General features: G+C 42.9%; 4 protein-coding genes and 1 long non-coding RNA gene across 17 annotated transcripts; 2 read left to right on the top strand and 3 right to left on the bottom strand.

Moving 5' to 3' along the window:
- Nucleotides 1-28068: 28068 nt before the first annotated feature.
- LOC115778681 (polypyrimidine tract-binding protein 1-like) lies at nt 28069-62296 on the bottom strand. 10 transcript variants are annotated; one of them, XM_030726899.1, is made up of 15 exons: nt 62198-62296; nt 52420-52453; nt 42905-42992; nt 40373-40545; nt 39884-40030; nt 39670-39798; nt 38401-38511; nt 38149-38320; nt 37668-37745; nt 37032-37174; nt 35100-35133; nt 32066-32158; nt 30119-30335; nt 29914-29991; nt 28069-29236 (listed from the first exon to the last, which is right to left on the bottom strand). In XM_030726899.1, exons 1-15 carry the CDS (start codon nt 62203-62205, stop codon nt 29104-29106), a joined length of 1638 nt encoding a protein of 545 aa, XP_030582759.1. In that variant the 5' UTR covers nt 62206-62296; the 3' UTR covers nt 28069-29103. The 10 variants fall into 10 exon arrangements, with proteins under 10 accessions (XP_030582759.1, XP_030582761.1, XP_030582762.1 ...); XM_030726901.1 differs by having other exon boundaries at nt 37032-37156; XM_030726902.1 differs by having other exon boundaries at nt 42932-42992.
- A 1060-nt stretch (nt 62297-63356) lies between these two features.
- Nucleotides 63357-81893, top strand: stil (STIL centriolar assembly protein). 4 transcript variants are annotated; one of them, XM_030727504.1, is made up of 16 exons: nt 63357-63866; nt 64924-65031; nt 67692-67807; nt 67925-68112; nt 70406-70653; nt 70734-70817; nt 71161-71247; nt 71322-71463; nt 71562-71662; nt 71752-71860; nt 74476-75525; nt 75773-75875; nt 75982-76192; nt 77151-77238; nt 79125-79366; nt 81065-81893. In XM_030727504.1, exons 1-16 carry the CDS (start codon nt 63790-63792, stop codon nt 81639-81641), a joined length of 3531 nt encoding a protein of 1176 aa, XP_030583364.1. In that variant the 5' UTR covers nt 63357-63789; the 3' UTR covers nt 81642-81893. The 4 variants fall into 4 exon arrangements, with proteins under 4 accessions (XP_030583364.1, XP_030583365.1, XP_030583362.1 ...); XM_030727505.1 differs by having other exon boundaries at nt 71559-71662; nt 77154-77238; XM_030727502.1 differs by having other exon boundaries at nt 71559-71662.
- Nucleotides 81894-85705: 3812 nt separating this feature from the next.
- On the bottom strand, nt 85706-86363 carry LOC115778563 (uncharacterized). Its single transcript, XR_004019851.1, has 3 exons — nt 86259-86363; nt 86083-86145; nt 85706-85802 (listed from the first exon to the last, which is right to left on the bottom strand). It is a non-coding gene; the product is annotated as an uncharacterized LOC115778563 (long non-coding RNA).
- A 46-nt stretch (nt 86364-86409) lies between these two features.
- On the top strand, nt 86410-97325 carry serpinc1 (serpin peptidase inhibitor, clade C (antithrombin), member 1). The gene is made up of 8 exons (XM_030727771.1): nt 86410-86519; nt 88777-89143; nt 92408-92623; nt 93450-93587; nt 95175-95393; nt 95904-96078; nt 96568-96632; nt 97122-97325. Exons 1-8 carry the CDS (start codon nt 86410-86412, stop codon nt 97296-97298), a joined length of 1467 nt encoding a protein of 488 aa, XP_030583631.1. The 3' UTR covers nt 97299-97325.
- Nucleotides 97326-99873: 2548 nt separating this feature from the next.
- Nucleotides 99874-119624, bottom strand: zbtb37 (zinc finger and BTB domain containing 37). The gene is made up of 4 exons (XM_030727635.1): nt 119287-119624; nt 111689-112630; nt 111465-111564; nt 99874-107316 (listed from the first exon to the last, which is right to left on the bottom strand). Exons 2-4 carry the CDS (start codon nt 112609-112611, stop codon nt 106795-106797), a joined length of 1545 nt encoding a protein of 514 aa, XP_030583495.1. The 5' UTR covers nt 112612-112630; nt 119287-119624; the 3' UTR covers nt 99874-106794.
- Nucleotides 119625-127015: the final 7391 nt, after the last annotated feature.

The raw sequence follows: 127015 nt of genomic DNA, 5'->3' as shown, positions 1-127015 counted from the left end.
CACCACACCACCATATGCCCCATCACAATAAGATGTCACACAAATTATTTGTGCCACTCCACAAAACAGCAAAACTCACTATAAATGCTGCTGTCTGTCTTTCGCCACCCTTTCACCTGTTCCTCAGCAAACAAATGGTTAGCTTAATTTTGCTTTGTCAACTCAAGCATTAGACGTGATGTCAAAGTTCAATTAATCTATGAGTACTGTCCTGTCAGGAGCACATGCAGGAAATTAAAGTTTTGAAATAAAAGTGTCCTTCTCCTTAATTACATCAAATGTGTATTTAAGCCCTCAGTTTTCTTCAGTTCCTTGTTGTGTCCTCCCTGATGGTTGTGTGTCCCTAGTTTGTACCGGCCCATCTCTGTGTTTGTTTTGGTTTATTTTTGCAGTATAAAGGCAAAAGAGCTGAGTTTTAAGTTCAAGTTTGATTCTGGAGTCCTGCATTTGGATCCACACTTTGCCTGCAACACAGCCAACTATGATACCTCGCCCATTTATTCAGACCCCAACCCTTTACTTGTTTTTTAAGCTGTGCAAATATTCATGAACTGGACTTGACCTTTGCATCCCCTGAGTCTGAGCGATTATTGCTCCGCCCGAGAGCTCACCAGAGACTAAGTAGCCAGCTCAGTGCCTTCCAGTGATGTTAAGGCAGGTCAATTTAAGACTGTTTATTGTTTTTGTGAGCCAGCTTCCTCAGATTGTAGCCAAACAAATTTATGGTTTTGGAGTGGCCTAGTTAAATTCTGGACTGCCAGTTATCACAAATATTTGATTGCAGTTTTTGCTGCCAAGGGTGGCACAACTGGTTATTAGGTTTAGAGGGAAATTAATTTTTCACATACGACCAGGCAGGTTTGAATAGCATGAGTCACATGGTCACAGGAGTGATACGCTTCGTTCCTCCTGGCTGTTGACTAGTGATGAGACGGCTGTGCCGAGGCGTCAGATCATCTGTCGAGAAATCCAGGAAGTCTTTTATGAAGTGCATCGAGGCTTGTTTCATTAAGGGTGAGTGACGTCACTGATGATGTCTGAAGGCTCGTTGGTTCAGGTAGTGGTTTGACTACTGGCGTGATTTATGTACATATATAAAACACAATGGATCCCCAAAAATTTGTGTCTTAGAGTTTGTGGTGGAGTTTCACCAGTTTGCCTGTGACATAAAGGAGCTGGTTTTAATGGAGCTGCTGAAAGGTGAAGGGTTTCCCTGTATGGCAACACTTTGAGCTGATCTCTTCCAATAAGGTCCATCCATCCATCCATTCTCTTCCGCTTATCCGGGGCCGGGTCGCGGGGGCAGGAGCCTAAGCAGAGAAGCCCAGGCTTCCCTCTCCCCAGCCACCTCCTCCAGCTCATCCGGGGGGACCCCAAGGTGTTCCCAGGCCAGCCGAGAGATATAATCTCTCCAGCGTGTCCTGGGTCTACCACGGGGCCTCCTCCCGGTGGGACATGCCCGGAACATCTCACCCAAGAGGCGGCCAGGAGGCATCCTAATCAGATGCCCAAGCCACCTCAACTGGCTCCTTTCAATGTGGAGGAGCAGCGGCTCTACTCTGAGCCCCTCCCGGATGGCCGCACTCCTCACCTTATCTCTAAGGGAGAGGTCAGCCACCCTTCGAAGGAAACTCATTTCTGCCGCTTGTATTCGCGATCTTATTCTTTCGGTCACTACCCAAAGATCGTGACCATAGGTGAGGGTAGGAACGTAGATCGACCGGTAAATCGAGAGCTTCATTTTTACACTAAGCTCCCTCTTCACCACAACAGACCGGTGCAGCGTCCGCATCACTGCAGAAGCAGCCCCGATCCGTCTGTCGATCTCCCTCTCCCTTCTCCCATCACTCGTGAACAAGACCCCGAGATACTTGAACTCCTCCACTTGGGGCAAGAACTCGTTCCTGAGCCGGAGAGGGCACTCCACCCTTTTCCGGCTGAGGACCATGGCCTCAGACCTAGAGGTGCTGATTCTCATGCTGGCCATTTCACACTCGGCTGCGAACCGTTCCACTGCAAGCTGGAGGCCACCCCCTGATGAAGCCAGCAGGACCGCATCATCTGCAAAGAGCAGAGATGAGACTCTGAGGCCACCAAGGAAGAAGCCTTCCGCCACCTGGCTATGCCTAGAAATTATGTCCATAAAAATTAGAATCGGTGACAAAGGGCAGCCCTGACGGAGTCCAACACCCACAGGAAACGAATCCGACTTATTACTGGCTATACGGACCAAGCTCTCACTGCGGTTGTACAGAGATTGAATGGCCCGCAACAACAGGCCAGACACCCCATACTCCCGCAGGACCTCCCAAAGGATACCCCGAGGGACACGGTCGAATACCTTCTCCAAGTCCACAAAGCACATGTAGACTGGTTGGGCAAACTCCCACGCACATTCGAATATCCTTGAGAGGATAAAGAGCTGGTCCAGCGTTCCGCGACCAGGACGAAAACCGCATTGTTCCTCCTGAATCCGAGGTTTAACTAACAGACGGACCCTCCTTTCCAGCACCCTGGCATAGACCTTACCAGGGAGGCTGAGGAGTGTGATCCCCGAAAGCTGGAGCACACCCTCCGGTCTCCCTTCTTAAAGATGGGGACCACCACCCCGGTCTGCCAATCCAATGGCACTGCCCCAGATTTCCATGCGATGTTGCAGAGGCGTGTCAACCAAGACAGCCCTACAACATCCAGAGCCTTCAGGAACTCAGGGCGAATCTTGTCCACCCCAGGAGCCCCGCCACCAAGGAGTTGTTTAACTACCTCAGTGACCTCACCCCCAGTGATGTTCAAGTCATCTCCCTCGTCCCCAGACTCTGCTTCCAGTACAGAAGGTGTGTCAGTGGGATTCAGGAGGTCCTCAAAGTATTCCTTCCACCGTCCAACTATAACCTCAGTTGAAGTCAGCAGCACCCCACCCACACTATAAACCATGTGAGTGGAGCACTGCTTTCTCCTCCTGAGTCGCCTGACGGTTTGCCAGAATTGCTTCGATGCCGTCCAAAAGTCTTTTTCCATAGCCTCACTGAACTCCTCCCACATCCAAGTTTTTGCTTCGGCCACTGCCCGAGCTGCATTCCGCTTGCCCTGCCGATACCTGTCAGCTGCCTCCGGAGTCCCACAGGCTAACGAAGCCCGATAGGACTCTTTGTTCAGCTTGATGGCTCCCTTCACCTCCGGTGACCACCATCTGGTTCAGGGGTTACCACCACGACAGGCACCAACCACCTTGCAGCCACAGCTCTGAGCAGCAGTCTCAACAATGGAGGTGCGGAACATGGTCCATTTGGACTCAATGTCCTCAGCCTCCCTCGGAATGTTGTCGAAGTTCTGCCGGAGGTGGGAGTTGAAGATCTCCCGGACTGGGGCTTCTGCCAGACGTTCCCAGCGCACCCTCACAATACGTTTAGGTGCGCCAGGTCTGTCCAGCATCTTCCCCCGCCACCTGATCCAACTCACCACCAGGTGGTGATCAGTTACAAAATCAATCCTCGACCTGCGACCTAGGATGTCCTGGTGCCATGTGCACTTATGGACATCCTTATGTTCGAACATGGTGTTCATTACAGACAACCTGTGGTTTACACAGAAGTCCAACAACAAAACACCATTCAGGTTCAGATCGGGCAGGCCGTTCCTCCCAATCACGCCCCTCCAGGTCTCACTGTCATTGCCCACATGAGCGTTGAAGTCTCCCAGCAAGACTATGGAGTCACCAGATGGAGCACTCTCCAGCACCCTGCCCAGCGACTCCAAAAAGGGTGGGTACTCTGAACTGTCATTCAGCGCATAAGCGCAAACAACAGTCAGGACCCGTTCCCCGGCCCGAAGGCACAGGGAAACTACCCTCTCGTCCACCGGTGAAAACTCCGACGTACAGGCAGCAAGCCGGGGGGATACAAGAATTCCCACCCCAGCTTGCCGCCTCTCACCGAGGGCAACTCCAGACTGGAACAGAGTCCAGCCCTTCTCCAGGAGACTGGTTCCAGAGGCCAGGCCATGTGTTGAGGTGAGCCCAACTATATCTAGCTGGAATCTCTCAACCTCACGCACTGGCTCAGGCTCCAGTCTCGATAGCCGGGGATCAGTCCGCCAGGGCCTCCGCCCTTGGCCACTGCCCAACACACATTGCACCCGACCCCTGCGACGCCTCCTGCGGGTGGTGGGCCTACAGGAGGGCGGGCCCATGTAACCTCTTCGGGCAGCGCCCGGCCGAGCACCATGGGCTAATGCCCGGCCACCAGACGCTCTCCCTCGAGCTCCCTCCCCAGGCCTGGGTCCAGGGTGGGGCCCCGGTAACCCTATCCCGGGCAGGGTAAACTGTTCCCTTGCTGTTACAATCATAGGGGTCTTCTGAACCGCTCTTTGTCTGGACCCTCACCCAGAACCAGTTTGCCATGGGAGACCCTACCAGGGGGACAAGCTCCCGGGCAACATAGCTCCTGGGATCACTGGGACACACAAACCCCTCCACCACAATAAGGTGGCGACTCACGGAGGAGTCCAATAAGGTATTACACAATATTCCTATAAATAATCAAATATCTTACTACAATAATAGTCATTCCAAGGTGAAGTGTTAGCTACTGGGGTAGAAAAGCAACACCTCATCTATAGGTATCATCTAGGCAGAAGTATATATAGAATAGAATAGAATAGAATGCCTTTATTGTCATTATACAGGATGTACAATGAGATTGGAGGGCCACTCCTGTTCAGTGCCATGTAACAGAAAATCAAACTCTCTAAAATAAAAATATTATAATCTAGTATAACCAATATAATCAAGAGATATACAGAAATAAACAATGTGTAAAATATACAAAAAATAGAATGTATAAAAATATATACATACATTGGTGCATCTGTACATTGTAAGAAAAGTAAATATGTGTATACATATAATAATGAAGATGATGAATATTGCGCTTGGTGAATGAATATTGCACTAGTGAATGAATACTGGATATTACACAATATAGGAATGTTAGATATTGTTCAGTATGAATAATATAATATTGCACAGAGATGTGGGTGTTGCACAGTTACGGTGGGTGAGTTCAGGGTGGTGATTGCTCTGGCGAAGAAACTGTTCTTGAGTCTGTTTGTTCTGGCTTTGATGCACCTGTAGCGCCTGCCAGAGGGCAGCAGGTCAAACAGGTCAAAGCCAGGGTGTGAGCTGTCCTTGATGATGTTCCTGGCTCTGCTGATGCAGCGGGAGGTGTAGATGTCCATCAGGGAGGGGAGAGGGCAGCCAACGATTCTTTGTATCCAAGCCTAATACAGGCTTGAGCACCCCGGCCTCCTCTGTATCATGTGAAAGGAATTTCTCAAAAGCCAGAGAGGTTATTTCCGAAAAGAGAAACTGAGTCCAAGCACAATGGAAAAAATATTATATCTTAATAAAAATCAATCAAGTCACCGTCACTCCAGCATTCATAAACACAATCATTGTCCCATCTTTTGAAAACACTGTGAGCGTTTTAAGATAAACTAAATAGATGTGCTACTGGATTTATTTAAACACTGAAGTCATACTGACAAGCTGTTGACACTGATAGACCTTTTATCGTCACCCACACATCAATCAAGAGCAGATTAGATAAATGAATGAACCACATTAAATCAAGTTAAGGTGCTTTTATTTCTATTCTTGGCAGTGATTATTCCCATGTTGACATTGTTGCAAGACAGCCAAGAGGCCATCAGTAGCTGAAATGACAATAAAGGTTTTGACCAGCGGGGGAGGGGGGGGGGGGGGGGGGGCAACCATCCAGTACGAGGGTAGATGTCCGAACCATTTGACATCAAAAGCGGTGTGAAGCAAGACTGCATCCTTGCTCCAACCCTCTTCAGCATCCTCTTCTCCCTTCTTCTGAAACGTGCCATATATATGTGTGTGTGTCTGTGTGTGCGTGTGTTTATTTGTATGCATGTATGGCTGGTCCTGGGTCTAGGGCTTGCTGTGCCTTGGCTGCTGTGGGACATGTTTGCTCCCCATTAGGTGGTTCTGGGGCATGTGGCTGGGTGTTTTGGCATGTTGTGGCAGTGGCGCAGTGGGTAGGCGCTCGCCTTGCAGCCGGAAGGTTGCAGGTTCGAGCCCTTGTCCCTGTGCTGCATTGTGTCCTTGGGCAAGACACTTAAACCACATTGCCTAACGGTAGTGCCGGTCTCTGGCTGCATGACCGCAGATGCTCATCTCTGGATGAGTGATCTGGAAAGATCAGTTCGTTGTGTGCCTTGTGCGCACAATGACAATGAGTTGAATCTAACATCTAGTGGAAATCCTGGAGTGCTAGGTGACCTGCCTGGGGGATAATTCACATTTAGTACAAGTACCGTTACTGCTAAAGGAGGGCGAGGAGTAACTACACTGAGCAGGAAAGTGTGGGAGGGACAGGAGAAGAAGCCATGCTGTTAGAGACTTCAGGAGGAAGCCACCCCCTACAGGGAACATCCAGTGAACATCCAGGGAAAAGACATGGAGACAGTGGTCTCTTACAAGTACCTGGGTGTTCATCTCAATAACAAGCTGGACTGGACTACAAACACAGACGTCCTGTATAAGAAGGGCCAGAGTCGACTCCACCTGCTGAGGAGACTGAGGTCCTTTGGTGTCTGCAGGACTCTGTTAAAGACCTTTTATGACACAGTGGTAGCATCTGCCCTTTTCTATGCAGTGGTCTGCTGGGGGGCTGGATGCACCGAAAGGGACAGGAGCAGGATCGACAAACTGGTGCGGAGGTCTAGCTCTGTGTTGGGATGTTCTCTAGAGTCTGTGATGGTGGTGGGTGAGAGGAGGATGTTAGCAAAGCTGACATCCATCATGAACAACCCCCATCACCCTCTGCATGAGACCGTGGGTGAGCTGAGCAGCTCCTTCAGTCAGAGACTGAAACATCCTCGCTGCAGGAAGGAGCGCTTTCGCAGGTCATTCATCCCAACAGCAGTTAGACTGTATAACACATCATAATGTCTTGAGTCACTCGGACACTTTACCTTCTCTGCCATCACTTTATCCATACAGTCAGATACATTTTATTTATTACACTCACCCATATAATGCATACCGTGTATGCTGTGTACCTTGCTGGCTACAAATGTATATAATATTTTGATATCTGTATATAGTGTTTGATGTGTGTGTATATGTAAATGTGTGTATTGACATTGATATATATATTTTATCTATATAGTGCTTATGTCTATGTGTATAGTTTTTTGCCATTTTATTTTATTTTATTCTATTCTATTTTAGTTTTAGTTTAGTTATTTGTTCTTACTCATCCTTTTCATTTTTTCTCTGTACTGAGCTGCTGTAATGCGCAAATTTCCCCGTCGTGGGATCATTAAAGTTTTATCTTATCTTATCTTATCTAACTAGCATCAGTTAAACAGTCTGCCTTGCCCTGTTTCTCCCCTTGAACCTCTGAGACTTTGGTCAAGCCAAGTCTTTAGGGATGGATCACCTCTCTGAAGTGCTAGTATAGGGAATGGAAACTCTAAAGCTGAGCTGGGTTTTGGTACTGTTGCACTTCTGGTCCTTAGCCAGAAAATTTTCTCTCGTTCTCTGAGCTCTAGATTGAATCTGTGCATCTTCCTCTGACTTCAGATCATGCTTCTGGATCCAAATTGCCCTTCGGGGATGAATAAAGTTTTCTGAATCTGAATCTGAAAACCTCCAGCTCAGTGCTTAACCATCCTCAAAAACTGCTGCAGAATCAGCAACTCAGAGATTTCTGCAGGTTTCTGGTTTGGCTCATTTGTTAAATATGTCTTTTAGTCAAACATACAGTTCACATTTGGTTTCGCCTTGATTGATGTACAACAATCCTTTTCTGTGGGTTTCAGCTGCAATCTCATATTTGGCCAGAATAACCTTTTCATAGTCTTCAGAATCTGAAATGCCCCTGAGAACATGGGCACTGTGTGCCTTACCTGTCAGCCCATTCCAGGAGCACACAGTGACCATCCTGTCAAAAGCTGTACTGTTGATTCATCTGGAGAAAGTGGAATCAGCTTGGGCTTTTCCCAAAGTGCTGATGCCATTGATGGTGGTGGTGGTGGTAGTGGTGTCAATAGAAAGCTCTATAACACAATGACAACACAAGTCACAACAGTAATATTACCTCTATCACTAATAAAATTAGCACAGATAAAATTACTGATACTTCTACTACAGATACTGTGCTTGCTGGTACTACCACTGCTGCTGCTGCTGCTCTCTGGTGTTAAAGCATGTTAATGTGTTTCTCAGTGAAGAATTTGAGTCCAAAGAAATTAAACAGACTGAATAAGTTTCAGTCACAGTTAATCAGTGCTTGAGTTATTGAGGCTAATTAGTGTTTAGGCATTGAGTCAGCGGGAGGCTCTCTGTGTGTGTGTGTGTGTGTGTGTGTGTGTGTGTGTGTGTGTGTGTGTGTCTGTGTGTGTGTGTGTCTGTGTGTGTGTGTGTGTGTTTCTCTGACAGAAAGAGAAAGCTATAATTAACGGATATCTTTCCTGATTGGTAAGTGACTGGATAACAAACAGATTTCCATGTTTCCTTTTTTTTTTAAACCATGCTTGTGTGATTATAGCATTCAATTCAATTCAATTTATATAGCAACAAATCACAACAAACAGTCAGCTCAGAGCACTTTATATTGTAAGGCAAAGATACAATACAATAATTACAGAGAAAACCCAACAGTCAAAATGACCCCCTTTGAGCAGCACTTGGTGACAGTGGGAAGGAAAAACTCCCTTTTAACAGGAAGAAACCTCCAGCAGAACCAGGCTCAGGGAGGGGGGGCATCTACTGTGACCGGTTGGGGGTGAGGGGAGGGAGACAGGACAAAAGACAGACTGTGGAAGAGAGACAGAGATTAATAATAACTAATGATTAAATGCATTGATCATGTGATGATAAAAATACCAAGAATAAAACAAATGTTAATCTTACCTGACCCACTAATGTTATTAATTGTACAGCTGCTTCAACTGCAGTTACTACAACTACTACTACTATAACTGTGACCATATTACACTGTACTGCTAAAAATACTGTTGCTTTTGCTTCTAAAACTGCTACTAGATATATCAGCATTCCCAGTCATAGTCAAGGTTCAGATGCTGACCTGAATGCTCTAATGATTCATCTGATGTGTTTTTTGACAACACAGTGGCGCCTCATGACTTTATATCCCACTATTGCACATCATTACATTTACCTTTGTCCTGTTTGTTGTTTGTGTTTCCTCTATGCTCCTCTTTTCTCTCCATGTCCTCATCACCCTGACCCCTCCCTGACCCTGGTAGTGGGAGTTATTCCTCCCCACCTCATAGGGGATCATCAGATGATTGGGTTTCTCTCTCTGAAAAATTCCAGGGTATTCACTGGGATTGAATTTATTTTTATTTCTGATATTTTCCAAATAATTTCCTAGAAACTTAGAATTTTCTGACAAATCAGCTGCTCTTGTTAATTAGAGCCTACTTCCCAGAACGTCGTTTCTTCTGATACCGAATCAGATCCAGATCTCGATCGCAGGTCCAGGAATCAGGTCTGATTTTCATTTGAGCAAACCTAAAGTGTTTTTTGTGCACAGAGAGTCTTATACCTCAAAGGAACCCCACTGAGTCTGACATTAAATTCTTCGTTTGTCCTTGCTGAAGGAGACGGAGCATCTCCACAGGGGTCCAACCTCCGAAACAGACACACAGACAGACGACTTAATGGACTGTCTGCTGATTCGTCCATCAGCCTTTAATTGATCTGCTGGCTTGGTGTACGTGTGTGTGCTGTATTACTGTATTACTTATATTGTGAGGACATGAATCTGTTACACACTCATATTGTGGGGACGTCAAGTCCTTAATGTTTGGGGTGTGCCTTGGTCCGAGGTTGAAGTAAAATTAGAGTTTGGTCAATTTTGCCTTGCTGTTTCAAACAACTGTCTAAAGGTTTCGGAGTACAGGTTAGCCATCTATGGCATAGACGGCAAACCATATTTTTGGTTATTTTATTTATATATAAATGTGTGTGTGTGTGTGTGTGTGTGTGTGTGTGTGTGTGTGTGTGTGTGTGTGTGTGTGTGTGTGTGTGTGTGTGTGTGTGTGTGTCAGCTTGACATTGCTACCTCCTAATTCAGAGGCTCAGTCACATGAATGATAAAAGGCACCAACCTTCTTGCATTTACAGAAAAAAAAAGGTGATTGTATTGAATTTTTTCACATTCTGCAACTGACTGCAACTTCTGGTGACGTGAGGGCGTTGCATACCCAAGATCACTTTTGATCGCAAAGCAATTGCACAGGTCACCTGATCAGGTGCAAGCAGTCACAGTGTGACTTGGACTGACTGCAGTCACTCTCACAGAGACTGTCGATGGTTTCTAATTTATAAATGCAGAAAGTTTGCCAACATGTTGCCATCAGTCTGAATGGTTCAATGAGCACAACTCAATGAGCACATTCTGGTTATATGTAACTGCAGATGTAACAGTTAAAGGTGAATTTCTCTCCATGTAGTCTCCAACAGATATATGATTTTGATGATTTATTACAGTTAATTTCAATGTTATCATGAACAGATAGCATGTAATTGACAACTTGACCCCATTCAACTGCAGACTGAGGAAACTGAGTTCATCTTATGGCAACATTTATTACATGTTTTAGAGACAGTGCTGTATACTTAATCTCATTTTGTAGCAAAAAACAGAGTGAGATAATTTATCTCACTGATAAAACAGAGAGACAAAGTTTAACTTTGAGGGCATAATTTACAGTTGAAAAAAGGTGATGAATGACTATATGTTATTTTAATACTCAACATATGGCAAAATATTAAAAATCACAATATTGTATTGTGAGTGAAGTATTGTGATAATATTGTATCGCGGGGTGTCTGATGATTCTCACCTCTAAGAAACACACAGGCCTGCAGTCACACATATAGACTAACCCATACATGCATGAGTACAGATTTCATTTTAACATTTAAATTTTCATTTAATCCAAAAACCAAATAACTGTGTGTTTGTTTAAAAAATGAATAAATTGCTAGTTTTCTCCTGAATCCGCTACATAAGTATATCTAGAAAACTGTGACATTTTGGTGCCCTTGTAGGGCTTTGTTGCCCTGAGACAACAGACCAAATTGACCAGTCAGCATCATTTTAAGAGAAAATTAAGGGGTTAATTATAACCCAGAGGACGAGCGTTGGGTTGCCAGCTGGAAATGGCCGATTGTTCACGTCTCATCACACATGGACAGAATTACCTGCTGACTCCCTACAGGACAGCTTCCAATCACAGAAACACCAGGACGGGAAGCCTTGGTGAGGTCACTGATGGAGGAGCATCAGGGAGGTGGTGCTGGTGCTGGTGGTGATGGAGGCCAGTGAACAGAACATTTGCATAATCTGCCTTTTAGGCAGAAGCACTGACACTGTCAGACAGATGCAAAGTAGCCAAAGCAACCGCTTAAATCCGTGATGGACCTGTCAGCCAGATGGCCATTAGCTGCATGCTGAGTCTCTCCTCTTTTTCTGCTTTTCACACTGTTTTCCTCTTTTTCTCCCCCTCAAACATGTCAAAACATGTGTGACTGCTCATTGAGCACCAGTCACATGTGAGACAAACAGTGGATTTGGATGGGAGGTAGCTGAATTAGTAGTTTGACAGCCTGGATGTGTTTGTTTGTGGCAGTTACTCAGCAGGGAGCAGCAACTGGGTGGAGAGGGTAGAGGAGGAAATGTGGAGGAAGAGATTGGCTCAGAGGTAGTTAGCTGGCCAGCTCATATTTTTGGGTGCAGGATGGAAGGCGGGAAGAATTAGCATTTAAAGTACTTGCCCACCAGGCATTAGCACACCTTGGTGAGCTCAGCCAATATGTCCCCTGCTGTCCTCTGAAAACTCCAAAACTATGAAAAAAAAAACATCACTCCATCTTAGAGGAAAAGAATTCAAATCCTTCACTGAAGCCACAGCAGCAACACCAGTACAGAATGGTCCATTACATGTATAAGTACTCAATTAAACTTTTAGTAGCACATCACTTTAACCCCCATTTGGATTTGTAAGCCAAATTTAACAAATTAATGAATCACCTAGCAAATAATGTATTTTCCCTGTTATGAAGCATCTATCTTGTACCTTTTGGAGTTGTTTTGTGTCTCTTTGTGTCTCTGTGTGCCTACTTTGCATGTCCTGTGTCTCATTGTAGTTGTGGTTAAAGTTAGGGTTTGTGGTTGTTTTCTGTCTCTTTGTATTGCAGTTTACTCGGGAACTCTAATGAAGACACATAATGAAAAATTAACCATCTTCATTACAACCCAGAGAGCTCTTAATCAAAATAGATTTCTTGACAGAACTAAAGGAGGAAGAGGAAGTGGGAAGGCAGTTACAAGCGCTCTAAAGCTGAGATCTGTGACTGGCAAACCACAAGAAGCATCTGTGAAGAAGGAGAGGACAACGGAGATCAGATGAGCACCGTGTAGCTATGCGTGAACACTTGACCTAGGTGAGAACACCTAGGACACAGTTTGGGAGGGAGGTCTCAGCAGCCTCTCAGGGGAAAACTGTCGGGACAAAACTTCAGACTTGACGTTTCTTGATCGGGTGTGGTAGGTTATGACAAAGTTAAAATGACCAAAACAATTATGCCCACTTACCCTGACAGGAATTTAGTCACCTGGCCATCAGGACATACGTTAGGTTCTTATCCAAACAATGAATGGTTGTTCAGTCCCCTCCAATCAGTGCCTCCAAACTTAACAGCTAGTGATTCTCTATTGTCAGACTCGTAATTACACTCAGTGAGAGATAAAGCACATGTATCCAAGCACAGGAAACCAGAAATGCTCGACGTCGCTTTCCCGCTAGACCCTGTTACCAGAACAGTCTGAGCTTCACCTGGACACCTGCTCATCTCCCTCTCCTCCTCTGTGGTCTGCGAGTACCCAGGAGGGCACCTCTGAGGACGCCAGACGAAGATTCAGCCACCGGCAGAAGGGGATGGAAACTGCTGACAACGGACGATAAGGTATTTTGACCCATCATTGAGGATCGGATGGACAACGGTGTCTGGCGATCATAAACCAGTACATCATGAATACAGAGCAAAAACTGCAGAACAGAGAAAAATAGCACCAGCACAGAGTGGAACAAACTGCCAAACACAGGCACAATCACACTGGAAATAGGCCTCTTCTGTGTGCAGGGGAGCCATAGACAACAACGCTACAAGGAATAAATACGCAGACAAAATATACACACCAGGGAATGAGATAATTGGAAACAGCGGGGTAGGAAACACAAGAAGCAAAACTAAACCCAAAGCATGAGGACTAAAGACATACCAAAATAAAAGGAAGTAGCAAACACGGAGACCAAGATTAAGGCACGTGAACTTGACACAAGGACAAATGAGAGACTGACACACAGAGATACAAAACACCAGCTCAACCTGAAACTCAAACAAATCCAAAAACCAATAATAAGCTAGGAATCTAAACAAAGAAAAATGGCAGAAGAAACTTAAATAGAACTACAAAAATCAAAAAACAAAACACTGTGCAAAAGACCCAGGACCATGACAGGCAGACTTGTTCCATGGTAGGTAATAAGTAAGGTAATAAGTTCCTCTGGCACTGCTTGCAGTGTCTCCTGCCAGGGTGGGGAGAGACAGACAAGGCCAGTGGTGCACTGCACCGACGGAGTAGTCCAAGGCCTCAAAGCTGGTCTATGGTAGAATAGTTTAATTTGTGCATTTTTGATCTGCTGATGGATAGCAGAAACTGGTGGCAGTGTTTGCAAAGATGAGAAATTACACCATACTGTAGGGGCCACGAGGGACCACTGCATTTGCATGCGCTGCCATCACCTGCCACCTCTCCAGAATGTAGCAAGGAATTTAACAAATGGTACGTGAAATTAATTTTTCAGCTTTCATAATACAATTTGTTTTGAAGCACTCTTTGTCACGCTCTGCTAACATGTTGTTTGTGTTCATTGGAAAAGATAAATATTTCATTCAAGTCTCAGATTAATCTTGATCCAGGTAGTTTCTTAGAATATTATTGACCAGGGCTTGGAAACTGCCGGAGCATTTGTAAGACAACAGGCCATGAATAAATCCAGGAAAAAACAAAGAACAAATCCTGTAAGCCTCTGGAGTAAGTGTTGAAGGTTCCAGGGAGAAGCAGCTGAAGAGGTGGCGGTGGACCAGGAGAGATGGAGGCTCATAGTAACTGGCGGCATTAAGGAGTGTAGCTGAGCTAATGATGATGTTGAATGGCGTGAGTCTGTCCATTTAGAGTGTGTAGAATGTGTTCCTGGTGGCCAAGCATGGCTCCCTGATTTGCAAGTGCATTTTGCAGTGTCTGCAGGATCTGTTGCTGGACCGGATTATTCTGATATCTTTACAAAGAGACGGAAGTACCCAAACACAGGCTCAAATGTCAGGAACAGTTCAAAAAGGTGATTACCACCAAAGAGTTCAGGCAATACAGTTAAATTCAGAGTAGTCAATTTTGCCAGGGAGTGTGGCAGGAGGGTAAGTAATCTGAGATTTCAAAGTCAAAATCCAATTTAGTTCAAACTCACACGGGGGAATCCAATAGTGCAGCAGCACAACACACTGGGAATTTCCTGAAGGAAAAGATGAGTGTAAGAGATAAGTATTTGGAAACTGGAGGAATCATCAAAACTATCAGGAGCCTGGCATTACTGTTTGGTATAGCTGAAAGATCAGGCAAAGGTGGAGAAGAGAATCCATCCTTAAGCTGCTGCAGGGAATGAGAAGATGCGTAACGGGTTTGTAGCGAGCTTCTACAGCTGGTAGCCAAGCCTCCAGGGAACTCCAGACAACCATGGAAGAGACAGAGAGAGAGAATCTGAATTTTAACACAAACCTTTATTTCCAATTAAACTTGTTGGTCAAGATTGAAAAACGCTTAGTTTAGAAACAGCAAATAATCATAACACAAGGGAGACTAATGAAAACACAAAAACACAGGAGCCTCCAGCTCCTGATTGGCCCGCTCGGTCTGGCCATTAGTCTGTGGATGAAAGCCAGAGGACAAACTAACTTTGGCTCCAAGTGCAGAGCAGAACTCCTTCCAGACTCAGGAGGTGAATGTAGGTCAGAGATCAGAGGTGTCATCACAGTGGATAAACTTTATGTCAATGGAGAGAATATCACTCCATGGCTGTACTGATCAACCAGGTGATCTGTATTCACACTAAAGCCTTTTTCTGGTGCTTTCTTTCTACTCTCCTTCTGAATGGTCTAGTGGACATGTCTGCATAGGATAATTAATGCTGGTTCAATCAACATAGTGCCTTATTTTTTATTCTTTTTTATCTCCCTGTTGTTGTTTTAAATAACTTTAAAACGGTTCTTTTGGTGAACCATTAACACACCACCAGTTTGTTTAAACATGAGCACACTGAGGTTTGTCTCAGTATGTGCAGTTGGTTCAAGGGAAAAGAGGCCAAAAATTGTTGATCGTTAAATGACTTACAGACAGACGATGACTTTTTACAGGAGACTCATCTGTCCAAAACATCAGCACACTCTCTCACCTCTCCACAGTTGCCTCACACTTACTCACCCTGCTGCAACTCCAAACAAAGAGGCATGGCCATGTTGACTAACAGGAAGATAAACCTCAGCTTTAGCAACACTACAATAGACCCAGAAGCTAGATTTATAATACTTATCTATTCAAAATATAGATAATATATTTACAATACATATATTTATGTATTGCTAGTATATAGGGACCAAATGTTGATGACCCCTCCTTTTTTCATACCTTCTTCACTTCACTCTCTCATCACTCTGACTCCACACTTATGATAGGAGGAGACTTCAACCTGGTATTTATTCCAGATACTGACAGGCTCAGTGCAGCAGTGAGTCAAAGGAACTGGCAGTCTGCAGACTTCTTAAACAGTACATGAAGGATTTTGGTCTTTGTGATGCTTGACGTTCACGTCACCCCACTCTCAGGGACTACACCTTCTTTTCACCAGTACACCACTCACATTCCCGCTTAGAGTACTTTTTAGTTAGCAGCTCCATTATGATGGAGATCACAGACACTCAGATTCATCCAGAAACTGTCAGTGATCTTGCACCGGTGTCTATCTCTGACACAGAAAAGAGTCACACCACCAATTAAGAACTGGAGATTTAATACATCATTATTTAAAGAACAAGATTTAAATAATTATTTCAAGAAGGAGAGGGCAACATATTTAGAAAATAATGATCTGCCTGGAATATCACCATGTGTTCTTTGGAAAAAAACAAACACACACACACACACACACACACACACACACACACACACACACACACACACACACACACACACACACACACACACACACACACACACACACACTAATCTTTAGAAGCTGCCTGTGCTGCCTCACCACAAGAACATACAATTAGCAACCTGAGAAAACAGATGCCCTGTCAATGTGGAGGAGCAACAGCTCCACTTTGGGCCCCTCCTGAATGGCTGCACTCCTCACCCTATCTCTAAGGGAGAGGCCAGCCACCCTTTGGAGGAAGCTCATTTCTGCTCCTTGTATTCGCGATCTCATTCTTTTGGTCACTACCCAAAGCTCATGACCACAGGTGAGGGTAGAAACGTAGACTGACTGGTAAATCGAACCCTTTGCTTTCGCTCAGCTCCCTCTTTATCACAACAGATGAGTGCAGCATCTGCATCAATGCAGACGCAGCCCTGATCCATCTGTCAATCTCCTGCTTCCCTCTCCTGTCACTCGTGAACAAGACCCCGAGTCTTGTGGCATTACTCCTCCAACTGGGGCAGCAACCGAGTGGGCTCCACCCTTTTCCGGCTGAGGACCATGGCCTCAGATTTAGAGGTGCTAATTTTTATCCCAGGCTCTTCACACTGTAGAAGCATCAGATATATTCCAGTTCATTTTATTTACAAATATTCTTTGTCATAGAGAAAATTTACAGCAGCTTTTGGAGGTCATCACACAAGAAATGACTAAACTAAAACACCGGTTTGATCATTTTATCACTGAATTTGAGCAAAATTAAAATTATTAAAGTTCTTGATGTGATATTAGACCACAAGGTCAGCCGGAAACCTCAAACAAAACATGCGCAATCAAAACTGTCCAAAAACCATTTCAGCCCTGAGTAAAGCAAAGCATTTGTTGAATCATAAATCACATCATATACTTCTCTGCCTCTTCTCTTATATTGCAATATTTAAATTGCTGTGTAGTGGTGTTTGGTAACATATACAAAAGTGCGCTGCAACAATTATGTGTACTTCAATAAGAAGTTAACCAGGTAGGGTTTCAAGAACACAGTAACATGTTTTGAAATCACATATCTTAAAATGTATGGACCATGTTACATTTCACACTGAAGTAGTGAACAAAGCATGGAGTAAACTGTTACCAGGAAATATACAGAAGATGTTCTCTTATAGAGAGAGGGCTCATAACATGATTACTCAAATAAAAACTTTCCAAAAATACTTGGATGAGGAAGGACCAAGTGGTATCTGAATGTCCATATATGTGAATGTATATCTGGGTATTTGGAGGTACAGTATGTATGCAAGGTATGTGTGTATGCATATGTGTATATGTATTCAAATATATGCACTCTTTGTGTGCATATCACTGTGTAGGTAGGAATGAACTTGTATGTGTATATGGGCCATTGGCAGGTCATTTGTAAATAAGATGGGAAGGGGAAGAAGGTAGAATCATATAGGTTTATACTACTTCCTACTCCTTTTTGAGCATAAAAGTTACTCATATACAGGCAAATATTATATTGGGTATTTTGTTTTGTTGAATGTCCATATGTCGGTACTTTTAAAAGCTCAAAATAAACCTCTCTCTCTCTCTCTCTGGTTTCCTTTAGAAAAACTGCATCTAATCTTTTCTATTGAATTACTTCTGCAACCAAAGCCCTCTTCTGTCTTTCTCGTCTGGAACTTCATCACACATGCTTCCACTATCATGTCCTGGGTTTTGGACCCAGATTTTTGAGTTTCATTCTTCTGGTTAAGAGTTCTGATTTGGACATTTATGTGCCACTGCGGATTTTTGTGCATAGACTTTAAACCAAATTAAAGGTTATTTTCATTTGCCTTGTTTTGCTGGAGCAGCTACAGTTCACAATCTACTGATATTAAGGTTTTAACCACTGGACTTTCTGCCATGGAGAGCATAATTATAAACACACACACACACACACACACACACACACACACACACACACACACACACACACACACACACACACACACACACACACACACACACACACACACACAAATATTTCAGTATCTAGGTGGCATGCAATCATTCCTGTAATGGAAGTGCAGCTCTCCTGGCCACCCTCCTGGCCTCCATATGGGTTCCATGTCTGTTGCTGGCCTTCTGCCAAACCTTCAGAGGGACTCCACCTCCTTCCCCATTGCTGTCTGTTGGCCACCTGCCAAGCCTCCAGTGAGGTCCACCTTTCTTCAGTGCTGTTGGCCTGTCCAGACTCCAGAAGGCCACTGTTAGCCACCTGTTTGGCCTTCAGAGTGGCTCTGTCTCCACTGCTGGTCACCTCCACAGGCACTAGGCACTTTACTGCTCCTTACTTTGCCAGCCACCTCCATGATCCGGTTAGCGGGACACTGGCTAGAGGGCACTGAGGACAGGAGCTAATAGGTTTAATCTGTGGCACCTGAGTGAATCATTATAGCGGGAATTTTGATCTAACAGCAGATGGGCTGATGACAGTTTCTGTCTCACAGGTACCAATGTTCTGACCTGAGCAGTATTTAAGGGCCAGGGTTCTCTGTTGATCAGCCAAACAACAATTCTGGTCAGTAATTCAGAGGAGTGCAGCCTTGGCCTCCCTCCAGATTCTGCAGTACCACCTGAGATAATATTGCATGGAAGGGATAGCCACTTACTGTATCCTTACTGAGTAAGAAAGAGGGTATTCAATTCATGGGAGCTGGGATCTCCAAGAAGTAGGGTTAACAGACACCACACCTCGAGGCAGCCTCCAGTTTCTGATTAACCGTCTCTTTTTGGCCATTAGTTTGGGGATAGAAACCAGATGGCAAGGTAATCTTAGCTTTTAAGGCCCCACAGAAAGCTTTCCAAACTTGAAAGATGGTCGTGATCAGAGGCTGTATTTTCGGATGTGAAAAACATGCTGAACTAGTAGATTGGCTGTCTTGGTGGCTGTTGGTAGTTTTGCGACATGCAAAGTGCATTTATTTAGAAAATCTAAAATGACAGTTTTGCCTGCCGAGGGAGGAAGCCTCCTTGAGACTGGCAATGGCCAAAGGAGCCCAGATGGGTTGTGAGCTGGTTTTACTTCTGGCTCAAATTGAGCACACTAACACATAGTAGTTGATATCTTTTTCTAAGAACAGCCACCAAAAGGAGCGCATCATGAAAGGGACATGAAAGCAACTTACCCCTCGGTGGCCCAGGACCTGTGAAGGACCTGTGAGCAGGAGCAGGATGGGATGAACATTTGGTTGTCAGGGCAGGTTCCAGGGTCAGGTTTGTTAAGCTGGGCTTGGCAGACAGTGCTCTCTATCTTCCAGGTAAGGCATCCTAAGATGATTGTTGTAGGTAAGATCAGGAGCAGGAGGCTCCTCATTAACAGCAAACTGGCGAAAAAAAGATCAGGTTTCATATTTCAAGAACCAAGTTGATAAGTGATGGTGACGTTAAGTCTACCAAATTCAATTCAAATCCATTTTATTTACTCAGCACAACAAACAGTTGCCTTGAAGCGCTTTATATTATACAGTAAAGACCGTACAATAATACAGAGAAAACCCAACAATCAAAACAATCCCCTATGAGCAGCACTTGATGACAGTTGGAAGGAAAAACTCCCTTTTAACAGGAAGAAACCTCCATCAGAACCAGAATCAGGCAGAGGTGGTCATCTGCCACAACTGGTTGGGAGCGAGACAGGACAAAATCTGGCTTCACAAATAGATAAAGCTGAGTATTATCTGTATAACAATGAAAATGTATGCAATCCTATCTAATAATACTGCCTAAGGGATACATGTACAGTGGAAATGCAACTGATACCAGCACAGAACCCTGTGGAGCTCCATAATTAAACTTAGTGTGTAAAGAAGATTCCCCATTTACATGAACAAATTGGGGCCTATTAAATAAATGTGATTCAAACCACTGGAGCACAGTATGGCATGCACTAATCTCTGTAATAAAATGTCATGGTCAGCAGTATCAAAAGCTGCACTGAGGTCCAACAGGACAAGCACAGAGATGAGTCCACTGTCAGAGGCTGTAAGAAGATCATTTGTAACCTTCACTAATGCTGTTTCTGTACTGTGATGAATTCTGAAACCTGACTGAAACTCTTCAAATAAACCGTTCCTCTGCAGATGATCAGTTAGCTGTTTTACAACTACTCTTTCAAGAAATAAAAGGAGAGTTGCAGATTGCCCTATAATTAGCTAAGACAGCTGGGTCAAGTGATGACTTTTTATATAATGGTTTCTGAGTTGATCTAGCTGCTGATGAGTGGGTTGCTGCTGCTCAGTCAGGGAGCGCTCATGTTGCCCTAGCAGCACTCCCTGATTGGAAAGGGCTGTGTGTATTGTGGCAGGCCTGCAAAGTTCATTATTTGGCCAGATAGTTCTGTCATTGTACCAAAGTAAATGGACTCCAATGCAAGACGCAGGAGACAGTTTAACTCATTTTACAGTGCCTTGCGAAAGTATTCGGCCCCCTTGAACTTTTCAACCTTTTGCCACATTTCAGGCTTCAAACATAAAGATATAAAATTTACATTTTTTGTGAAGAATCAACAAGTGGGACACAATCGTGAAGTGGGATGAAATTTATTGGATGTGTCAAACTTTTTTAACAAATAAAAAACTGAAAAGTGGGGCGTGCAATGTTTATTCAGCCCCTTTACTTTCAGTGCAGCAAACTCACTCCAGAAGTTCAGTGAGGATCTCTGAATGATCCAATGTCGTCCCAAATGACTGATGATGATCAATAGAATCCACCTGCGTGTAATCAAGTCTCCGTATAAATGCACCTGCTCTGTGATAGTCTCAGGGTTCTGTTCAAAGTGCAGAGAGCATCATGAAGACCAAGGAACACACCAGGCAGGTCCGAGATACTGTTGTGGAGAAGTTCAAAGCCGGATTTGGATACAAAAAGATTTCCCAAGCTTTAAACATCTCAAGGAGCACTGTGCAAGCAATCATATTGAAATGGAAGGAGTATCAGACACTGCAAATCTACCAAGACCCGGCCATCCCTCTAAACTTTCATCTCAAACAAGGAGAAGACTGATCAGAGATGCAGCCAAGAGGCCCATGATCACTCTGGATGAACTGCAGAGATCTACAACTGAGGTGGGAGAGTCTGTCCACAGGACAACAATCATTCGTACACGGCACCAATCTGGCCTTTATGGAAGAGTGGCAAGAAGAAAGCCATTTCTCAAAGATATCCATAAAAAGTCTTGTTTAAAGTTTGCCACAAGCCACCTGGGAGACACACCAAACATGTGGAAGAAGGTGCTCTGGTCAGATGAAACCAAAATCGAACTGTTTGGCCACAATGCAAAACGATATGTTTGGCGTAAAAGCAACACAGCTCATCACCCTGAACACACCATCCCCACTGTCAAACATGGTGGTGGCAGCATCATGGTTTGGGCCTGCTTTTTGTCGGCAGGGACAGGGAAGATGGTCAACATTGATGGGAAGATGGATGGGGCCAAATACAGGACCATTCTGGAAGAAAACCTGTTGGAGTCTGCAAGAGACCTGAGACTGGGACGGAGATTTATCTTCCAACAAGACAATGATCCAAAACATAAAGCCAAATCTACAATGGAACGGTTCACAAATAACCGTATCCAGGTGTTGGAACGGCCAAGTCAAAGTCCAGACCTGAATCCAATCGAGAATCTGTGGAAAGAGCTGAAGACTGCTGTTCACAAACGCTCTCCATCCAACCTCACTGAGCTCCAGCTGTTTTGCAAGGAAGAACGGGCAAGAAGTTCAGTCTCTCAATGTGCAAAACTGATAGAGACATACCCCAAGAGACTTGCAGCTGTAATTGCAGCAAAAGGTGGCGCTACAAAGTATTAACGCAAGGGGGCCAAATAATATTGCACGCCCCACTTTTCAGTTTTTTATTTGTTAAAAAAGTTTGACACATCCAATAAATTTCATTCCACTTCATGATTGTGTGATTCTTCACAAAAAATTAAAATTTTATATCTTTATGTTTGAACCCTGAAATTTGGCAAAAGGTTGAAAAGTTCAAGGGGGCCGAATACTTTCACAAGGCACTGTATTTGGAGTGATCACTAGCACCATCTCCAAATTGAAGGCCACTGAAGTTCCATTGAATGGGGAATGTCAGACACATGCTGCAAAGTGGGTGTCCCAAGAAGACAATACCACAAGAAGACCATTTCCTGTAGACTGTAGTCTTCTACAGCTTTACACTCAAGGTTTGCAGGATGATATGGCTGACGGGTCTCTACCCAGACATCCGGAGCAGACTGCACACAGCCGATCTCCAGTCTCATAGGGCTGCCTGGAGGCATGCCATGACTGACATTCACCATCACGCCTGTTTGGCCTGGTGTCAGCAACATGTGCACTGGAACCTGAGCATGTGGAGAAACATTATGGTCAGCAATGAGCTCTGATTCTGCCTACAGCAGTTGGATTGTAGGGTCAATGTGTGAAGGTGCGGAGAATGCTATGCCAATTGTTACACCAATAGGGTAACAGCTTTTGGTGGAGGCAGTGTGATTGTGTGGGGTCACATCTCCCTCACTGGAAAACAAGGCTTGTCATCTAGATGCAGAGTGATATGGAGATGAGATTCTTCAACTAGTGGCAATCCCATATCTCGACAGTTTGGAGCCAAATTCTATCCTCCAAGATGACAACACTTACCCCCACAGACCAGGGTTTATTGGAGACTTCCTACAGAATTCATAGAGAATGGAAATTTGGGCTTTCTGTTCGTGCCAGAGTGACCAACACAATCACACTGGCTGACTTGCCACTTTAGGTGCCGGAAGCGCAGCGAGCCCAAGCCTGCTGGGAGTTCTTTAAGCAGCGGTGTTCTTGAATATGGTCATCAATCTTGATACACAGAGCAACCAAAGCATTCAGAGATGCAAGCTAATTCATCTTGAATATTTCACTTAATCCATACAAGAAAGCTCCAAAAAAGGCTCTCTCCTCCCATCCTGTCGCCTCTTCCAGAATCCAAAATCCACAGAAAATCAGCTACACTCTTGTTCTCTTGACAAAGATTAAACTTTTTTGGTGCAGCAAAATTGGCACCAGAGTTTTTTTTTACATTTTTTTTTATTAAACACTTGTTTAAATTTATCAAGGAATTCCTTTTATGATGATTTAGATTCTGATTTGGATTTCGGCAAACTGTTGGAGAATGGTGTCTTGGTGCTCATACAGCTTTATCATGGTCACCCAGAGTGCTCCATGGCTGGTGAATGCTTTCCTTGCAGGATCCACGTCTGCTGCGTCCATTATTGGCCAGATCGTTCTGTTAAAATCTGAACAGGAGTGCTGAGCATGGGGGTAAGGTTAAAAGAATTTTTATTGTGAAAACAACCATCTTTAAGGCATGGATTCTTGATGTGGTTGAAACAACAATCCACAAGTGTTTTTCTCTCTCCTTTCCTGCAGTCTCCTGAGGGAGCCCCAGTCTCACACATTGTGTATGCTGCTGGCATGCTTAGAGGGGCTGAAAATGCAATAACCCTTCCATGTGACCATTTTGAGGCACCAAGCTTGTGCTACCACCTGTAGTACAACAATCTGGCATTGACTTGGGCAAAGCTTCAGTCTCTTATAGTCAGGATCCAATCAGCTCAACAACAAACAGATGTGTAATAAGGTGCAGGAGCTCAGGTGCAAACAAATGCTCAGATTAGAGCTCACATAGTTGCTTCACAAAGCACACGTATCTCAACATCAACTGTTGGGAAGAAACTGTGTCGTGGCTCGTGATGTTGTTCTGCTCTTTCAAATTGGAATGAGTTTTCCACTTAAACAGCGTGTGGACACAGAGGTTCAACAGCCTAATGTGTGATGACTCTTGGAGATGCTGGTGAGGATAATTCAGCATGCAGTAGCTTCTCTTAAAGGCAGTCTAGAAGAGAATAAATGTTGCTGCAGCCAACAGTTTTTGCTTCACTACAACATTTAGAAACTTGTAGGAATTTAGTTTTTCTGCAGGTGTTAAGTCAAATAAAGGCTTTGTGTCAATGCTCCATGCCTGCTTGTGCTTCTGTCACTGATCCTTCCATGACACCAGCTAATTCATTACACCTTAATGCTTTAATATAAAATTGTTTATTTAAGCAGCTCAATCAAACTGTTTGGGTTCTGTTGGAAATAACAAATCAAAAAATGCTGTTTTTTTCTATTATTCTGTCCACCCTCTGAGCACACATCTGTGGATGTAGATGTGTGTGTATGCGTGTGTGTTCAGGGAATTTGTGGGGATTATGCTAACTCTGTTCGGACTGGAAAGATTTCAGTTTGACAGCCGTGTGAGACCAAGCCGGCGTGCTGGCGTTTCTTTTTTCTCCGTAATCCTTCTTTGTTTGGCTGTGTGTTCCCGGTCCAACATGGTAGTGCTGGTGAGAATAAGAAGACACGGATATGAACTTCCTCCAGTCTGTAAAACCTCAGATCTTCTCGTTATTTCCACAGAGCTGAGCGTGAAAGTGAATGCTTCACTTCTTTTTATCGCCGCCTCCTGTCCTCCTCCTCTCCTTCTGTTTTATTATCTTGACCGCTCCCTCCCTCCGTCCTCATCCTTCTTCTGTCCATCCTGAGCAGGATGGTGGATGCTTTGATCATTCTCTTAGTTAAACCTCCTCCTGCTGCAACAAATGATACTCTCTGAGGTCACTTTACACACATCCACAGAAGTAAAAATATTAAATGTTTCAACAAATTCTTACGAAGTCAATACATGTATTGTTTACATAATATGACAAAGCTGGTCTCTCCAGTAATTCTGTCATCATGTCTTCACACTGTATGGATAAAAGTATGGATGCAGGGTCACCTGCATATTACACCTACAGGAGATGCTCGGCCATGGAAACCCATGCCATAGACCTCCTGTTAATGTCAGAGGTGGTTTGGAACAGTTACTAACTCAGCAGAGCAATGGCAACATTTACACACACACACCTTGGTTTGACTATGTGAAGTGGCAGACTATGGTCTGCCACTTCACAGCTGAGGTGCTGTGGTTCCTAAACACTTCACTTTGCAATAATACCACTTACAGCTGGTCCTGGATGATCTAGGAAGGAAGAAATTTCTTAAACTTGTTGCAATGGTGGGATTCTGTTACAGTACCACACAAATTCAGTGAGCTCTTTAGAACAAGCCATTTATTCACAAAGGAACACTGTATAATTACGTGCTTGAATTATTCATTCATTATATTTTTATATATTTATATATATATAAATATATATATGGTAAATGGACTAGTTCTTATATAGCGCTTTTCTACTCAGATATGAGCACTCAAAGCGCTTACACAACACGTTTTACATTTACCCATGCACACCCATTCATACAAGCACTTCCATGATTAATTAATTAAGCTAAGTGCTTTAATTATTTAACATTCACTCACATTCATACTCCAACAGAACGGTCGGAGAGCAACTTGGGGTTAAGTATCTTGCCCAAGGATACATTGGCATGCAGCCTGCAGTAGCCAGGAATTGAACCACTGACCTTCCGATCAGTAGGTGACCTGCTCTACCTACTGAGCTACAGCCACCCATATATTTATATATATTTATATTTATATATATATATATAAAATCTTTGGCAATGGGACTGAAAATACTTGAAATCAAGGATTAAGAGCTGTGGCTGAATACCTTTGGCTGTATAATGTATTTAAGTATTTCTTTGTTTCAACTCAACTGATCGTGTTGGTTGAAGCTCTGCAGTCTGAAGTCATATTCTGATTTTGGGGCCATTTGGTTCCATTTTTAACAGCCTGAGAGTCAAGAATAAATATAAAACCAGAAACCTATTTGTAGGTTTTGATTTTATATCAAATTTGTATAGCCTCCGACTATACAAATTTGATATAAAGTCACAAGTACAAATAGGCTTCCTGTTTCAGGATATTAATGCTTAGCCTAAATAACAGTAAAACTGATTGGAGTCTAAGGGAAAAACAAACCAAGGAATAAAGTTGCATATAAGAATCTATATTGTGCTCATTGGGGAAACACAAAGATGCTATTGAAAAACTTCAGACCTCCCCCTCCCCTCTACTGTCTGTGCAGAGGTGTGAGCGATCCTCCAGGAGTCACCCTGAGGCGACTGTTGTGATTTGGTGGTATATAAATAAAACCGAACTAACCCTGAATTTACCTGGATAAGACCAAATTCTGCTTTTTAGTACAGGCCTCATGTACTTTCATCAGAAGTCACATCATCAATAAACACTCATAAAGAAACTGTTGTCAGCAATAACTGATCAGTGTCACCAAGTGAAGTGAACAAACACTATGCACACAATATTTGTGACAGGGTTTAATATAAAGCACAATCTGACAGAAAACACAAGTGCTTAGAGTTTTAGATTAAAAAGTGATTTAATGTTTGAGACAGTAAGGCTCAGAACCGGTTTCACACTTTAATCAAAATATACACATTTAATCAGATATAAAACTGACAATCACCTCTTAGACACTGAACTGTGGTATAAAACGCATATGTACAGTTGATCACCCCCTCCCTCCTGTTACTGACTGGTCCCATTCCTGCCTCACCTGAACCAAGATTTGTGATGCATTCAAGTCACTTGTGGGGGCCGTCCCAACAGAGAAGCTGTAGTTTGGGATTTAAGGGTAACATGTCCTAATGTGCCTCAATCTCCATGTAGTAGTGATGAACAATAAATGCAGCACTTGCATTAGTTTGACATATGAAAGCCCCTGACACTGTGATAACAGCCACCACAGGTTTGTGTCATACTTACATCAAATATGAATGTGTTGCACTTATTCATCATTTGAGTGGTTTAATTTTATACTTGAGTGTAGTGAGCTCAGGCCTTTCTTGGCAAGAATAAGCAGCATCTGAGTACCTAAACCACTGCAGGATGAAGTCGAGCCAACTGGACAGTATACCATTGTGTGGATTTTGAGAAACACACACACAGGGTCAAACCATGAGTCACAAACTGACACCTTCACACCCCTAATGGACACACGTACCCCCGTCTGACTGGCTGGCTATAGTTGTGAATTTTAGCAGCTGTCTTAAGTTTATCTCACAATCTTTCATCAAGGACTGAAATCACAGTGTGCAGGGACCTGTGAGGATGTGCCTCATATGCAATATACTGGGGTCATCAGTCGCATCCAAATCAGGTAAAGCACGACTAAAGTTCATTCATTTTTCCTCTGGAATGACATGTCCACCTGCACGTTTGGTCTCCATATGCAGGTAGACTGGGACAACCATTTTCTCTTCTAGTGTCAAACAGCGAACAGATGACCCCTCCCCAGCTGTACTGAATGCACCACAATGAAGTTGTTAAGATTAACCGTACAGTTCAGACAATAATGGAGTTTCATCTTTTTGAAGTTCAGGTGAACATCTGAGCAGCCAGAATGTCAACATAAAAATATTAATATTAAGACACAAACAGACCAAACCAGCATCTTGTGGTTTCCGAGGACTGTGGGACAAACGGTCACATCAGTGTACAGAGGAATTAATGCCTGATTACGACTCGGTGCTGCGTTCAAGGCACTCTAAACATCTGGTTTTGCAATAGAGACTGAAGTCACACTGGTGCATCGAATCCAGTGAAACAGTCAAGAAATGAATAAAAACATTCCACATTTCCACAGGAAAATAACAAGAAAGCCGAAACCAGCTCACCGCCTTTCTTTAGTCCATAAAACCAGAAACCTGAGGCACACAGATTTGTTTGCATCCTGAAGGCCATTTTTGGTTTCAGCTGTAGTGGATCACAAACTTATAAATAAAACCATCCAGACAGGCGGCAGATGTGACATCATAATTCACCAACCCGGAAAGACAACATTCGTCTGCACACCATAAGAGGCGGAGCTCCCAGAGAGACACACACGCACACACACAAAAACAAAAAAGTCTAATCAGGAATGATTAAAATATTGCTACAACATTTGATTTGATTAACACATGATTGTATACATGAAAATAAAGAAGTCAAAAGGAACAGGAAACAATGCATTTAGAACTAAAGACCCAACAAACCTGCTAAAACACACTCAGTTTACGCTTCACACGACACTACAGACAGAAAACAGCAGGAAATTGCAGATATATCTGTAACACATCTCACCAACTGTAAACCTGCTCTGTGCCAATTCAGAGGCTTAAAAAAAAAGAAAGAAAAAGAAAGCATGTCAAAGTCAAGGTCATTCAGACTCCAGGAATAAGGCACAGGGATCACGTGAAAGTCTAGCCAGGCCTTTGTTTACGGGGCCAGTCTGAGACCTGCAGGCCTGAGCGGAATCTGACCTTTGATCATTTACAAGCAGAGCTGGTACGTTTAAAAAGAAAAGCTAAAAAGGAACAGGACCACCTGCAAAATGTGGACTAATCTGAGTTAAAGAACAAGCCAGAATCTGAAAAACATCAGATCTTTGGATAAGAAGGCTGACTTTGTTCCCACAGTAAGGGATTAAAGTCCAAAGGCAAGAGTAGCTAAAAGGTAACAACTTTCCAACAGGAATGCTGCTGTCTGAATTCTGACTCTGATCTGGGACCTCCAGCAGAACCATGACTTTATTCTCAGAGGTGCAGTATCTCCTCGAGAGACTCTAATCCTGTTAGAAGGCAAAGAACCTAAAAACTTTTAAAAATATAATAATAATAATTTAACATGAATTCATGGTGGTTTCTACAGATGTGTGGTGGAATGACTGGAGTGTGGTGGACACTGTCGTGTTGCCTCTCTCAGAGGAGACGAGAGGATTCAGATGGTGACTCAGATGGAGGACTTTGAGAAGGACACACGCAAGTGGTGGTTCTCTCCCAAATCGTGGTTGTGGAATTCTATGAGGGACTCGATGGCCTCCTCCACAGAGCCCACCTGGATTAGAGCCATTTTATGGTCCTTCCTGTATGAAGAATGAACAAGAGGTTACACTGTTTTAGTGAAAACAGCAACATGACATTAAAGGACAGGATGAACGCTAAAGCACACACTTAACAACTTTCTAAGACATCCCAAGAGAAACCGAACACACGTAAAAACTGAAACGACTGAGGAAGTCCACTACACAACACATTTAACGACTGGTCAGTAATTACAGGCTAATCTGACCGCCGGCAATCCTGGAAATGAATAAGAGCAAATGTCGGTCGCCATAATGTGTCCCTGAAAACATTTCACAATAAAAGCATGCTAAAAACTTGAGGGTTTCTGTGCCAGGAAATGTTAGAAGGCTTTTAATCTGTAACAGACAGGAAGTGCTGAGTTTGTGCTAACAGCATAACACAGGGAAATTTGACAGGGAAATTTTCCTGACAGGGAATACATATGCTTTGATACATATGCTGATCAAACAGATAGACATGACTGCCTCCTGCTTGAGCTGGAACAGCACACTTTCAACACTTTCAGGGTAAAGGCCTCAGGCTCGGACAAAGAACGTCATTTCAGAGCAACGAAAAGTAGTTTGGGGAGGGATGAGGGCCGTGGGACACGGGTCAGTGAGAGAAGCAGGGCTTTAACGGAGGACAGGAATCACTAATCGTGAACTTCGGAAGCACAGGCAGTAAATGAGCGACTTACTGGAAGAATTTGAAGGCTTTGACCATGGCTCCTGAGCTGGCAAAAAGCATCTTGAGATCATCTTCAACCACAGAAGGGCTACAAACACAAGCAGAGAAGATCTGAGGAAATACAGTTTTTTCCCGTTTTGGGGTCAGCTGTTTAGCGTGTCCCTCAGTTTGGACCGCAGGCCAGTTGTTCTTACTCAAACAGCTGAAAGACTTACGGAATGTTGGAAAGGTGTAAGGTGGCAGAAGGTGGGAAGATGTTGGAATAATTCTTGGAGCCGGGCTTCTTGAAGCGGTGCAGGGGGGAGTTGCTGTAGTCTTTGGTCAGGCCCTGGTCCTCATGCCCTTCACGGGGAAGTTGAACGCTCGTGTGCTTGGACAGTGTGATGCGCAGAGGCTTCCCGTGGAGCCGCTGCCCATTCAGGTGGCTCATAGCTGTAAAAACCCCCAAAATATACAGTGTTTTAGAGACATGGCTATATTTTATTCACAACACAACATAGAAAACATATCAAATCTTAACAGTAACACAATTGGGCATGAAAAGAGCATCTCTGAGAGGCAGCTGGGCAGAGATTCACCAATCTGCCAGGCATTATCTATTTATTCACTTTATATTTATTCATCTATTCTATTATTACTTTTGCATTTACAGGGAAAGTTATTTTTAAGCAGTAGTGCAATAAATGTCGTTGTATACAGTATCTTGAACCTGGAACACTGAATCATGAAGAAGCCGTATATGAAATTCTAGTGCTCTCTGGGCCAAAGCTCAATTAAAATTAACTGAGGCAAAGTGGAAAACTGTCCTGTGGTCAAAATTTGAAATTCCTTTTGGAAAACATGGATGTCGAGTATTCCAGACTAAAGAGCAGGGGAAGCATCCAGCTTGTTATCCTGCATCATGGTCAGTGGAACTGGCAGCTGCACATCTGGAAAAACTCCATCAATGCTGAAAGGTATATCCGGGTTTTAGAGCAGATGATGTCTTTTTCGCGATCGGTTGGGGGTGAACCTGATCGGGTGCAGCTGGACAAAGTGAACAAAGCAGACCCGGGGAGGGAAACGAAGAGGAGATGCTACACAGTGGGAAGCATGCCCCTGTCCCAACATGCTGCTACCATCAAATTCAAAATGAGATATTTTTCTTAAAATGGTTCATTTTTCAGTTTAACCCTTTAACAGCGGGTGATCGCCGGCGATACACCCGTTACCTGCCGTTACCCTCCGTGAACAGCTGGCTAACGCCGCGTATATCACCGCTGATACATCTGATCAATTATGTAATTATGCGACTGTTTGTCCTATCGTAAAAAATTCAGTTTCTGGAAGCTGAGAAATTGTGCTTCATAAAAGATCTGGGTCTGAATCCACCTTGGCCCGGGCCTTCCTGTGTGGAGTTTATGTGGATTTTCTCCAGGTACTCCGGTTGCCGCCCACAGTCCAAAGACATGCAGTCAGTGGGGTTAGGTTAATTGGTGATTCTAAATTGCCCACAGGTGTGAATGTGAGTGTGAATGGTTGTCTGTCTCTGTGTTAGCCCTGCGACAGGCTGGCGACCTGTATAGGTGTACCCTGCCTCTCGCCCTGTGACAGCTGGGATAGGCTCCAGCCCCCTAAGACTACCGGATGGACGGACGGCAGAAGTACGGCCTTCATCAAATGTTCAGTTAATTCTTGAAATGAAAGAAAAAGTGATCCCTGTTTTCAGGTCTGGTAAAATATCCCAGAGCTGCAATGAACTCCTTTAGCTGTTTTCAAGCTGAAGCCTGAAAGCCAGAAGTCGCTTCTCATTATTTAATGTGGTAAAAGTGGGAACGCAGAACTCAGGCAAGGGCCTAATCGCTGGCTCAGGAAAAGCATCTCTAAAATGGCAAAGACCTCTGAGGTGCTCCCAGCAGAGGTATGAAGCACGTGTCCTGTTAGTGTGTGCTCAGTCTCAGTAAGGCTGCTGTCTGAACGGCACATGGAGGACCCACTGTGACAGTGGTCATAATGTCCGGGCTCATCACTGTGTGTAGTGTTCAAATCAGAAGCTGCAGGAATACATTAAAGTATTTTGGCCATTTCTACAACACTCAAGCAGCAGCACTCCAACACTTTAGGACCTGGATTTTGACAGACTGAACACCTGAGGACCACACCGGGCATGTGCAGAGGGTTACCTAGTTGAGCTTGTGTGCAGTCGGACATCTGAACCAGAGCGTTTTCCTTCTTGTTGAACAGAATCTTCACTCTCATCACATCACCATAGACACCTTAACACAGCCGCAAATAAAGAGGAAGAGGTTAGCTGTCACACAGAAGCCAAACAAACAGGAAGCTTTCCTCAGAGTTTCCCCTTACACCCTATGGGAAGCTATTATACTGACTGCAGCCTGCCATGCCACTGAGCCTTGGTCTTAATGGACAAATATCAGTTTTTGTGGAGGACATAACAGATGGATATTTAAAAAAAAAATTCATCTGTTGAAGGGCTGGATATAAACCCTGGAAGTGAAGGAAGAAGCAGCAGTGAGACGCTGCTGTCAACAAATGGGACTAAAGAGACTCAAATCAGTGACCAGAATCTAGCAGGCAGAAATTCCTGATGGTTAAATACAGGAAAATGCAAGTGAGGAAATTAAGGGTCAGAGAAAACAAATGTGTAGGAAAATTATGATTTATGGGAGTTGATCCCCCCCCACCCCACCCCAAAATAAAATAAAAATAAAAACAGCAACTAATTGAGCACTGAGGACATGCAAAATGAAAGAAACCCCAGCATGCAAAATTAAAAACTGACAATCAAAAAAGACGTAGCACACAATAAATGCAGCTCCTCAGAGTGAAGCGCCAAATGTTACGTGAACTCAGAGGTTTGTGGGCTCAAACGTACTGAGTGAGTGTCAGAGCCACCGAGGACTGCTGGCCCCCCAACTTTAAGCTAGACATTGAACTCAAAAGTCTCGTAGTTTGGGGTTTTTTTTGTTTAGAAAATTGCTATTATTGCCAAAACTGTGTGTGTGTGTGTGTGTGTGTGTGTAGACTGTATGTGTCCAACAGTCCAATATACTAAAAACAAGGTGGCTTTCTTATGCTGCAGTAAAAATGTAGTAACTCAACAAAAGACAAAAGTTCAGTTTCAGTTTCTCATCTGTGAAGTTAAACTAGCAGAGATTATTCTGAGTAAATGCAACAATTATTATCTGCTGAATGATTAATAACTGCAGATCTAAAAGATTACTACTGCCTTTTACAGGCTATGAATCCATTTCAACCTAACAGAAAACACTTTGTGTCACTTTCTCCCTGCTGTGTGTCACTGATAATTCAAATCCCCAAGACTGTTAATGACTGGACTGATATTTATACAGCATTTATACATCTCCTCAAAGTATCCTTGGACAAGATACTGAACTCTGAGTTACCCTCGATGCATCCATCGGAGCATCGAGTATTTGACCATTAGGTTAACAGTGCTGAGGCATCGAAAATAAAAGCATTTATATAAATGTTTGTGTGACTGGGTGAATAAGGCTTGTAGTAAGAAAGTACTTAGTGTTCAAACTGAGTTAGAAAACCATGTAAGTACCAGTCTATTTACCATTAACTGCCTATTCCCTTCCTATTAACATCAACTCCCTGGAAGTCTCCGGTTGTTTGGGAAAAATATGTATTCCCTGACCAGCTGGCGAGTAGTTGGAGGTTGTAGGCTGGCACAGGCGAAATCAGTCACGTCGCACTTTTCACAGTTTCTCTGCCACTTGGTGAGCAACTGGTGTGTGCGTGCAGACAAGTCCATGACTTCTGTTGTAAACTATTGGCATCCGTGGTAATCTGCTAGTGACCGAATCAATCACAAGAAGGTTTTCACGCAGGATCGTCTTTGCAACTGATTTCAACAGGTGACTGCCACAAACCTCCAGCAACCACTCACCAACAAATCGGGGTCTCTGGGGCCTAAATTATCACGGGGCTGGTTTGTCCCTCTTCTGATAAGACTGGTGGGAGCATAGCAGCAGTACAACTGAACACTCACTAAACCCTTTTGTCCCTCTACAATGCATATGGGCAGAATTTGGATTTTCTAGCAAATGCCTTCAATAGCGCTGTTCTGCTGATTAATCTGACTCCGATTCTCTGTGTTCAGTCAGTGATTAGGGCATCGGTGAATATCAATTCAATTTCAATATCAGGCAAGTAAAAAGATGCAGGCTAAAGTATGTGTGGCTATACCAATTTGTTGGAATGTGTTTGTGCATACAGATGTTGATTTGGGATGGCTGGCGCCCTTAAACAACTGTGCTCGAGTGCGCTTCACAGTAAAATGTAACGCTTGGTGAGTTGGTGCAGACTAGCAATACAACGGGCCAGGATATTGCCTCTACGCTTTATTTAGACTTTATACTAGTCACAGCAATGCACACAATATAAAGCAAAGCTAAATGCTGTGTATATTTGTGTAAGGACAACACTTACATGGAATTTTATGCAATATGTTACAGGCTGTCTTTGTATCTGACTGGTTAATGATCTAAACACAATGCAGAAGTACACAATTTTATCATCTGAACTGTGCGTATTCACATTTTCTTTGCTTTGTGTTTCACTCATATTAACGATAAGTGTTTAAAATCCCCCAACAGCAACAGGCTCTGCTAAGTTCCACAAAGAGACTCAGCGCAGTAACTGCTGGGCTGGTTATCAGCTATGCTGCCACGACGTGTTGATGACCATCTAAAAATACTGAACAATAAAGTCTTTTGGAAACTGTCTGAATACTGCAACCTGTTTTAGTTCAGTTATGGGTACAATATGACAGTAAAACATTACATGACCTTACTTACAAACAGCTGCTGCAGCTGACTCCAGATCAATGCTGCTAAGCATAACCAAACATTTTTTCTGCATCTTACTGATCCTTTTTTGAACAATTAGAAGAAGCTGTCCTTGTTTCTACTTTGTAGCCTTCAGACAGTCAATTCTTTTACCATCAGGGCCTTTCATTTGCGTGGAACCCACTGAGGAAAAGCTGCAAATATTGTGAAAATTTCAATTCAACACACAAAATCTGACAAACCAGCACTATTTTTTTCATGAATACAAAAATAAATTAAAAAGAGGAAAAGCAAACAGAAACCTGATTGTTTAAAAAAAACAAATCAGAACAACCACGAGGTACTGATAACACTAAATAAGAAGCTAGTGATAACATACCGAAGAGAATAAAGAGGCAGTGGGGCGTAACTCTCTTTAAAGACAGCAGAGAAGGCAGCGGAGGGACAGGACAGGTAAAGGTGGGAGTGCAGGACAGGTGGAGGGTCCGAGGCGTTTCCATGGCAATAAATTAAAGGGGAAAAAAGACAGGTGCAGGGTCAATCAAAAGGTTAATTACCTTTGGAGAGGAGGGGTCAGATAATGTCAATACGAGAACAACATTTTTACACATGACTACATGGGTGTGGGGGTGTGTGCATGTGTGCGCACTCGCCCGTGCATGTACATACACGTGTGCGCGCACACACATGCACAGAGGTGTGGTGGGGAGAGGGTCTCATGACAGTTTAATATGAAAGCATTTATTTAAAAAAAAAAATCATAACAGGAAGTCAGAGGGTGACAAAAAAAGCAAAACATCAGTGAGAGGAAAACATTCAATGTCAGAAGACAAGAACACACCGGAGGTCAAACCGCATTTTGTGATGATAAATCATAAAAGGATTTTCCGTGATTTTCCATCATCCACCCTTCAGACTGAGGCCCGGACTCAATTAAAGGTGGGAGGTGGGGTGTAAAACATTAAATGTGCTAACTGAACCTGAAAGCTCAAAGCATGTGGTCTGCAGCACACGTGTGAATTAGACAGGACGAACAAGAGAAGTTCAAATTTCGAAGGGAAAAAAGTCTCCATATTTTCTGTCTGCTATGTTTTTATTTTTATTTTCAGTCATGTTCTATCTGCCTTCCAGAAGAGCTCTGCTCTCTGTTAACAGGTCCTGCTTCTCCAAAGAGCTTGAAAAAAACGTCACAATATCTGTTAAGTATTTTGAGGATGTTTCACCTCTTGTTCAACTGCCTTCTTCAGAGAGAGTTCTGGGTATTTAAACCCGAGTGGGGGCCGTCCTCTTTGGAGGTGATTGTTGACCCACTATTAATCATGTGCGTCATCACATGAGCCAAGGTCTCGGTAGCTTGAAAAGAAAAAAAAAAAAAGGTGACTGGACTTCTTTAAGTTTCTTGAACACGTTTCACCTCTCATCTCTCCCAAGAAACTTAAAGAAGTCCAGTCACCTTTTTTTCAAACTCCAGAGACTACTATGACCCAGATGACTGAGAACCTACACAGACACATGAGCCAAGGTGTGAAAAAAGGCTTGGCTCATTATCACCTGAGGTTTTGGGCAAAACCACTGTTTGCCCCACCCTATCATTACCTACTGAGGTCACCTGAAGTAAGATGTGAGTGGGGATTGAGGCGCCTGGGAAGGAATCTCAAAACAGCATTGTATGTGGTTGACAGCTGGCATCATAACCCACCACCTCTGTTCAGTGATGGTCGTTCACAGTGGATCCTTTTACTCCTCTTTCAAACCGTCTGTCTTCCTGGTCCACAGTGTGACCATCACTGAACAGAGGTAGTGGCTTATGATACCGGCTGTCAGCCACATGCAGAGCATTTCTGAGAACCCTTGCCTTTCCCCCGATACTCAGTGTGAATATACTGCCACTGGTGGAAGAAATCACAGACGACAGACAGCATTAGAGATCTGCTGTACTGAGGCTGATCTATGTGCACACACTGCAAGGTGAGCTGTGATGTATAAAATGTGCACATAGTTTCATGAATCCACTTTACTTTTTTTGGCTATTGTGCACTCAAAGACTTCTGCTATAGAATCTACACACAGATTTAAAAATGAGGAACTCAAAAACTCCAAACAGAGTGATCACGGTTCAAAAACACTTTACACTTCATTATTGCCCGTAATGTCAGTCCTGACCAAATGAAGCTTTAGAGAAAAAAAAAAAAAACAAAAACATGTGGGCTAATCCAAAATTGTAGTGTGATTGGTACTCATTGGTGAAAGTTAGATACGAGAAAATTCTCAGATGCATAGCTTAACAGGCTATAAGGAGATAATCACTGACCTCAGGGTTGAGGTTGCTGACCAGCAAGACACAGTGCCCAGCAGGGATTGGATGGAATCCCAGCCTGTTGGCCCCAGGGAGGGACAGAGAGGCTAGGGCTCCGGGCAGAGTGGGGACTGTCAGGCCTGGATAGGGGGAGGACACTGGGAGAGTTGAGACAAGTAAACAAAAATCTGCAATGTGCCAGAGATACGTCACTCAACACACATTCGCACACTGAGGCTGAATCTAATCTGGTATTTGTAGAACAAATGAAAACTGAATTGATGAATTGATACAGGAAATATTTGCAGCCCTGAATGAAATCAAATGACTAAAATGATCTCAGCAATCAAGGTTGAGAGGAAGGAATGAATAAAGTTGAAGATCAGTTTACTTTAATACATAAACAGCTCAATTTCATATGCATACTGTTTCTATTCCTGAACGTCACTTCCATGCTGGCACCAAGGATTCTACAAGGTCCTGCAGGATAAACTACTGAACAACCTCTAAAGATTTTATTTAATCACAAAAACTCAGCTGTGGGTGTGTATGCGTCTATAAGAGTCATTCTCAAAAGAGAACTCGACCACTGCTCGAGTTCCTGTTCAAAGTGCGTGTTATCTGATGGACATCCAGAATACTGAGACTCACCAGCAGGCTGAATAGTGAAGGCTGGTGGGAACGTGTGAGTCACTCCAGCATACGGTGCAGCAGAGATGATGCCTGGAGCTGCATAAAAGGAACACCAGCTGAATTTTAACTTGACAAGGTACCAGGACTACACCGCAATCATGTTACACTTTAAATTAGCTTAGGGTTTCTGTGCAACATTTACAAAAGCCTTGTTATTAAAAGAGACCTAAAATGCACATTTCCAGCACAATATTTTTATTCTTGTCTCTAGAGTAGGGTCGTATGATTCACAGTTCAAAATCTTTATGTTATAGTGGGCCTTTGTCAGTGGCTGCTCAGTTCACTGTCAACAACAAACAAGAAGATCATCCTGAAATTTGGCTCACGTCATGTTTAATAGCATCCACAAGTGAAGTGGGTCTGCCCTGCTACTTCCTTTTGCTTCATTCAGTTTTCTGAGCACGGTTGCAGTGATATATCAGTATGGTGGGGGTCTTACTAAAGGCCATGGCTGTATGCTCCATGGCCGGCTGGCTGTCTCCAGTGGGAAGGTCTGGTCTGGTGAAATCTCGGCTCTTCTCGTTGTTGTATTTGACGTTCAGACTGGTGAGTTTGGAGAAGCTGATCCTCAGTGTGCAGCAGCCGTTATAGATGTTCTGTCCGTCCAGAGACTGAAACAGCACAGTATTAATACTGGTCAGTGAACCCTTTAGTGGAAGCAAGAAAAGTACTCGGAACCATTCGTGCTCACCAGTTTGGCTGCCTGGGCCGACGCTCCATCTGGATACTGCAGCAGAGCCTGGAACTGATTATTCTTTGTGAAGATGATGATCCGCAGCACGGTGCCAAACTTTGAGAAGATCTGAGGACCAAACAGCAGCTCAGTTTAACCACTAAATAAATGCTCGCTGTAGGGCTGCTCGATTATGGGGAAAGAAAAAAAAGATCATAATAATCATAATTACAATTATTTTCGTCAATATTGAAACCACGATTATTTAATGCGATTACTCACTGACTTTGATGACACACTGCATTTACTGCACTTAAAGATCAGTGAACACCTTGAAATCTAGTGCACGTCTACAATCTCTCGAAAATACTCAATTGAAAATAAATAAATTACAATATAAATTAAACCCAAATAATAAATAAATAGAAAGTTATCAGTTATCACAACTAATAATACTAGGAAGACCAGGTTATTTAGACCAAATAAATTTGCTCACTGACAGATCCTGAACGTTTAATGATGATTGGTTAATGATGGTTGCGGGCTGCATTGTCCCGGCACGTATGTATGCACCTCCACAAGCCTAAGTGCCGGCAATGTTGCCGGCCACTTACGTAGGTTACGTCGTAGGCAAAGACTCAGCGCTGCAGCATAAATCAGGGCTAAGAGTATACGGAGCATAATGTGACAAAATCATTTTAATACTAATCGTTTTTGTCGATTACACTGTTTTTGTGATTGTTTGGAGCCAAAACCGAAATCAAAATTTGATCAACTGCACAGCCCTACACTGCTGTATCTTTGAAATGATTTCTGATCAGATCCAGCAGGCAAACCCCACAGATCAGCTGATCTTAATGCCAGCCCACATCAACTGATGCATGTCCAACTGCCAAATCGCATTTATGTTGCTTTAGCCTGCCAACAGTTGCTACACAGCTACAAGCCTCTTGTCAACCCAGCTCCATTCCAGGTCATCATTTCATGCAGTATTTAACTCAATTAATGTTATATACAGGGTTATAGCCAGCGCTCTGACCACTTGCTAGTGGTAATAGCCGCACTGCTAGCTAACGCTCATGAGAGCAATCTGTTCTGGTAGGTAACAGCAGAAAATTCTCGAGCCAGCAGGATGTTACCACAGCAAGGCAAGTAAAACATGCATCTTTAACTTTGCAGTCAGATTGTTGTTTCAGGCTATATTACACCAGCTATTTCTAGCTGTCTTGGTTTTATTCACAACAGTAATATACATGCATGCACACTGCTGTGGTGTACTATGGATACCTGGCACAAGGCATCCAAGGTAACGGGATAGACGAGGTTCTCCACCACTACTCTCAGTACGGTGCTCGGAGCTGCCACCATCGTGTCAACATGAGACGTACTGAGGGCTCGAAGAGCTGCCTGTGCCCTCTGAGAAAGGAGAAAGGGAAGGAGGATCAACAAGGTGCTAACTGAAGGAAGGAGCTGGACAGGTGCTAACAGCGGTTTGTGCTACCTCCTGGTTTGGAGAGTTGTCAGTCTTGAGCTCCTTGTGGTTGGAAAACTGGACATAGATCGGATGATGTCTTATGATGGGCACCACTGTGGAGTAATAACCCACCAAGTTCTGAGCTGCCTCCTCTGAGTTCATCTCTAAGAAGGCCTGAGATGAGATGGGACACAAAACAGTTTAGAAAGGACTGCACCTGCCCATGATGCAGGTTATTAGTACATGGTGCATTAATATTGTAGGGTCTTTACCCGCAATACAAAGCACCTTGAGGCAACTGTTTGTTGTGATTTGGCGCTATATAAATAAAACTGAAATTGAAATTGAAATTTCCAAGGATATGAGGGTCTTGGTTTTGATCAGTGTCTGTTCGTACATGTAATCATCACATCTGGATTTCAAAAATCAAAACACTTTTGCCCGTTCATGGTTTCTGCATCCATGTGAGCTATGGATGGAAAACAAACAAAACACACAGGAAGCTGCAGTGTGTACCTGGTTCTTGGCTTTGAGCATCAGCAGGTTGGTGACGTCTCCGAAAGGCATGCCGAGGCTGATTACCTCGGCCTCTGTGATGTCATTGGGAAGTTTGCGGATATGGATGACCCGGGATGGCGCGCTGGGACCTCTTATGTCACCTTTGAACTTTTTGCTGTCATTGCCATTGGCTACAGAGAAGAGGAAACACTGGTTTTTATTATCTGAATCAAAGCAGAGATAGAAGTTTTGGGCCTTATTCCAGGAAGCAAGTTCAACAAACTGAGTTTAAAAATGAGCTCTCAGTTGACGAACACTGAAATCAGCAACTCTGAATATGTTCACCTGACTTCCAGGTCATATTCGTCTCGACTGTTCCTGTATACTATGCCAGCCACTTAGTTATGGCGTTCCATATGTGCCCTGCTGCTAGCACCTTGCACCCTGCTGTTATGTGCTGGATTGTCTCAGGGGCATCCCTACACAGCCTGCTCCTGAGGTCTTGCGAGGTGTGGTAGACCCCAGCCTCTATCGATCTTGTGCTTAGAGCTTGTTCCTGTGCTGCCATGATTAGTTCCTGTCCTTTCAGCCCAAAGTGGTCCAGCCATTGGTAGGACTTTTTGATATTAGCCACTTCTATCTGTCAGTGGTACATGCCATACAGCTGCATGATGGTTCACGTGCTTTCTCCTCTTCTTTCTCAGGTTTCTGCTGCCTGAGGTACTCACTAAGCACACGATCCTTTGTGGTAATCTTCCTGATGTACTCATGGATCTTTGTTGTTTCATCCTGCATAGCGGTTCTGACACTCACTAGTCCTCGGCCTCCTTCCTTCCGCTTAGCGCACATGAGCAACTTTAAATAAATAATGCAGATTGTGTTGGGAAAAATTAAGCCATTCTGAATGGATCCCAATGGGATGAACTGAGAAATGACTGGAGCTGAAGTAGATCTGGGCCTGATCCAGTCTGAATCCTTATCCATTCTAGATTCACACTGCCGTGCATGCAGACTCAGATCTGGACACGTTTTGCTGAACGGGTGGATCCAGTTCTGGGTCGATCCACTGAGACTGATTTAGATTTGGGTGATTCAAGATTCGTAGTCTGACACCAAACTTTCAAAATGTCAGCAGCATTTGATGACTGAATCTGTGAACAAGTTGTAACATGAAGTGTTCAGATGACAGACTGTCTGCAGCTGCATTTAACTCACTTTAAAATACATTTGCTTCAGTTTTAGTCTCATCAGCCTCATCTTCACTTAAATGTTCACATCATCTCCAAGATCCAGCTGTGGCAGACATTTTTCCTTCAGTGTGACCAATTACAACACAATGATTGATCATTGATCAGCACATTTAATCATTAGTTATTATTAATCTCTGGCTCTCTTCCACAGCATGTCTTTTGTTCTGTCTCTCTCCCCTCAGCCCCAGCCGGTCCCAGCAGATGACTGCCCCTCCCTGAGCCTGGTTCTGCTGGAGGTTTCTTCCCATTAAAAGGGAGTTTTTCTTTCCCACTGTCACCAAGTGCTTGGTTATATGGGATCATCTGATTATTGGGTTTTCTCTGAATTATTGTAGGGTCTTTGCCTTAAATATAAAGTACCCTGAGTTAACTGTTGTTGTGATTTGGCACATTATAAATAAAACTGAATTGAACAATGTGTAAAATACAGTAAATGTTTGCTTGGCAAGGAAACTAACAGTCTGACAGCTGCATTATTGTCTACAGAGTTAGAAAGATATAAACTATATATATTTTATTGTGAGCTGATTATAAATCTGTGACATAATCGCTGTCTCAATCCTTATATATATTGACAACTGAATGGCTGTAAAAGCACTCGTTAAGTACACAAAACAGCAAACTAACATGCAAGTACCGTTTCAGTACTTGTAAAAAGGTAAATTTCTACAGATTAATTCTCTCTGCTCTGAGCTTTAACAGCAACTTTATGAATGAGGAAATGAATCGGAGTGTCAGTCAGCTGGTTCAGGTGCAGCAGGAGGGGAGGCGCCAGAGAGAAACTCAATTTGTTGAAGAAAACCTGCCAACGAGCAGGCGAAGTTCAGAGTCTGTGACCCTGCTAACTGACTCAAAGGTGAAATTAACAGAAAATCCAGAGTTTCCCTGAACTCAGGGTTAAGCCTGCTTCCTGGAATAGGGCCCTGATGTTAAACACATATCAGTCTGTATTGTATCACAGGCATCCGTGTTTTCTGTTAACACTACTGAGTATTTAACCATCTTTATAATTCATCTGCAAACAGAGAGGAAGTGTTCTAGAGAGTAGCCAGTCTAATTTTTTTTTTGTGTGTGAATAATAATGTTTCCTACATTTGGCTGCTACTTGCAAATAGAAGGTTTACACAGTGGTGGGTGTTGTTTCCGCACATCCTCTGTGTCTAGGATAACCATACTGTCGAGTCTCCTAGTATCTGCTAATGTAACAGGGAAGCAGTTGCTTGTGAGTCCTCTGTCAGTAGCACAAATGCTCACTAATATTTTTCTCTCCATTAAAAATGGTGCATTGACCCCAACGCACCTTTGTGTGTGCAGAGTGGGTTCTGACCTGCGGTGCTCATGATATATGGGCTGTTGGAGATGCTGGAGAAAAGCTCGTCAGATCCTCTCTGAAACAACAGAAGCACTTCAGTTTGACCTCTTTTCCACAGTTTATGTGCATCATCTCTTTAAAGGATCTCATTCATACAGGAAAAGAAAAGGCGCTTTTGCAAAACAGTAGTTAGGATACAAAACAAGAAATGATGCCCACATATTTTTATAGGGCAAAGGATTGTTTTTGATTTTATCTGTTTGTGTCAGGGACAGATGAGAGAAGAACAGTTCATGTGGAGGAAGAGCAGGTAATGACAGGAAGCAAACCGTCCACGGCTTGGATTGAAATTGGAGATCTGCTGGTCAGGGCACGTTCACCCATGAGATCTGTACCCCAACCACTCTGTTATTGGGTTAAAATAGCAGAGTGATTCGGGTCAAGGGTCCTTGAAATACAGGCCTTTCAGGTATTTAAATGATCATGTCAAAGAGCTCATCAAAAAGACTATTATCCCCGAATATCACCGATAAAATAAAATCCACTCTTATCTTTATGAATTAATGTGTCCCAAACCTGTGAGAAGCTCTCTCCTGTATGAAGTCCAGTTTTTGCTGCCTGACTTTCAAAATAATTCTGTGACTAAACTGCAGGGTCCGTACAATGAGGGATAATTATCTTAAATATAAAACATCTCCCAAAGTCACAATCAAACCAAAATATTACAGGATTAAAACAAACACGTAGCATGTTAGGACCTGTTGGGATTTTGAAACATCTTTGAAACAGCTCAGGTTAAATTAAGTGACGCCTCTTAAATGTCGCAGAAACCTACCTTGGACAACAGCTAGTTGGCATGGAGAGAGCCAACCTAAACCCCGGGGCAGTTAGCAGGCTAACAGATCCTGAACCTAATCTGCAGCTGGCAGGACAAATGTCGAGTTTCTCTCAGACTTCTGCTGCTCCTGCATTTCCTCATTCATGCAGTTCATATCAAAGCATGGATTTTCTTCTGTTTAACTGGCTTCTACAAAAAACTAATGTCACAACTTCTGGGATAAATTATCATTTTGTACATATGCATGTATGTAAGTCTGTGTTTTTTTCAAAAACTGAACTCTGCATTGGATATTAATTATTAGTTTGCCATCTTCTGGGACTTCTGGTACTGGGGCTTCATTCACATATCTTTTCTGCAATATTCTGAGTTGAGAAACACGCTCATATTTGGGAAATTCTTTTGTTACAGCAGTTGAAATGACCATCCATCCATCCATCCGTCCATCCATCCATCCGTCCATCCGTCCATCCGTCCATCCCATCCTATCCCATCCCATCCCAGCCCCAGTTCAGGTCCTTGAGGGGACTCGAGCCTATCCCAGCTGCCATATGGCAAGGCCCGTCCAGGGTGGGGTACACACTGGACAGGTCGCCAACCTGTCACACGGTTAAGACTCTCACAGAGAGACAGACAACCATTCACACCTATGGGTAATTTAGAATCATCCGTGACCCTAACTCCACTGAACGCATGTTATTGGACTGTGGAAGGAAGCTGGAGTACCCGAGAGAACCCACGCAGACACGGGGAGAACATGCAAACTCCACACAGAAAGGTCCCAGCCAGACGGTGGATTCAAAGCCAGGACCTTCTTACTGTGGGGCAACAGTGCTAACCACTGTGCTGCCTGAAATGAATATAATAATAAAATTAATTAAAATATTTAAAATATAAAACACCTATAATACGATAACAGCAGTCATCATCTCTGGTAGATGTCTCTCTGTAACACACATAGACTGTATGACAGATGGTGATAGCATTATTATTTTTCCCCCACTTTCTAAAAGCACACAAGATGGAAAGAAAACCGAAGCAAATCTGAAGTTCAAACTCAGTAAATTTGTTCAACCCGCTTTCTTCTCCACAGCCTGAGCCTGGAAAACCATCTCACATTCATCTACTTTGGGGAGGCTGTGTGAATGCATTTGTCTTAGCTGGTGTTGACTTTCATTAGTTCCACTGTACTTATGTAAAGGTCTGGCATCATATTTAATGATGGATAGTGGTGGTTCAGTCACTTTCCTGTGGTTTAAAGAGTGATTCAGCAGTCACTCTGATCCAGGACGTCTGTTTAGTCTGCCAGATTAACTGTATTTGCTTTTTAGGTTTTACTTCCCCCACAACAGTGAACAGCAGGTTTTTAAAGCCATACAGTGTTTGACAGCAGTTTACACCCCAGCATTCTTCACCAACATAAGAGACAAATGTGGGAAAGCTTCGTCTCTCAGCATCTTGAACAAGCCTTTTTATTTACAATGCATCTAACCAATTATCAAACTAGTGCTGAATTTCTTTCCATCCACCAATCATTTACATACAACTTTATTTAGATAGAATTTTACCAGCTAGGATTACAAGTGCTTCAGTCTACAAAGATGTTAACAACTGCGTAAAATAAATACACATAAAAAGGAAGAAAACTACACAACCGGCAGCAAAAGGCTTTGGGAACAGATAACAGGGCGACCTGTGACGCTGCTGCCACTAGATGTCAATAAAGAGACATTTTAAGGTGACGACAAATGAAACCCGGACTTTCCAAAAGCAGGAAGAGATGAAGAAAGTGAAGGACGCATTAAGCGCAGTCATTGAAAACTAACCCTAAAAGCCCGTCACAGGTCTAACATCAGCTTCAGCTTGAAAACTATCACCACCATTATCAGTGCAACCCCTCTTACCCCAGTAGACCACTGGGGCTGAGTTCCTGTGAAGCTCGGTGAAAACCAGATGTGGACACACTGGGACACTGAAAATCAGATGAATCCAGTTTTCCTTTCATCTCAGTAACGCCTGCTCAACACGAACACCACATCGTATTGAAACATAATTTGGAAATAAGCTCAGCATTTCCTTAACCTGCTTCACAATAAAAGCCTCCTATGAGGCTTTTCCATATTTGGGAACTCAAATTGCTCAACAGCAAGTTGAAGCACTGAAATTCACAGTTTTACATATTTTAAGCTTTTAATTTGTTAAGATTTCTGTGAGCTGTAATTCTGGTACATGAACAGCTTTATTCACATGGAGGGAAGCTGAATCCAAACAGCAGGGGGTGCTGTACAGAGGCCCTTTCTGATATTGCTAATGCAGTTCTATGTTTCTGCTATCTTTAGGGGCTGCTACAGTCTTTCCTCACTCTTGAACATGAGCAGTTTTTTTTTTATCTGTACAAAGCTGTTGAGATCTTCTTACTGAGCCTCAGATGAATAATAAAAAGCTGCAGAAACCTGAGCCCTGCTCTCTTCTCACCCTCCCCGTCCTGCCCCTCTATCTCCATCTCCATCTCTGTTGTCTGACAGCCTCTGACTACCAGCTGGACCCTTCCCTGAGGAGGAAAACAAAAGACCCATAGCTCTGCACATCCACACACAGACATCTGGTTTTGAGAGACTGACTCTGCTAACAGTCTGTCAAAACCTAAACCACAACTCTACTCATCCAGATGTAATTACTGAGGATCTGCTGCATCCTCTGGCTCCAAACTGCAAATGGAATAAACCCGGGGGAAAGTTTGTCTGTAGTGTCCAAGGTCCAATGTTTGCATGATCCATTATCTGCCCACCTGTAATCCATTTAGACTGAGAGGAAGTTGTTTGTCTTAATCATGTGCAATGCCAGTAATTAAGACAATGACTGATTCACCCAAAAACATGTCAAAAGCGAGGATGCTGAAGCAAACAAAGAAGGTGACATAAGGGGAAGATGATGATGACAAGGAAGACAAAGTCAATAAAAGGCTACAAATGCAAGAACACAAAGACAATGATAAAGGTGAAAACAAAAAGATGAACATGAGGGGGGAAAGCAGTAATAGCACTGCCAACACTCTCAATATGACTAGTTTTTTTATTTACATTAACACTCTTAGAATCAGGTCATCCACATTACTCTATAGTGAGCCCTTAGGACAAGTAAAACCTTCTCCCCAATGGAATGCTGTTAGAAGGGGCCCAAAGGTCAAACCCTGCAGTTGAAAAAGGGGTAGAAGGACTAGAAATTGCATTTCCAGTGGCCACTCGATCAAAAGCAAGTCAATCCCAAACACTCCTACAGTGAAAGGTCTAAAGCAGAAACTGACGCACTGACAGCCTGCTAGTAAAAAAAAATCCTGTAGCAAATTCATTGTTCTGAATAACTGTACAGTGGTGACTTTATTTTGTGACTCAGTGAAAATTTTAAGGCTTCCAGTAAGGGTCCTGGCCACTTGCAGGCAGCTGCAGTGGAGCTGGGGCTCACCTCTGCTAACTGGAGAGACTAAATTGGATCTCGGTGGTGTACACACAATTATTAATGGGATTATCACACGTATAAAGCATTAATACTTCTCCTTCTCCCCTCACCCCAACCCAGTCACAGCAGATAGATGTTCTGCACGAGGTCTGCGACTGTTAAAGGGAGTTCCTGCTCAAACATATCTGCTCGTCAGTGATCTGGTATCCTCCAAACACCAGGAAGTAATCAACCCTAACACCTGGAACACTGACAGGAGTTTTATAACAGTCACTCTCACTTTCATGCGGGTGAAAAACACCTGATGTCAGTGCTCCAAGGTTAAAGACGTTTCAAGTCTTTTACGAGCAGCCGACTTCAGTTAGAGATGTTCTCGGTGCTGCTGAGCTCTGAAACTTCAAACCGGATCCATTTAAACATTAAAAGTTACCATCCCACAGCCTGACAAAGGAGATGCGGAAACTGTGCTAGTTTGTTGGCAGATCAAAGTGAAATTAATTCTTGGTGATAAATACCCTGATCAATGTTCTAATCTGTGCTCCAGTAGCTGCAATTCCAGCAGTGCAAAAGAGGCTTAGCAGCAGATTAGAACCAGGTATAAAAACTATTTCTGCACCACCAGCTGAATCCCTGCAACTTCCAGTTTGTGCTCCTTTACAGCTTCATTCGTGATGTTCCTAAGGTATGGATCAACAACTAGCACGTATAAAATGTGTTTCTCCAGCAAATATTGCTCTTAAAACATGCTGTAAATGGAACAATCACTGAAAGTGAGGCACTTCCAGCACATTTTAAACCAGAGTTCTGAATATAACCTGCTCTTCACCATGTTATGTATTTGGCGTCAGTTACCGCAGTTTTTAAACTGAGATTTTAAACCGGACCACTGGCAAACCCATTAAGCTCACTCCTCTGCTGACTTTCAGGTGTTTCAGAGCTTCAACTGTTGCTTTAACAGGAGCCTGTGTGAGCGGTCAGTGTGGTTTCAAATGACTTGCCTGAGGCCAGAGGAGGAAACAGGAGAGCTGTGATCATCAAAGGGCCTCCCTCTTTCTTGCATCTCCTTTTGCTCTCAGATTACAGCTATTTGCTACTTTCATGTGGTTATGGCTTCGATTCTAGCTTTTATCCACACATACTGAACACAACTGCCAAAGAGTGACCTGAAGAATGTGAGTAGAGGCTGTTGAAATGTCACACATATTCACACTCATTAAATGGTTGATGTACTGCTTCTTATAGTGCTTTTTTGCTCTACTTGAGCACTTACAGTGCTTTACACAACATGCCTCTTTCACCCATTCACACACATTCATACAAGTGCTTTCTGCTTAACATTCACATATTCAAACTCCAGTGAAGACATCAGGAGCAACTCAAGGATACTTTGGCATGCACTGGAATAGCCAGGAATCAAACCACCAGCCTCCTGATTAGTAGGTGGCCCGCTCTAGCTCCTGAGCTACAGCCACACCACACTACAACTGCAATCCTTACTTTTTCAGTAATAGAAACTACAGTAAAATACTGCAAAAAGTGAAACAGAAAAAAGAAAGTAAGAAGTAAAAATAAGGACGTACACAGTAAGTACTGAGCACTGTTAAGCAGTCCAACTGCAGATGGAGAGAAGCTGCTCTTGTGCCAGAGGGGAGTGACTCAAAAAGTTTGGGGTGTCTGGGGTGGGAGGGTCAGCAGCAATCTTTCTTTCCTGCCTCAGGATCCTGGATGTGTGCAGAGAGAAGGCAGACTGCAGCGCATCACCCGTTCTCAATGATGGAGTACAAGTGCACTATTACTGACTTTGGCAGGTCGAATTTCTTCAGCTGCCACAAGTAGTACGTCCTCTGCTGTGCTGTCTTAATGAGGGAGCTGATGTTTAGCTCCCACTTTAGGTCCTGGGACATGATGTTTCCCTGGAACTCTACTCCACTGGCTGCCGGTGCACTTTTAAGGTTCTTGTATTTGTTTTTAAATCCTTAAATGGCCTTGCTCCACCTTACCTTTCTGAACTTCTTTGTCCCTATACTCCTGTCTCAGATGCTCTTCGATCATCTGATCAGATGCTCTTCGATCATCTGATCAGATGCTCTTACATATACAGAGATCTAAGCGGAAACTCAGAGGGGACGGAGCGTTCTCCATTGCTCTGAGATTAATTTGATGAGGGCGATGTCACCTGCAAACTTCAGAAGTTTGGCAGACTGAACACTGGAGGTGCAGCTGTTGGTATACAGGGAGAAAAGCAGGGAAGAAAGTAGTGCTGATAAGGGGAACTGGCGCTGATGGTCTCAGAGTCTGAAACGTGCCTGCTCTGCTCATATGCTGATTTCTGACAGACAGGAAGTCAGTGATCTGCCTGTAGGTGGGAACATTCAGCTGGAAAAGCTTGTCCTACAACAGGGCCGTGATGATAGTGTTGAAACTGAGGCCCCGTTTACACGAGAACATTTTCAGTGGAAACAGTGTTGTTTTACCTTTTTGTTTTCAAGAAATACCGATGGAAATGTTTCCAAAATGATCTCCATGTACACGGAAACGCAAGACGTTGAAAACGCTGTAGTTCCCATTCCTAGGCCATGAGTTGGCTGTGGATATAAGAGTGGCAACCATATTGCGCATGTGCCAGTACTCCCCATTTTCAAAAAGTATCGTTTTCACGCCGTTCCCGTTTAATCGGGAGGCTGAAACGCATCAAAACGTTACTGTTTTCATCTGAAAAGGTTCTCGTGTAAACAGGGACTCAGGTCCACAACATGTAACCTGGCACAGAGTCCACATGCTGAAGGATGAAGTGTAACCACTGTGCTGTGCAAAAGGTTTGCAGGGATTTGACCACATATGAGCACTACTCACTACTGAACAGATCCAGAAACAAAAGATCTGGAGTGATATAAACTAGTTCTCTTAAAGGATATGAATATCAAACACAGAGGAAGTGCTTAGTCACCAAACAGCAGCAATATAGGGAAAAAAAAAAAGCTTTAACAAGTCTCTAACAGCATCCTTTGACACACGTAAAGCCAGGCCCCACAGCTGAACACAACTTAAGTGACCAGGAAACACATCAGTGTGCGAGCAGACAGACTGGCTCTTCCTGCTGCAGGCTCAAAGCAAACACCAGAAAATAAAAAGAATTAAAAAAAATTATTCTGGCCAATTGTGTTAAGAGGATGTGAACAGCTGACATTCCTGTTACTCCTGCATGCCTCACACCACAATGGCTACAAATCCTCCAAACTCCAAATAGTCTTAAACTTGTCATTAACGTCTAACAATGGAACAGACGGCTGGTTTTAAGCGCAGTTAAATTCCAGGTGATCACTTTATAAACCCCTGATCCAGATCCAGGACTCCCTTTTTCAGTTAACTTTGATGAATTGCAGCAGATTAAAAAGTTGCCACCTTATTTTTCCAGGTTGGTGTGTTCAAGGCTGCTGAATAAAAACACGATTATCATCTTCCTCAACCCTCATCCACAATAAGGTGGAGTACTTAACATCCACTGCTTAGAAACAAGTCATCGATGTCTCTAAAATAACACGTTCTATTATTCATAGCGCTGCTTTACAAATGAAACGTAGCAGCATCTGCCTGAGGACTTGAGTCAGATCTACACTCCCTTCTGCTCCAACGCCTGCTCAGCTTAATAGAGAACAGTCAGAGCTACAGCATTTCATTATAATGACTGAACAGACTCACACTGAACTCACTCAGTTTGACTTTAAGACGTTGCTGCATACGGCGAGCTACCCAATCACTAAAGCTGAGGAAGGTGCTTAGCTGTGGGCCAACTCTGATCTCAGATTAGTTAAACCGAGGAGAAGCTAAAGGAAAATTTTTATAAAATAAATAAATAACTTACATATGTTAATAACGGTGCTGGATTTTATTGATACCAATTTATTGATACTATTTTCCATACTCTGATGTAAAATAAGGATATATTAGTGGCTGTGGCTGCTTTTGACACACTGGCAAGTTCACCAATGACGTCTTTAATCTCAACATCAAACCCAGCGAGTATGCCGAGATTTGAGATTCAGGCGGCTGTCGGCGCGCCACTACAAAAATCACTGTCGTTTTTGTAAACAGCAGTGAGGAAGAGTTGAAGAAATGCTTCAAACTGTTCTGATCTGATCTACTTTTAAAATGACTCATTAGAAAAAACACTTAAGTTTGGTAAATCTTGTTTACAGTGGAGCTGAATGGCTGCAGTGCTGCTTTACAGAACATATGAGAACACAGAAGAAATATGGATGTTACAGTAAACGGACGGGTTCTTATAGGGATACATTTTAGAAAGAACTCATTCACCCCTTCACAGACATTCACACTCCAATAAACACACCAGGAGCAACTCAGGGTTCAGTATCTTGCCCAAGGATACTCTGACATGGAGACTGGAGCAACCCGGGATTGAACCACCAACCTTCCGATTAGTAGCTGCTGTACCTCCTGAGCCACGGCCACCCCATACTTTGGCTCTTAGCAATTTGGCACTTGTACATATTTAATATGACTTCTTAGTATGTATCCCTACAGCTGGAGGTTCGCTATGAGAAGAAAATATCTGATTTTTTCCAACATGATAGTTTATCATTACACATTTTCAGGTTGCTGATCAGATTATGCATATCTTAAATCTGGCAGGGCGACGGTCAAGAAGTTTAATCAATTTCTCATAAATATCTGGACCACATGGCCCTGGCCCAGCTTCTTGGGAGCACAGTTGGTTTAAGTGGTGCTTTTTAGCAGCTGAGTAAAAGTCACTCTCCAACCCATCTAAAAGCTGAAAAGCACTCACTGCAGCCAGTTCTTTGTGGGAGGTGACTTTCAGAGAACAGACTTCTGATCTGATGGGCTTTTCCACAGTCTACAAGAATGATGTGAAACTTCAATAGGATTTGTGCTGAGGGGCTGATTTGTGTAAAAGCAGCAGACTGGGGTTTAAGAGTGTATTAAGCATGTTGCTGCTGAATAAGCTGATTATCCTCAGGTACATTCCAGAGCGAGTCTAAGGTAAAATTACTGCTGGATTTTGGGCATTCAACAAACAAAAGAAAAAAGCTTTGACTTGTCCTCAGATGGCAGCATCTCCATCTTGTCAGACACACTCAGTGACGGTCACAGCAGCAAACAAAGAAAAGAAACCAAAACAAAAAGCAGGCAGAGAGGAAAAGGGGGAAGATGAAGAAGCAGAGGTGCCTACCTTAGTGCCAACTGTTATGTCGTGGTGGACACTGCTGTGAAGAAAAGACAGCGTGTTAGAAGCAGCTGGCGAAAAACTCAAAAAACAGAAAGTTTGACTTAGGTGTCAAAAAAAGAAAAGAAAAAGGAAAATCAATGATGTTAAAGAGATTTTGTGGGAGTAGGTGGAGCAAGAAGCCAAGAGAGCCTGAGCAGAGCACTCAACAGATGACCCAGGGGCCTCAGCGTGGCCCACTCACCCTGCAGGCATTTCTGGAGGTTAATCAACACATTCTGCTGTTGCACACGACATCCCCCCTTTTTATTAACGTGTGGGAAGCTCCATACAGCGACTTAATGTTTGAATTTGCACCTAACCTTTTCTGTAAAAGCCCTCCCGGCAAACTTGAGCGGTTTTCACACAAGAGCCAGTGCCGGGAGAATGAGGCAGTGGCACCGTCCAAAGCCGACCTTTCCCACAAGCAGCACAGCGGGCGGTCAGCTTCAGATACCTTCTCACCGCTGAAATATTTTGGGTTTTTGTTTAGCTGAAGGTGCTGCCTGGGTAGAGTGTGGTTTTAAAAAAAAAAAAAAAAGCTGTGTGATGAGACTATTGTTTATTGGTGCTGTATGCAGCATAGCTGTGCCAGTATGAGCCACTCCTCCCTCACTGAACTCAGACTCAGGGAGCCCTGCACCCACCACTCAAGCTGCAAAACCAGGACAGCTTGTCTGTCCTAACATAGCCGACGTTGTTGCTGCATTAATGCTTGTTCTGGTGCTTTATGTGTTAATCAGTGTGCGGTCGTGTCCCAGTGTTTTACAGGTGGTGCCGGCCGACAGAAACAAATAAAATGCTGGAACCTCGTTCCTTCCTGAGTCCTCACTATTTGCTGTGGGCTTTTCAGAGTCAAACATATTTGTCCCTCTACTTCTTTCTTCATTCCCTCACATCCATTCTGATAGTTTCAGTAATCTCCCTCCAGGAATTTACCAACAACTTATTAAATTGATGCTATGATTATTATTCCTTATACTGAGATGATGATTGTTATTCTCTCACTGATAAATTCAAAAACTGCAGTGAAAAAGTATCTGGTTCAGAGGAGTTTCTGGTTACGGCGTAGATTTCACGCTGAAGCAGTTAAAGCCCAACTAACCCACTAAAACAAAGTCATACAACGCCACCAAGCAATCACAGGCCGCTAATAACAACAAACTGCTCCCATGTTTTGGCAGTTAAAATGTATCTCAGTCAGTCGAGGCTTTGAAATGTAATGGCTTCATTTCAGAGCAGTGGCAAAAATGTGGCTACAATCATTTTGCTGCATATGCCATCCTGAGTGCCGCGCTGCTTAGCATCGGTCGGCGCTCTGTTGCTCAGGGTGATGCCAAGTGTCATCTAATGTGAGTAACACACTGACATTGGACCAGACTGTCTTACAATGGTTATACTTTAAATATCAGAATGGAATATATAAAACAGCTTCACTAGGCTTCCTGAAAATTGCAGCAGCACCTGATAACGCCTCTTAAATATGACTCATTACACTTCTTTGCATTTTAAAGTGATCGATCTGTTTTAGTTCCACCCTCTGAGATCTCACCTGCTGCCTTTGCAGGAGAGACCAAGATTTACAACACGTTGCCAATGAGCCGAAAAATATTGACATGGGATTTTTGTTCCCATATCACCCAGTCCTAGAATACACCAGGCCAGATGTGACGCTAATGCGCTCCAGGGCTGCAGTGCATACGCAAAAACTGCCTTACTAGGTTGGACCCAATAACACTGAGTTATATCTGTCTGAGCACATTCAGATACGTTAACAGATATGACTGAATGTTTCTTGCGAGTCTTTGGGAGTTGCAAAGCTCTAAGGAAGATATTTCTGAAGAATTCCCAGCAACAGTAATAATGTGGATAAAACAGCCAGTCACCACCTCTTGGGTCTACTTTCAGTCTCTAGGTTTTATCACAGGACAAAATCTGAACATCACACTTCTCTCATATTTCACCACCATCACTAGTTACTAAAGGTCAGTGGACAGCGGCTGTGCCTTTAGCTTTCAGAAGTCAGTTTAACAGGACTCGTCAGTGATGAATGGGTTTATGGTTTCTAGGTCTTACCAAAACATTAACAGAAGCTAAAGTTGAGCTGTGACAGAATCTCAGTTTATAAGCTGCTGTTCAACATCTGATCTAGGACCAGAAGTTTACTCGAGTATTTCCAAGTTAGGAAATCTCTCTGTGCCTAACAAACAGGTTGTGGAGCAACTTACTGAGTGAAGGCCAGACTTGTTTTAGTGAGACAATGGCAAACTCCATTCTGTATGTAAAGCACGGTGCAGAGTCGCCCATAGGAAACAGTTGATGCTTTATGAAATTATGGAAAAAAGAAAAAAGGGTAAGTGATGTTAAATGAAAAGCTGCTGCAGCACAGGTGGAGACATGCTCTGTGTCTCAGCTTACTGGCATCAGATCCAAAATGAGCAGCTATTCAGCCATTTGTCTTTGCTGATGCAAACCACCTGATCTTAGATCAGATCATCAATATCAAGCCTTGACAATCTGGGGCTTACCAGAGAACAAGCTCAGTGTACAGACATATGGTTTGAACACAGGGGGCAGAATTCAGCCCGCTTCTCCTCCACACACATTCAAACAGGTGATATATGAAGCTGATGGCTCCTTCAGTAAAATTAGTGCTGGTCTCTTTCTGCCCAACAAGACGGAGCTTTGATCTAATTTCTACTTCCTGTTTCCAGTATGATCATGATCATACAGCGTCAGAGAGCTGTACTGTGAAGCACGATTCTGGCTTATCCAGGTAACTTAAGGGTTAACCCTGGATTTCTAACCTGCTCCGGAGCAGGTTAGGCTCCAGATTAGAGATCAACAGGTATGAAATCACTGCCTACTGACCAATCAGCTCTTCAGAAAATTCCTGGACGACCCCTCAGACCTCCGGGGAAGAGCAGAAGTGTGTAAAGCTTTTTAGTAACACAAGTCTTTGTGTTTCCCTGATGAGCATCAGTAGTAAATACAGACGCAGCTTTATTCCTTGATTTGTTTTCCCTCTATTGGCAGCAAACAATTTTACAAGTTTTTTTGCTCTGCAAGCATTAAGATATGATCCTAAAACAGGACACCTACACTGTACTCGCAGACCTCATCAAATTTGTACGTAGACTAAGCCCATGTTTGAATTCTGTTCAATCGATTTAATCTTAACTCTCAAACCCTTAAAGAGCAGCGAGTCTGCAGCTGACAGGATCCAAACGGCAGCTGTCAGCAGCCGGTCATGTTCAGAGTTTCGGTTTAAAGTCGGGTGGAGTCTTTAATTCACAGCGTTTTCAGCGTGCTCTAGATTCTCTGCTGTGCAGCTTGTTCAGCCGTACCTGAAACCACTGAATGATGTGGAAACTGTGTCGTACTGTCACGTTTGGTGAAGCAGAAAATGTATAAATGCTGTTATAATTCATTCTAATCTGCTGCTAGGTCTCTTTCACACTGCTGGAATTGCAGCTACTAGATAACAGAACACACACCAATAATACCTGTTCAAACACTCAAATTAATTTCAGTTTGATCTGCTAACAAACTAAAGCGATTTCTCCTTTATCAGACTGAGGGACAGGAAGCCTTCATGTTTGAAGTTTCAGAGCTCTAATGTGCAGCTGTTACTGTAGAAGTAAACAGACGCACTGAGAGGGATAAAAATGGTTCATTTAAATTAAAAAATTTATTTTATTGTTCTGTGTGCAAAATCACCAGATTAACACTTTTTGCAATAGAATTGCACTTTGGTACTTCATGTTCGACATACATTTTGATCACCTTTTATCATCATCTGATAATGTCTCTGACTGAAGTAGGTAAAACTCATAGGGAGCATTTTCTGTGGAATAAAAGTCATATGACCCATGAACCACCCTTTGAGCCTGGTTAAATGCTGCTCGCGCCCCTCCTGTCAACACGCAGGGAAACCCTGGGTTCACTCAGCGAGTTGATAACCAGCTTCGTGTGACCGCCTATTCTGATCACCAAAGTTAACTGGATCCAGATAACGGAAAGTCATCCTGGATATGTTGAACTCGGTAGCACACGGCTCAGGTCATTTACTCAAGCCCAGAATCGTACTCAGCCTCGTCTGCTCCGTGGTGTGGAAGAGTGTGGCAACCCCATAATAAAGGGGTCTATAAGTTCTTAGCAAGCAAATTATATTTCATCATTATTATTATAATTATTATACATAATAATATTATTATTACTACTACTACTACTACTTTTTCAATTCAGTTTTATTTATATAGTGCCAAATCACAACAAACAGTCACCTCAAAGTGCTTTATATTGAAAAGTAAAGACTCTACAATAATTACATTTTTCCATCCCTATATTTCTGTTTTGTCTGTTAGCATCAGTTAACTTCTGCTGTCTACAGTAAAAACAAGTGCAGTCTTGATGGGAACACATCCATAGTTACATTGTTTTATTCCTTACAAAAAATAAAAAATAAAATCAATATTCAACTTACAATAATCATCAAATAATCAGCATAAAACAGTTATGGTGCTGTATTAATCTTTGTGAATTACATTCCTATTCAAGAAAATACTTAAAAAAAAAAAAAAAAAAAAAAAAAAACTTTAGCAAAACAGAAAGAGTAATTAAGCTCATTAAAATGATCAGATTTACTTTTGTTTTTTTTAATTAAATATGCAACAAAAATGTGCCAAAGGTGAGTCTGAATACCTGCTGAATGTGTTAAACGACACACCAAAACAACAAATATACACCACACAGGCCGAGAGAGCAACACTGCTGCACGGGTGCTGTCCAACAATACCACTTCCAGTATAAGGAAATATGGAAGCTTGTTGTTCAAAAGGACACTTCACTGAAAGCTGAATAAATATTGATTCATTGTTTATTGGTGCATTTGTTTAACTGATTCACTAACTGAAATATAATAAATATTCAAACTCTTAAATTAGAGCTCCTGTAACATGTTTATGCAAGTCACAGCTCTCTCATTCCACCATGCCTGGGTATTCCTATCTTTATCCCATTTTAAAGCAGCTATATCAGCGTTTACGTGCCTTTCAGGAGGAGTGCTCTGCCATTCCACCTGCTGCACTGGATACCACAGCAAAACAAAGGAGGAGAAAGCGCAGCTACTGGACAGAATACTCATTAGTATGTCTCTCTGGGCTTCTCTATAGCTGTAACAAAACCCTCAAGTTCAACTACATGGCTGTCCCAGAGGGTCATCTCTAACATGTAGAGACTCCTGCAGATGTTACCATGTTCAAAAAGGTGAACAAACTGCAGATTGTGGCCACTTGTGATCCATATGGAGCGCTCACTCCATTTCAAATATTTCTTGTGGATGATCGCTGTTCCTCCTGCTCTGCATCAGTCAGCTGGCAGTAAAGACCAACATGATCATACATGTTTTAAACCCAGCTACACTGCTTATTTTAAACAACACACACACACACACACACACACACACACACACACACACACACACACACACACACACACAACGGGTGCATGACAAGCCAAGTCCCCACCAAAGTGCAGCCCACTGCAGCAGTTATTACATCACGTTTGGTGCATGCTGCCGTTCACAAAGGCAACAACGGCACCAGGGCATTTCTGCTTCATCATGCTACACCCCTCTGAGCCCTACCCCCTAACCTGATGTGCACCTCCCTGGAAATGTAACTACATGTCACATTGATGCAGCCCGCAACCACTGTGGCCTGTTCGGCACCGTCGATTTGCCCCATGCATTTCCAGCTACTTTTTCACTGCAGTTTTTTAAAATTTATCAGTGAGAGAATAACGATCAGCATCTCAATATAAAGAATAATAATCATAGCATTAATATAATATATTGTGAGTAAATTCCTGGATGGAAATTACTGAAACTATCAGAATGGATGTGAGGGAATGAAGAAGAAGTGAAAAAACTAGAGGGACAAATATGTTTGACCATGAAAAACCCACAGCAAATAGCGAGGACCCAGGAAGGAACAAAGTTCCAGCATTTTATTAGTTTCTGTCGACCGGTACCGCCTGTAAAAGACCGGGACACGACCGCACAGTGATTAACACATAACACCTGTTCTGGTGCACCAGAACGAGCATAAACGCAGCAACGACGTTAGCCGCTCATGTCGGCTACGTCGTAGCTCTACAAAGACTCCCTGAGTCAGGTCTTAAACTGTCAATGGGATGAAAGCATGCTAAGGCAGCAATATTTCAGTTCCGTTAACACACCATCTTTGTATATTACCGTATTTTCCGGAGTATAAGTCGCACTTTTTTTCATAGTTTGGCTGGGGGTGCGACCTATACTCCGGAGCGACGTATATGTGACATTTATAACACATGAACCAAAATACTCCAGCCACTTGACATCTCCGTGAACTGCAGCTTTAAGGCAGTCTTGCGTAACCTGTGGGCGCAGTGGATGATGGATGGAGAACACAGCTTAACGGCAACTGGGAGAATGCGCCACCCAACTTTCCTGGAAGTCATTGGATGGATCAAGAAAACATGGGCTTCAGTGACAACCAAACCATCCTGTTGGGATTCAGAAAGGCTGGAATAATTGGAACTGCAGCTGACGACGAGTCTGACTAACGCGACACAGAAGAGGAAGCGGCGCTTCGTCTACGGAGTGTACGGAATTGTTTAGAAGTGACACCGAGGATGAAGAATTCAATGGATTGATGGTTTGGTTAACTTGTTAGTATGTTCTTTATGCTATGGTTATCTGAATAACTTAATGTTACGTTAACATACCGAACACGTGTTCGTTGTGCGTCATGTAGCTGAATGTGCTACGTTAGCATAACGTAGGCGTAACCGTGTTCGTCCTGTTCTTTAATCCATTATTATTTTAAATTGCCGTTCAAGATGGAATTTCTGCTCTGGGTCTCAGATTCTATCAACCCCCCCCCCCCAAAAAAAGTGCGACTTATAGTCCTGTGCGACCTATATATATTTTTTCTTCTTTATTATGCATTTTTTGGCTGGTGCGACCTATACTCCGGAGCGACGTATAGTCCGAAAAATACGGTAATCTTAGCTAAGCGCATTTCCAACGCAAGCTTCAATGAGCCAATAACATGACGGTTATACAGGACTTATGGCCCCGTATTAGAACCCATATATGTTAGGTACCTACCAATAAAAATTTAAAGTCCTCTGTTCATCAAAGTTTTTGGTTTAATGGAAGCCCTTAATACTCAGAGCACTAAGCTTTTTGAATTAGTGAAAAATTGACTTAGATATGGCAATTCTAATGAGAGTGACTCTCGCTGTTTTTGTCCCAGACTTTACATTTCAGAGGTGTATAATGAAGGCCGGGTCCTCATGTAATCCTTTCTGTCATTAGACATCAGAATAATACTGTGGCCCTGTTTTGGTTTTTTTTTGGCGAGGCAAATCAAGGCAGCGGTCTCAAACCCATTTCGCGGGAGTCGCGAAATGGGAAATCTTAAAGGCTGTGACTTCTAGGTCAGGTCACACAAATTGCCATTGTCAAAATTCTTCCCATCACAGTGGCGCCCCTTGCGGATTTGCAGGTATATGTAGCTCTTTGCTCTGCAGAGACAAGGATGGCGGGAATTCAACCAATGCAGAAGTAAAGGGGCACACTTGTTTTCAGTCCTCCAAAAAGCTAAAACATGAAGCTAATGGTGATAATGATTTCAGAAAGCAGGATACCTACAGGTTGAAAAGTTGGCTGAAATGGTTAAAGGGATGCCAGCAGAGTTGACCACAGTGAGGAAGAAACAAAGAAAGAAAATAAAAGGAAGCACAAGCTAACAAAAAGCACAGATAATTATTTTAACTAACTTGGTTTCACTTCTTTTCAAAGAAGATTCTCAGGGCAGCAGGGCTAAGCTAAAAGACAAACAGCATAAACAAGAGCTGACACTGGCCCGACCCTGTCTGCATAGAAGCTACCAAGACTACAACACACTACTCCAGGTTCTTCAAGAGACTCAACCTGCAAACGAACTGAGTGGACCCTCCACTCAACAGCTATTCCACATTTTGGGTAAACACAGCTGGTAAGAACAGCGGGGGCACAATTTAAAAAGTCTGACTTTTCATGCACAAACTGTACACACAGCATTTCTGTCTGCTCCAGCTGTTTCTCCTCGGACTTCTCAGAATGCACTGCAGGCCATATTTAAGCATTAGTTTTGTTGCTCGTTAAACCATTTGTAACTTTTTTCACACACACACACACACACACACACAAAAAAACACTTCAATCCAGTGTGCACAAGTTCATTTCCCCTTCAACTGTGTGTTTGTCTGTGTGTTACACAACAAATTATTCTGGAATGAATTCACTGCACACCAAATGAAAGCTGTCTAAGGCTTTTAACCTACAGCTGTTTTCAGGGAAATCAGATATATATCAAATATAAAGCTTCACCTTAACACACTTCCCCCAAAAAACTGGAGCAGTACGAGACAAATCAATTCATGTAAAAATGAATGCATGAGGCAAAAAGCTGAACTGAATGTTTCGCACACTGAGGTGAGGCCCAGAGCAACCGGAAAACCGGCCGGTCAGGCTCAAGCTGGAAGAGGACCCCTCAGGGCAGGGATGAGTCCTGACAAAGCACAAATATTCCACCAGGAACCCAGACAGCCCACAGTCCTCTGACTGCAGCTACAGTGGCATAAAGTTTAATCTAATGCACGTATCATCCGTGGACACAAATACCAGCGTCATCAATGGGAAACAAACCCGGCAGTTCATCCTTTCAGCCTCGGCAGGTCCAACATCAGAGGGAGCTTGAAATGGCTGCTGCTCACAGGCCTGAGCTTCCTCCCTCGCAGCACAAAGCTGCTTTCTTCTCCTCAGTGAACTCCATGTGAAAACCAGCCACAAACCGCACACGTTAGTTTAGCATGCATCCTTTAAAGCTGAGCGCACACTGCACTGTGTGTTTTCAATATAAGTGTTAACGCTTACGAATGGTATTATTATGAGGGCATTAGCTTATTTAATGATATTCATTTTCACTTCAGTTTTTAACTCTGATGAAAGTAAATATGTTGAATCTGGCTTTTCCCCGGGTTCAAGTCTGCACGTTCAAAACAAAATCAATCTCCAAAAAAAGAAAATGGACTGTCTCAATGGCGTGTGAGTGTTGTACAGCAAGTGTTTGTTTGCGCTCCATATAAAACATAACCTGAAATTCAACCTCATTCCTCACATGCAAACAATTCCTTACAACGCGACTTTTTCCGCATTAAAGGATCCATTTGCGCAGCTCCTCACCCTCAGGCAGCTACTTTATTTATTTTTAGATTTCATTTTTAACAAACCCTGAACTGCTAAAGTGAAGGGCAGCCTGGCTGAATGGAGCACGGTGGGCGTGAGCCACCGTAAGCGGTCCTAGAACTTGTGCGCACTGACGAGTTCTTTATCCGCGGCATTTCACGTAAAGGTTCCACAAACACGACGCGCCTCCGGCTCGCGTTTCAACGCGGGTCGTGATCCCGGAGTTCGGTGCGGAGCTGTACCCGCAGAGATCGGCCCGTTCTGAGGCTAACAACGCAGCTAACCGCGCTAGCCTCGCTTCCTGCTCCGACCGCAGAAACAACTTCCCCGACACCTCAACGGACAACTGGCCCGCTCCCGGAAAGCCCCACACCGCTACAACACAGCGCAGTATAAGCCGTCTGTAAATACAGCAGCCAGAAACGCCATTTAACTGGAGCGTCATCGTGAGACGCTGGAGGAACTCACCCGTCCATTGCACAACACGGAACTACAGAGCAACAGGTCCCCGCAGCGGCCAGCAGGGCTCCCAGGCGCCTACAAACGGACAAGATGGCGTCCGTCTGAGGGGGCTCTCTGATTGGGCGGCTCGCGAAATTGGTGGGCGTTCATGGCCAAAACCTGACGATGATTGGCTTGTTGGACCCAAACCAGAACAACAAAGACCAGATGCTGAGGAACAGCCGGATCTGCGGGAAGCCTGCGTACACACAGCTACACACCGTGCAAGGCTTTCAATCCAGATGTGATAGTTTGCGTTATTTTATTCATATATATTGATATACTTTTTCAAAATAAAGGTATAGATCCGTTTTTCTGAGCTTATTAAAAGCATCTATTTTACAGATATCTTTCAGCCAGGACAAGCATCAAATATGCGCCATAACTGCAGATTAAACAGAATCTAAAGTATTTAAACTCATCGCAGCCTTAAACATCAGCAACATATGAGAATGAAGAAAAACATTTTTCTGCAAAGTACTTTTCCCTTTGAAAGTTTAAGTACACTTGAATACAGTTTTATGTGTAATAATTTTTTACTAAATAAATGGTCCAAAAAAAACCAAAAAAACTCCACAATTTGTCATTATCAGCTGATCTTAAAGATTTTGTTAGAACTTGGTCCCATGTGTCTTGTCTTATCTTGGAGATATGAAAGCAGAAGCAAGACAGAATATACGTGAAAGGGTAACTGTGAAGCTGCAAGTACAGGTAGTGAAGGCAGATGAGTTTAAATATCACGGGTCAACCATCCAAAGGAAAGGACAGTGCAGCAGGGTGGAGACGAGTATCATTTGTGACAGAAGGCGAGCAGCCAGAGTGAAAGAGAAGATTTATACAGAATGTCCAATCTCATTGGACATTCTGTATAATGACAATAAAGGCATTCTCTTCTATATGACGGTACCGAGACCTGTTATGGTGTATGGTTTGGAGACTATGGCGCTGACAAAAAGACAGAAGGCCGAGCTTAAGATAGTAACATGTTCATCGGGAGTAACCAGGATGGACAGGATTAGAAATGAGTCCATTAGACGGACAACTGAGGTTCAGCAGTTGGAGGCAAAGTCAGAGATTCATGGATGCAGTGAAGGAGGAGGTGCAGAGGGCTGGTGTGGCAGAGGATGATCCGCTGTGGCGACCCCTAAAGGGAGCAGCTGAAAGAAGAAGAGGCGTAGTGGCACATCATTGGTCAGAGTGGCTGCAGTGGAACTTCCTATTGGCTGATTCTGTTGCCCCGCCAGTCGAGTCTTGAAACAGCGCCATAATTAAACTGCAGTCAACTTACGTTTTCTGTGGATTGTTTGCGGTCCTATTTTCCAAGATAGAATCGGATAAGCCAGCGTGAAGTTGCTCTAGGCAGGTTGTAACTTTATTAATCCTTTTCTAACCGTCCAAAGAGTAGAGTTTCGTCACGTTTAGGAAGGTAACAAGGGAGCTAATATGGCCCGAGTGGCAGGCTAACGTGATTAGCATAGCAGGGGGTAACTGAAGTGACGGCCGTGTTTTCTGCGTTAATTTTAGCGCTCACAGCGGCGCTGCCATCAGCAGCAGCGGGGATGAGCTACCCACGGAGCCTCCAGGCTCTGCCGGGCGGAATGTTGGAGGTTTTTACTGCGGAGAGCGCAAGAGGAAGGTGAGTTAGCGTACAGGTAACTGAGCTGCGCCTTCACAGGACCACAGCTACAGTACAAGAAAAAAACTTTTGCTTATCTGGCCAATTATCGGTCGTGAACTATTACACTGAGTTCAGCCGTGCGGGCCACGGACTGCTCCCACTGCGTGTCAGGAAGGGACCCTGGACTAACAAGTTGATTCTCTCCTTTTTAACACAGCTCCATTCTCACTTTGGATCGTGCTGTCTCACATATGTAAATACTAGAGATTATTCACGTGCTCTTTCTCTCCCCTCACCTCCCAGGCAGTTACCATGCACGGCATTCTCAGTTCTCATTGTAGAGTCTTTACCTTAAAACGGCTTGGTGTGTGTGTGTTGAGAATGACAGTGCTAAGATCTTGTGGGACTTCCAGATACAAGGGGACAAAGTAGTGGTGGCCAAGCAGAAGAAGAAAGCCTAAGCGATAGATGTAGCAATACCAAGAGATGGCAAGATCAGGAAGAAGGAACACGAGAAGCTTGATAAATACCAAGGACTGAGAGAGGAGAGCCAGAGAGGACGTGGAAGGTGAAGGGAACAGTGGTCCCTGTGGTAATCGAAACACTCGGGGCAGTGACCTCCAAACTGGAAGAATGGCTCCAGCAGATTCCAGGAACAACATCTGAGATCTCTGTCCAGAAGAGTGCAGTCCTGGGAACAGCTAAGATACTCCGCTAGACCCTCAAGCTCCCAGACCTCGGGTAGAGGACCTGACCTTGGAGGACAAAGGCCATTTGTAGAGCGAGTGGTGTTTTCACCATCCATAACCCATACCTAACCTACTTCTGTGCTTGTCTAGATTTTTAAAAATTAATAAATCTGAAAATAGATTAAATAAGCGCTTCATATCAACGTCAGTCAAAAAGACAGGAATATATTTTAAAATTTGGACTTTGAAGATTAAAAAATACAGTTTCTCTATCTTCCTACTTTTGTATTTCTGATTCTTTAATGATGTCGTGAATTCACCAAAACATGAGTCGTTATGCAATATAAAGAAAACAATTTTTGCAGTCTTATTTTTCTGTTGTACAGAAACGTGGTGAACTCTCAGACTCCACTGAGTTTCCCTAAATCCAGATCAGCTCTGTGGGACAGCAACCCTGTGGGGGAGAAACTCCATCTTCATCTCAGCTCGCACAGGTAAGGGCACACCTGCTGACTGCTAAAACTGGATTTATATTGCTGTAGTTACAGTAGTGAGATTACATTGTGGCTGACACACTGGCTGACTGCTTGTGGTTTCCTAATGTGTTTCTGACTGTGGTACAATCTACTGAGAGTAAAGACAGTGTGAAGGAAAAGACTTGTAATGATTTTATTGTTGATAAACATCTGGCACAGAGCTGAGGTATGGTATGGTTCCTGGTTCCTAGTGAGTCTCTCTCTTAGTCCTGGACAGACTGACCACCTGTCCAGGGTGTACCTGCCTCTTGTCCCGTGATGGCAGGTATAGGCTCAAGCTCCCAGTTTGTGTCACAGTGGGATCAAGTTTTCTCTTCAGTTAAGCTCTTGTTACGGTAAAGGCCATAAGAACATGAATATTTGAGATATTCATGTTCAAACATTGCCTCAAATTTCAAAGTACAAAAAAACCATTAACAGACATTTAAAAAAAAAAAAATTACAGTGATTGCTGTGAAATTTCAGATTCATATGTCAAATGGTTTTCATATATATGAAAACCATTTGACATATGAATCTGAAATTTCACAGCAATCACTGTAATATTGCCAAAGTATTCGCTTGTGCTTTCACATACAGATGAACTTGAGTGACATCCCATTCTTAATCCATAGGGTTTAATATGATGTTGGCCCACCCTTTGCTGCTATAATAGCTTCAGCTCTTCTGGGAAGGCTTTCCACAAGGTTAGGAGTATGTTTATGGGAATGTTTGACCATTCTTCCAGAAGTGCATTTGTGAGGTCAGACGAGAAGGCCTGGCTTGTAGTCTCTGCACTAATTCATCTCAAAGGTGTTCTGTCTGGTTGAGGTCAGGACTCAACCAGACTGGCTGTGCAGGCCAGTCAAGTTCTTCCACACCAAACTCGCTCATCCATGTCTTTATGGACCTGTTTTGTGCACTGGTGCGCACTATGTGCCTCAGCATCCTCTGACCCCACTCTGTGATTTTATGTAGCCTGCCAGTTCATGGCTGAGTTGCTGTCTTTCCCAGTCGCTTCCACTTTGTTATAATACCACTTAGGGCTGGGCAATATGGACCAAAAAGAATATCTCAATTTTTTTTTAGCTGAATGGCGATATATGATATATATCTGGATATTTTTTCTTCTCAAAAGGTACAAACAAAAAGGCACTTTTGAATCAAAGCTACATGTCCCAAATGTCACACAGACACTTTTATTAACATTCAGCTGTAGATGTACATGAGAAATTGCTCAAAAACAAACTATTGTTGGGCGCCAGGGTGGCTCAGGGCGTGAGCAGGCGACCGTGTATCCCTCTCTCTCTTCACTGCAAGAACTGTCCAATAAAGCGGTAAAAAGGCCAAAAAAATGTTTAAAAAAAAAACAAACAAAAAACTATTGGCATATTTAAATAATAATGCTCCTCAAATAAATTAATGTTTTTTCCTCCATAACAAAAGACTCACAGCTGTGCTATGACAATGTAAACAGAAAAGAGAGAGAGCAAAAACAGCAAAAGGCTGACTTATTCTTTAAAAAGCCAGTCTGCAGTGAAGTAGACTTCACCAAAGTGCTTCCTCCTGTGTGTACTCCTGTACATCCAGTACTCTGTGCAAATAACAAAACATGTAAACAGACTGAATGAACAAACTTCCGTCCTTCAGTCAGCAGGGTTCTAGCCAGCTCAGTAAATCCACAGACGTATGCGCTGACGTGTCACTGCAAGGGGCCCACCCGCTCATTGTGGTGTGTATGTATCTGAAGCTGCATCATAACACAAAAAAGACCCACTTACACTATGAAGGTGACGCGACTTACGCTGCAAACCAACTTCTTGCCTACAGGCAAGTACTCTTGGGGGTCTGAGCGATGCCAAAAGCGAACGTCGCTAGTCACTATTTTGGGAAAAAAATAAAGGTCACGGGGGGGGGGGGGGGGGGGGGCTGAAAAGCTGCTAAATCTAGTGACAAAGTCCCTAAGTTGGCAACACTGCCATGCTGTCACTTCCTGCATGATTTACTGGTGAAGTGGTGAGGGAGAGAGGTGGGGCAGTGTGAAGTTGTGCAGAGAGAAATTGGGAGAAGAGAAAGGTGAATTGGTGGGCCTACAAGTATGACTGTAACACAACATAGACTATACCGATATAAACAACATTGTCTCATCTTAAATCGTGTATGAAAATATCTCTATATTTTTTAAAACTTGATATATCGCCCAGCCCTAATACCACTAACAGTTGACTGTGGAATATTTAGTATTGAGGAAATTTCCTATCACGGTACCACGCTGGAATTCATTGAGGTCCTGAGAGCGACCCATTCTTTGACAAATTCTTGTGTATGCTTGGTTTATACACCTTTGGCCATGGAAATGACTGGAACACCTGGATTCCGTCATTTGGATGGGTGAGTGGTTACTTTTGGCAGTACAGTGTACATCCAAACTTTGGACCACAAATGTTTTATGCAAATCTGAGATGGAATAACCCAATAGTGTTTAATAGTTAACTCCCTAACCAAAATAATCGAGATTATGATTTTTAGCCCTGCTTCACAGCCCAGCTGCAGCATACCTGTTGCCTGGTCTCGTACTCTATACGGTGTGTAGGTTTTAAAGCTTTCCTGTTGTGACATCAGATGATGTGTTTCTGCAGGAAGCCTCGGTTGGTGCTGTTGGAGAAAGCTCTTCGTCTGGCGCATCGTCACGCCCGCCGCAGTAACAAGCCCCGACTCCACTGTTTCTTCCTGGGATCAATTTCTGTTGACTCAGGTCAGCGTTCACCTTCACCTCATCCTCAATGCTGATTCAACCCTTTTATAAATGTGTCTCTGTGGCATCAAACACTTTAATCCAGCTGTCTGTCCTCTGTGTGTTGCTGTGATCCAGATGAGGAGGGTGTCACAATAACTCTAGACCGCTTCGATCCGGGTCGGGATCAGGCCGGCGCCTCGGGCCGGGTTCCCTCTGCTCTGCTGCCTGGAGACGTCCTGGTTCCCTGTTTGTTCTCCACTCAGACTGAAACTGTTTCTGATACTGTTGTCCAATCAGAGACTGAGCTCCATCACTGCTTCAAGGTGAGCTTGTTACCCGCAGCTCAGAAAGCAGCATGTTCAGTTTGTCAGAAACTAAATGAATTCTTTAAACTTTGAAACTGCAGCTCATTGGCTAATCACTTGTCAGTCACAATGAGCAAAGATAATCCTCCTTTGTGACACTTAAAATGAACAAATTTTACAAAACTGAATAATTTTTTTAATCAGGATTATCTGAAATAAATGAGCCAATCAACTTATTAGGAAAGTGTTTATGGAGGTCACAGCTGAGACTTCTAAAGGATCAGAAGTCTTTTTCTATCCAGTTTTATTTAAATAGGGCTAATTCACAGCAGCAGTCGCCTCAGGGTGTTTTTCTTTGCAACCACAGATATTGTCCTCTAAAAGTAACACAGGTTTATGGCACTTGTGCAGTGGCATCTCACTTCAGACTCAGAAGTTACATCTATTTTTTTTATGCTGTCTCTGCTCCCCGTACACTTCCGTGTTACAATGTCCAAGTAAAAAAGTGTGTGAACAGCGCTTCGGTCTCTGGATGGGCTCCCCCTTCAAAACAACTGTACAGGCCCAGGAAGAAGGTTCAACAAATGCTGAGTTTAAAATAAACTCTGACTTGATTAACTCTGAGTTTCCTGTTCCTGTTAATAATTTCACTTTTCATGTTTGATTTATTTATTTTATTCTAATTATTCAGCTGAAACCTGACAGGCTGACATGTAGGAGAGAGAAGCTGAAGATAAAAATGTGGAGAAACAGCTCAGACACAGTTTACTCATTGACCTGAGATATTATTGACACAGACAACAACAGCCCCCAAGTCCACCTTTTATTAAATAGTTATTTTTCTGTGACCTTCTAGGAACTTTCTTATGAGTGTTAATATATTCTCTAAAGGGCCCCCCATGACCCTGAAATGGTGGTAAAATCACTGATTCTAATACATTATTCTCAATTGCTGAAAAAGATCAGTGAACATTTTGTGTATTGGTGCTGATTGCTAATAATAATAATAATAATATCTCTGATATTAAAAAAAAATTCTCTTTACTATCATCTTAACTGTCCTGCTTGCTGTTGCTGTCATGCTCTGGGGTTTGATATCGTCTTACTGGAACTATGAATGTCCGCTGGACTTCAGGGTCTCTGACTAGTTTTTTCAGGAAAAATTGAATGTACTGATTGGGTGTAACAGCCTCACTCTCTGAGGCTGTGTTAAACAATCTGGCTAAAAGGTCCACTGCCCTCTCTCCTAGACATCTCCATACCTGCACAGGTATGTCATCTGGACCAGCTGCCTGTCCACTCTTCATTCTCTTCATAGCTGCTCTCACCTCCTCCTTACTAATTCTCTGTACTTCCTGGTTCACTAACTGTCCTCCATCTGTTCTCCTCTCATTTTCTCCATTCATCAGCTCCTCAAAGTACTCCTTCCACCTCTTGGTACGTTTCCATCACTTTCCTTAATAAGAATATCCTTAATAACCGTAATCTGCTGCACGTTCTTATCAACTCGATCTTTCTGCCTAACCAGTCCATTCAGGTCCTGTCCTGTCACTGTAAGCCTTCTCCTTTGCCACCTCTCTCTTTGTTGTACACCTGGCCTCCCAGTACTCCTGTCTACTTTCTTCATCTCCCTCATTAGCTCACTTTGCTTTGCTAATCTTTTCCTTTGAATACTTTCCTGTACTTCTTCATTCCACCAACAAGTCTTCTTGTCTTCTTTCCTCTGTCCAGAGGATACAGCAAACACCTTCTTGGCAGTTTCCCTCACCACTACAGCTGTACTTTCACATCATCTGGTGACTTCTCTACCACCCAGAGCCTGTCCCAACTCCTCCCTGAACTCTACAACATTCTTCCACCATTTAATCATTCCCTCTGCCTTCACTCGCTTCCTCCTCTTTCCAAATTATTTTCTTAGTCATCCTACAGACTACATATGATACTTCCTTTGTCTTTGGTCAACATTAGCCCAGTTTCCACCAGCCAGTCGCACTGGAGGCTGTCGCTGTTGGCCCGGGCCCTGACTGATCTGGTATAGAAATGTTATCGATGATCTGTATGTTTAACTCTGCAAAGATTTTACACCATCCTGATGCGACCCTCCCCATTTATCCAGGCTTGAGACCGGCACTAGGATTCCACTGTGGTGGAGTTCAATTCAATTCAAGTTATGACCAATGCAATATGAAATTCTCATAATGAAAATCTACAACCTTAGCAAAGGTTAAGTAAATCAAAGGCCTTTAGGAAGTGATCAAAAGAGAGGTGGTTTTAGGCGCAGCAGCTCTCCATACTGACTGTCGTGTTTCAGGTGTTGCAGCAGTTTGTGAGCAGCCGACAGACTCTAGATCTGTCACAGCTATTGAAGATCAGCGGTCACGTGGTCTGTTCTCAGCAGAGTGATGCTGCAGTGTTTAGCCTCAGTTGGTCAGTCATCAGTCCATCTGTCAGCGTGGACGTTCAGCCAGTCAGAGCGGTTCCCATAATCCCCACTGCTCTGCTGAGGAGTCTGACCAGCATCAGTCGACCGCTGCAGCATAACAGCAGCCGACAGAGAGGGTAAGAGAGTGTGCCGTCATCGCCACGACATGCAACTCTGCTGCTGATCACTTTTGCTGATATGTTAGTTCTCCTTCCAGGTTTCTGACCATGGACCAGACCAGGAAACTCCTCCTGCTGCTGGAGTCTGATCCAAAGGCCTCCAGCCTGCCGCTGGTTGGACTGTAAGCTTTCAATCATTCACTGTGTAACCATGAAAGAACTACCAAACGGAAGGTGCTAGTTCTTTTGGGATCTGATTAGCACAAGTGCTATTTTAAAGTAGTTTACATTAGTTTTATTTTTCAGTTTTTAACATTGCACAAGAAAATTTGATCTAATAAAATTTTTGTTCTTCTTGAGTACCAAGAAAAAAATTAATTGAAAACAAGAATATTTATTTTGGGTTTGGGGAACGAATGAATGAATTCTAAAAGCTGAATAACTCAAAATGTGCACCCAGAGGCATTTTTGTCTGTTCTTAAATGAAGCATTGTTATTTCTTTATGTTCCCATGTCTTTTGACAGCTGGCTGAGCGGAGTCACGCATGTCTACAACCCTCAGGTGTGGGCCTGGTGTCTGAGATTCATGTTTAGCTGCACCCTCCAGGATAGGTGAGGTGACAGGGACAGAAAGAAATGGAGTAAAAATAATGTCCATTTGTCTGAGTGGTTCTGTCGTCTTTCAGGGTCCTATCAGAGAGCGGCTCCTTCCTCCTCGTTGTGTTTGGTTGCACTCACAGGGCTCCTCAGTTCTTCCAGTGTCGAGGATCAGGACCACAGCTGGACTGCCAGCTGCTGACTGCCTCCCAAACAGCCACTCTCTACCAGGTAACAACACCTCATGGATTTTTAAATTCCTTCAGTTTAGTCATTCAGTTATATTGTTGAATGCAGCCTCATGATAACCTGCACTGTATTGCCAGCAGGTGGTGCAGGTGGATGGTCAGACTCTGCAGGTTGAGCTGGGTTCAGAGGATCACAGCAGACAAATGGAGGTCTTCAGAAAGGCTCAGATCTCATTCAGCAGGCAGGGCAATTAACTAGATAACCAATTAGCAATCTGGTCTAATGAAAGTATGCGTTAATGCTCACGTGATGATTGTTTTTCATCCTCAGTGCCCCCCCACTCGCTGCCAGTCTTTCTGTCAATGATCAGGACTCTGGAGTTGAGGATGAAGACGTTTCACCACGACCGTCTCCAAGCCCTCATCCCCCGGCTCAGCAGGTCAGAAACAGTTGAGTCTGAAACAGAATAGGTTCAGATAATAACTACCACAGAGGCGCCTACGTGCCAGCTGCTGGTTGGTGCTGGAGGTTGGGGGGGGGAGATAATCACAAAGTCAAGGTCTTCCTATTTCCCAGTTCCACCGCATACATTGTATATGTAGCAAGTGGCAGACAAAGATTTTTAATGCTAGGGCACTAACACTGAGTGATTTTATTTTTTATTTTTTTATATACGCCAGTGCTACGAGTCACAGGATTCTTTTCCTCAGACATTGCATCAGATTTGAGGTCCGGACACTTTATTCAGCATTCCCAATATCTGTCTGGTTCACAGTAAAGATATCTGTGCTGCTCTTTCTCATGGAGACAGCAGCATTGCAGGATGTTTTTAAGGTACCACCAGAGCATTCCATCTTGTGCTGACATCAGTCTTGAGTCTGTGAGTTGTAACATTTTCAGGTTTTTCCTTCAGAGTGGTTTGCCACTTTGCTTCTGTTGAAAAAGCTAGTTATGGTAAATGGACTGGTTCTTACATACTGCTTTTCTACTTTGAGCACTCAAAGTGCTTCATATAACATGCCTCATTCACACACATTCATACAAGCACTTCTTTCTGTGTCTGTCTAACATTCACACACATTCAGACGGTTGCATCAGAGAGCAACTTGGGGTTCAGTATCTTGCCCAAGGATACTTTGGCATGCAGACTAGAGCAGCCAGAGATTGAATCACCAACCTTCCAATTAGTAGGTGACCTGCTCTACCTCCTGAGCTACAACCATCCTGGCTGTGCTGCACTGTCCCCATGAGGGTGGCTGCTGCTGGCACATTTAATGCCTGTTGTGACACAAGATTGAGTGTGTGAGCAAAAGCTTCATGTGCAGGTGTCCAGCTCCCTGAATGGGCATGATCATGTTCCCGGGAGCTCTGCAGTGTTTGCTCTGGTGTGACGTTCATGTTTTGCTCAAATTTGGAAATTTTAGAAGAGCATTCCTCTTTGAGATCATGAGCTGTTGTAGTTGCATATTATAGCCCAGGACGTCTAAATGTGCTGTACTCAGACGTCCTTAGCATTACACTCTGTAGATCCTGGGAATGGCTTGTCCCTGAAAAATGTCTTTAACATACAACAAAGAGTCCTTTTTTCCCACGTCATTGTAAGGATGCAGGTCTTTGCACATAAAGTAGGTGATGAATTGTATTATTGTCTTAGCTCACTCTGAATTGCGCGGTAGCTGTCAAGTTTATCCTGTGTTGGCTGCTTTTTCAGCTAAGCTAATTTAACTGAAGCTTTGCTCTCCTTGGCTAACATTACCACAGGATATCTCATCTTCTGTTCACAGTATTCCGAGAATATTTTAGTTTCATAAGACACAACTTGCAAATTCCGTGTGTCTTGTTCGTCATTTTTGTTTTAAAAAATCTAAAATAAGTCCATATGTTGTTTGTTATTCTAGTACCAAAAAGTTCATTTTGTATTTTCAGTTTATAAATTCAGTTTTTTTTGTGGTAGCAGTCATCAAACCAGCCAAGCTTTGCTCTTCTGTTTTTTTTTGTTGTTGTTTTTTTTCATGCTTTTGTGTTGCAGAGCTTGCAGTTTGCAGACTGTTGTCTACATGTTGTAGCTGTTTACTGTCACCAGGGGGCAGTCTGGTCTGTGGGCTACTCTTGATTGTGCTTTGTTGGTTCTTCTGTCAGTTAGAAAGAAGATATAAAGAGTTGAAGTGAAACTAAGTGTTAAAAAACATTGAAGCGTTTCATGCTGCGCTGAACTCCGCTGTCGCTCCCTTTTCAACCGGTTGGCATTCTACCTATTCTACCTTCATCCGTGTTGTTCTAGGCACCGTTGGGTTTTTGGAGGACTACAGGCAAGCACACTTGTGTAGGTTGTGTAACCCACTATGTAGGTAAATACTTGTGCAAATGCAGTAGTGGAAAATAAGCTTTAGTCCATAAAGGGACAGTTTTTTTAATGTGCATCTGAAATGCCCATTTCAAGAGCAGCAGCTCCAGATCACTTCAGCTACATTTCCACTAGTACGTACTCAGCGCAACTAGTGGAAATGCGCAACTAGTGGGTTTTCCATTAGGTCCAGGTACCAGGTACTTTTTTAGGGCTCACTCAGCCAGGGTTCCTAAGTGATCCAAGATCCGAAAATGTGAAGTCAAAGAAGAGCATGCCACTGATTGGCCAGGGAGTGTTGTCACTAGCTGAGTCATGAGAGCGACTCCTTCACCAGAATCAAATGTGCCCTTTTTAAAACCAAATATCGAGGGGAATGGAGACACACAAACCAACGCTGTAGTCCAACAACGAGGTGCAGATGTTTCTGTGCTCAGTGACAGATGAGAAATGAGAAAGTGTATCAGGAGGTCTCTGAGCTAATGGCCGTGTTTGAGTCGCATACAAATTACATCATGACTTCTGCGTGTTGCTATATCGACTCCACCCACTTTGAGGCGGTATGCAATTGTAATGGAAACAAAACAAAACTGAGTTGAGTCAAGTCGCGCAGAGTAGGTACTAGTGAAAACGCAGCAAAGGTTTGTGCTTTGAAGAACAGAAACGCTGTGGTGTAAGGTTCTGTTTGCATCCACTGTTTTTCATTTCAGGCTCGAAGAGTTCAGCCATCTGTTCCTGAACTCTCTCTGCTGATTGACACCAGCTTCACTTGCAGTCCCAACAGTGGGCTGGATCCTCGCTCCGCCTGCAAGGCTCCAGCTGTTAAGAGGCCGGCCCATCCAAGTGGAACCTCCTCCACCTCCTCTTTAGCCCCTAGACCTCCGCCTCATCTTCAGAGCACTCCCAACTCCAACCCACAGCAGCTTTGCACCTGCTGCTCCACCCATCCTTATAACTGCACTACCATCTTTGCCTCCCCAGATTTCCATCATGCTGCAGCCTCACCCGCCTCCCAGCATCACGCTGCGGCCTCACCCGCCTCCCAGCATCACGCTGCGGCCTCACCCGCCTCCCAGCATCACGCTGCGGCCTCACCCGCCTCCCAGCATCACGCTGCGGCCTCACCCGCCTCCCAGCATCACGCTGCGGCCTCACCCGCCTCCCAGCATAATGCTGCGGCCTCACCCGCCTCCCAGCATAATGCTGCGGCCTCACCCGCCTCCCAGCATAATGCTGCGGCCTCACCCGCCTCCCAGCATAATGCTGCGGCCTCACCCGCCTCCCAGCACAATGCTCCTTCTGCTTCTAGCCTCGACTCCACTTCTCCTCCTCTTCCATCTAGTAACCATCCTGCTCCTTCTTTACCTCCTCCCTCCACCATTCAGTTTATTGCTCCATCATTTACTTATCCTGCCCCCTCTACATCCCATCACCATACTTCACCTCCACGGTCCTCCAATGAACCAGCTCCTCCTTCCTTTAATACCTCTACCGTCCACTCCACCTGCCACCGCACTCCTCCCTGCACACTTGCTTTTCCTCCTACTCCTTCCTTCCCCTGCAGACACCCTGCTCTCCCAGAATCTGGTGACTTGCCCTTCCTGCACCACTCCCATCCAGCAGCAGACCCTGTGTCTCCCCCCTGTCTTTCCCGACAGTCCTGTATGAAGTGCTGTTATCAGGCAGGTGGAGTAGTACCATCAGACACTTACCAGCTCCTCCTCCAGCAGGACCACCAGCTGCGTCTGTTGCAGGCTCAGGTAACAGCTACACTCGTTACTTGTACAAAAAGGTACTATGCAGTCACACAACTCTACAGAATATAAAGCTCTTAAACAAGGACTTCTCATTGGCACACAGGCAACCAATAACAGGTCTGGAACTGAAACTGTTGTTACCGTACTTGGTTCTACAAATAGTTGTGCTGGCCTTCTTCAACAAGGACTATTTAATCTTTTTGCATCTTCTGCATCCTGGCTGCAGTAAATGTTTCCTAATGTTCGGCAGGTCCAGTTACTTCTGGAGGCTCAGAAGAAGCTTCAGTCCTCTAGCCATTCCCTGGGTGACACACACAAACCCAGGAGCATGGCCAGCATTGCTGTAGGAACAGGTGAGAGTGTTGACTGAGCAGACAGTAAATCTCTTCCACACAGTTCACCTTGCACCTGTGACATATTCTTCATTTCCCCCTCCCTCCAATTAAACACTGTTTTCAGGTGCCAGTCTGTTCTGGGGGAATCCTGTTCAGACCCTGTCACATCAGGAGGTGCAGGTTTCCCCTCCCCGCTCTACACCCAGACCTCCACCTTCGTCTTCCTCCTCCAGCTCCTCAGCCTCCTCGTTGTCACTCATCAGGCCAGTGGGTGGAGCTGAGGATGGTGTCATCAGAGGCCATTCAGCTCCCTGCTCCCCACCTGGTCCGTACAGGTGAGATGTCTCAGCTGACCTTTATTCTTTGATTTGGCTTTAGTTTAACAGTGCATAACACTTTGTAACACCAGTGTTGTGTCAAAAACTGAAAATGAAAATCAAATTCATGCACTACGCTAAGCTTCCAAACTGTTGTAGTAAGTATTGTAGTAAAAAAAGTACATAAAAACTAATGGAGATGCCACTTCAAATTACAGGATAGTTTTATCGAAAGACAAGTTGTTGCTTCAATGCTTCGTTTAAGCTCTGCAGCACTCGGGTGTCTCCATGTAAGTAGAGTGTTTCACCCACATTATCAGCATTAAAGTTCTCTGTCGCTGCAACGGATTTCCGTCATTTGGAAAAAAGCGACCTTTGGAGTGGATCGTTGCTGATGTTTTGTTCCCACGGCTCCACTGCTCTCTACACCCGCGTGTGTGTGTTGTGAGAATTTCAGCTGTAGCTTCCGGAACAGATCGCTATGACCACAGTTTGCTAGCAGACGTCGCCATTAGCACTTAGTGACTGTTCAGTAACAACGGGAACCGCGCCCGTCACCCATTCATTACCGAGGGGCTCTGTCAAAACGTTTTTTATGCTTTAATCCCTGATTAGCGACCAAAAATAGACCTGCAACAGAAACGTATTTAGGACGATGCTTGTGAATACAAATCATTACAATATTAAGCTCATGTAGCCCCCAGTTTTTTCAACAAAAACACTTATAACACAGCAGGAGTTTTACGTACAGTCTGTCTGCACATGAGCAGCAAGCGCAAAGAGGTGGAGCCTTTATCTAGACGGTGAGTTCAGGTGACGCGAAGGGAAACGTTTTTCTAGCGTCCAAAAAAGCAGCGCTTTTTCTGTAACCACCATTAAAACCTTTACTGGGAAATGTGTGCCTGCCTGTATTACCTACTGCTGTTAAGCTTTGAGTGTCACCAACATCTTTGCGCCCTGCTGTTCTTTTCCGCAGCAGCGCTCAGCAGAGTCCAGTTCTGGGAGAAAGTGCCAGCATGTACAAACCTACAGATGAACAGCAGTCCTTCTACCACAACCTCATGGTAACTCAACACATGCATGCAATGTTACTTGATACAAGGTCTGGTAACCCCTCAAAAAACTGAATCTGCAGTCAGCATGATGAAACTGCTATGAAAATGTAACCACCACCACCCCCCTCCAAAAATCTGAATGGGACTGGTAGCAGAAAGTGCTTTAATATAGCTTCTCATGTTCCTTCCTCTTAATGTTGCCATCACTTGGTATTGCAACGTCTATCACTACAGCTTTCTTCCTCTGTTTGTCCACCACTACCATGTCCGGTTGGTTAGCCATCACAAGTTTGTCTGTAGCTGGAAGTCCCACAAGATCTTAGCTAGGTCATTCTTGCCCACCCAGAATGGCGCATCCCATTCTGCCCTCAGGACTTCCAGGTCATACTCTGCACAGGTGTTCCTGTATACTATGCCGGCCACTTGGTTATGGCGTTGCATATGTGCCCTGCCTGCTAGCAACTTGCACCCTGCTGTTATATACTGGATTGTCTCAGGGGCATCTCTGCACAGCCTACACCTGGGGTCTTGCATGGTGTGGTAGACCCCAGCCTCTATCAATCTTGATTAGTGCCTTTGTGCTGTCTGTTAGTCCAGCTTTGTCCAGCCATTGGTAGGATTCTTCTATGTCAGCCACTTCTTCGATCTGCCGGTGGTACATGCTGTGCAGAGGCCTGTCCTTCCATGGTGGTTCCTGTTCTTGTTCCTCTTCTTTCTCGGGTTTCTCCTGCCTGAAGTATTCACTAAGCACGTGATCAGTTGTGGCCATCTTTCTGATGTACTCATTGATACTTGTTGTTTCATCCAGGATATTGGTTCTGAAAGTCACTAGTCCTCGGCCTTCTTTCTCTCTGCTTGGTGTACAGTCTCAGGGTGCTGGTTTTGGGGTGAAACCTTCCATGCATGGTGAGGAGCTTTCTCATCTTGATGTCAGTGGCTTCTATCCTCCTTTGGCCAGCTTATCATCAGCAGGGTATTTGACTGGCAAGGCGTAGGTCTTGATTGTCAAGATCTTGTTCTTCTTATTCAGCAGACTCCTCAGTATGTCTTACTCTCTGCAGGTATTTGGTGGGTGCAGCTGTCCTAGTGTCTTCATGGTTCCCATTTGCCTGTGGGATTCCAAGGTACTTGCAGCAATTCTAAATGTCTGCAGTATTGCCTTCTGGTAGTGCAGTCCCCTCAGTTCTAACTACCTGCCTTTCTTTATTACCATCCAACTATACTTTCCGATCCAAATGACATCCCGATGTCACTGCTGTAGATCCTAGTAGTGTGGATCAGTGACTTAATGTCTTGTTCACTCCTGGCTGTCTCACATATGAAGAGTTGTACAGCACCAGACCCTGACATATACACACCTACTACTGGCTAAAGAAGCTAACTGTACTCCATGAGTGCCTGGCACTACAAATGAACCAGGTGCTAATGGATAAGACGCATCCAGAATGGCTGACCGAATGCGGGACAGTCCTGATCCCCAAGGACCCCCAGAAGGGACCTAGGCATTAGATGCTTTCAAGTTGTGGTGCAGTCGCTTCAGATAACAAACCACTGAAATTCTCAGCCTGGTGTGACAATGGCTAAGCCCGGCAAAGTGCCAGGTGATCAACCACTGCTTAGAACCCTTTATTATTATTATTTTACAAATTTTTTGACATTATGTAAAAAAAAAACAATCAAAAACAAAAAATTCTCAGCTCAGTGATGGTTGACCTACATTTTTCTTTTCTTTCTTGATGTTACTACCTTGAAATGGCATCAAACAGTAGGAATGACCCACTTACTATCTTCTACTTTATTTGGCACTGGTCAGTAGTACAGAGGCTTCATTTGTTCCATGTTCAAGGGGCATAACTGTATGTGTCTCCTTTTTTGTTTTGTTCTGTGTATCTTAGACTCAACTCACCAGTCGTCTCCAGGAGTCAGACAGCAAACAGGAAGTGGAGGAGGAGTCCAGGAGGAGGAGTCTGTCTGTGGTTTCTGATTGCTCTCAGTCCAGCAGGAAGCAACAGCAGAGTCCAGTAGAAGACCCAGTGGTCAATGCCACTCTGCAACAGCTGCAGCAGCTCGGCGTCCATGTGGATGAAGATGTGACAGAGTCTGGCAAAAACCAACGGAAAGCTGTGGAGACTGCCAGGTACTGAAGCAGACCATTCATTCCAGGTGTCCGTGTGCACTGTCCTACAGCATACAAGTAATACTCATCCACAGCTGTGGGCTCGTACTGCAGCCCACTCAACTGTATTAGAGACTGCCACAATATTTTTATTGAGCTGCGGTTTTATAAATCCAGTCTTTATTATTATTATTATTATTATTATTATTATTATTATTATTATTATTATTATTAATAATAATAATAATAATAATAATAATAAAAAAAATATATATTATTATTGTTGTTGTATTGTTGTAGGGTCTTTTCCTACAATACAAAGCGCCTTGAGGTGACTGTTTGTTGTGATTTGGTGCTATATAAATAAAATTGAATTGAATTGAAAGTAGCCCAGTATTCCTTTAATATTAACTAGTGATGACTTCATGAAGTAAAATTCATGAAGTCATTAGAAAAAAATATTCACAGTTGTCCCACACATGTATCATTAAGTAAAGCAACTTCAAATAACATCTTTGAATTAGCTTCAATAATTTCCTGTTCTAAACCATCAATGTCCCTTTTAGATCCCATTCTCACAAGATGTTTGTCCATTTATTAATGCTTCAGTTTTAAGTATGATTAATCTGTCTTTATTAACAGGCTATGTGCCACAGGCTTTTAAAAGTCCTTCTTTGACCTAGCTGTCTTAGCTAATTATAGACTGTTTTCTAACCTTCCTTTTATGTCAAAAAATCTTGCAGGAGTACTAAAACAGCTAACTGACCATCTGCAGAGGAACGGTTTATTTGAAGAGTTTCAGTCAGGTTTCAGAATTCATCACAGTACAGAAACAGCATTAGTGAAGGTTACCAATGATCTTCTTACAGCCTCTGACAGTGGACTCATCTCTGTGCTTGTCCTGTTGGACCTCAGTGCAGAGTTTGTAATAAAACAGTATCAGAGATTAGAGCGTGCCACAGGTATTGAATGTAAAGCAGTGCAGTGGTTTGAATCTTATCTAATAGACAATTAGATAATTTGTTCATGTAAATGCAGACTTTTCTTCACATACTAAGGTTAATTATGGAGTTCCACGGGGTTTCCTGCTAGGACCAACTTTATTTACACTATACATGCATATAGTGTACATACAAGTATATTACATTTTTAGAATTAGCAAAACTATCTCAAAATGTAACATTTGTGGAAGTAAGAATGCCAGCTAATCAAATATTTATCTGGTGTCCAACAGGAAGTTGTAGCATTGCTAGTAGGTTGAGGTAGATGAGAGCTCAGCCTTACCATAACACTGCTGCTTCACTCTGTCCAGTCAGTGTTGCAGTGTGAAATGCAGCCATGCAACAAATTCATTTTCAGAAAACGTTAAGTGCGCAATAGCACTCATGTCTTTAGTTGGTAGTAACTTTGTGTAGCAAGTTTGTGGCTTACTGTGTTCTTGTTGTTCTAGGTCTTGTAACTTCCACAGTATGCCTTAACTGCCTTTTTTTTTTGTTTTGTTTATTTTCAAACTAATCATATTTGCTGTTTTTATGAGCTCAGCCTTTTAATCATAGTTAAATGTGAAATCACACAATTAATGTGGAGTAAATTAAATAGAATTTTCTAAGACTATTGCTCTCCAGGCTTTCTGAATATCATTTAGTTTTCCTTTAGTAGTTAGGTCATGTTGCATCCAGCCAGTGTTATGACTCTGTTTATGTATGTGTGTGTTGTCAGCACTCTGGCGAGCATCAACCCAGCAGCAGTGCTGTCCAGACTGACTGTGTCTGAGTCAACATCCAGTGCTCTGTTTCCGGCAGGCAGTGTGGATCTGAGCCTGGAGGCCAATGCCATCGCCCTGCGCTACCTGAGTGACTCTCAGCTCAGCAGGCTATCCTTAGGAGGCCACGTACCTCATTCTGGTCCCACGTCCTCCTCCACCAGTGACTCTCTGCTGTCACCTACTAACATGTCTCTGGCCACGAGGAAGTACATGAGAAGGTATGGCCTTATTGAGGAAGAGGATGGTCAAAATGAGAAGGCACAAAATGAAGTTGGATTTCAGGAGACATCAGATCGTCAGCCACTGACAGAAGCTAAGAATGTTAAGGTCCTCCCACAGAGTCAGCTGATCCAGGATTTGCGGCCAAAAATGCAGTTTTTAGTCGAGAACACTGAGCCGTACACCAGCAACAAGGAGAACTGTTCCACCAGGAGGCCATCTTTAGTCAGGGCAAACCTCCATCAGACAGAGGGATCACTGGGAAACATCCTGGACCTGAGCCGCCTGAGACAGCTGCCCAAACTGTTCTGATGCCCAAAGGGCCAATAAATTGACCCCTTACTGGACTTTAATATGCACTAAGCTTTTATAAATGGGAATGGAGCCTGGTGTGTGTGAGGTGCTTTGTGTATAGCTTCTAGCTGGTCTGACTCCTGGTTTTCATGGTCACACTGGCTGTCACAGGAACTCAGCTGTCGTTAGTCATAGCAATCCTCTGATACACAGAGGTATGTGTGTAGAAAATCCTGGACCTGACCCATCTGAGACAGCTGCCCAAACTCTTATGCACTGTGAATGGCAGATAAAAACTCTCAAATGCAATCTGCTTTGCTCAAAGAGGTCAAAATATTCACTGTTGGAACTGGAGATCAGCCACCCAGGAACATTTTAAAAACCATTACACTTTAAATGGTGTGCTCAATGTGTTAGTGAACTAATAGTCTATTAATGTGGACATTTGTCATATTTTGTCACTTCCTGTATGTGAATTGTCTCTTGCACAGTTTGTTTTAATATTTATGAATCCTCAAATAAAATTTTTCAGGAAGTCAAAATTTTCTTTTAAATCAGCAGCTTCCACGTTCTAAAAACCTTTAGACATCAAATACTGAAACATTAAATGTGAGAAATAAATTGCAGATTTGGAGACTTTGACACCTCTCTGCAGCTTCTTCTCCCAAAACCTAATCCCCATAGAGACTGTCAAAATATCATCCTCAACAGCACCGAAGAGTAAAACAGTTAAATGTGGATTATTAAACATTCGCTCTCTTCCAAGTGCCTGTTAGTAAATGATTTAATAATTGATCAACATATTGATTTATTCTGCCTTACAGAAACCTGGTTACAGCAGGATGAATATATTAGTTTCAATCACGCGTCAATCTCAAGGCCTGTGGGCCAGATCCGATCCACAGGATGATTTCATATGGCTATTATTAATGGCCCGCGGGTAAATGGCGCTCCCACCGCTTATACTACAAATCCCTGTGTACTAACCATTTCCCCGCATGGCCAATGACACATTGATCAGTGATCAGCAGATAAAAACATTGGTCACCACTTTTACAGTGACATTTAAGCTGCCTGACCCTCAAAAATGACCAAATGAAAAGTGGAAAACAGGAATTTTTCCAAACAAGTGGGAGGCAGAGGACCTGTTCACGAACATGAGAGGTAAACTGTCTCTTTCCCCGCCTGCGATGTGCAGGGAAAAGAGGGATTTAGCGGGACAGATGCGGGAGAAGATGCAGAGGGAGACCTGCTCAGGTGAGCTGACAGTGCGTTGCTGCGTCACACAGCAGGAAACGCTGCGCAAAGTCCTGAAGACATAAACACCGTAACACAGACTGGGAACTTTGTAAGAGACAAAGGTTTAAATCACTGGCAGTTTCAGGTTTTCTGGAGGAAATAGCTTCTGAATTTGGTGACATGCCTCATCACACAGGTGTGATGAGCTGCCTGAGGAAAGTTGCCAGGTCATAGAAGGAAAAGGAAAAGACTCCGGGATGAAAGGTGTCTGTGTGAGTCGGCCTTTCTGTGCGACATAACGAAGGATCTCGATGCGTTAAAACCGCAGCTTCGGTCTCCACCGCTGTGTTTGCAGCTGCGCTTTTTGCTGATAAACTGGACACACTGCGCAGTTTATGCAGCGTGTTTCTGACACATCACAGTTTTTAAATGATAAAAATTTCAAATTTTAATTCATTTGAAAGCCTGACTCTTAGTCTTGTCCACCCTAATAAGAAAATTAAAAAAAAAAAGTTTTGTTATCTTAACTTGTAGGTTGGACTACTGTAATTTATTATCACGTCCTAAAAACTCCCTGAAAAGCCTTCAGTTGATCTAAAATGCTGGATAATAAGGCCCCCATCTTATGATAAAGACCTCAGTACCATATTACCCCAATAAAGCACTTCACTCTGACTGCAGGCTTTCTTCTCAGGTACTTAAGAATAGAATGGGAGCCTTCAGCTTTCAGGCCCCAACTCCCAGTTTGGATTCAGGAGACAGACACAATCTCTATTTTTAAGATTAGGCTTAAAACTTTACTTTTTGACTAAGCTTCAGTCCTGGGCTGGATCAGGTGACCCTGAACCATCCCTTAGTTATACTGCAATAGGCCTAAGATGCTGAGTGTTTCTTCTTCACTCACCTCTTTTCACTCTGTGTTTATACCCCACAACCAGTCACAGCAGATGGCTGCCCCTCCCTGAGCCTGGTTCTGCTGGAGGTTTCTTCCTGGTTAAAGGGAGTTTTTCCTTCCCACTGTCACCAAGTGCTTGTTCATAGTGGGTTGTCTGATTATTGGGTTTTCTCTGTATTTGATTGATACTTTATTGATCCCACAAGGGAAATTATTGTGTTAGAGCAGCGAGAATTATTATTGTAGGGTCTTTAACTTACAACATATAGTGCCTTGAGGTGACTGTTGTTGTGATTTGGTGCTTTATAAATTGAAGTGAGTCTCTTGATTTTATGCAAAATGATATAATCTCACCTTTGAAATCTCTTATAGTTCTTTTTGTAGAATGTACCCTATGCAGTCCTGTGAAAAACTAAGTGCCCCCTGTGATTCAATGGCTTGTACAAACTCTTAGCACCAATAACTTGCAGTAATGGTTTTCCATCTTTAGTCTCTCCTCATTGTGGGGGAATTTTGGCCCACTCTTCTGTACAACATTGTTTCAGTTCACTGCGGTTTGCAGGCATTCAATTCACTTTTATTTATATAGCACCAAACAGTTGCCTCAAGGCGTTAACTGCATCTGTGCGCATGCACAGCTCATATAAGTTCTTTCTAAAGCATTTCAATCAGATTGAGGTCTGGACTTTGGACCATTACAAAAGCTTGATTCATTTCTTTTACAGACATTGTAGATTTGTTGCTGGGCTTAGAATCAGTGGCGCTCATTTACTAACAGTGCATAAAGACAATTTATGAAATATTATTTGACCTTGAAGAAGTCAGAGGTCCACAGTAATGTCATATTTAGAATCCCCATATATCATCCCCTATATGCCTATAGGGGATGATATATGGGCAATAAACATAGTTTTAAATAGCTCTCCATACTAGTATTATCACTTTGATCTTCAGATCAATATGTTGACCTTGAAGGAGGGGTCAGAAGTCAAATGTGATATGATATATAAATATTAAATCTTTACAGTAATATCTATATTTTGACAGGAGAAACTTAAATAATAGTGTCTGAGGAGGAAGCCAGGAAAGGGGCAGCTCTCCAAAGATTCCATGAGAGTGACAGCCATTAAAATAAATAATAAAAAGTGGCATTCAGGCTGAAATAAGTGCGTTGCTCAATGTTGTTTTCCATGAGACATTTACTGTGGCTGAAGTTAAAAAAAAAAAAAAAGTTTAGAATCAACGTTGATATGAAAAAGACTACAAGAAAAAGAAAACAGGTGGAGGACAAGGAGCATGTGATCTGTTAGCAACAAAGGTGGCAAAAGTACAGACATTCTGTACTTAAGTAGAAGTAGAGGTACTTGTGTTAAAAAATACTCTGGTAAAAGTTGAAGTACTGGTTCAACTTCTTTACTTTACTTCTTTACTAGACCCCAAGATACTTAAACTACTCCACCTGGGGCAGGAACTTGTTCCTGACCTGGAGAGGGCACTCCACCCTTTTCTGGCTGAGGACCACGGCCTCAGACTTGGAGGTGCTGATTCTCATACTCGCTACTTCACACTTGGCTGCAAACCTCTCCAGTGCGACCTGGAGGCCAACAGGACCACATCATCCTCAAAAAAGCAGAGATGAGATTCTGATTCCACCAAGGCAGAAGCCACTTGGCTACGCCTCGAACATCTGTCTATAAAAATTATGAACAGAATCAGTGACAAAGGGCATCCCTGATGGACTCCAACATCCATGGAAAGGAGTCTGATTTAAGTAGTTACCCCTGATAGAAATAATATCACTGTCCTTGAGAGTGTGCAGAGGAGGGGACGGGGCCAGTTGCCTTGCTTCACTCCTCCTCCTCTGCACGCTCTCAAGGATGTGGATACAGTTCTGCCAGGGTAACTTTGACATGACACCAGAAGCTCCACCCACCTGCTGTTGAAATCTGTTTGTAAGGGGGAGACAATCAGAAGAACCTCTCCACAGCCACCTCCTCCAGCAGGTTGAGCAGGTCACCCATATGCCATAAAGCCACTGTAGAGACCTGGGTTCAAGAAGAAGAAGAAGAAACAGCCTTTATTGTCCCACAGAGGGGAAATTTGGGTGTAACAGCAGCCGCAGTTATTATAAATATAAATATAATAATTTACACTATTAGAAAAGAATATATATAAAATCAACAAACAAGATTAACCTTAATACTACTAATAATAACAATACTACTAATAAATAATAACACTATATACAATGTACATGATGTGCCTGTGTGTTGAACCTTAACAGGCCGGACTATTTACAGTAAATCACCGTTTGCTGTGTCTTACCCCTGTTCTCTCTCTCCCAGCTTTGCTGTTCTGAAAAAGCCCAAAAATGTTTGAAGAAGGAAGCTGTTTTAAAAAGAGAGGGTTGATTAACCGAGGCGCTCCACCAAGTTAACATTTTAATCGATCCTCTATAAATGAAAGTAAAATAAATAAACACTTTTTCTTAAAATTCTCACATTTAAATATATGAATTGTGATCCCAAGAGTAAATTTTGATCTATGAGTTTTTTGCTGTTATTGATCAGTGTATAGGTGAGTGTGTCTTCCTGTTGACAGCTGCGTATTTTCCTGGTATTAAACTCTCAGTTGCTGACTAACAGTGGATCAATGTCTCAAAGGTTGATTTGTTGTTTAGCTGCTCTGCAGGACACTGACCTGAGTTCAGCTCAAACTACACACATCTGCCTGTCTGAACACTCACAGCTCTACCTGCTCGAGTAAGAACCAATGCTTAATTTTATTATTCTTATTTTATTATCATTATCATGATGCCACATAGCAAATGTTAATTCTTAAAGGAAATGTCTTATTTTAAAAATGTTGAAGCTCTTGCACTCAAAGTTGTGGTACTTGAAAATGTTTTGTTTGTTTTTGAACTGTTACACACTTGAGACCCAAATGTGCTGAATTTGATGTTAGCCCTTTGTTAAATATTGATATTTAAACAATATATTGTATTTTTGTTGATCCTGTCTGCTGATTTCAACAAGGGTTAAACAAATCAGCATGTACCTCGACGTGTAAGACGTGACTCTGGTACTTTGTGCCATGTGACTTTAGGGACTTCGTGGTCATTTGCTGCCTCTGTGCTATTTAGTTCTGGCTAAACCAGTTGGCTAAAACAGCCAATGGTAGATTGCAGACTCAAGTTTGTACAAATGAGCAGTTGAAGGTTACAGAGGTGCAAGGAACCCTCGATTCTCTGTTTGTTTTACATCTGTATGGCATAAAAGATGGACAGACTAATAGATCAATTGTTATAGACAGGGCTCTGAAATTTTTGTATAGTGTACAACATTTTTGGTCATAAAAAAACAAGTTTCATGAAAAATTAAGATGAAGATGTCAATGAATTATCAGATCAAACATCCAGGGTACCAATACTTACGTGTGGTTCCTAGTTTCTCAGAGTAGAATGGGAGGCAGAGCCTTCAGCTGTCAGCTCCCGGTTTGGATTCACTGGACAGACACTCTCTAATTTTAAGATTAGACTCAATATTTTTGTTTTTGATAAAGCTCATACTTAGGGCTGGATCAGGTGACCCTGAACCATCTCTTACTTGTGTTACAGAATTTCCCACAAATAAAATAAAAAACAAATAAAAAATGTAAATTGGCTGGTATTTGTATGGCTCTTTTCTTCTGTACTTGAGCACTAAAAGCACTTTATACAACATGCCTCATTCACACAAGCACTTTCTTCTACAGCTAAGTGCTTTCTATCTAACATTCACACTTTGATGAATGCATCAGGACCAACTCAGGGTTCAGTATCTCACCCAAGGATAGTTTGGTATGCAGACTGGAACCTTCCAATTAGTAGATGACCTGCTCTACTTCCTGAGCCACAGCCATCTTTTCACTTCCCATGTACTTATACGCCACTGCTGCATGTCATGAAAATGCCTTCTCTCTGTTTTTTTTTCTTGCCTCCCTGTGCCCTCCTTTTTCCTCTTCTATTTCCCCTCAGCCCCAACCAGTCGCAGCAGATGACTGCCCCTCCCTGAGCCTGGTTCTGCTGGAGGTTTTTTCCTGTTTAGAGGAGTTTTTTTCTTCCCACTGTCACCAAATGCTGCTCATACAGGGTTGTCTGATTGTTGGGGTTTTCTCTCTAATATTGTATAGGCTTTACCTTACAATATAAAGTTCTTTGAGGTGACTGTTGTTGTAAACTAGTGCTATATAAATACAGTTGTATTGAACTGAATTGTTTCTGTTCTTCTGTCGTAGACATTAAGTTGGTGTAATGTTGAAACTATTGTATATTCTGTAATTTGATGCTCAAAATTGTTCACAGACAAAAATCATGCTGAACAAAAAATATATTTTGGTATTAGATTTTGGCTTTTGGTTTCAGTTTCTAACAGACCTTAATCGTGTTTTTAGGTTGTCAGGTAGAAAGTTTTCTCTTTCTCTTTCTGATTTTATGTGGAATGAACCATCAGTCCCATCAGTAACAAAATTTTGGAGACATTGTTTTGGTTTTCTGAAAGAAATATCACAAACTACTGTGGAAAGCTGGCTCTGTAAGAGGAGCCAGACTGGATGCGCTGGGAGAGGTGGTGAAAAAATGCACACTCAAGAAGTTAGAAGCCATCCTGAACAACTCTGATCACCCACTTTATAACTTCTGTATGCAACAAAAAACATGAGTACTGGAAGTCTCCTCTCTCTGTTGTAAAATGGAGAGATACAGAAACTCATTCATACCCACAGGCATCAGGCTTTTCAGCTCTCATACAAATAGCAGATGTGCTATGTCAGATATAAATTTTGCTTTGGGATCAATAAAGTTATTCTTAGTTCATGCTTAATTATTATGGATCCAGAGACTTAGTGCCAGGTGTTGAGGGAATTTCCAGCTCTTATGGAATTATGCAGTGTTCATTGACTTTATTCTTCTTCTTAACACGAGAAAATAAATGGACTGCGCAACAATAGCATAAGCTCACTTCTGATTGGTTTTCTTTCCAGGATGAGGACTCCTGATTGCTTGTTGGCTCTGGTGTTCCTGCCATTATTCTCTGTCGCCATCCCTCCAGACATCTGCAGTGCCAAACCCAAGGACCTCCCTCTGGAGCCATACTGCATCTACCGCAGCCCCGAACCTGAGTCCCCCAAGGCTCCATTGTTGGAACCCGAGGCAGTCCCTGAGTCCACCAACCCCCGAGTATGGGAACTGTCAAAGGCCAACGGACGCTTTGCTCTGTCACTGTACAGACAGCTGGCGCTCAGCAAGACCCCCGAGTCCAACATCTTTATGTCCCCCATCAGCATCTCTACTGCATTCGCCATGACGAAACTCGGAGCTTGCAACGAGACGCTGAAGCAGATCATGGAGGTCAAACACTGCATCACTGTGATCCTTTAATTATTTCTTTAGAAAGTCAGACTCTCTCTCTTACGTGGGTTTAAAAATGTTTCTACTTTTGTCTTGTTTATATATTTAGGCCAGTGAGTTTTTGGACAATGAAACTTTATTTGTAATTTTGCCTCTGTCCACCACCAGAGTGGAGTTTAACCAAACAATCAAGGTGTGATTGGCATGCGCCTTGAGGTGACTGTTGTGAGCAGTGCTATATAAATAAAATTGAATTGATTGTTAATAATAGGATTGTTATTAATGGGCTACGTACCACAGGCCTTTAAGGTGGCACTAAAAAAGTTGCTAATATGGGAGAAATATGCTCTTTCTTTCTAGTCCTAGTTAGTACTCTCACTGCGGCATTTTGGATCAGCTGAAGGCTTTTCAGGGAGTTATATCTTTAAGGCATTCCTGTAGTTTAACTAATTGATGTGTTGTCTGATCATAGATAGATAAAGCTGGGTATCATGCAGTGGCGGTCCTATCCTGTTTGATCATACTTTTGTTGGACCTCTTGAATTAAAACTGAAAATCTGCACTTCAATCATATCTTAATATTTTAATTGAAAATCCACTGTGGTGGGGTACACAGTCATCCATCCATCCATCCATTTTCTACCACTTATCTGGGGTTGGGTTGCGGGGCAGCAGCCTAAGCAGAGAAGCCCATAACTCCCTCTCCCCAGCCACCTCCTGCAATTCAGGGGAACACTGAGGCATTCCCAGGCCAGCCGAGAAATGTAATCTCGTCAGCGTGTTCTGTGTCTACTTCGGTCCTCCTCCCAGTTGGACTTGGAGGTATCCGTGAGCCATCCAATTCAGATGCTCAAACTATTTCAGCTCACTCCTTTTGATGTGGAGGAGTAGCAGCTATACTCCGAGTGCCGTCTGAATTACCAGTCACCCGTCAGAGAAAGCTAACTTCCACTGCTTGTGTATGCAGTCTCATTCTTTCGGTCGTTAGATTTAGATTTAGATTAAATTCAATTTATTGTCATTGCATAGGTCACAAGTTGAAGATTGAATCTAACTAGAAGTGCTTGAGCAGTGATTTAAAAAAAAAAAAGAGCATATGATATCATGAGGAGTATATGCACAGAAGTGCAATAATGTATATATGGAGTGCAAAAAAATTACTCACTTAGCGGTTTAGTAGTGCAAAGTAGAAGTAGTACAATAAATACAATAAATACTCAGTTCGGGAAGGGGGGGGTAGTACTGGTGCAGTAGTCCAATAATATTCAGACGGGGGGATTTAGTGAGTGTATGTGTGAGTGAGGTGATGGAGGGTGGGAGGTGGGGCATGTGTGTGAAGACTGGTGGTGTTTGAACTGGTGGTTTTTTGTTCAGAGGCTCCTGTAGCGCCTTCCGGAGGGCAGGGGGCTGAACACTCCATTGGCTGGAAGGGAGGAATCTGTTGGGATGTTAGTTGCTTTCCTGACACAACGCTTCCTGTAGATGTCGCTAATGGTGGGAAGTGAGGCTCCAGCGATGCCCTCAGCTGTTTTCACCACTTTCTGCAACGCTTTCCGATCTGAGACAGAGCAGTTCCCATAACAGACTGTAACACAGGATGCTCTCGATGGCGCAGTGGTAGAAGTTCACTAGGATGTCTGAAGAGAAGTGGTTTTTCTTCAAAGTCCTCAGGAAGAACTGGCGCTGGTGAATCTTCTTGACCAAGCTGGAGCAGTTGGTTGTCCAGGTGAGGTCCTGTGAGATGTGGATCCCCAGGAATTTGAAGCTGGACACACGCTCCACTGCTGCACTATTGATGTGGATGGGTGGGTGAGTGTCTGCATTCCTCCTGAAGTCTACAATGAGCTTTTTGGTTTTTATGGAGTGTTAAGGAGCAGATTGTTATTGTTGCACCACGCGACAAGACGATCCACCTCCTCCCTGTAGAACGACTCATCATTGTTCCTGATGAGGCCAATCACCGTGGTGTCATCTTCAAACTTAATAATAGTGTTGGAACCATGTTCAGGTCTGCAGTCATGGGTGAAGAGGTTTTAGAGCAGGGGTAGGGAACTCCAGGCCTCGAGGGCCGGTGTCCTGCAGGTTTTAGATGTGTCCCTGATCCAGCACACCTGAATCAAATGACCGAATTACCTCCTCAGTCTGCAGTCAAGTTCTCCAGAGTCCTGCTAATGACTTCTATATGTGATTCAGGTGTGCTGGATCAGTCTGACGCCATGGTCCCGGAGGAGTTTAATTATCTCAGGATCTTGTTAACAAGTGAGGGAGAGGGAGTGGGAGATTGACAAACGGATTGGGGCTGTGGCAGCAGTGATGTGGATGCTGCTTTGGTCTGTTGTGGTGAAGAGAGCGCCTAGTGTAAAAGCAAAGCTGTCGATTTACCTCTTGATTACGTCCTTACTCTCACCTGTGGTCACGAGTTTTGGGTAGTGACCGAAAGAACGAGATCGTGGATACGAGTGGAAGAAATGAGCTTCCTCCGAAAGGTGGCTGGCCTCTCCCTTAGAAGAGGAGTGCTGTCATTAGAAAGGGGTTCAGAGTAGAGCCCCCCTACTACTCCTTTTGATGTGGAGGAGTAGGGGGTTCAGAGTAGAGCCCCCCTACTCCTCCACATCAAAAGGAGCCAGTTGAGGTGGTTTGGACATCTGACTGCCTCCTGGGCACCTCTTGAGTGAGGTGTTCCAGGCATGTCTTACTAGGAGGAGGCCCCAGGGAGACCCAGAACATGCTGGCCTGAGAATGCCTTGGTGTTCCTCCTGGATAAGCTGGAGGAGGTGGCTGGGGAGACTGCGTTTCTCTGCTTAGGCTGCTGTCCCAGCGACCCGGCCGCAGATAAGTGGAAGAAACTGGATGGATGGACCGACAAATATATTAATTTGTGTGTATATATTTACGTGAATTGACTTTTAAATCAGACACTTTAATATACATTTTATTTGTTCATTATAAAAAAAATCAAATGGACTGCTACTTACATTGTGCTTTTCCACTCAATTTGAGCACTCAAAGCACTTTCTCACGACAAGCCTCATTCACCCATTCACACAAGGGATTTTTTTATGCCTAAGCACTGTCAGTGTTTTTTAAAATTCACACGCCAGTGGATTCATTGGGTTCAGTATCTTACCCAAGGACACTTCAGCATGCAGGCTGGAGGAGCTAGGGACTGAACCACCAACTTTCTGATTAGTAGATGATCCAGCTACTGCCTGAGCCACAGCCTCCACAGTTTTGTAGCTCAAAATAAACCTTTTTTTCCTGCAGGTGTTTGAGTTTAATACCATCAAAGAAAAGACATCAGATCAAGTCCATTTCTTCTTCGCCAAACTCAACTGCCGTCTGTACAGAAAGAAGGGCGAGACCACTGAACTAATATCTGCCAACCGACTGTTTGGAGACAAATCGTTTGTCTTCAACGAGACGTACCAGAACATTAGCGAGACTGTGTATGGAGCCAAACTGCTGCCTCTCAACTTCAAGGTAATAATGAAAAGATCTCAATTTAAAACAGCTCTTGAACTGTTTTTAATATCAGGAAGATAAAACAATATTATTAGGAAGAGACAGAAACTGGTTAAAGCTTTATTTAAAACCTGTCAAAGAACAAGAGTAAATATGCTAAGTGATGCATAAATAGATAAAACACGAGTTCAACAATAAATTACTTTAAAAATGAATCAAAAAGTAAAATAATTTGATTAATAAAAAGAAGATATAACCACAGGATGTCAGTGTGGGGAGATACTCTAAAAAATTAAGTCAATGACAATTGAATTCTTATGTAAATTTCAGTAAGTGCCGGTTCATATATTTTTCTCTTCCCTGCATTGCTGTTATCTTTATTATGTTTGTGTTTAACCATTTTTATTTAGAGGCTTTTTTCCTTGGATGCAGATGACATCTATACTTGTCCAATTAATCCAAGAATTTGGATTTTTCTGCTACAAGATGGACTGCAGCAAAATTAAAGCAGCTTTATTAGACAGGAATTATCTTTGTGTATATTTGTGTGTGGAGTTTTAAAGGTAGTGAACCTTTAGAAATTTACAGTATGACTGTGATCTGGATGATTTTGAAATTCAGGAAAGTCAGGCTTACAAAAACTTTTTTGTGTTGTGAGTGGTGCAGAACAATAATGGCCTCTTTCACTGTATTCTACATGTTGCGCCTTTTAAATAACATTAAAATCCAGTTTTCCCAAAATCTGTACAAGGGAGGCAGAGACTGCAAATTTAGCATGGCTCACAAAAAGGACATTTATTTGTCTGACACCAGTTACACTAATAACCTTGGTTCTGTGGTGCAGGACAACCCAGAGAAGGCCCGGGTCACCATCAACAACTGGATTTCCAATAAGACAGAGAACCGGATTCAGGACACACTGCCGCTTGGGTCACTGGACTCCACCACAATCCTGGTGCTTGTCAACACCATCTTCTTCAAGGTACATGAATGCCAAATACTGCTCAGGGCTGAGAACCTAAAATTAGCATTCACATCTATCCCAGCTGTTATAGGGCGAGAGGCAGGGCACACCTGGACAGGCCGCCAACCTGTCACAGGGTTAACACAGAAAGACAGACAACCATTCACAGTCACACTCACACCTATGGGCAATTTAGAATCACCAGTTAACCTAACCCCACTGACTACATGTCTTTGGACTGTGGGAGGAAACCAGAGTACCCTGAGAGAACCCACCGTGCCACCCCATCCTGAAACAACTTACAAAAATCCTCGGAAACGTTGTATTTTAAAAATACAGTGTAATTTTACAGCAGCACATTGATGTAGTGCTTAAACCTGCCGCCTCTTCAAATCTACTAAGCAGCAGGAGCCTTTCTGTATGAAGTTGGCATGTTGTGCCTGTGTGGGTTTCCCCTGGTACTCTGACAGCCTCTCCCACAGTCCATAGACATGCAGGCCCTCAAAGTACAGGGGGTGGCTCAGAATTGGTGCTTTTTGAGTTGCCTTATTTGTTTAGAATTTTTGAGCCCTCCTAATTTCAGCGCAGGAGCTAGCCGCATATATTTTCAGGACTGAAAAACACCTTTAACCACTGCAACAAAATCAGTTTCACACACAATTTTATAACTCCAGCTGTCAAATCTAAATCAAAAATCTAGTTTTTTGTCAGCACAGTTGCTTTCTATCACCAACTCTGAGCATCAATGAATGATTCCATAGTTTCAATAGCAAAACTGCATCGGTTATTCGTCTGTGATGTAGAGCAGAAACAAGCACTGGTACCCTGCATGTGTCCTGATAATTCAAAAAAAGTGAAAACTTCAAAAAAGTGTATTTTTGATAAACTTTTAAGCTCATATCACGGTGTGGGATTCATGGTTGTAGCTCCCTTTTAGCTACATTGTGAAACCATGCTCATCTTCTAGCTCTGATTCCTTCTGTGTCAAAATAATTTTCTCATATTTTTAACACTCGGCAAATGTTAAACTTGAGATTCACTTGATAACTGTGATACTAATGAATAAGAGACCAGCATTCATGTATGGCATATACATGTAGAAGAGGACTCACCTGGAAAATGTTCATATTATGAAGGTAAAATTTTGTCTGGATTTCAGGTATGCTTAAATTCTTGTAAAAAAAAAAAAAAAAAAGCTGCTGCCTCTAAAGCGGTCAGCTGTGAGGCAGCTATCATTTAAATTTGATTTTTGTTCTTCTGAACTTCTCAAAAGTAGATTTTACATGGCTTCATTAAATATGCTACAGTTATTACAAAAGCAGCTGGTTCATTCTGAGAGGGTCAGCTGGGAACATTTTATATGAATTGGCTCAACAGGGCGCTTACAGTGCAAAAGAAATATAAAGCTGTAGATCACCTGCATATAAAAATAATCTGTGATCATTTTTATATTATCACAGATTATTTTATATTATATTATCACTGAGGAGGCTGAGTCGATGGCCATGCTGCTGTGTGCCACAAGAGTGAAAAATGATAAAGTCCCGTTTATGGCTGGATGTCCGTGTGACTTCCCACTGACCGACCACACTTTGTGCCTCTTAGGGTCAGTGGAAGAACAAGTTTGATCAAGACAACGTGTTCGCCGCAGACTTCCACGTCAGTGCGGGTCACACCTGCTCTGTCAACATGATGTACCAGGAGACCAAGTTCAGGTACAACTACTTCCCCGATGAGCACGTGCAGCTGCTGGAGATGCCATATCGTGGAGATGAAATCACCATGGTCATCATTCTGCCAAGCAGAGGCACTCCACTCAGTAAGGTAACCTTGACTAGCAGGTCCATTCTTCCCACTTTTTCCAGCTCATGTTGGCTGTGTTTAATTATCATTTTATTGTTCTAAAGTACTTTTAAAAAATCACAGCCATAACATTTTCTGCCCCTTTTAAATAAAGTGAAAAAGAGCAGTTTAAAAATCTACAAATAATTCTAAATGAATTTTTGTTACATTCAGCACCATCAGACCTGCACGGCTGCTGCTAATATTTTTTTAGGAATATTTTGGGCTTTTTTACATACAGGAAAACAGGGAGAGAGAGAGAATGGGGAAAGACAAATGGCTTCAGATCAGAATCAAACTAAGGCCCCTGCTGCTTTTTTTTAAAACTGCTGTTACTTATTTTAAAGGCTAATCATTATCAGTATTACATTCCTCTTTGATCCATATGACTGTGAAAAAAGGCTTTTTTGCAGATATGTGGAGATTTAACAGCGTCACATGTTAACTGGTGCATATTGCTGCTGCACTTCACCTCTCTGTATGTGTGCTGAGGTGGAGGAGAGTCTGGACCTGACAAAACTGAACAGCTGGTTGGATCAGATGAAGGAAACGTCCGTCTCTGTCAACATCCCCCGCTTCAAGGTGGAGGACAGCTTCAGCTTGAAGGAGAAGCTACAGGCCATGGGGCTGACTGACCTGTTCAGCTCTGAGAAGGCCAGCTTGCCAGGTGCTTAAACCTGAACTTTTGATCTCAATCCAGAGTCCACATAAACTGGATTAAATATGAATTTTATTAATACTTTTTCATTAAATTATTATATAATCAATATAATCAATATATTTGGTCAGCCTGGACACATCTGGACACATTTTTTCATATTTTTTCAAACAGTCTGAATTCATAATTATTTAAAGTAAGCTTTAATTGTTTTAACCACTGCACACAAATAGGCCAAACTGTATTATTTCCTGAAGATTCATGTCAGTTAAATCATGAAAGGATTTGATGCAAACATACATATAAAGCAGCATCTTGTGTTTTTTGATGGGTTTTAGCAGGATTCTAGTTATCTGCATTTGATTCTGATGACTGAAGGGAGGCAGCTTGACCCACTTTTGGTTTACATTATGGTAGTTATAATTAATAGATAGGAACAATGAAATATCACAAATAAATATTAAGACTAAGACACAAATTCCCTTCTGTGTGTTTCAGGGATGCTGGAGGACAGCAGTGATGGCCTCTATATCTCAGATGCCTACCATAAAGCCTTCCTGGAGGTCAGTCAAACACTGTTAACATCGCTTAGAACTGGTTTCTCAGATAAAGTGATGTGTGATGTCATTTATATTTATATTTACAGCCTATGATCACTTTTTTAATAAGCGATCGCATTTGAGTGCATCTTTTTTCCCCTTTTTAAATGTTTTTTTAGACAATTTGTCATTAATTTCCAGACATTTTAAACATGTGAAAAAATAGCTTTCAGATACATATTGTTTTTGAACATTTAATTTTTTTGATTTTTATGGATTTTGGGGTATTTTTAAAGTAATTTTTTTGTCTATTTTTTTTGTTTAGTATGAAAACATAAGCTTCTAAATCCATATTGGTATCCTGAAAGTTGCAACAAATTCTGAGCTACTTTTATACAAGTGCAGCTCTTACAGGTCTTAATTTTAGTTATGAAGCATCATGCTTCATATTTAAATAAACTGTGAGCTCAGCCCTGCAGTGAGGTGATTCTAAACACTGTTTGCTGTTTGTAGGTGAATGAGGAGGGCAGCGAGGCCGCAGCAGCCAGCGCCGTGGTCGCCGTTGGACGATCAATCAATGTGCACAGGCAGGTTTTTCTGGCCGATCGGCCTTTTCTGCTGCTCATCAGAGAGTCGACCATCAACACGCTGCTGTTCATGGGCCGCGTGGCTGATCCGTGCAACCAATAAAAACCAGCAGATGTGATCACTGTCAAAGCTGCTTTATTTAAAATTGCAAATGCAAAATGATTAAATGTACTGTACTGAGTTTTTTAAAAACTTTTAGCTAATTTCATTTAAAATATTATAATTATAAGTAATGGGAATTATTATATTAGTATTACCTATAATAACTGGTATTTATTTAACTTCTGAGCAATGGGCAGCGTGGTGGTGCAGTGGTTAGCATTGTTGCTTCACAGCAAGACGGTCCTGGGTTCAAATCCAGTGTTAGCCCTAGATTGGTCACCTGTCCGGGGTGTACCCTGCCTCCCGCCCCACAATCACTGGCATGGGCTCCCCTGCGACCTTGAATTGGCTTTGTTTTTTGTTTTTTTTTGCTGTTATTCCAATACCTTTAAACCACATCAACTTTGTAATGACTTTTAGCAAATTAACACTATAAACCGATTCTCTGGCTTCGTGGTGGTCAACACTGCTGCCTCACAGCTAGAATGACATCTAGAAGGCCTTTGTTCGATTCCACCTTGACCCGGACCTCTCTGTGTGGAGTTTGCATGTTCTCCCCGTGCCTGTCTGGGTTTCCTCCCACAGTCCAAGGACATGCACTTACTGGGGTTAGGTTAATTAGTCACTCTAAATTGCCCATAGGTGTGAACGGGTGCAACAGGTTGGCGACCTGTACAGGGTGTACCCTGCCTCTCTCCCTGTGTCAGCTGGGATAGGCTCCCGTGACCCTGAACAGGATGAGCCGATTCTCCGTTACTACTGGCTAACAATTTCAAACATTTTTTATGATTACTTTCATTAGCCATTTGGCTGAATCAGCAGTCAGCTGTTTGAGTTCTACCACAAACTTTCTACTAAACTCAGTAACTAAGAGATTTGAACTAAAACAAGGTAAATCAGTGCCTCCATCATAACTGCAGACTGGACATTTGTAGTGGGGATAATGGGCTTCATTCACCAGTGCTGGCACAGAAATGTTCTTACTGAGCAAAGAAATAAGCACACACACAAAATTACCATTGGATTTATTACATTTGTTTGAATGTGAATTTGAAGAATAAGAAATACTTTCAAATCATTTTCAAGTCATTCTAAATCCACAGACTCCTGCTCACTTGTTTACCTTGAGGTGTGCGGTGCTTTGGGTTTCCCCCTTATTTTCCAAGGGGTCACCACAGCGGATGGATCCCATATTTCGTATGGCACAGATATGGCAAATGTCCTTCCTGACTCAACCTTCCCATTTATCCATGCTCGGGACCGGTGTTGTGCCAAAAAGTGATTTCCGGTATTTTATGAATTATATCAAGTCATTTTGAGCCAAAGTAGAAGCTACAGTTTTTGGCAAAGTCACTTATCCTTTATATATCTGAGCAAAAAGTGCCACTGACATGAAAAATGGGTTTCAGGACAGATCTGGCAGCAGAAATTGCATCAAATATAACATCACAGTTCTATAAAGATATTTTAAGTGGCCAAAAGTACTGGATTGATTATAATGTAAATACAATAACACAGTCATAAAAATGCTTGCAAAACAGGTCATTTATTTATTTTATATATAAGCCCTTCATAAATCCTGCTGACTACAGTGTATCAATAAAAACAAAGGCATTACATACAGAAAACAGAAATATCAGATTCACCTTTTGGCACAACACCCAGCACTAGGAGTACACTAGCTTATGACCCCCTGACACTGGGTTTGTCTCTCCTCCCGGGCTCAAACCTGCGATCTTTCACGGGTGGTGGAGGAAGGAGGAGAAAAAAGGAGAAGTTTGACTGAAGAAGCACGAGGAGGCGGCCAGTAAAGCGTTTACACAGAGCGACGATGATCTAAGTAAATGGTGCTATGGGGGGTGCTGAATGTTGTGCCCCCTGAGACACTCGCTGTGGCTCAAGATAAAGATGAAAATGAATTCAATGTGAAAAAAGAGCTTGTGGAGAACAAGGACCAGCCGTGGGGCCTGTCAGCCCCAAAACTAAGAAAAAGAAAAAAACCTCTGGATTCCCACGACTGTAAAAAAGTGTTTTAGTCTGAGATTCTCCAGCAGCTCCAGACTGTGAGTGATGACATCCAGCAGGACCTGTTTTAATGAAAGATAATAAAACATCTGTAGGAATATGTCAAAGGCTCCACCTTTCAGTATTTGGTGTTAATCTTATTATTCTGAGCATTTTGGCTTATTGTGTTTTAGAACTCCAAATAATAAATAATAAAAAAATAATAGGAGTAGCAGTTGTAGTATTCACTTTAAAGATGTTTGGATTGCATTTTCAGAGCACGGCGGGTCACTTAATGATCAGAAGGTTGGTGGTTCAATCCCTGGCTGCTCCAGTCAGTGTGCCAAAGTGTCTTTGGGCAAGATACTGAACCCCGAGCCGCCCTCTGATTCATCTGAATGTCGATGTTAGACAGAAAGCACTTAGGGGAAAAAAAAGTGTGTGTGAATGAATTGTTGCTGTGAGTAGAAAAGTCTAGTCACCGTTTTCTGAGCCAGCCTGACAGACGGTTTGAGGCACTAATAAATGTGTTCAGAGTACAAATTCGATTTCCACATTTGTGCATGAGACGTTCGTGTGCATGGTTTATGCATAAACACAGAGGCGAGTCGCTGCCATTTGTCACTTAAAGTGCTTTATTTCCATTGAAGGAGATGCAACCTGTGAGTGATCTAGTGGTCATAGTGAAAGAAGCATCTTCACATTTTTCTAAACTAATTGACCTTTGGCCTCACATCCCCCACCCTCCCCCACCCTCCACCAACATGGTTTAGCAATAGACATGCAACATAAAAGATGTTCACATAAAACCTTTCAGGTTTATCTACTACAGAACTTAAGTACTTCCTCTTTAAAAAAAAAATTAAGTACAGTATTAAAAGTTAATTTACTATCTTAAACTTGTTTTCTTTGACTTATTTTCTGCTTTGATATATTAGGATATACTCTGAGGAATCAACATTAAAGAGTTAAGTGAATATAGTTAAATGATCTGATTTATGGTAGGCATGTTGTGGTCAATGTTACTGGAAATTCATATACCAAACACTGGATTCACACAGGGGGGGGGGGTTAAAAAAAAAAAGCTGTTGCAGACTGAAGCTAAAAAAACTTGAACCAAAGTTTGGCATTTTGTTGTAAAGCAAATCACCGGAGCTTTGACTGACTCAGACACATGAGGAGGTTCAGCTGTTTCACAGTTTGAAGATGAAAATGGACGTGAACTAAAATGAGAAATCACAGAGGAGGGAAAGTCAGATCTGGGGTGTCTGTTTAACGCAAACATGGCTGAAGTAGCATTTGCTGCTGCCTGACTCGTTCCTGCGTGGCACGTGTTGTTGGAGGATAACGGCTGAAAGACTTGTGAGACTCCTGTCATTGGACAGGTGCTCTCTAACCAGCGGGCAGAGCGTTTGTTAAACCCTGTGCTAAGCTCACAGCAGTGTCATTTCAACAAAGGTTAAGAAGTTAAGCGATGGCTGCGTTACTGCACAGGTGAGTGTTAAAAATGCCTGCTGGTTCGATTTAGCACTTTTCCTCTTCTGTGAGCTCTGGAGCAGAATATAGACAGAAATCTGTCACATTTTAAACTATTCAGCAGCTCAGAGCCAACTTTTCCTTCTTTTGATTTCTCAGGTAGGACCACACTGAACCAGACTGGAGCAGCAGTCCATAAAGCAGCTTGTTATTGAGTGTTACTTGAAAGGATGTGTTGCTCAGTGAAAACATGAAGTCCTCCCTGCACCTCAGTGCAGAGAGGAGAAAACAAGCAAAACAATGTGAAACAGAAAAGAAGGCTGATCTGTTTGTTCTTGGGCAAAACCTCTAAGTTCATGTCTTCATGCTGGAACTGGGCAACATGTCCAACCTCGATCTTTTTTTTTGTGTCAAAAATGTCTCTTGGAGGTGTTTTCCATGATCACTGCTCAATAATTTTTCCATACATTGAATAATTCTTGATCCATTTAAAGCAGAAACAACCACAATTAACCGGATTTCTTTAGGAAAAGATGGCGGGGCTGAATCCTGACTTCTGCAGAAAATATTACTAAAGCTGAACAACTGTTTTAGGCCGAGTATGCTTTCTACTCTTTACCAGAACTTTGGATCAGTTCAGTTTATTTATGAAACTGAAATTACTGGTTAAATATAGTGAGTCCAGTGAGTGCTAATAACAGGATTATACTCATGGACATCACAGATGAGTAATTAAACTTTTATTCAGTTCTGCTAGCAGTCATCCTGAAGGATGCACGTGTAATCACTGCACTGTAGTGTCGTGCCTCGTGGACAAGTCCACACAGCCACGTAAATTTGGAGGGGACACACACACACACACACACACACACTCTGACTCAAGCGGACCTTTGCATGCAGGTGGCGAAAGGATGGAAGGATCAGTCGATCAGCACGGTGGGTGGGATTAATGTTATCAAGCTGTTGTCAGTCTGAGCAGTGCTTGATTTTCAGCACACCCAGGGCCCCGCTACAGAATGATAAATGGAGGAAGATGCTGAGCTTGTTACGTAACTTCATTCTCTGCAAAACAATTTTATAGGCATGGCTGCTCATCACTGTGGACTCTGTTAGCGTGCACTAAAGTTAACAAGCCTGTCCAAATGGTCTTTTTTATGAATCATAACAGAATGAGTCTATCCATCAGGGTTTTGACAAAAATAGCAGGGTTTCATTTACTCAAGCATAAGAGACATTTTTGTTGGTCAATGGCCAGAAACAGCAATACAACGCATAAACTTCTATCTAAGGTAAAACAGCCTCAGCCTGCGGGACCAAATATATGCAGATCTTGCTTACATATGTTGTTACCACCAAAAGGCAGGAAATCCTGTAATTTTAGTACATGTTCAAATACAGGAAGAAACAGTGGCCAACACAAACAACTTCCAGCTTCTTAAGACAAATTTATCATCGTAATAACTCAGACATCAGAAACCCGCAGCACCAGTTTTTCCTAAATTCTTAGCACTTCATTACATCAGACACTCCAGAAGTGAGATTTACACACTGAAAGTAAACAGAGTGCACCTTCTTCTGCGGGGATCAGCTGTTAGTGATGATCAGCCACACGCTGTAGCGAACGACACCAACGTTAGCTTGCTAATAAAACTACAACATGATCGGTACATCTGACCTCAATAATAATGATGTAGGAAGGTTGGAAATGACAAAAATACACAAATATATTGTAAACTATTAAAGCTGGTTGTGTTATCTTTTGCTAGACGCTGGAAACTTCCCATCATTCACTGTGTGCTGCTGCCCTCCACCACCCCAACCACCACCTGCAGGCCCCCGGGGGAAGCTCACTCATCAGTCCCCGATATCATATATACTATATTTAATAGATAAAGATATACTTTATTTAACCCATATCTGGCAAGTCCTTTAACACTAATTTGCAGCGAGTGATGAGCCTAGTTCATCTGCAGTCTGCTGCTGGAATAAATCATTTCAAACACGACTGCATGAATTCTTCTGTTCAAACCAAGTCACACCAAAATCTAACAGATTGACTGAAGTTGAAATTTTGCCTCCCTTTTTGAAACGAGTCATTCTGACAGGCTGAGACGGCTCACAGCTAGTACTGAATAGTTTATAATTAAACAAACTGCTTATTTTAACCTGTCTAAAGCTTGATGAAATACTAAATACCTTTCAGAGGTAATCACGCATCAGAGTTAGAGTTCCTTTATAAATCAGCAGCTAAAATCATTTGATTGTCACGTTATGAAAATATGAAATAAGGCAAAGCATTTTAAAACTCACTGCATGGCCTAAAACATTAAATATTTCCTGCACAAATTTCTGTGTTCAGCCCCTTCTGGTTGCTTCTGAATTTGAGATTTCTATCAAAACACCTGCTGAAAGTTATTTTCCAGTCCGACAGAAGAGACAAAAATGAATCATCTGTTGGAGGCAAGATCACCACATAATCACACACGGACCCAAACTGTGGCAGTCCTGCACCTTCTGTGGAAAGAGGTCTTGAGGTCATCTCGTTTACTCATTTTTGTTCCATCTTGCCCAGTCTTGGTTTGTCCTCCTCTACACTGACTTACCTGCTGCTTCTGTGTTTACTTACAGCTGAGTTTGATTTCTGCAGCGTGCATATTGCACTGAGGTCTAGCTGTTAGCATACTGCTACGTGGGAACGGTAAACATCCAATTCTCTGAAGAAAAGAAAAGAGTCTGTATACCTGATATCCTGGTTTAGCCTGAAGTGTGAGCCTAGCGGCAGTGGCTGCAGTGGGATCTGGGACAAAATCTCGAATCACTCGAGTGAGGACAGAGCCGCTGGCTTCACTTGCATAAAAAAAATTGACCATCCACTGAGAATCGGATTCACAGTTCTGTAGAAGAAAACAGTAACAGCCGATCTGTGTGCTACCTGCCTACTCCTAGCTTGTTTACATTAATCATATTCAAAAAAGCATCTTAGTAGTTTAAATACATTTGTCTTATAATATGTGTACATTTGTCATTGTTCTGTTACAAAAAGTTTTTGACCTTCTCGTTCTCCCTCAGTGACAAGAGGTGAAGCTGATTTGGCGTTCTGAGAGGCCGACGTAGCCACGCCATCTTTCCTTTGGTTGCCAGATAGTCTGACCTGCTGCCGCCTTCCAGCAGGTCAACTTTGACCACAGGAGGATGTTTTTTTTTAGTCCAGCTCCACGGCCTGGCCACTACATCCATCTGGTCTAACAGGGTTCGGCTCCTTGTCACTATCCAATCAGTGTCTGCCCAGTTCTAAACCATCTGTTGTCAGTGATGCATTATCTCTACTGCACTCTGTACACAAGCAGAGGTCAGGTCAACATATATTCTGTTTATGTATTCAAATGTATATTTTGCTGTCCACCATTCTATGTGAAAAACTGATTAGCTCACAACTTAATATTTAAACACTGCCCTGACCTCTGGGCTCTGGAGTAGCAACTTGAGGCTGAGTCCAACAGCAAGGCAATCCTCATAGACTGCCCAACAAACACACAATGCCCAACTATAACGATGAAATTTATATGTTGACCAAATGGGATCTTTTCCCTTTTCCTAACTCTTTGTGGTGAGAGGTTTTTTTTAATAACTCTGTTTGGCTGACGCTTAAAGTTTTAGCTGCTTTGACCGGCGTGCTGACTAACTACAGTCAGTTAACTGAACCTCTCTACTGTGTTTCACTTGTTCTTCACGTTCTCTTTGAGTTTTAGGTTGGCTTGTTGTCAAGTGCAGTAGATTCAATGCATCATTAACTGCCACACAAGATACTGATCAGGTCTATCCACTGTCTTGTTCTCCTCGAACAACAAGCCGTCTTCCATCACACCCGTTGTCAGAGCAAGAAAGTGTCCGAGAAAAACCAAAGAAAAACAATAAATACATGTTTGTTTATAAAAATATCTGAGAAAAGTGACTGAGATCTCTGTGTGAGTGGAGCAGAGTGCTTCCTGGTGGCGCTGTGCTGCAGCGGTATTGCGTATTGATGAGAGGTAATTGAGCTGTGTAGCTTATCTGAGGCTGGACAATGTCCAGGTTTCCTGCTGTGAGTTTGTTGGTGGTCAAGTCTGATCTACAAGACGCTGTAGAAACTGAGTTCAACTGCCACAATAACCAAACACTATTCTAAGGAAGTTATACTCATTTCAGAGACAATTTAATGAGCCCAGTGTGATTGGAGTTCCTGCAGACATTTTTCCATTTTGGCTGCATGAAGCATGACGAGCAAAGGGAGTCACACTCCAGCCTGAGGACACATCGGTGTCATTATCTGCTGATGCCTGCAGTTCTGGAACAGCCACGTCCATCCAGGGAAGTGCAACGCTGGTGGGGCTGTCCACGTTTGATTCCCATCAGCAGTTTGTGTCAGTTTTCATGTGACCCAACACATGCACACAAGTCACAAGATCAGGTTTTATTCTCTCTATATTAGTGCATCTCAAAAAATTGAAATTTTATATACTTTTATATTTTTATTTCATATTAATTTTGCAATTTAATTCAAAAAGGTAGATTTTCACATTCTATATGAATTATGTCTGAAATCTTTCAAGCATTTTTTGAAGATGATTTATAGTTCAATAAAATCAGAAATGCAGTATCTTAAATTATGAGAATATTTGAGGTACTGCATTGAGACATTATTATGAGGCCTTTATTATCTGAACTTTGAGAAAAATTTTATTCAACTAATATAAACATTGCATCTCTTGGTGCAGCACACACAACCATGAGGACGACTGCTGACTTGACAGTTGTCTAAATGATGATTATCAACATCTGCCACAAGCAGGTTAAGCCACAGAAGGCCACTGCTGAAAAGGCTGTCTGTTTGCAGAATGCTGTATTAAAGTATATTAATGGAAAAGTGAATGACTGAGTGAGTGACTTTTCTTGACAGGACAGTCAAGAAAAGTTGAGTGAGACTGGTGTCGGGGACATCCTCGGGAAAGAGGCTTCGGCTGTCACATTCCTAATATTAAGCTCCTCCTGGCTAATAAAAGGATTTTACTGAGATACTTGTCCAAAGACATCTGTTCAGAGCAAAGTAAACTTTGCATTTCATTTGGAAATCAAGGTCCTAAAATCTGGAGGGAAAGTGGAGAGGCACAGAATCCAAGATGCTTCAAGTCCAGTGTCAAATTTCCAGTCTGGGATAATTTTGGGGTCCCTGGACATCTGCTGGTGTTGGTGTACAGGATTTCGTTAGCTGTAAGCCATAAAACCATAATAAAAACATAATCACAATAAAAACAAAAAAGGCTTGAAATATTTCACTTACATGTAATGAATATTGAATATATTTTACTGTTGAAATTAATTGTTTAAATGATGGTGCTATACAGTAAGGTATGTATGTAGTGTGAAACATTAGTGTAAGAACGTTATTCTTCCCGAATTGTACCAAATGCGGGAAAACAGGGAAACATCAGAAACTCCAATCACACTGGACCTGAACTTCAGCTGTAAGTTTCTCAGTGAACCTTTTTGTGCAACTATATATTTTTACGCCATTGTGGCACTTATAGAACGCATATGATGATTATTATTATTATTATTTACCCAACAGTTCCAGATTGTCTCAAGGCAAATATGAAGGATTTAAACTGTTTAACTGGCACTGAGTAGTTTGGCAAAGTCTCCACCAGACATACTGTTGTGATGCTGCATTGTGGACCAGTAACACCTGTAAATATAAAAGTAGAAATCTGTAACATAAACTAGAGGCAAAAGAGAACCACTGAATTTTGTGGCATATGAGGTTGTTGGAGTGTGTGGCATTTCTTCATTTTAGCTTAATCTATTCGGTTTAGTAGGTGAAGGTAGATGCGGTTTAAAGCGGAAAAATCTCAGTTCAGACTCTGAGGTGTCCTTTGACTTGAGCGGGTTCAGCGTCCTGTTACCTTTGGTTACAACAGGATCATGCTGCCCTGCTCACCCCCACCCCCATCAAGACCCCAACTTCCTCCCGTCGCTGGGGTCAGTCTGGTCCCGTTGTGGAAACCGAGGCTTGGGGACCCTCTCCATACTGGCCTCCAACACTATTACCTCCCCCACCTTCAGACTCCTCCTGACTGGGGGAGGCCTCATCACTGGGACCACCCCTGGATGTGACGGAAGCGGTGGTGGTCTCAGGGGAGGCGCTGTGGGCTTCTTGGGGGGTGCAGCCTGGGTGGTTCTTGCGGAAATGCTGATTGAGGATGGCCTGAAAGGGGAAGCTTTTGCCGCAGACGTGGCAGTGGAAAGGTTTGTTGCCGGTGTGTTTGCGGATGTGGTACTCCAACTGGTCTTTGCGGGTGTACTTCTTCCCACAGATGCGGCAGACAAATGGTGTTATACCCATGTGGAGGCGCATGTGGCGGTCTAGGCTGCCTTTCTGGTTGAAGGATTTGCAGCAGTAGATGCAGGTGAGTCGAGGATTGTAGCGGAACCAGCGGTCTCCTACCTGCTCTCTCAAGTAGTCCTCATAGCCACCCATATCAAATGTTGTATGCTCCTCCCCCTGAAAGGTAGAATGAAATGTTAACATAGACATCATGACAGAACAAATCAAACGAGACTTTTGATCTCGTTGGCTGAACATGTCCTGCACAAATCGTGGTGTCCTTGATCGGTGTTGGTCAGATTAGTGTTACGCTCTCAGGTGTCAGACCTCAGTACTTTACTGTGTCTAAGGAACTGCCATCAGGAATTTTCTCCTGGGAAATACATGGCTGAAAGAATTAAGGAACCACTCAATCATCACAGTATAACTCACAGTCAGTTGAATTTATGGTATGCGTTTCACCTGCTTTGGTGGAAATGAAAGTACCAGCAGGTGCGCAGCTAATTCAGCTCCTCTAGGATGACACATCCTTATGTACTGTTGTTATACTGTACTGTGTTATGTGCTATGTTTCCCAGCACGGTCTCAAGAGTGTGGAGGAGATACCACGAGATGTTCCATGAGGAGAGCTGGACAGGGCCCTAGAAGGGCATCAACCCAGCAACAGGACCAGTATCTGATCCTGTTTCTCCCCATGCAAGGAGGAACAGGAGAAACACTGTCAGATCCCTGTAAAATGACCTCCAGTGGGCTAATCATGCACATTTCAAGTTAATTTATTCTGAAGAGACTTTATGTTGTCCCTTTTTGTAACCTACATGATTCACTATTGATACCAGATGTCTAGGTCTAATCCAGGGCACAGCTATTGCTGTGTGGATGATTTGCAGACCCACCTTTTGGTGGGGCAACACACCCCATCACATGAAAAACTCCACAGACTTCACCAACAAGGTCCGTAATCTTGCACTGAATCCAGATGAAACCATGGTGTCCTTTGATGTGGTTTCACTTTTCACTTGCATACCCACAACGGAGGCAGTGGAGACGTCAGAAAGTGACTACAGGAAGACCTTTAGACCTCTGCCTTACCACAACAAATTTCAAATACAGTGATGGTTTCTACAGACAAAAGCATGAATATGCCATGGGCTCCCCAGTGTCACCCATTGTAGCCAAGTAAAGCTCTTGGTTCTTTCAAAGGGATGGCACCTAGTCACTGGTACAGATATGTAGATGACACCTGGGTCAAAATCAAAACCCAAGAAGTAGAAACCTTCACTGACCACATCAACTCAGTGAATAAATACATAAGTTTTACCAGGGAGGACACCAGGGATAATAGATTACCATTCCTGGACGGTGCGGTGCTTACTGAGGAAGATGGAAGCCTCAACACTGAAGTTTACTGGAAGCCCACACACACAGACCAGTACCAACTCTTTGACTCCCACCACCCACTGGAACACAAACTTGGGGTGATCTGGACCCTGCAACACTGGGCAGACAGTGTTCCCTCTGAGGCAGAAGGGAAACAAAAAGGAACACACATGTAAAGAAAGCACTTAAAACATGTGGTTATCCCAACTGGGCTTTCATCAAATCAGCCAAGATGCACAGGAAAGAAGATTAAACTCAAACTAGGGAGAATAAGAATGACAAGAGGAACAACTTATCATCCCTTATGTGGCAGGCTTGTCAGAGAATCTCGGAAGAATTTTCTCCAAGCATGACATCCCTGTATACTTCAAACCAAGTCACACCCTAAGGCAAAAACTGGTTCATCCCAAGGACAAACCCCCCAAACACAAGATCAGCAATGTAGTGTATGCTGTCCAGTGCAGTGAAGAGTGCTCGGACCTCTACATTGGAAAAACCAAACAGCCTCTTCACAAACGAATGGCACAACATAGAAGAGCCACCTCGATAGGACAAGACTCAGCTTTACATCTGCATCTGCATCTAAAGGTCAAAGGTCACTCTTTTGAGCATGCCAATGTTCACATTTTGGACCGGGAAGACAGATGGTTTGAAAGAGGAGTAAAAGAAGCATCTGTGTCCACTGTGAACAACCATCATTGAACAGAGGAGGTGGATTACGTCACCAACTTTCCCCCGCTTACAGTGCTGTCCTGAGCTCCCTCCCCAGGCGCCTCAACCCCCATTCACACCTTGTTGTTATCAAGTGACCTATAGAAGTCACTTGATACAATGGAGCGAAGTCCCAAATTGGTTTCACCTCAGACCACTGATTGTAATGGCACACACCTCCTTTCACACCTTAGAGCATGTGATTATGCACATGAACAATAGTGGGTCACAGCCACCTCCATTGGACTGTGCCCACAGGGGTTTAAATACCTGGGTCTCTCCACCTTTTGGTTTGAGAACTAAAGAAGCCTTTCAGAGGGTGAAACGTCTTAAGGAAACGAAAAGAAGTCCAGTCGCCCTTTTTTCAAGCTCCAGAGAAATCTATGAACCTTGATAGTCTGTAGCCCCCATGACCTCCCTTCTCACTCTGGTACAGTGCCCTGTGAAAGTATTCGGCCCCCTTGAACTTTTCAACCTTTTGCAACATTTCAGGCTTCAAACATAAAGATATAAAATTTCAATTTTTTGTGAAGAATCAACAACAAGTGGGACACAATCGTGAAGTGGAATGAAATTTATTGGATGTGTCAAACTTTTTTAACAAATAAAAAACTGTTGTCCCAAATGTCCCTCTTTATCGGTCGATTCGAGGATCAAACACCTGTTGTGAATTTTGCCGTTAAGCTCCTCGTTAGAGAACAGCAACTTGTGCAAAAAGTTCTGAAACACTTCACAGTTGGACATGTGCATTCAAAAGCTTAGAGAAAGTCACATTAAGTTCACCTGTAAAGGTTTGAATGCATTTTAGGCTCGTCCTGAAATTTCACCCAAAAGCCAAATATCCCTAACTTTTTGTGAGTAGTGTGTATATATATATGTGTGTGTGTGTGTGTGTGTGTGTGTGTGTGTGTGTATATATATGTGTGTGTGTGTATATATATGTGTGTGTGTATATATATATATATATATATATATATATATATATATATATATATATATATATATATATATGCTCTTTAATAAGTTACAATGGTTATTCTGCATGTACAAAATGGTCGATGAGGCCTTTAAATGATTTTAGTGGTGATTATGTGATTTCAGAAAAATCTCAGTGATTTTTGATTAGGTTATTAAATATCTATAAGAAAGTTTTACACATCCTTAATCATGACTAGGCTAGAAATCACTAAATAGACTCTATGGGGCTTACAGAAATTTGTAAATATAACTGAAGCCAGAGGTTTATTGATGGATTATTGAGGAGGTTCTAAGGCCCTTTAAGAAGTCCTAGTCATTATTCAGGGGGCTCTAGGAAACCTGTGGTCTTGACTGGAAACTGTTGGGGTCTTTAAGGAGCTTATATACTTAAGGGACATTTGGCAAAGCAAAAATGCTAAAAGCACTCAACTCTCCACACTTTTACTTTTACTTTCTAAGGATACAGCAATTTAGCTTTTTCAGTCCCATTACAGCTTCAGGCATCTGTCAATGGTAAATGTAAATGGACTAGTTCTTATATAGCGCTTTTCTACTCAGTCAGAGCACTCAAAGCACTTACACAACATGTTTACATTTACCCATGCACTCACATTCATACAAGCACTTCCATGTTTATACTAAGCTAAGTGCTTTTTAATTAACTAGCATTCACACACATTCATACTCCGACAGGATGGTCGGAGAACAACTTGGGGTTAAGTATCTTGCCCAAGGATACATTGGCATGCAGCCTGGAGTAGCCAGGAATCGAACCGCTGACCTTCCGATCAGTAGGTGACCTGCTCTACCTACTGAGCTACAGCCACCCCAACACCAAGTACACTCCAATACAAATCCTAAATTAATAAGCTATATTCATCACTGTAAGAAACTGCAAGCCAACACTGGGCTTGACTTGAACACTGCTTTCCTAACTTTATAAAAATAATATTGTTACACACTGGTATATAAACGAATTGAAGTTGTATTTATTAGTTAAATAACAGATACAAACAGGACACATACCATGTGCTGTGCTGGTGATGCATGGTGTAGGAAATGTAGAACAGCATAGAACTGAATAGATTACCCTCTTCTTATCCCTACTCGATCTAGTCCCAATCAGATCAATATTGAGTCTAAATACTGAATCGTTGCGTCTGTAGTTTCTAATTTCTGCTGTCTGCTAAAAAAAAGGAAAGTTGTTAACGGCCAGTCTCTCCTGGCTTGCTAGCTGTGTCAGTTTGTGTTTGTACCTGTGAGCTTGGCTGTCGCAACTCATCTGCCCTGCTAGGAGACTCGCTCTTTGCTCTCTGACGCTCTGTGAGGACGACCACGCTGTCGGTGGGACTAAACCTGACATCAAAAAATACATTTAATTAAAAAATTTAAAACACAATCCCCCACCCAAAACCACACATCATTAGGTGTCTACAGACCAGTTAGTGACTCATGGAGGAGTGTTATCACCATGACTCACCTGTCTGTCTCGCTGAAGCTGGAGGACGGCTGGACACTACGGGCCCCCAGCGCTCCTACCGGTCCAGTCACCAGTGTGCTGCGTCCTGATGTGTCGATCATCACGGTGGCCCCCTCCTCCATTGGTCCTCCCTCCTCATGGTGCTCTCCTGCTCCAATCCATTCCTCCATCCTCTCTGTCTTGATCCTGATTCCATCCATGCTACCCTCTTCAGCACTGCCAGTCCGTTCCGGTTCGCTGCTTGTCTCCACGTACCACTGACCAGCCCTGTTGATGCGTAGTATCGGTTCTTTGCCTACTCTGCCACTGGTGGTCCCTGGCCCTTCTAGCCCACTGTGCTCCACTGCTGGTGCTGGGCTAAGTGGCTCCTCTGCTGGACTAACAACTTCACATGCCTCAGCTCCTCCCCGTGGGCCAAGCAGACGCAGACCACTGTGATGACCCCCTCCTCGCACCACTGCTTCCAGTGTCCTATTTGTCCTGGAGCTCCGTGCCACCTCCTCATCCCTGGACTCTTCATCCAGGTCAGCCAGACTGATCTTCAGGTGGATGCCCTCAAGGATTTGGGTGCAGCGGTCGATAATGTGTTGCATCTGCAGGAAGCTTGCAGCTGTCAGGTAGCTAATGATGTCTGCAAGTTGCAGGCAGAGGCGGCCTGTGTAGCAAAAGGACAGCAGCTGCTCGAACACTGATGGATTACGAATCACCGTCAGTGACACAGTGCTCATCTGGCTGAGAGACATGTGGTCTCGAAAGTATGGTGAGCTGGCAGCTAGTACCACCTTGTGTGCACGGAAGCTCTGGCCCTGAACATTGACCACAATGTCGCAGAGACGGCCTTGAACACGCAGCTGGTTCAGGTGAGATAGAACAGAGTTACTGAAGTCTGGGATGTCCAGTTGTATGCTGCCGGTGCGCTCCATGATGCAGCCTGCAGGGATACTGCAACAACAGCAACACATCAGTACCAGCCACACCAGGAACCTGTAGCTTAAAACTTGCTACTAACTTGATATGAATAATATAGACTCTGGTTCTGGTTAACAAGAAACTTATTTCACGTTTAAAAAAAGAAAAAACGAAAAAAAAAAAAAAAAAAAAAAAACAACCCTGAAGTGTCCACACAACAGAGGGTGCTAAAGGTAATAAGGTGGGGGTGGGGGTGGGGGACTGATGTCACAGCAGTTTTTCATTAATTCTCAAAGAAACTACCTGCAGTGATGTTACTAATTGGGGGTGTGGTCACTAATGATACTTTATCACTGAAAGCAAATCTGTAGAAAAGCAAAAACAGGTCAACTGTGAAATTTTCAGGATTTTTACATCAGTGTGAAAAGAGCCACCCCTCATTGTGCTAGTGAAATGGGCAATGTGCAAACATAAATGCAAAGACTACTGAAGTTGGAAGGTTGGTGGTTTGATCCCTGGCTGCTCCTGTCTGCATGTCAAAGTACCCTTGGCAAGATACTGAACCCCAAGTTGCTCCTGATGCATGAGTTCAATTCAATTGTATTCATCCACCCATATAGTGCCAAATCACAGCTGTAAGTTAAAGATCTTAGAACAGGGGTCTCAAACTCCTGGCCCCTGCTTCCAGCCCATGAATTGATGTCAAAAGTATAATACAATTTGGCCCTTTAAGTTACCTTTTTAAAATTTTTGCTTTGCCCTTCAATTAAGACAACCATTTCTCAAGTAATTTAAATAAGAGGTCCCCAGGTACCGGTCCGTAGGTCATTTGGTACCGAGCCACACTGAAACAACAAATTACTTAATTATTTCTGTTTTATTCATTATGAGTCTGAATGACATTTTATTTTATTTCGTGATGCTGTGCTTGTTCAGGCCTTTACACACCAGACACATAAATTTCATGCGTTAAAAATATTTTTCGGACTGGCTTGTTCTTAATGCAGCCGTTCACACCGACTGCGTCGTTTCACAGGACAAATCTGCGGCATCATGTTTGATTTTTTCTGACTTTCACAAGTGAACAAACAGATCTGACCAATCAGAGCACAACATGTGAGCGTGTAGCACAAAACACGCACCAATATGCTGAATATAAAGTGATGTGGGAGCAGTAAAATCATACTATTTTACCTCAGACACACAGCTAAATGCTGCTCCAGGTCAGTCAGCTCTCTGAAATTATTCTCTGCCTCCTCAGGTGTGATCCAATCTCTGCTAACAAGAGCTCAAACTGCCCACTGATATCCTGAATTATGCGCAAAAGCGGTTGTGATTCAGCTTCAACTCCGGGATCAAACCATGAAACTCTCCCTGCTGCTGCTCTCTTATGAGCTGGATGAACCCAGAATCTCTGTTTATTCCTTCTCTTGTTTAGAAACATCAGGACCTCATTACATCATCGCTTGATGTTGATTTCATTGAGACACCTGCCTTACAATAATACAGAGAAAACCCCAACAATCAGACAAGCAAGCGTTTAGTGACAATGGGAGGGAAAAACTCCATTTTAACAGGAAGAAATCTCAGTCATAACCAAGCTCAGAGGGACAGCCATCTCCCTGTGACCAGTTGCGGGTGAAACAGGACAAAAGACACACTGTGGAAGAAAGCCAGAGATTAATACTGATTATTCATACACCACTCTGAATTTAAAGTGTGAAAAGAGGTGAAGAACAAAGACTCAATGTATTCATGGGAAGCCCCAGCAGGCTAGGCCTATGGCAACATAACTAAGGGAGGGTTCAATTCATTTCAATTCAATTTTATTCATATAATGCCAAATCACAACAAACAGTAAGGATTATATTAAGATTAGTAAGATTATAGGTATCACCCTACAATAATTACAGAAAAAAAAAAAAAACTGTCAAAACGACACCCTATGAGCAACCACTTGGCGACAGCGGGAAGGAAAAACTCCCTTTTAACAGGAACTTTTAGGACAACCTGATAGTTATGAATTACAATAGTCCAGCCTAAAAGTAATAAATGCAAGAACTAGTTTCTAAATTTAGAGATATTGCACGAATGCAAAAAAGCAGTCTTACTTATTTATTCAATGTGCACACTGAAGGACATATCCTGATGATCCCTCAGTGTTACTTGAGGCCAAAGTAATGCCATCCAGAATTTGTAACTGGTTAGCTACCATCTTTCTAAGATGTGTCAGCCTGAGTACAATAACCTCACTTTTAATTAAATATAGAAGCAGGAAATTAGAGTTCATCCAGGTCCGTATGTCTGCAGTTCAACTAATTGGTGTGTGTCATCTGGCCTCCTGGATAGATAAGCTGGGTGTCATCTGCATAGCAATGAAAATTTATGCTACACCTTCTAATACTACTGCCCAAGAGAAGCATGTACAATATAAATAGAATTGGTCCGAGCACTGAACCCTGTGGAACTCCATAATTAACCTTACTGTGTGAAGAAGACTTCACATTTACTTGAACAAACTGGAGTCTGGGCCTTTGTGGGGCCCATATATTAGTGATGGGACTGCTGTGCTGAGGCTTCGGAGTGCATATCGAGAAATCCAGGAAGTCTTTTATGAAGCGCATATCGAGGCTTGCTTCATTAATGGCGAGTGACGTCAGCCTTGCCGGTTCAGGCAGTGGTCCGAGTGTTGGCATGATTTATGAAAACCAGTGGATCCCTGCAAAATTAAGTTAAGTGTTTGTGTTGGAGTTTCAGTTTGCTGTGACACAGAGGAACTGGTTTCAATGGAGGTGCTCAAAGGTGAAGAGTTTCCCCTTTATGGCAACACTTCAAGCTGATCTCTCCAGTAAGGTATTACAATAATATGCCTATAATCAAATCTGTTACAGCTATAATATTCACAAGTCTTTATTTCATTTCAAGGTGAAGTGGGATAGAACAGCAACACCTCGTCTATAGGTATCATCTAGGCAGAGGTGCATGTATCCAAGCCTATATAGGGCAGCTGTGGGATACTTGTGCAGCCCTGCCTCCTCAGTATCATGTAAAAGGATTTTCTTAAAAGCTGGGGAGGTTATTTCCAAAAAGAGAAACTGAGTACAAGCACAGTGGAAAAAAAATATATATCTTAATAAAAATGAATAAAGTCACCATCACCCCAGAATTCATAACCACAATCACCCATCTTTTGAAAACATTGTTTTAACATAAATGTCTCGTGTCCTATTGGATTTATACTTGTGATTGAAATCATACTGAGGAGTTTTTCACATTGATAAAACTCTGTTACCATCATCCACTCCATCATCAAAAACAGATTAATGAATGAACCACACAAATTGTATGTCTGTTCTTGGCAGTAATTATTCCCATGCTGACACTGTTGCAAGACAGCCAAGAGGACATCAGCTCATGAATGAAATGATAAGACAGGTCCATCTCACTATAGCTGCACTCCAAACAAGATCAAGCAGACACTGCAGGAACTCTCATCATGCTTACCTTCCTCCATCTTAGAAGAAGTTGCCAAGTTTGCTATCAGGGCACAGCTGGCAAAAAATATTAAAGGCAAAGATAAACAACTGAAAATTCCAATATCTGCAAACGGGCAGTACCATTCAGAGTCAATACCCAGACCATCTGGACACAAACAGGAAGACAACACAAGAGAAGACAGCCAAGAGAAGTGGGTGATGAACCTATCAGACAGGGTCCTCACTAAACCAGAAGAGCATGCGCTAGCTATATCCCCACAACAGCTGCCCATAGCAGATCTCATCAGAGCCACAGAAACAGTGATAAGGATCAACAAACTAACACAACCTGAAGCAGAGCAAATCAGGATGAAGGTTTCAGCTGCCATGTCCACTGCAAGAATTCCTCTATTCAAGAAAAGAAAGCCATCACATGCCTGAGTAAAGACAAAAACATCACCATGCTACCAGCCGACCATTGTTCTAAATTCAGCTAATTACCTCACCAAAATTTCTAGTCCTCAGTGATAACAACACTTTTAAGATTTTAAGACGAGACCCCACAAGCAACTACATGAAAAAGTCATCTGCTGCCTACAACAACTTGAAAAAGAAAAAAAGCCATTGACCACCCTACATAATATTGGCCTTTACCCTGGAGAAAAGACACCATGCACATGTGGACTTCTGAAGATCCACAAAGGAGGAGTCCTGCTCAGACCCATTGTTAGTACTATAAACTCAGTCACCTACAACATTTCCAAGCACCTCTGCGCCATCTTATCTCTGCTTGTGGGCAACACACCCATCACATTGAAAACTCAGCAGTCTTTACCAACAAGGCCCACAATCTTCACTCTCAGACTGCTGGCTTACTTGTGGTTCCTCGGATACTTAAGAGTAGAATGGGAGGCAGAGCCTTCAGCTTTCAGGCCCCTCTTCTGTGGAACCAGCTCCCAGCTTGGATTCAGGAGACAGACACCCTCTCTATTTTTAAGATTAGGCTTAAAACTTTCCTTTTTGATCAAGCTTATAGTTAGGGCTGGATCAGGTGACCCTGAACCATCCCTTAGTTACGCTTCAATAGACCCAGGGTGCTGGGGGGGGTTCCCATGATCCACTGAGTGTTTCTTTTCATTCACCTTTTAACTTTGTTTATACTCCACTCTGCATTTAATCATTAGTTATTATTATTCTGGCTCTCTTCCACAGCATGTCTTTTGTCCTGTCTCTCTCTCCTCACCCCCAACCGGTCGCAGCAGATGACCCCCCCTCCCTGAGCCTGGTTCTGCTGGAGGTTTCTTCCAGTAAAAAGGGAGTTTTTCCTTTCCACTGTTGCCAAGTGCTGCTCATAGGGGGGTCATTTTGACTGTTGGGTTTTCTCTGTAATTAATACAGGGCCTTTACCTTACAATATAATCACCACTACACTTAAATCACCATGGAAACTTATGCTGAAGATAAAACTTGGCCGAGAGCAGGTATTTTCTGAGTTTCGATTTAAAATCTATTGGATGCTGCGCAATTTTATTTTTCTTTTATTTACAGCATTTTTTTTTATATATGCAACTTGTTAAGGCGTACCTTATATTCAGTTAGTGATGCAGAAAATGTATGCAGGTTTTTATGCTTGCTCCTAATGTTGCTAAGTATCTTCTACACTGCTGGAATTACAGCTCATAGAGCTCAGACTAGAAAATTCATCAGTTACATTTGTAGGCTTTTTATTGCTAATAATTTTGAATCAATAAGATTAATTTTGCTCTGATCTGGTGACAAACTAAAGTGATTTCCACGTCTCCTGTATAACAGGCAATGGAAGCATGTCAGACCTGAACACACTGAGTAACATTTAATGTTTAAAAAAACATCATCAGAAGGTTTCAGAGTGCTGATGTGCAGCTGTCACCAAGAAATCACAGCGTGCTTTTGATGATCATGAATTCACAAAATTAGCAAGCTTCTGAGCATTACTTTTTTCTTATTTGTGGCACCAGCATCCGCTGACCCCACTCTGTGACTTTACATGGCCCACCACTTCATGGCTGAGTTTCTGACTGGACTTGTTGCACAGGTATCATCCTATCACAGTAAGCTACTGAGAGCAACCCATTCTTTCATAAATGCTTGTAGAACCAGTCTAGGTACTTGGTTTATACACCTGTGGCCACACCTGAATTCAGTTATTTGGATGGGTGGATGAATACGTTTGGCAATATAATGTATCTAAATAATTATAATTCTATCTGTGTCCTGTCAGATTCAGTGATGCTGCAGTGTGTTTTATAGAGATGGAGGCTTTCATAGACAAATGTGCTCCTAGGCACAGGCATGTTAAAGATCGTTTGTGGTTGCTTTGTGTTTTTGTGTGGTGTTGTGTCTGTGTGGTTGTTTTGCATGTCTGTGTAGTTGTGAATCTTTTTGTGGTTTCATTGTGCAGGTCTGTTTTTTCCTCTCTGGGTTTGTTTTAAAATCATTTTGCATGTTTCTTTTTAGAAATGGAAATGCAGTTGTGTTTGTACAGAATGTTCAGTTTGGTGTGACACTTCTGTTCAGTACTTCCTGTGATCAGGAACAGTTCCTGTCAGAAGTGCATTTACGCCACCTCCTGGAACAGAAACTCTAGTGCTCATTCTGGACACGAACTACTTGCTGTGTATCTGCTGAAAGGCCTTGCCTAAAGTAGGCAGAAACTCTTTAATTTTATGAAACTTTTACAAAGTGTTGACTCATACCGCACTGGCTTTCTGCATGGCATGTATTCTCATGCACAGTATGCAATGTTGTCTCAGATGTTACAGTAAGAATTTAGTTCAGTTTGTCATTTCATGCTGCATAAAAATCATACAAACTGTGCTACAATCATCATCTTCATTCTGGGTGCCTTTGCCACATGAAACGTTAACAGTCACTTCAACCTGAGGTCCTGTTCTGCCTGCCTATATAAACCAAAAGGCTGACAAATACTGAGGACTCCATCGAACCTTAAGTCATATCGAGACCCGGTTCAAACAGATGGGTGAACCCACCAAGATGGAGGCATCACTCTGAAAGGACAGGCCACAGGTTTCAGAACACCTGTCCCTGAGGGGGAGCGGCACTCTTAACCTGATCCAAGTCCAGCCTGCCAACAGGACACACAAACTACTAAACAGATGCATGATACTGTCTTGGGCGCCAGGTAAACCTCCAGGTGTGCAGCCGGATTCTCACCTGACGGGGAGGGGGCAGTGAAAAATGCTCTGGTCTGCTTTCGCGTGGCCGATGCTTCAGTCCTGCAGCTCACTGAGCATCGCTAGCAGGACGGGAGATGACGGCAGCACGGCTCGGCCTGACAGGCTGCAGCTCCACCCGCCGCTCCTCCGGGCTCCGAGGCTCCAGCGGCGGTCGCGTGCTGATCAAGACCCTGGCACGACAGCTGAGCGCGGGCTCCGATCCGTTAGCAGGCGCTCTGCTGCCATTCCACTGCAGGCCCGACCTGCTTCAACATCGGCTCACTGTCGGCGGGCAGCGGAGACTTCTCATCTTCCTTTTCACGGCAGAAGGGCCGAAACTGCAGGAAGGAAGGAAAGAGGGAAGAAAAAACGCGTGGCACGATGGGAAATATAGTTCAAGCATCGTAGAGCGCCGTTTTCATATCAGTCTCAAAAGACTACGGCTCCCTGCGTGCATTTGACCGGAGATGCGTTGTTATGGTATTTGGAGTTTGGCAAAGTGGAGCGCTTTACTTAATATCGCAATATGCAAATACTCCATTACAAACGAAAAAAAAAGTGACTGCTTTGAGCCTCTTTACGGCTGTATTGAGTAAATTCTTCAAATAAGTTGGTTTATGTCGGTTTCCGTTCTCATAAGATAATAAAACGTAATAAACGGATGTGATGATGGTGTGAGAAAAAGGTATTCATAAGTTTTAAATTTGTAAATTTTCGGCCAAATGACTTCATCTTTTTCATCAGACCAGAAAGCGCAGCAACAGCTTTAATAATCTTTCACAAGTGGGGAAGTAAAATGTACAACTTAAAACAATGACACGTTTATTATGGAAAGGTATAAAGACTTTAAGGTTATTTCCATATTTTTGCAGACGCCTTTAGTTGTCTGTTGTGTTTAGTGCAGCTGTGCAAGTTGAGGGATTATCCGTTCACCACCTTAACAACTAGGTTTGGACATTTAACACAGCCTCCATTCATCTAGTGTTCATGAAGTCACATGCAGGTCATTGAATTTCATGTATTTGCAGATAAAAGGCATGAAAGCCCACACGACCAATTTAGAATCATACATAGTCCATAAATACCAGTCCAAGGTCATGTCCAGAGGTGACAAAAGTTCAGACCATCTTTACTTGAGTAGAAGTACAGATAATTGTGTTAAAAAATACTCCAGTCAAAGCTGAAGTACTGAATCAAATTGTTTATTCAAGTAAAAGTGGCTCTGGAATGGCCTCAAAGTGAGAAAGTAAAAGTAGCTCTTTGGAGGAATTGTCTTTCTATTTTTGTGCAAATCTAACTAAACCTTGTGCTATATTAATATAATAGTAAAATCATATTAAAACAAAAGTTATTCCAATCTAAATTCTAATTGTAATGAATGTACTCAGCTTGAATCTACTATATAGGACACAAGCAGTGAAAGGCAATTGAAACTAGCTATTTTCTGTTGCCAAAATACTGAACCCCAAGCTGCTCTCCAATGCAACTGTGAGAGTATGAATCTTAGATAGAAAGCACTTTGAAATAGAAAACAGTGCTTGTATGAATGTGTGTGAATGCAAACATGTTGCATAAAGTGCTTTGAGTGCTCATCTAGAGCAGAAAAGTGCTGTATAACAACTAGTCCATTTACCATTTGTAGTGGCTCCATGTGTGGAAAATAATTGCAACTTTTTATTGATTTTCTTTGTGTACAGGCTGAGATCAGCTGACGTGCTGGCGCTGCTCTGAGGTTTACTGCTCTTTGTGGATGAACTGAATTCAACAAGATGGAAACAGATGTATTGAGCTATCTTAGCTGATTTTCATCCCCTACACTGACAGCAGTAAACTGTTTATAATGTCTTTATACTGATAGTATGCATTTGGTATAAAGGTTGCATTCAGTAAATGAATCTCTGCTACACTTGATGTTACCTAACTGATTACCGTATTTTCCGGACTATAGAGCGCACCATACTATAAGCCGCACCTACAAATTTTTTGGAAAAAACTGGAAACGTACATATATAAGCCGCACCGGGCTATAAGCCGCTGGTATCTCCGCCGCTCTCGGTTTTCCACAATTACTCGGCACTCAGCAGAGGGGGACAGACAACCCCAAATTTGAGTTATAACAAGTCAATTCACCATTGATTCGTTCACGCCGAGCTTACGTGCAGCGGCTCTATTTCCCTCCTGTAGTGCCAGGTCGATAGCCCTCAACTTAAAAGCGGCATCATAGGAAGTTCTTTTTGTGGTTTCCATGATGAGGGAGTTTGAAAAAAATCTCTTTTGTGCCTGCTGCTAGCACTTGTTGGCGCTTTCTTCTTTGATTTCCAACTTTGACGTCCCATGATTCATATCCTGCTAAAGAGCCCCCTGGTGGTTAAAGAAAAATCCACAGAAACGCCGCACCGGGCTATAAGCCGCATGGTTCAAAACGTGGGAAAAAAGTAGCGGCTTATAGTCCGAAAAATACGGTAGATTAAATTTATTGTCATCTCAGAGTGAGCTTCTCTCTCATTTTGGGAAATACAGCAGCTGGACCCTTCAGCTTGCAGACACACTGTCTGCCAAACTGCACACAAACAGCTTGTGTGTTTTTGTGTGTGTTTACATTTGTTGAGCTGACAGAAATGTTGCATTTGAAATTATCTGACACAAACTATTGCTCCCTTTACACTCAAGTCAAGTCAAGTCAAGTTTATTTATAAAGCACATTTAAAACAACGACGTTGACCAAAGTGCTGTACAAGATCTGTAACCCCAAGGACTATACTAAATAAAAATAAAAATATATAAATAAATAAATAAAATAATAAAATAAAAATAAATAAATAAAAACATTAAGAACAATAAATAACATAAGAAAATTAAAAATTAAAACGTTTAAAACAAGTACCATAAAATACCATAAAACAATCATCTAAAAGGAGGTAGCACTGCAGCCAAATGCCAAGGAAAAGAAATGTTTTTAATAGAGATTTAAATGTGTGTATCGTCTGAGCTGTGCGGATATGGAGAGGTAGATCGTTCCATAGCTTTGGTGCTGCTGCTGCAAAAGCTCGATCACCTCTCTGTTTTAGTCTAGTTTTAGGCCTCTGTAAGAGCAGCTGGTTCGATGACCTCAGAGCTCTTACAGGGGTGTGACAGTGAAGCAGCTCAGACAGATACAAAGGTGCCAGTCCGTTTAAGGCTTTAAAAGTAAGCAATAAAATCTTAAAATCGATCCTCTTCTGTAGCACTAACTAACCCCAACTTAACCCCTATCACAAAAATCTCACAAGTTCTCACTTGTGTTTCTTTTGTTCAGCTGGGCTCTATTCACCTGTCTCCTGTTGTCTAATCAGCCCTCTGTGTGTATAGCCCTGCCATCCTTTTGTTCAATGTCAAAAGTGTATGTTGGTCTCTGTTATTATAATACTATAATATTATAATAATTATTATAGTGGATGATTTTAACATCCATGTAGATGCTGAATGCGAGAGCCTCAACACTGCATTTAATCTACTATTAGATTAATTGGACTTCTTTCAAAATGTAAACGAGCCCAGCCGCCCCTTTAATCACACTCTGGATCTTGTTATATGGCATAGAACCTGAACATTTGAATGTATTCCCTGAACCCCCCTTTGTCTGATCATTTCTTAATAACATTTAAATTTACAATACTGGATTACAAAACAGTGGGGAATAAATTTAGTTACAGTAGAGGTCTTTTTGAAAGTGCTGTAACTAAGTTTGAGGTTGATTATGTTGTCAGTAGTTTTACATCCTCACTGCGTATGACTCTGGATACTGTGGCTCCTCTGAAAAAGAAAGCCTCAAATCAGAAGGGCTTGACTCCCTTGACTCCCTCCTTGCAGCTTCACTGTTACATCTGTCTCCCTCTCATTCACACATGTATTCTGTCTTGCTTATACTGACTTTTATTCCTCTTCTCCAGTGCATACCTCCACCTCTACAGGCTCTTTCCCGCCTGCTCCCCACTCTCACTACAGACCGCAATGTCGTCTGCAAACATCATAGTCCATGGAGACTCCTACCTGACCTCATCTGTCAATCTGTCCATCACCACTGCAAAAAAGAAGGGGCTCAGAGCAGATCACTGATATAATCCCACCCCCACCTTGAACCCATCTGTCGCTCCTACCACACACCTCACCCCTGTATCTCTGTCCTCATACATGTCCTGCACCACCATCACATACTTCTCTGCCACTCCTGACTTCCTCACAGAGGACCACAGTTCCTCTTGTGGCACCCTATCATCAACTTTCACAAAGACACCGTAAAGCTCCTTCTGACCTTCTATGTCCATCAACACTCTCAAAGCAAACATTGCATTTGTACACTCTTTCTCAGTGTGAAGCCATAATCCTGCTCACTGACAACATTGTCAAGGTAAACAGCACAGCCTCTAGTCCTGCCACTACATTGCTCATTAACCTCTGGAAAGTAGCTGGAGCATTTCTTAGGTCAAAAGGAATGACCTTTAACAAATTTCGTTAAGGGTACCTATGAATACCCCTTCAATAGGTTAAACTTGCAAACAAAATTAGCCAAGCCCACTTTGTCCATACAAGGCAAAGAGAATGAATCAGATTTTATAACATTGTTCATTTTCCTGAAATCTGTGCTTGGCTGAACTGTCTTGTCAGATTTTTTCACTTGCACACAATGAGAAGCCCAACTAGAGCATGATGGAACAGTAGTGTTGTTTTCTATTCAATTCAATTCAATTTTATTTATATAGTGCCAAATCACAGCAAACAGTTGCCTCAGGCGCTTTATATTGTAAGATATACAATAATAATAACTCCTTTGAGAGGCAGAGGAGCGCAATCTTTGTTGGATTTGAATCAGTACGTTTTGCATCTAATAAATGCAAGGATGTTAACAAATAAATTGGACAGTATTCTGGTAATTTAGTGATATTTCCAGAGCTGTGGTCTTGACTGGTCTTGAAATAAAATCTCGAGTCCGCAATGTCCGAGTCCATGACAAGACTGAGACCAAATGCGGTCGAGTCCATGACAAGACCGAGACCATCAAAAAGCGGTCTCAAGACCGGTCTCGAGACCAAGACCGATCTCGAGTACTACAACACTTGAGGTTGGTTGGTAAATGGACTAATTCTTATACAGCACTTTTCTACTCTAGCTGAGCACTCAAACACTTTTTTGTTTGCATTTATCAGTTCACACACACATTCATACAAGCACTGTTTTCTACACTGTTCAAAAAAAAAAAAAAGGGAACACTTAAATAACACATCCTAGATCTGAATGAATGAAATCTTCTCATTGAATACTTTGTTCTGTACAAAGTTGAATGTGCTGACAACAAAATCACACAAAAATCATTAATGGAAATCAAATTTATTAACCAATGGAGGCCTGGATTTGGAGTCACACACAAAATTAAAGTGGAAAAACACACTACAGGCTGATCCAACTTTGATGTAATGTCCTTAAAACAAGTCAAAATGAGGCTCAGTATTATGTGTGGCCTCCACGTGCCTGTATGACCTCCCTACAATGCCTGGGCATGGTCCTGATGAGGTGGCGGATGGTCTCCTGAGGGATCTCCTCCCAGACCTGGACCAAAGCATCCGCCAGCTCCTGGACAGTCTGTGGTGCAACGTGACGTTGGTGGATGGAGCGAGACATGATGTCCCAGATGTGCTCAATCGGAATCAGGTCTGGGGAACGGGCGGGCCAGTCCATAGCTTCAATGCCTTCATCTTGCAGGAACTGCTGACACACTTCAGCAACATGAGGTCTAGCATTGTCCTGCATTAGGAGGAACCCAGGGCCAACCACACCAGCATATGGTCTCACAAGGGGTCTGAGGATCTCATCTCGGTACCTAAAGGCAGTCATGCTACCTCTGGCAAGCACATGGAGGGCTGTGCGGGCCTCCAAAGAAATGCCACCCCACACCATTACTGACTCACTGCCAAACCGGTCATGCTAAAGGATGTTGCAGGCAGCAGATCGCTCTCCACGGCATCTCCAGACTCTGTCACGTCTGTCACATGTGCTCAGTGTGAACCTGCTTTCATCTTTGAAGAGCACAGGGTGCCAGTGGTGAATTTGCCAATCCTGGTGTTCTCTGGCAAATGCCAAGCGTCCTGCACAGTGTTGGGCTGTGAGCACAACCCCCATCTGTGGATGTCGGGCCCTCATACCATCCTCATGGAGTCGGTTTCTAACCATTTGTGCAGACACATGCACATTTGTGGCCTGCTGCAGGTCATTTTGCAGGGCTCTGGCAGTGCTCCTCCTGTTCCTCCTTGCACAAAGGTGGAGGTAGCGGTCCTGCTGGTGGGTTGTTGCCCTCCTACGGCCTCCTCCACGTCTCCTGGTGCAATACCTGAGCCACTTGTGTGGGTTGTAGAGTCCGTCTCATGCTACCACGAGTGTGAAAGCACCACCAACATTCAAATATGACCAAAATATCAGCCAGAAAGCATAGGTACTGAGAAGTGGTCTGTGGTCCTCACCTGCAGAGCCACTCCTTTATTGAGTGTGTCTTGCTAATTGCCAATAATTTCCACCTGCTGCCTATTCCATTTGCACAACAGCATGTGAAACTGATTGTCAATCAGTGTTGCTTCCTAAGTGGACAGTTTGATTTACTTGGAGTAATATTGTGTTGTTTAAGTGTTCCCTTTATTTTTTTGAGCAGTGTACTTCAAAGTGCTTTGTATCTAACTCGTCCTCTTCAGGTGACATGGTACTTCTGAAATATTCTGTCTCAGCATTTCACAGCCTGTCCTGCCACTTCACTCCAGATTGTACTGCTGTTATTAAATCCCTTGGACTCCTACGTTGTCCCCGTTATATACATCGAAGCTCCCCCTTCAAGTCAGTGTGCTTAGAACATCATAATTCATCTATACTGCCTGATGCACACATGGATATTGTCATCCCATCTGTACTGTCTGGCAGGTGCTCCAGTAGGCAACAAGGACTTCATTGCAAACCTAAAGGGCGCGTCCTGAGCAATTTACATCCTCTGGCTTGCATAAACAGCCCCATTCCTGTCACATCTGCCTCACGATCAGCTCTCAACAGTGCATCTTTCATGCTGCTGAATGCCCATTCATTCAACAATAAAGCACCACTAATCCATGATATCATCATTAACAGGAACATTGACTTCCTTTGCCTAACAGACAGACATGGCTGCTTTTGCCAACTTTGCCTCTCACTCAACCAAACCACTCCCCCTGGCTTTGTGTACATTCAGAAACCTCGCTCCAAAGGTTGGGGTGGTGGGTTAGCTGTTATACACCGAGCCGATATCCTAGTTAAAGAACTACGACTACCAAGCATCACCTCTTTTGAGAGTCTTGTTGTTACTGTGGCTGGATCCACACAGCGCCAGGTTGTCCTTATCTACCCCCCCGAGCTGTCCGAGTTTCTCACCTCTATATGTTCCCTTGCTTGGTGACTTCAATATTCATTTGCTAGCGAATTCCTCTCTCTGTTGGACTGTTTTAATTTCATGCAGCACATTAAAGTTCCTACTCACGTCAGAGGCCACACATTGGATCTGGTTTGCTCTAAAGGAATAACTCCTTCCAATGTGAAGTGCCTGGACCTTGCTGTCTTTGACCACCTTGCTGTCTGCTTCTCTGTTCCGGTACCTCTGCCCAGGCCGTGTGCCAAACGTACCATCACGTACAGGAACATCAAGACTGTTAGTGCATTGGCCTTGAACAACCTGATAGCAA

This window comes from Archocentrus centrarchus, chromosome 4, assembly GCF_007364275.1.
Source record: "Archocentrus centrarchus isolate MPI-CPG fArcCen1 chromosome 4, fArcCen1, whole genome shotgun sequence".
Classification (NCBI taxonomy): domain Eukaryota; kingdom Metazoa; phylum Chordata; class Actinopteri; order Cichliformes; family Cichlidae; genus Archocentrus; species Archocentrus centrarchus.
This window is presented reverse-complemented; position numbering and strand designations above follow the sequence as displayed.

Coding starts and splice junctions, on each gene's coding strand:
- LOC115778681 (XM_030726899.1), bottom strand. Junction 38,512..39,669: donor CCTTGGATGCCTTGTGCCAG/GTATCCATAGTA, acceptor TTTGGTCCTCAG/ATCTTCTCAAAGTTTGGCAC. Junction 29,237..29,913: donor AAAGCCTTCAAATTCTTCCA/GTAAGTCGCTCA, acceptor TTCTTCATACAG/GAAGGACCATAAAATGGCTC.
- stil (XM_030727502.1), top strand. CDS start 63,790: ATGAGCTACCCACGGAGCCTCCAGGCTCTGCCGGGCGGAATGTTGGAG. Junction 71,663..71,751: donor GCTCAGATCTCATTCAGCAG/GCAGGGCAATTA, acceptor TTTCATCCTCAG/TGCCCCCCCACTCGCTGCCA. Junction 75,526..75,772: donor TGCGTCTGTTGCAGGCTCAG/GTAACAGCTACA, acceptor AATGTTCGGCAG/GTCCAGTTACTTCTGGAGGC.
- serpinc1 (XM_030727771.1), top strand. CDS start 86,410: ATGTCTCAAAGGTTGATTTGTTGTTTAGCTGCTCTGCAGGACACTGAC. Junction 92,624..93,449: donor TGCTGCCTCTCAACTTCAAG/GTAATAATGAAA, acceptor TCTGTGGTGCAG/GACAACCCAGAGAAGGCCCG. Junction 95,394..95,903: donor GAGGCACTCCACTCAGTAAG/GTAACCTTGACT, acceptor ATGTGTGCTGAG/GTGGAGGAGAGTCTGGACCT.
- zbtb37 (XM_030727635.1), bottom strand. CDS start 112,611: ATGGAGCGCACCGGCAGCATACAACTGGACATCCCAGACTTCAGTAAC. Junction 111,565..111,688: donor AGCTTCAGCGAGACAGACAG/GTGAGTCATGGT, acceptor TTTTGATGTCAG/GTTTAGTCCCACCGACAGCG. Junction 107,317..111,464: donor TGCGACAGCCAAGCTCACAG/GTACAAACACAA, acceptor TCTACCTTTCAG/GGGGAGGAGCATACAACATT.